This window comes from Carassius auratus, chromosome 23, assembly GCF_003368295.1.
Source record: "Carassius auratus strain Wakin chromosome 23, ASM336829v1, whole genome shotgun sequence".
Classification (NCBI taxonomy): domain Eukaryota; kingdom Metazoa; phylum Chordata; class Actinopteri; order Cypriniformes; family Cyprinidae; genus Carassius; species Carassius auratus.
Window position 1 is genome coordinate 9,950,320 of NC_039265.1, and position 143,588 is coordinate 10,093,907.

Here is a 143,588-nt window from a genome sequence, read left to right on the forward strand (position 1 = left end):
ATAAGTTTTATCCGATATATGGTAAATTGTATTCTTAACTGCCAAACAGAATTTTAGCATATAGTTCCTCTATTTTTACACCAGTCATAAAAGTTTATATATAAGTCAACACTGTTTAAAAACTGCATTTGTAAGGTCTTGCTGTTGTGGTCGTCTAATATGTAACCTGTACAATTCAGTCTGTTTTGCGGTTCGATCGATTCATTAAAAAGAACCGATCGCAAAGAATGATTCGCGAGCCAAACTTTTCGCTGTGGTTTTCGCCTTCGTTTTCAAGTAAGAAATCCTGTAATTTTTTAGACAGTCATTTAATTTTTTCAGACAGTACCTTTTATTTTTTCGACATGGAACCAAATGTGTAGCATCAAGTTCATTTCATCATAAGTTAATTCTTGTACTTCACCTTTTGTCTTAGTTGTCTGGTTTTTTTCCAATTACATGCCTCTTGCATCATGTGATTGAGGAGCATTTATCCTTTCTGATAAGACAAATGTAATGTAGTCAATCATTTATTTAACACCGCAATTCAGTCTTGCCATGTATCTTTTTCATCAGTAAACCTGTAGGGAACCATAGTGGAATAGTGGGAAAATAAATTTAAATGGGAAGAGGATGTGTGTTCCTTCCTTTATCAGTAGCTGCAATGCTTAAACCTTCCGTTTTGATTGTTCATAGATTATATAGCCTAGTAGTTCCAGGTTTTTATCCTTAACATCGGCTATTGGGGTGTATGCATTCATCATATCAGTGTCAACAACACAACTGAAAGGGTTAACTGCAAGTCCAACTCTTCCAATGTCTTCACCCTCTTCCGCTTTTGCTTTATAAAGCTCACCAGTCTTTGCTGCTCTTGTGTTTGTCTTGCAATTAATCTGTCATCATGTGGACGACACTGATGAAGTTAGACCTGACCTCTGTTTGCCTGGCTCTGTTTCTGGGCTTGATCTTTATGGTTCTGTTTGAGATCTTTAGGATTAAATCACTAAGAGGTCAATTTCCACCTGGTCCCAGACCACTGCCTTTTGTGGGAATGTTACCACAGTTCATAAAGAAGCCCATGGAGTTCATAAGATCTGTGAGTCTTAACTGATTTGCTTTTTAGGGGCTTAATATTTAACTCTTACATATTTTGAAAAAAAGATGTTTAATTTACAACACACATGTTCAGAAGATGGTATCACCCTTGTGTTCACAACAGTTTATCAATTTAATTGCTTTGTTATTCTCAGGGGTCACAATATGGAGATATCTCTACTATCTATATCGGAAGGAAGCCAGTAATAATCCTAAATACAATCCAGATCACTAAGGAAGCATTGGTTCAGGAAGCTTTTTCTGGAAGACCATCTTTGCCTCTTTTTGAATGGATAACTAACGGACTTGGTCAGTAGGCTAACATGTTAATTATATGTTTTGAAATTTCAACTACATAATATTTCATTCCAAAACTCTATTTTTCCTTCAGTAGTTTCAATATTTGTTAAATGTTGTTCATGGAAGCATACATGCGAGTAAAGCTCGTTTGCTTTGAAGATTGCATGTGCGCTTCTCCGAACCAAATTACCCACCCTTTAAAAATGTGTAGATTATGAATTTAATATTTGATCAGGTTTTGTTCTCTTTTCGTAGGTATTGTAATGGTCACGTTTGGTCACTCTTGGAGACAGCAGAGACGCTTTGTTCTGCACACACTCAGGAATTTTGGCCTGGGGAAGAAATCAGTAGAAGATCGTGTGATAGAGGAAATCCGTTATCTGATTGCTGAAATGCTTAAAGCAGAAGGTATGACATGTTTATGCTCTATTTGAACTTATTCCACAGTGTTGGGATGCAAACAAGCTCATCTGTGCTTTCAAAGGTCAAACAGCATCCAAGGACTGTTTCCTAAACATTTGTGACAACAATGTTGACTTTCACATATAGCTTCTCATACCTTCTGAAAATCTTGAATGAAAACTTCATGCTTGTAGGGTCAGCTGCAGGACAGGTATTATCAAATGTTTTCATTTTTGGTAGAAAATGATTTTATTGATTTATTTGTTACTGGCCACAGCCACCCTGTGTGAAAATAATTATTATCTGTTTGTTAAATCATGTGTCTGCATATTGCATGACATAATACATTTGCATGAAGTTGGGCACAATATAGTTAAACCTTTTTAGTTGCATTTTATATTATTGTTGTTTATCATTATTATTATTATTATTATTATTATTATTATTATTATTATTATTATTATTATTATTATTATTATTATTATTATTATTATTATCATTATCATTATAATTATTATTATTATTATCATTATTATGTAATTTTACTTCAGTCATTCAAAAAACATGTTTGAGTTTTGAGTTTTTATTGAAAGGATCCCCATTAGCTACAGCCATGCTGCAGCTATTCTTCCTGGGGTCCTGAAAAATATATACATAAACAAAAGGAAAAATAAATAATTAAAAATGCAACAAATAAATGAAAAAGATAAATACACATACACATACATATATATACACATAGCAAAGTACACATATGTACCCTCAAACGGGCATGAAATATACACACATATAAAAACACATTCATACACATACGCCTATATATATACCTACACATGCTCACACATGAAAATAAATAAATCTAAACAGTCAGATGTATTATTTTGATAGATGCTGCTTTACATATAATTTAAATTTATTGATATTGTTAGTAAGTATAATATGCGTTGGTAGTTTATTTGATTCCTTCATACCTCTGAATATAACAGTGTTTTTTATGGCATTTGTTCTTGCTATGGGTAAGGTGAAGTTGCCTTTAGTTGCATGTCTGGTACTATACTGATGATTGTCTACACTAAAAGAAAGATACTTAAACAAAACAGAAGGCGATTTTGAAATGGAAATGTTTCTTATGAAAATTAACAGTGAATACAACAGTCTATCTTTGACCAACAACCAGTTAAGATCTTTGTGCATTAATATAATATTTCTCCTATAGCTGCACCTAAGTGCTACACGAGCAGCTCTATTCTGTATAAGTTGTAATTTATTCATATACTCATCAGTGGCAGTTGACCAAACTGCAGGGCAATAGTCCAGGTACGTCAATATTAGTGCTTTCATCGCATAATTCATAATATTTGAAGTTAAATAATATGCATGTCTTCTCATAATAGATATACCTCTTCCCATTTTTGCAATAATATTATTAATATGTTCTTTCCATGATAATCTAGAGTCAACTGTTACACCCAGCAATTTGGTCTCATGCACCTGTTTAATAATGGCATTATTAATTTTAATATTAATTACAGGATTTTGATTAATGTTATAATTTGAACCTAAAATCATGCAGTTAGTTTTTACTGTGTTTAATGCCAGTTTATTTAATTTGATCCAATCTACTACATATTGTAATTCTATATTTAAAACAGTTTCTAGTTCCATTTGTGTACTTGCTGATGTATATATAGTTGAATCATCAGCGTACATGACAATGTTAGCCTTATGTAAAGTGTACGGTAAATCATTAGTAAAAATATTGAATAATAATGGACCCAGACAACTGCCTTGGGGTACACCACATGTGATATTTCTGATACCTGAGAGACTGCCATTAAAAAACACTGTCTGTGTTCTGTTTGACAAATAACTGTACATCCATGTGATTGCTGACTGCTCAAAACCATAACAAGATAATTTTGTTAATAACAGTTCGTGATCTATGATGTCAAAGGCAGCAGAAAAATCTAAAAATACAGCCCCAATAATATTTCTCTTTTCAGTCTCTCTAAGCCAATCATCAGACATGTGAGTCAGTGCAGTGGCAGTGGAGTGACTTTTTCTGTATGCATGCTGAAAATCTGTTAATAAATCATTTGTATAAAAATAGTTGTTAATTTGATCATATACTATAGATTCCATTATTTTAGATAATACAGGTAATATACTTATCGGGCGACTGTTGGGACCAGAGAAAGGCAATTTCTTATCTTTGGGCAGAGGAACTATTTTAGCCTGCTTCCATGCATGTGGGCAGGTACAGCAGATAAAACTGAGGTTAATGATGTGGGTTAGAACAGGGGCAATAAAGTCAGCAGCTAGTTTAAGAAGCCTGCTGTCAAGACCGTCGACACCCGATGGTTTGTTTTTACAGGCTTTTAAAAGATTCTTTACTTGATCTATATTTACACTTTCTAATTTAAACCTTAAGTTTTTATTTTTCATCAGTTCATTTCTTATTAATAGATGAGATATATCATTACTTAGATTAGGCATATTTTCTCTTAGTTTATCTAATTTTCTTATAAAATAATCATTAAGATAATTTGCAATATCTATTGGCTTAGTTATAAATTTATCACCTGTTTCCAAAAAAGATGGACTTATTTTATTTTTCTTACCAGTCAATAGATTTAAAACACTCCATAACTTCCTACTATCATTACCTATATTTTTAACCTGATTATCAAAATAGATTTTCTTCTTCTTTTTATTAAGTTTAGTAACAGAATTTCTCATTTTACGATATAGGTCCCAATCACATTTATTTCCTGTAGTAACTGCTGTTCTTTTCATTTGACCTCTTATTTTCATATAATTTTTCAATTCATCATCTAACCAAGGTGTGACGTTATTCCTGACAGTAAACTTCTTTAAAGGCGCATGTTTCTCAATCAATGACAAAAATAGACTGTTAAATTTAAAGAGAGCAATTTCTGGATTACTAGCTGTCAACACATCAGACCAGCATATAGCTTGAACATCTTCAATAAACTTGTCATTTTTAAACAATTTATAAGATCTTTTAAATAAGACTGCAGTTCCAGATCCACTCAGCTTGGTCGTTAACACAGAAATGATCAGATTATGATCACTGCTATCAATGGGAATAGACAATACCTTTTTACACAGTTCAGGTCGGTTTGTGAAAATATGATCTATACAGGTAGATGTTCTGGAGCCGTCGCTCCTAAAACATGTTCTTGTAGGCTTAGTTGTAAGTTGAGTAAGTCCACAAGCATTTGCAGTAGTTAACAGTTTTTTTTTCCAAGTAGCAATCTTTAGAAAACCAGTCAATGTTTAAGTCACCCATGAAATATATGTCCTGACTTACATTAGTATATATATCCAAGATATTCACAATTGGCACTTGGTGACCGGTAACAGCAACACAGAAGTATAGACTTTCGGTGAGGTAGATGCATTTGCAACCATAATATTTCGATGTTAAAACTCATTAAATCAGCTCTTATTTTTACTGGCAAATGATTCTGAATATAAAAAGCTACTCCACCACCAAAACCATTTCTGTCATTTCTGTATATGTTGTAACCTTCAATAAACAGTTCTGTGTCATCAAAGGAAGAGTCCAAGTGAGTCTCTGAGATAGCAAGAATGTGTATTTTATATTCATTTAACAGTTCAGCAACTTCATTGATTTTATTCCTGAGACTGTTTATATTGATATGTGCTAGTCTTAAACCTTTTCTTGGTAATGAGTACATGAATTTTATGTGCTGTCATACCTTCAGAGTTGCACAGAGATTACTCAGGGGTGCTAGTGCGAGAATGGATGATGAGTTTATCGTATCTGAGGTAGGCAATGTCTCCTTTGTCACGTGCTTCTTTCAACTTTGGCATCAATTCCTTTCTTTTTAACCGCACAGCATCAGTGTAATCGTCATTAATGAAAATTTTTGTGCCCTTGAGGTTCTTTGCTCTTTGCATAACAGCAGCTTTGTCCTTAAAGAACCAATGTGAATCTTATAATAGATTTCCTACCATAGATTTTCAACTTAGTCCCCTTCATCAAGCATTTCCCTGGACCACACCAAAAGGTCATGAAGAACGCCACTGAGTTATTGGGTTTCATCCGGAATGAAGTAAGAGAACACAAAGAAACTCTGGATCCAGACAGCCCTCGAGACTTCATTGATGCCTACCTGCTGGAGATCGAGAAAGTGAGATCACTATTAATGAGAGAAAGGCTCTCATATGCATGCATGTAGAAACTAGCTGTAGCTTCAGTAAACTGATGGATTTGTTTCATCTGGAGCAGCAAACGTCAAATGAGGGCTCCACGTTTCATGAGGAAAACATGGTTATGTCAACACTTGACCTGTTTCTGGCTGGAACCGAGACCACCACCACCATCAGATGGGGTCTCCTCTTCTTGATTCAAAACCCAGATGTACAAGGTGCTAAAGATAAGAACACTACAGTCTTGTTCTAGTAGATGCAAATCTTGAAATCTGATCTTTTCAAGTAGTGCAGTCAAATGAATTGTAAAATTTGTGGTTGTAGTATAGGTCTAGTATTTGGTGTAAATTTGTAATGGTCAAATTTGTCTGCATGACCAACTCAGTTAAACCCACAGAGAAAATCTGCATGGAGAAATCTGCAGCATTTAATGGATTTCACAGGCAAAACTTCGCCAGAAAAATTATAAATATGACTGCATCTTATAATGGAAGTAGTTCAGGAATGTATGAAGAACTGCTTACATAGAAACTATAACTAGCTTTGTGTTTGTCATTGCAGCGAATTCGCGTAACCAACTTAGATTGCCACTATCAAAACTATCACTAGATCTGGAAAGCATCTGCTGAGTACAAAACATCTGACAGATGTCTGTCTGATCGGAAATGTCCTCTTTACATATTAAAGCTGAGCAAACACTCAAAAAATATCTTGCAGATGTAAATGCAGACTTTAAATAGATGTCTCCATGATGTATGTCTGCTGTTAGGGGACTGGGTTTTGCCCACCAAACACCTTAACACTATTTTATTCTGAGTTCAAATGTCGCTAATTTCTACTTCCCTTTTTTTTGCACAACACAGAGCGATGTCATGAGGAGATTGTTCGGGTGCTGGGTTATGACCGTTTGCCCAGCATGGATGACCGTGACAAACTACCGTACACATACGCCACTGTTCACGAGATTCAGCGCTGTGCCAACATTGCACCCTTTGGCGGCTTACATGAAACGACTCAGCCCATAAAAATACGAGGATACGACATTCCCAAGGTAATGAATGGAGCATGGATGAATGACTGAAGTTACTTAGGTCATTTTTCACTGTAAAACTTAACATAAAGACTGGCTTTCCATTAGCAATATATTTGTAAAGAACTGTCCATACTGAGTCAGATGTTTTTGATTAATCATTTGATCCAGACAGTCTGAATCACTCATTCACAAACAACATGAGACTTTGAGGCTTTTTCATAAGCCTACAGTACACTTTCCAAACACTCTTGTAAACATGTTACTATGTAAGAAGTGATTCCAGTATGAAACATTGAATTAGATAGAGGGTTAATATGGGTTTAAAGTTTTTTTAAAGTACTTGTGAAAAGTTTAATTCATCTCTGCTGAACTTTCCTCGTACAGGGAACTATGATCATGATCAACTTTGAGGCAATTTTCAGTGATAAGAAGCACTGGAAGCATCCGGATGCCTTTAACCCGGAGAATTTCTTGGATGAGAATGGGAACTTCTTCAAACCAGAGTCTTTCATCGCCTTCTCATTGGGTGAGTCAGCTGTTTGTCAAATTATTAAACATATTTAACCATCAGGAAGATTTACTGTAATGATTTGTGTGTTTGTTATCAGGTCCGAGGGTCTGTCTCGGGGAGACTCTGGCGAGGACCGAGCTCTTCTTGTACATCACGTCTCTCCTACAGCGGATTAATTTCTCCTGGCCACCAGAGGCACAGTCCATAGACATGGATGGGATCATGGGTATCATCCGCTATCCTCAGAACTTCAGCATCATCTGCCGCAGCAGAGATACCAAAGCGTGACCATCAGTAACCCCAAAAACAACATACAGACATCATTAGGCCATCATACTTACTGAAGAACAAAGCTGCTGAGACACACAAGAGCATCTTGGCTCATCTAAATCATTGTGTACTGTATATCTGTTATTCAGTTTTCAGGTAATTTTGATTAAAGGAACAAAAGTATTTTATTTTCAGTTGATACGTATTCTAATTACTTTATTATGAATTCTATTTTATTGTATAGTAAATGCATACATATATTATTTCTATACTGAAGTGTTTATACTTCAGTTGAAAAACAATGGTTAATCGAACAGTTCTCATTTAGAGAATAAAGGTTTTTAAATCTGCTGGAAATATCTTTTCATTTTTTTCCCACCAGTATCAGTGAACATTCAGATGTAAATTTACAGTCAGACTCTGCACAAGAGCAGATTATACAGTAGTTATTATGTCCATGTGGTTAAAGTCGTAAAGCTGGTTGAGTTACGGGATCATGTTTCTCAAATGGACATGTTGTGACGTGCTGCATGGTCATCTTCCACAGGCTGAGCACATGCTATGATTAATCTTGTTAAATCTTTAGCCTAATATAAAAATGTTGATTTATCTTAATCATACAGCCCTACTTAATAAACAGAGAAAGGTACGCAATAACTATTTAGAACTCTTTAAGACTATTTAATCTGTGCATATTTCTCTCCTGATTCAGGGGAGATTACTTTTTCATTGTAGAGAAAGCAATATTGTGTATATTGGCATTGGTATATTGGCATTGGTTACTTATTGCATTGATATGGTCAATACAGTTATTGTGGATCTTCTCCGAGCAGTATGTCAGTAGGGAGAATTGTCTTCTCTGTATTTTGGAAGGTAACCAATGATAGTCCAGAATACAATCCAGGTCACTAAGGAAGCACTGGATCAGGAAACTTTTTTCCGGAAGACCATCTATGTCTCTTATAGACTGGCTAACCAAAGGACTTGGTCAGTAACATGTTTTTTTTAATATTTGAAATGTGGACTTTATACTGTGATATCATATATTTAGAGTACAGTTAAACGTTCCACAAGGAGGTTTTCACAGTAGATGCCAATAAAAACCTTTACTTTTAACAGTGTATGGTCGTTACTGAGAGCCAAACTATACTATGTAGCTTTGTTTCAAAAATGTGTATGAATGTAGTACTAGACCAAATTTTCAGTGAAAGTAGCTGAAGACACGTTGATTTGTTTGCGAAAGGTTTCTGAATGATGTTCTGATCTCATAGTAGTGACATCATTACGTAACCATGACACAAAATGAATGAATTAATTCCCCAGGAATGCATAAACTGATATTTTATATCTAACATGTTCTGTAAGCTGCTTTGTATGCTGCCAAGAAAATGTAGTTATAAAGTTAAGCTGATAAAGTGTTCTGTTCTTTTGCATACAGTTCAAGGTTTAGTCTCACCTTAGTGAGAGTTGTCTTCTATCGAAGCTTTGTGTAAGAACTAAAGGCTGAAATTTTGGGGGGGAATCCCGTGGGTCACAGTAATCGGAAACAAAATCACTATTAATCATGTGATTGGAACGGGACAGGAAAACATTTCAGCAGTAGTGTGTGGGAATGGGAATCATAATAACACTATGATACCCAACTTTATACACAAATATACCTTTTATATAAATAAACTATAAACTGTATATTTTAATTTCGAACTCAATTCTAGTTGTCCTGTCTCTTTATGCTCTCCTCCTGTTTGCTTTGGTGTGGCTGGTTAAGTGAATGATGTACACAGTCCATGACTGACTTATCGTTAACGGCTGGTCTATGTAGTACATTGGGCAGGACATCCAAAAGCCAACCTATCATTAATCGACCTCAGATATAGTTTTTCATCTGAAAGATGTATGTAGTAAAAACTTTACATGGCTGCTCAATCTAATGTTAATGTGTGCTATTGAAGTGTGTTTGGAAGCTTAAAGAGCCAGTAAGATGAAAATCCTAAGCTTCCTATCACTGATTATAAGTCCTGTACAATAGGTTTAAATCCATCCAAGGTTAAAAAACATTGTCATTTTGTCAAAATATCATTTTAAAATTACCTCAATTCTCAGAGATCCCCAAACGGTTCGCGCAAAGCTGTTCAAAAGATTCAGTTTACTTTAACCCCACCTTTCAGTAGCATACTGTGTTCTGATTGGTCAACTGACATAGTCAGTTTTGATTGGTTGTTCCGCACACAACTTCATGGTAAACTATGCGTTAGCATTTTTTTGGGGTGAATTATGTCTTATTCCTTTCTTCGCGACGCAAACAGTAAAATAAAAAACTTGAACAGTCTCGCTGCTTTTTCTTCTGTGTGGGTGTATTCAAGCCGCGCAGTTTGAATCTGAATAGCGCGTTCAGCGCAGGGGCGTGGTCACGGAGACGTGAAAAATGGACATTGCGTTATTTTCATATGGATTACTTTATCACAGAATATCTGTGATATTTTCGGCAGCACTTGTTTAGTTTTAAAGTACACATGTCAAGCTTTCTATAAATATCTCTCTCATGTCTCTTCGTTGAGTATTCACGGAGTTACACTTCATTTTAATGACGTGTTTTTAAATGAAGATCAGTGCAGACAGGCTGCAGACAGCACACATACTGATAAGACGCTCGGGAGAAAACAAACACATAACTTCATAATCATCATACTTACAGGTTGTGATTCGGAGATGCTTGTTGGTCCAAATAAAGTTGGTAATGAACCCTCTTTTATGGCCAAACGCTTTGAAAATCCCGCTGTACTCACCGAGATTAGAAAAGCAGTCATCAGTGAAATGTTGTGAACACAACAAAAGGGATTTGTTCTACTGCTCTGGTATTGTGGTAAAAATGAATTTTATCCATTGGTTCTTCTGATCTTCATTCTTTGGCAGTGAAAATAAAACAAACTTGCGTTTACACTTAAAAACACACTATCTCCTCGACATGATGCTATCACACCAACCAGAGCGTCTGTGCTGGGGGCGGGGCAGGTCAGAGATTTGTTTCTCCCAAGACGGTACCCTTATGAAACAAAAATATATTATGTAATATATTAGGCATATATTCTTATATATATTTATTTTTTCCAATATATTGCAATATATTGAAAGTGGCAATAATTTGTATATTTTGCAATATATTATATAATATATGCATCATCAATATATTATTAAATGTATTCAAATATATAAAATATTAGAAAATAAAATGGGAAAATAATATATTACAATATAACAATATATTTTAAGAAATATATTGGTAAATATATTTTCCTTTCGTTAGGGTAGGCGGAGATTATTATGCAAAGTGTTCTAGAGATGGGCAAAAGATTTTAAATCTATAACGACTCGTTTTTCAGCGATTCAGAATTGACTCCTTACTTTAGAAGCCAATAACTTTATAAATTGTGTACTTTTTGGTTTAATTACTTTGCACATTGTTTACACTGATGGACAGCTAATATCATACACCAGGGTTCGAAATGACTTAGGACTCTTGGGGGGGGGGGGGGGGGGTGCCCCTAAAATTTAATTATTAAAGGTTCTGAAGACTACCTTGCTACACTATATACTATAGGCAAAATTATACTGAACAATGTTGAAGGTAGGATAATGGTCTTGGGATGTTTTTCATGGTTTGGGTTAGGCCCAGTATTGTAGTGGTCTCTGGAAAAGTGTCTATAATCTAACAGGCAACCCTCTAACTCTGGAGACGTTACAGCACTTTATATAAATCTAATCCCTGACATGACAAAGTGACTAACAGGTCATTCTGTCCTTGAGCAAGGAAATTAACTCTAAATCCGGTGTACTCATTATGGCAGCACCATGTACCTTTAAGGGGTCTGATGAAATACAAATGGCATTTCTCATACCTTATGTTACATTAAATTGTATATGTCAAACAAATGGCAGCTGGATTGAATAATAATGATCTCTAAAATAATGAATTCAAATTAAATGCATATTCAGCAGTAAAATTAATATTACCAACAGCAATGTCTATAAAAAGGTTAACATTTGTGTTTTCAGTCAAAAAAAATATATGCGATGTGCACTAACTCTTCTCACGGGCCAAATGAAGATGATTGGCGGACCAACCAATTGAATAGGCCTGTTCTAACATGACTAAAAGCCATTAAAGTGACAATAATCCAATAGTAACCACATTATTCAAAATCAACATGTTAGGTGATCAGGCACATATTTTATTTATTTTCCTTAACTAGTTCTCAAAATAAAAAATAAAAATACATATATTACTTAGGAATACCATTTATTATTCTAGTATGAGTGTTAAAAACACCCCTTCAAGTTATTATCTTATTACCAAACATGTTGTTTAAATCCTTTCTTGCAGTCTTTTCAGTTCAGAACAGTATCTATACAGTATCTGTATGATCTATACAGTTTTGCAAAGACAATAAGCTAAATATGTAGTTTAGTTAACCCCAATAAACACACATGTAATACTAAGGAGAGACTCGTTGTTCTTTATTGTTTTTTTCATCTTAACAGCCACATGCTCTATCATGTTAATGCATGCGTGATCTGACCTGTGCAATTGGCCCATTTTTGCACCATTTGTTTCCTGCAAAGAAACCAAGCAGCTCATTTTTGTAAATGCCAGTCTCTCCTTCGCAACAAAATATGCAGTTCTTAAAGCATTGGTTTCTTCAAATAGAGAAGCAGTAACTGTTGCAGCCATGTTCGGAAGGACTTCTTTCTCTCGCTGTTTCTTTATACCTAAAGCCTTTTGATGAGCTAAACTATCTCTATGTTTATAGATCTTTTTGCGCAAAGCCCGACTATTAGATCCTCCCACACCACCACTAATCCATTCCTCTGCCATCTGAACACCCTTCTGTGTTGTAAATAGGCGCTTTGCCTCCTTGCAGGCTGTGCATCCTAATTTGTTATCTTTCATGAATAACCAAGGATACTAATCCGACCATTGTTTAAACTGGGCTGGGCTGAGCTGGGCTGTACATGAGTGGGTCAGGATGTGCTTGGCTGTGCTAGGCTGTACTGTGCTGAGCTGGTTTGTGCTTGGCTGTGCTGAGCTGGTCTGTGCTTGGCTGTGCTGGGCAATGCTGGGCTGTGCTTGACTGTACTGCGCTGAGCTGGTCTGTGCTTGGATGCACTGCGCTGGGCTTGCCTGCACTGTGCTGAGCTAGTCTGTGTTTGGCTGTACTGGGTTGGGCTGTGCTTGACTTGGCTGGACAATGCTGGGCTGTGCTTGGCTGCACTGCGCTGGGCTTTGCTGCACTGTGCTGGGCTGGGCTGTGCTTGACTTGGCTGGGCAATGCTGGTCTATGCTTGGCTGTACTGCGCTGAGCTGGTCGGTGCTTGGCTGCACTGCGCTGGGCTTGGCTGCACTGTGCTGAACTGGTCTGTGCTGGGCTGCGCTGAACTGAGCTCGGCTTTACTTGGCTGGGCTGGGAATTACTTGACTGCCCTAATCTGAGCTGTATTTGGCTGGGCTGGGCTGAGCTGCTGTGAGCTGGCTTTTTTAACTGCATTCTAAAGTGCAAAAATATTGTTTTAATTACTGTTATTATGGTAAAACATAATAATATCAGCTAATAGGGCTGTCACTTTTTATTCGATATTCGAATATGCATCCGAACATGGCGTGAAATATCCATAATCGAACTATAAATAAAATATCCGGTTTTTAAAATGCCATGTGTGGCGGATTTTTTAAAGTCTATGATTAGACTGTTTGTTTTTTATTTTATTCTTTGCCATCTTATCCAGTAGAGGGCACTCTAGACGTATTGTAGCATACAATATCCAGATCAAGTTGATAGACTGGTGTTTCTTGCAAACAATATTAATACATTTTTATTTACAAATATATATTTTTACTAACATTAAAAATTACTGTGAGAATTATAGGAATTATAGAATTATATCTCCATAATTGCTTATAATAAAATATTAAGAGTTTGAGTTATCCATTTGCAGATTAACAGATGGCAGTTAATGGCTGTCATGTTGGTCTTTTAATAGTCTGAAGAATTCTGTACTATAACTGTGGGATATTCTGTGCACAGTTAGATGGTTGGATTTTAGCCGGCTTAATTCTTCGGTTATTACTATTTTGTACAATAATATTCCCATTTCATTCCTTGCAACTACTGTTATGTAAATGCAATCTGTGAATGCAGGCAGCGTTTTCAACTTATCAGGATGTCAACCTTTCAGTGGCTTACTTACATTAGCATTTTAGCATTGGAAAAACATTTACTCATCAGCTTTTTGTTCTTTACAGAGCGATTTTATGAGGAGATTGTTCGGGTGCTGGGTTACGACCGTTTGCCCAGCATGGATGACTGTGACAAACTACCGTACACATACGCCACTGTTCACGAGATTCAACGCTATGGCAACATCGTACCCTTTGGCGTTTTTCATGAAACAACTCAGCACACAAAACTACGAGGATATGACATTCCCAAGGTAATGAATGGACCACAGCTGTGTTGTGATTCTTGATTGAAATAGTTTTTCTAACACATGTTGTCTTTTTAGGGCACCATGGTATTTACCAACTTAACAGCAATTTTAACTGATAAGGAGCACTGGAAGTACCCAGACACCTTTAACCCAGATAATTTCTTAGATGATAATGGACATTTCTTCAAACCAGAGTCTTTCCTCCCTTTCTCCTTGGGTGAGTCACCTGTGACTATAATTTCTTTAGACAAAAACCAAAAACTGCATTTATATGATTGTGTTTTGTCTCCATTTATCAGGTCCGAGGGTCTGTCTTGGTGAGACCCTAGCTAAGACAGAGCTCTTCCTCTTCGTCACTTCTCTCTTACAGCGGATTCGTTTCTCCTGGCCACCTGATGTGAAGTGGCCAGACATGAATGGGATTGTCAGTGTGGTCCGCTCTCCTGAGCCATTCAACATCATCTGCCACAGCAGAGGATCCACAGAGTGACCAACAGTACACTTTCCAACTTCTACACAAGTTTCACTAGCTGTTTTAACCCAACTCATTGGTAATAGTTTTTTTCTGCCCAAAGAAATTATATTTTAGTTCAATAGTTATAGTTTTGAAAAATTTACACATGCTGTACTCATTGTCAAATAAAAAACTGACCTCCCAATAAATTACTTCAGAAATGTAATACCACTGCAACAGTGTAAAGATTTTTTTCTCTTATGATGTAATAGGTATTATTACAGACAGGCCTGTACTGGTCTAAACTAGATGTATATCTTGTCGGTATGGTTCATACTCACGTGGAGCCGCAACACGCCCTGTTCATGTGAATATTTGAAATTGTAAAACTGGTTGAGTTGATGCATTATGTACATAATTGGATGCATTTCATGTATATACATGAAAATCAATTAAGTTGACAAAACACACAATGCTTTAAAATCTCATTTTCAGTATATTTTTGGGAGAATACATAATAAAAAAAGTGTAGTATCAAGTCTTATTAAAAATGAAAAGGTTAAAAGTTCTTGTGAACATTTCTTTTAAAACATTTTAAGCAGAACAGTTAAAATGTGTAAAAATTATTATACCAGTTCATAATCATATAAATACCACATAAGACTAAGAAGAACAATCCCTGAGTTGCCTAATCACAGTTGATACAACGTCCTCAATTTTACAATGATTTCCTGATGTATGTGAGCACTCATAGTAAAAAAAGAATTAAAAATGTCTTCAAAAGGTCTTCAAAAATGTAAACGCAATGTATTTAAAAATTTCTATAATGTATTTTAAGAATACACTGCTCTTATTTCTTGATTGAATTCTGCTCCCATTGAAAAAATGCTGTGATTATATAAAAAAAAAAAATCCAACTGTGTCTGTGTTCACAGTTTAGTGGAAAATAAATGTTTACATTTGGAGTATCAGCTTTGGTCACCACTGCAGTTTGACTGCAAAGCATTGTGGGATACGTGATCTCTAAACAATGGCTATCCTTCAGAATCTTCCCATCCTATCGATTAGTGGCAGGAGGGAGAAGGAATGTCTGGACACCGAGTCCTTTTAGTGTGACCACATCAGGCATGGATGCTAAGAGCTGGCGGACAGAAGCATAGTTGTCCAGCACCACAGAGTCTAGGAGAAGCGGGCAGGACCTGCGTGCTTTGCTCAAAGTGACACCGTTAGGATACTGGACCATCAGACCCCGAAGTGCGTTCTTCAGCTTCATCAGGTCAGTGCTTGGTTCTGAGAATGGATGGATGAATAGATAGATAATAAAATATTGTTACTTCAAACGCAGCATATAATGCAGGACTACAGTAAACTATAACATGTATAATAACACTGGCAATTTTCAAATAATAGTGGTTATACTTGGATCTGAACTATATTACAAAATAATAATAATGAAGTGGTGACTAGATCATATTACTAGTAATCAAATGACATTTACAAGATTCCCCTACTAAAACAAGCAGGTTGGCTGGACAACTTTGATTTAATCTGGTTGTAGCTAGATTAAACAGGTCAAGCTGGTCTTTAGCTGTTTGGTTTCCAGCCTCAGAGTAGTTGAAACCCATCTAAAGCAAGCCTGCTAAACCAGCTATGACTAGGCTGGAAAAACCTGCCAACTATAGCTTAAGATGTACTCTAAAGAACTTCTAAAGAAGAACTTTGTAAAATATAACGTTAGCTTTAATAGTACATGTTCCCAAAGAAACATGGTAGTAAAACGGCATTGTGTTATTGCCAATTGGTTTGATCCGTGAACTGTTCACTGTAAAACTGTACTGTAATTCTCTATGGCTAAAACTATGAAGGGCTGACATGTACTCACGAGTATCGGATGATGGTGGAGCTCCTCTCGCGAGCACAGCACTGTACAGCTTCGCTGATCCTCCGCTTCCATTCTGTGTCATCTTTCACGAGCCTGAAGTGGCTAATTTTCTTGATTGTTGAGCGAATTCTGTTAATGTTAAGTTTTAAAAGTCGCCTGTTTTATAATGCATTCGTAGTAATCGAACTGATAAAATATAAACGCACTCTTCTACTTTGCATGAAGTTGTTTACTACATCTGGCATTTAAACCCTATCGAAACTAACCTATACTCGACTCGTTTAATCTGAATCTTTTGTTGAATCGACTCTTTCGAACTTCAGAGAACCGTTTGGTTCAGCCATTCAACATGTAGCTACTATAATGTTTTAATTACATTTATCAGCGGATTTACGAGTTTGTTGCCATCACCACATACGAAAAGCACAACGTAGCCTACAAGAAATTTCATCCGATATATGATAAATTGTAGGCCTACTGCCAAACAGAATTTTAGCATATCGTTCCTTTATTTTACACCCGTCATAAAAGTGTATACGTAAGTCAGTAGTTTAAAAACTGCATTTGTAAGGTCTTGCTGTTGTGGTTGTCTGATAACCTGTACGATTCAGTCTGTTTCGCGGTTCGATCGATTCATTAAAAAGAACCGATCGCAAAGAATGATTCGCGAGCCAAACTTTTCGCTTTCGTTTTCGCCTTCGCCTTCGTTTTCGAGGAAGAAGTCCTATATTTTTTTTTTAGACAGTCCTTAAATTTTTTTCACGCAGCACCTTTTAGTTTTTCGACACGGAACCATACATCACATAAGCCGTTATGAATCTAACACGAGACTAGAAATCTTGATTTCCTGTGTTCATTTAGCCTACCTATAATGAAAAAAAGCAGTTGACGTCGACAGTTCTCTCACGAGGTTAAACAAGCTTCGTTTTTCGACATTCCAGCCATTCACAGATAAAATAGGAATTTACACATTGCATATGGAATTGAAGTTGGAATATGGAAGTTATTGGTTGCATATTTAATAGCCAATTGAACTAGATTATTTTCACATACCATGTAGACTAATTCAGGAAATACCAAAGTACCGTCAAACATAAAATCCACCAAATGTGTAGTCTAAATAAGTTGCCTTAAGTTCATTTCACCATAACTCAATTCTTGTGCTTCACCTTTTTAGTTTTTTTTTTAGTTCTTTTTTTTTTTTTTTTTTTTTTTTTGTTTTGTTTAAGACAAATGTAAAGTAGTCAATTTATTAACCACAGCCATTCAGTCTTGCCATGTTTCTTTTTCATCAGTAAACTTGTAGGGAACCATTGTGGACTTTTGAGGAATTTCCTGAGGGAAAAGGAATTTAAATGGGAAGAGGATGTGTGTTCCTTCCTTTGTCAGTAGCTGCAATGCTTAAACCTTCTGCTTTGATTGTTCATCAATTATATAGCCTAGTAGTTCCAGGTTTTTATGCTTAACATGGGCTATTGGGGTGTATGCATTCATCATATCAGTATCAACAACACAACTGAAAGGGTTAACTGCAAATCCAACTCCTGCAATGTCTCCACCCTCTTCCGCTTTTGCTTTTATAAAGCTCACCAGTCTTTGCTGCTCTTGTGTTTGTCTTGGAATGAATCTGTCATCATGTGGACGACTCTGATGAAGTTAGACCTGACCTCTGTTTGCCTGGCTCTGTTTCTGGGCTTGATCTTTATGGTTCTGTTTGAGATCTTTAGGATTAATTCACGCAGAGGTCAAATTCCTCCTGGTCCGAGACCGCTGCCTTTTGTGGGAGTGTTACCACAGTTGATAAAGAAGCCCATGGAGTTCATAAGATCTGTGAGTCTTTACTGATTTGCTTTGTAGGGGCTTAATATTTAACTCTTACATATTTTGAAAAAAAAAAAAAGATGTTTAATTTAAAATACACATGTTCAGAAGATGGTATCACCCTTGTGTTCACAACAGTTTATCAATTTAATTGCTTTGTTATTCACAGGTGTCACAATATGGAGAGATCTCTACTATCTATATCGGAAGGAAGCCAGCAATAATCCTAAATACAATCCAGGTCACTAAGGAAGCATTGGTTCAGGAAGCTTTTTCTGGAAGACCATCTTTGCCTCTCATTGAATGGATAACTAACGGACTTGGTCAGTAGGCTGACACGTTAATTAGATACTTTGAAATGTCGACTATATAATATTTCATTCTAAAACTCAATTTTTCCTTCAATAGTTTCAATATTTGTTAAATGTTGTTCATGGAAGCATACATGCGAGTAAAGCTCCTTTACTTTGAAGATTGCATGTGCACTTCTCCAAACCAAATTACCCACCCTTTAAAAATGTGTAGATTATGAATTTAATACTTGATCAGGTTTTGTTCTCTTTTTCATAGGTATTGTAATGGTCACGTTTGGTCACTCCTGGAGACAGCAGAGACGCTTTGCTCTGCACACACTCAGGAATTTTGGCCTGGGGAAGAAATCAGTAGAAGATCGTGTGTTAGAGGAAAGCCGTTATCTGATTGCTGAAATGCTTAAAGCAGAAGGTATGAAATATTTATGCTCTATTTGAACTCATTTCACAGTGGTCAAACAGCATCCAAGGACTGTTTCCTAAACATTTGTGACAACAGTGATGTTGATTTTCACATGTATATTTAGCATTTACATTTCTATTTATGTTTGACTCCATATTAAAGCACAGACCCTTTTTCTCCCATCGCCTACTAATGCATGTTTTTTTAGGCAAGCCTATGGACCCACAGCATGACATACAGAATGCGGTTTCTAACATTATCTGTTCAATCGTGTTTGGAGATCGCTTCGACTACGATAACAAACGCTTCTCATACCTTCTGAAAATCTTGAATGAAAACTTCATGCTTGCAGGGTCAGCTGCAGGTCAGGTATGATCAAATTTTTCACGTTTGGTAGAAAATTATTTTATTGATTTATTTGTTACTGGCCACAGCCACCCTGAGTGAAAATAATTATTATCTGAGTGTTAAATTATGTGTCTGCATATTGCATGACGTAAGTCGCTTTGGATAAAAGTGTCTGCTAAATGAATAAATGTACATGTAATAATACATTTGCATGAAGTTGGGCAAAGTTTAGTTAAACCTTTAGTTAGATTTTGTATTATTGTTGTTTATTATTATTATCATTATTATGTAATTTTACTTCAGTCATTCCAAAAACATTTGAATCTTATAATAGTTTTCCTACCGTAGATTTTCAACTTAGTCCCCTTCATCAAGCATTTCCCTGGACCACACCAAAAGGTCATGAAGAACGCCACTGAGTTATTGGGTTTCATCCGGAATGAAGTAAGAGAACACAAAGAAACTCTGGATCCAGACAGCCCTCGAGACTTCATTGATGCCTACCTGCTGGAGATTGAGAAAGTGAGATCACTATTAATGAGAGAAGGGCTCTCATATGCATGCATGTGGAAACTAGCTGTAGCTTCAGTAAACTGATGGATTTGTTTCATCTGGAGCAGCAAACGTCAAATGAGGGCTCCACGTTTCATGAGGAGAACATGGTTATGTCAACAGCTGACCTGTTTCTGGCTGGAACCGACACCACAACCACCACCATCAGATGGGGTCTCCTCTTCTTGATTCAAAACCCAGATGTACAAGGTGCTAAAGCTAAAGATAAGAACACTACAGTCTTGTTCTAGTAGATGCAGTTCTTGAAATCTGATCTTTTCAAGTAGTGCAGTCGCATTAAGTGTAAAATTTGTGGGTCTAGTATTTGGTGTAAATTTGTAATAGTCAAAGTGTTCTGCATGACCAACTCAATTAAACCCACAGAGAAGATCTGCATGGAGAAATCTGCAGCATTTAATGGATTTCACAGGCAAAACTTCGCCAGAACAATTATAAATGTGACTGCATCTTATAATGGAAGTAGTTCAGGAATGTATGAAGAACTGCTTACATAGAAACTATAACTAGCTTTGTGTTGGTCATTGCAGCGAATTCGCGTAACCAACTTTCAATTCAATTCAATTCAATTCAAGTTTATTTGTATAGCGCTTTTTACAAAATAAATCGTTACAAAGCAACTTTACAGAAAATTATGTTTCTACAATATTTAGTAGTAGCTAGTAGTTTGTGCACATTTGACAGGATTTTAGAAGAAATTAAAATAAGAATAATAATACAAGACGTAGTCAGCTAGAAGATGAACTATCAATATTATTAATTAAGTTATTATATGAGTCAGTCACACATTTAGCAATAATTGTTAGTTCTGTTTGTTGATTCAAGGTTAGCATCATCTGGGGTCCTCTGAGGGTCAGCATCATCTCTTCTCAGGTGTTCTGGATCCAGACTGGAGCTTGTTTAAATCCTAGTTACCACGGGATGTAAATCCCGTGGCGAAACATAGAAACAAAATACAGACATCATTAGCATAGCTGCTGATCCAACAAAGTAAAATTAGTTTAACCCAAGCTAATGAATAAAAATGCACCTTTGAACAGATGCAACTACACTCACAATTAAAAAGATACATTATTCGAATGCTTGGCGAAAGAGATGTGTTTTTAATCTAGATTTAAACAGAGAGAGTGTGTCTGAACCCCGAACATTATCAGGAAGGCTATTCCAGAGTTTGGGAGCCAAATGTGAGAAAGCTCTATCTCCTTTAGTGGACTTTGCTATCCTAGGAACGACCAAAAGTCCAGTGTTTTTGTGACCTTAGGGAGCGTGATGGGTTGTAGCATGCTAGAAGGCTAGTTAGGTACACTGGAGCTAAACCATTTAGGGCCTTATAGGTAAGTAATGATAATTTGTAAATTGCCAGCAAGTTCTGCATCTGAAACTTTGTTGCCCTTCTGCGAGATGTCTGTTAAATATCACGAGATCTGGAAAGCATCTGCTGAGTACAAACATCTGACAGATGTCTGTCTGATCTGAAATGTCCTCTTTACATATTAAAGCTGAGCAAAGACTCAAAAAATAAAATAAAATAAATGTCTTGCAGATGTAAATGCAGACTTTAAACAGATGTCTCAATGATGTACGTCTGCTGTTAGGGGACTGGATTTTGCCCACCAAACACCTTAATAATATTCTATTCTGAGTTCAAATGTCGCTATTTAATACTTCCCTTTTTTGCACAACACAGAGCGATGTCATGAGGAGATTGTTCGGGTGCTGGGTTACGACCGTTTGCCCAGCATGGATGACCGTGACAAACTACCGTACACATACGCCACTGTTCACGAGATTCAACGCTGTGCCAACATCGTACCTCTTGGGGTGTTTCATGAAACGACTCAGCACACAAAACTACGAGGATATGACATTCCCAAGGTAATGAATGGAGCATGGATGAATGACTGAAGTTACTTAAGTCATTTTTCACTGTAAAACTTAACATAAAGACTGGCTTTCCATTAGCAATATATTTGTAAAGAACTGTCCATACTGAGTCAGATGTTTTTGATTAATCGTTTGATCCAGACAGTCTGAATCACTCATCACATCACTCAAATTTCATAAGCCTACAGTACACTTGTAAATATTTTACTATGTAAGAAGTGATTCCAGTATGAAACATTGAACTAGATAGAGGGTTAATATGGGTTTAAAGTTATATTTGTGAAAAGTTTTATTCAACTTTGTTGAACTTTCCTCGTACAGGGAACTATGATCATGACAAACTTAGAGGCAATTTTCAGTGATAAGGAGCACTGGAAGCATCCGGACGCCTTTAACCCGGAGAATTTCTTGGATGAGAATGGGAACTTCTTCAAACCAGAGTCTTTCATCGCCTTCTCATTGGGTGAGTCAACTGTTTGTAAATGATTAAACATATTTAACCATCAGGAAGATTTACTGTAATGATTTGTGTGTTTATTATCAGGTCCGAGGGTCTGTCTCGGGGAGACTCTGGCGAGGACCGAGCTCTTCTTGTACATCACGTCTCTCCTACAGCGGATTCATTTCTCCTGGCCACCAGAGGCACAGTCCATAGACATGGATGGGGTCATGGGTCTCGTCCGCTATCCTCAGAACTTCAGCATCATCTGCCGCAGCAGAGATACCAAAGAGTGACCATCAGTAACCCCAAAAACAACATACAGACATCATTAGGCCATCATACTTACTGAAGAACAAAGCTGCTGGGACACACAAGAGCATCTTGGCTCATCTAAATCATTGTGTACTGTATATCTGTTATTCAGTTTTCAGATAATTTTGATTAAAGGAACAAAACTATTTTATTTTCAGTTGATAAATATTCTAATTACTTTATTATGAATTTTTTTTTTTTTTTTTTTTGTATAGTAAATGCATACATGTATTATTTCTATACTGAAGTGTTTATACTTCAGTTGACAAAAAAATGGTTAATCGAACAGTTCTCATTTAGAGAATAAAGGTTTTTAAATCTGCTGGAAATATGTTTTCATTTTTTTCCCACCAATATCAGTGAACATTCAGATGTAAATTTACAGTCAGACTCTGCACAAGAGCAGATTATACAGTAGTTATTATGTCCATGTGGTTAAAGTCGTAAAGCTGGTTGAGTTACGGGATCATGTTTCTCAAATAGACATGTTGTGACGTGCTGCATGGTCATCTTCCACAGGCTGAGCACATGCTATGGGTAATCTTGTTAAATCTTTAGCCTATTTGATTTATCTTAATCATACAGCCCTACTTAATAAACAGAGAAAGGTACGCAATAACTATTTAGAAGTATTTAAGACAATTGTCCCTTGTAAAGGGTGAACTGTGCATATTTCTCTCCTGATTCAGGCGAGATTACTTTTTTCATTAAAGAGAAAGCAATATTGTGTATAGAGGACTACTTTTTTTAGCCTGAAGCAACATTAAAAACATCTTAATGATAAATGTATTTATTATAAACACTGAGCTTTTCACTTGACAAGATGTTAGTTGATGGACTTGATGGTGTGGATTACTTGTCTTTTATTATGTTTTCATCATTGTACAACTGTAATGACTTTGTACGACTGTAACGACTGGGTGAAGGAGGGGCAGGAAGCAAGTGCGAGGTTAATGATATTTAATGAGAATAATGAGACCCACACTCATCTGACGTGTTGAACATGTTCCTGGAGAGATGAAGAAAAAACCTGTATTTCATCCAGGTAAACATATATAAACTGATCTACCATGTCTCTCAACACGTCATTAACGAGTGCTTGGAAAACCACTTGCGAGTTGGAGAGCCCGAACGGCATCACCAAATATTCAAAGTGCCCTCTAGGGGTGTTAAAGGTGGTTTTCCATTCATCCCCCTTCCTGATGCGGACCAAATGATAAGCTTTACGTAAATCCAATTTTGTGAATATGGATGCTCCCTGTAACCTCTCGAAGGCTGAAGACATCAACGGTAAAGGATAGGTGTTCTTTATATGTATATGTATATATTTATATGTATATATTTTTATGATGTTGTTCAGCTCTCGGTAGTCCATACAAGGTCACATAGAACCATTCTTCTTACCCACAAAAAAGAATCCCGCCCCCGCTGGAGAAGAGGAAGGGCGGATGAACCTCGATGCCAATGAATCAGAAATGTATTTCTCCATGGCCTCCCTCTCCGGAATAGAAAGAGAGTAAAGTTTGCCTTTAGGCGGAGACTTACCTGGCACTAAATCTATCGCACAGTCGTAGGGACGATGCGGAGGAAGAGAAGCAGCACGGGACTTACTGAACATCTCCTTCAGGTCCAAGTATTCTGCAGGCACATTTGATAACACCATGTTCTCTTTCTGAAAGACAGAAACAGGAACCACACAAGCAGAAACCAGACAAGACTCCACAATGTGGCAGTGTTGGAACCCCAATCCACTCGTGGATTATGTTTGATTAACCAGGGGTGACCCAAAACAATGGGAGCTACAGGGGAGTCCATGAGGATATGGTTTCACTGTCGTTGCCTGAGGTGGGCAGAGTGATGGGTTCAGTGTAGTGGGTGACGTGTGGCAGTTCCTGGCCATTGAGTGCGGTGACATGGATGGGATGAAACAAAGGAAGGACTGGAAGGTTCAGGTAACGTGCAAGGAGAGAGTCAATGAAATTACCTTTGGCCCCAGAGTCCAGAAGAGCGTGACAGTCGTGAGTGTGGTTCTCCCACCGCAGTTTCACCAGAAGGAGAGTTGATGATGTGGTTGAGGACTTCCCGGCGGAGATCCCACCCGATAGTAGCCTCAAACTTCGGACAGGAATGGATGGAATGCTCCGAGCCACCGCAATATAAGCATAGTCCTTAGGACCTCCGCCACTCTCTCTCCCTCCGGGAAAGCCGAGCTCTACCCACCTACATGGGTTCGTGATCGTAGATGGGACCGGCCATGTTCTCTCGACTCGAGCGGCCCTTTTCCGGAGAGACATAATGGCGTGTAGGACTGACTTGTTTACCCAGGCGGTTAATCCGAGCGTCCACCCGGAGTGCCAGGACGATTAGGCCATTGAGCGTTGGGGGCAGCTCGAGGAGGTAGATTTCCTTCTGAACATGGTCGGCCAGCCCATGCAGGAATCGATCCCACTTCGCCGCCTCGTTCCACTAGCACGCGGCCGCTAGGGTGCGGAACTGAATGGAATAGTCCGACACTGAGGATTTTTCTTGTTTAAGGTCCGAGAGCTGGTGAGCGGCCTCCCTGCTGGCCGGGGCTTGATCGAAGACCCGTTTCATCTCTTCGAAGCGGGAGTGGAACGAGGCACAACACGGATGTTGATTCTCCCTCACCGCCGTCCCCCATAAGGCGGCAGGGAGTTATAATCACTACAGTTATTGTGGATCTTCTCCGAGCAGTATCTCTGTATGGAGAATTGTCTTCTCTGTATTTTGGAAGGTAACCAATGATAGTCCTGAATACAATCCAGGTCACTAAGGAAGCATTGGATCAGGAAACTTTTTCTGGAAGACCATGTCTCTTATAGACTGGCTAAACAAAGGACTTGGTCAGTAAAATGTTTTTTAAAATGTGGACTTTAGACTGTTTCATCCTATATTTAAAGTACACTTTTACAGTTAAAGGTTCCAAAAGGAGGTTTTCACAGTAGATGTCAATAAAAACCTTTACTTTTAACAGTGTATGGTCATTATTGAGAGCCAAACTACACTATGTAGCTTTGCTTCAAAAATGTGTATGAATTCAGTACTAAACCAAATTTTCAGTGAAAGTAGCTGAAGGCAGGTTGATTTGTTCGCGAAAAGTTCCTAAGTGATGTCATTGGATGGTGACATCATTACGTAACCATGACGCAAAATTGCATTACTGAAATTTCCATAAAAATAGGGTGAAATTGGTTAATATTAAATAATTTTCTGTATTGACTTGTACTTTAAATTACGCTTTGCTTTTGTCTAGATTTGTAAACTTAAAGGGAAAGATCACTCAAAAATGTAAATTCTGTCATTAATTTCTCACACTCATGTATGTATGAAGGTAAAAGAGTAGCAAAGCTCGAGAACTTGTTGATTTGTACGGTGACTGGAATGGGTCATTTTTGGTTCAAGTTCAATCAAGTTAAATTTTATTTATATAGCACATTTAAAAACAATCATAATTGACCAAAGTGCTTCACAAGATCGAACAAAGAGAAAAAAAAAAATTTATTATACGGACAATATTACACAAAGTGCAAACAAAACCAACAGGTCAAGATATCAAAGCGCAACTAGAATTGAAAGCCAAAGCACAGTAATGCGTCTTAAGCAAGGACTTGAAAGTTTCAATAGTCTGAGCTTTTTTTACATAAATTGTTAGGCTATTCCAGATATTAGGAGCAGCCACTGCAAATGCTCTGTCACCTATTTTTTTTGCCTAGATCTGGGCACATCGAGGAGCATCTGGTCGGAAGACCTCAGTACTTTGACGGGTGTGTGGATGTGTAGGAGCTCCATCATATATGAAGGAGACAACCCACTCAAGATTTTAAAAACAATTAAAGCAATTTTAAATTTAATTCTAAAACAAACAGGAAGCCAGTGAAGTGAGGCCAATACTGGTGTAATGTGTTCACATTTTTTGGTCCCGGTTAAAAGTCGAGCCGCGGTGTTCTGCACTAACTGTAGCCTTCGGAGTGATGACTGGTCCAAACCGGCATACAAAGAGTTACAGTAGTCTAATCGCGACATAATAAAAGCATGTATGACTCTTTCAAAGTCTTTGCGTAGCATGTATTGCTTGACCTTATAGCCAGAAGTCTCAAGTGGAAGAAGCTAGTTTTAACAACTGAGTTCACTTAGTCATGTTGTGGCCACGAGATATTCATTCGTGGGAACGTGAAAATGATGTGGCCACATGATGCAAACTATTCCTAAAGAAAAGATTTGGGTGTAGAATATCCATTAGCTGTGCTGAGGTTTAGTGTCAACGGTGAACTTCATGGTAGTTTAGATCTTTGAGCTAGTCAGTTATTTACTAAACTTGCACAACTTGTCTTCTGCAGCTTATTTTCCTCTGAGTGAACTTCATTTATATCCATTCACTGGATACATATATTTTTGTTCTTTATGTCTTTCATGTTTAGAACCTTGCAGCCTTAACCATAATAACTAGACAATAACAGGAACCAGCACGTCAGACTCCCACTCCTACTGTCTCCACCCTCTTTCACTCTGTCTTTATACAGCACACGGTCGTCTGCTGCTCATGTTTGTCTAGAAACAAATTTCTCATCATGTGGACAACTCTTATGAAGTTAGACCTGGCCTCTGTTGGCCTGGCTCTGTTTCTGGGCTTTATTTTTATAGTTTTGTTCGAGCTCATTAGGATTATTTCCTACAGAGGTCAAACTCCACCTGGTCCCAGACCGCTGCCTTTTGTTGGAAACATACCGTATTTTTTGAAGAACCCAATGGAGTTCATAAGATCGGTGAGTGTTTGCTTTGAGTATAGAGGCTTTGTTTTTGTAGAAAGATGTCTTAAATTCACTTTGCTCTGTGAAATCTGATTGCTATGTTGCCTTCATTCTCTACAATAGGTCTCTTTCACTAAGCATATGTATGCACAAATCTGTGTGAAATGTGAGTATGAACTATTTTAAGAACAAATCATGAAATTTGATGAAAAAAATAGTAATAACTAAACCAGACATACACAAAAAGCACTACTCTATCATGTGAAGAAGTTAGATTCATCCTAAGTATGTTGCATGTTGCATTAATTGTATTATAATATAAATTATATAATAAAACTAAGTAAATAATAAAATTTTATTTGATCTTAAATACATTCCATTACATTGGTGTGCACAGAAAGAGCCAACTTTAATCACTGACAAGAAAGTGCATTTTGACCCAATATATATGCCCCTGTACAATAACTTTTTTTCTCTGAATTGAATGAGTTTATTCTCAACATTTTATATTTTTTTTTTCTTGAAATTTAATGACTTTTTCCTCTTTCCTTTATTATTATTGCTTGACCCTAATCCCCTTCTGTAGTACACTGTATTATGCTACCTGTCATATTGTGTTTGATTTTAATTAAAAACCCCATTTTTGGGTTCATATAACCCAGCGTTAGACCTATAGTTAATTTCAAACAATATTTGAATTGAATAAAACAGTCCACCATGTTAATTGATATATTACCTGATATAATGTATGACCTACTGTATAAACAATCATTTCAGAGCAGTTTTGTTGTAGTCAGTTACCCTGTAACTACATGGAATAAGGGGGGAACAAGCACCACTTTAAAATACAGCACGCAAATGTTGTATTTACACTGTAAAACAAGTTGTACTTAAACACAGAACAAGTGTATATTTGCACAGTAATTACAGAGAAAAATAGTCCAATAGTTTTAATTTAATTGTTTCTATGCCTTTTTACCTTAAAAAAAAAACTTGGAAAAAAAAGGTACACAACAATTTTAAAAACATTCACAGTAAATATAGTATACTTACATAGTTTTTCCGTTATTAAAAGCATTAGCCAGAACGCCAAATTCTTGTACAAACAAACATATTGTGAATTAGGAAGACATTTTTCATGAAAAGTTCTCCTGTGTGTACAAATACAAAATTATCCATGCAATTGTTAGTGAATGAGACCTATTGTCTGAACTTTAGTTTTGTTTAAGTTCTGTGAAATCTTTTCTGAGCAGATATCTCAGTATGGAGAGATGGCCACCGTCTATCTGGGGAGAAAGCCATCAATATTTCTCAATACAATCGAAATTGCGAAGGAAGCCCTGGTCCAAAATGCATCATCTTTTTCAGGAAGGCCACAACTACCACTTCTGATCTGGATCACTGAAGGATATGGTCAGTAATATGTTGTTCTGAAAATGATTTGGTGCTGTAGGGTATATTAGAACATCCAAATTTCAGCTTTCACACCAGAACTCTGTATGGGGGAACTAAATTAGCTCCTACTTCAGAGTGTGGTGGCTTCTGCCGATGCTGTGATTCTCAAAAGAAATGATTCTCAAAGTCTTGGGGTTTTGATGCCAGATGATAAGACTTTATTGTTCAGAGACAATAAAGCCGAGAGACCCCGCAGGGAATCTCCAGAGTCTGTGTCTGCACACTCTTTTATACAGTTTTTTCTTTAAGGCGTGTTCCATACATTTCCTTCATCATGTCATTGTTTACCCATTTTTGGCTATGCCTCCAGTCTGCTTCCTGCAAGCCGACAGAAGACCCCAGTTTATGTTATGTTAAAGCAAAGTCCTTTAGGCAAGTCGTGCCACTCGGCCGCCATCTTGGCAATGCCTCTGGGCAGCTATTTCAGACTAACAAGACCAGGCTCCTATCTAAATGAATGGGCATAGAGTCAGAACTGCACTTTCACTGGTCACCGGGACATAAAAACTGAAAATCGCTGAAAAATTGTGATGACTTTGCCCCAAAATAAGGTTTAAAATGCCTTTTCCCCACAGGTTATACTTTTACTATGCATGCACAAGGGTTCCTCAACTGTGACATGAGATTCAATCGTGCATTTGCATCTCTGTTATCACATAACCCACAACAAAAACAAGTGCTTGTAAATGCAGTGCATAAAGACGCCACTGACGGCTGTTTCAGAGTTCCTGCTGCTGTTGAGAATGCAGCCAGGAAAACGGCCTGAGGGAGAAATTGGTTCTCTAGGAACCAAATTACTTGCTAGTTCCTTGAACTGAGTTCCTAGAGCTACAGTACATGGTTCGAAAGCCCCTATTATGTCAGGCAATGCTGGAACATAAAACTAAAAGCATCTTCTTTCATGATTTTGGTATCTGGTTGAAGATGGTCTTGATCACTTGAAGAACCAACCAGGGAAGTAGGAGTTTTTATCTTGATGTGTTATTCTCAAACCTTTTAAGACCATGTACATTTGGTCTTGGTCTGGATTTGGGCCTCAAGCAGTCTACTGTGAATCTAAATCTGAGATTCTGCCAGCCAGTGGGGCCAAGGTCAACTTAGTAGACCTACAGTAGGTTGACAAGATGTTTAGGGCTATGCATCCATTTTAGTTTAACTCATCTATGTATATCCTGTTAACTCTAAAGGTACTCTCTCATATTAAGGTATCGTAATGGCCACATATGGCCACTCTTGGAGGCAGCAGAGACGGTTTGCTCTGCACACGCTCAGGAACTTTGGCCTGGGGAAGAAGTCTGTGGAGGAACGTGTGACAGAGGAAAGCAGCTACCTGGTTCATGAAATGATCATTTCAGAAGGTTATTGAGAATTGTAGTCACTGTTTGAACATTTTTAATGTTTTGAGGCATTGTAGACTCACAATGACATCCTTTATAATTCTTGCTCAGTATTTACGTTGACTTCAAATGCCATTAAACCAGATCTGTTTTAATGCCAGCTGTAATGTCAATTTAAATTCATTTACTTGGCAAGATTCTCTTCAAAGCATTAAATCAGTACTTGACAGAGACTAACACATGGTTTTCTTTGTTGAAGGCAAGTCTTTCGACCCCCAACATGCCATACAGAATGCTGTATCCAACATTATCTGTTCCATTGTGTTTGGGGATCGTTTCGACTATGATAACAAGCGCTTCAAATACCTCCTGGAAATCTTGAAGGAGAACATCATTCAGTCAGGGTCCCTTGTTGGACAGGTATGAACAAGTACTAAATACTGTAAATGTTTTAGCTTATGACTATCCCAGTATCCCACTGGATCAGGAGGTCAATCATGTTCATTAAGGCTGTATGCAATTACTTGACCTGGGATGTCTAGTCCTGCTCCTGGAGGTCCACCTTCTTAAAGAGTTTAACTCAAACTCTCAAACTAACTTGAAAAGGCTGATCAATCTGGTGTTTAAGATCCAGTTGAAGCTAAACTCTGCAGGAAGGTGGAATTACAGGAGTAGGACTGGAGACTCCTGCAGTTGATGCAGCATTGTAGTTATATGTAGCCATTTTATTTTCCAGGTGTTTAACTTGCTTCCCATAATCAAACATTTGCCAGGACCACACCAGAAAATTTACCAGAATGCAACAGAGTTGAAGGCTTTCATCAAGGAAGCAGTCAAAACACACAGAGAAACTCTGGATCCAGACAGTCCACGGGACTTTATTGATGCCTATCTGCTAGAGATTGAGAAAGTGAGATCATCATGACCAATATTATCCACTCTTTGATGGTAGATAGTCAGAGCTTCATTCCCAGTCCTAACTCGGAGTTGTTGACTGAATATTTTTTTGCAGGACCAACAATATTCCAAGGGTGAAATTACAGTAAGCTGCTAAGGAACTAGATATGCTTGGTTAAACTGAAATGCATGTTTTTTTCTTGGAGCAGCAAAAGTCCAACGAGGACTCCACATTTCATGAGGATAACATGGTTATGTCAGTAGCTGACTTGTTTCTGGCTGGAACCGACACCACAGCGACCACCATCAGATGGGGGCTCATCTACCTGACTCAGAACCCAGATGTACAAGGTATAATTTAGCCTAAAGTCAGCAATCTGTAGCTCAAACAGTAAATTATGGTGCTAGGAGATTCCAAATTGATAGAAATGATACCCCGGGAATGCATGAACTGATAATTTACACATGTCTTACAGCTGTTTTGAATATAAACTACTTCCAAGTGAATAAATGTAGATATAAATTTGAGAAGGTGATAAAGTGTTCTGTTCTTTTGCATACAGTCCAAGGTTTAGTTCACCTAAAAGTCAGAATTCTGTCTTCTATAAAAGGTAATAGCTTTGTTTGAAGAACAGAAAAAGTTGTTTTTGTTATTCACTGAAAATGCCCTTCTTCACCGATCTCAATTCTCATTTATACAATGTTTCCACATTCATTTAACTATTAATTCTGAGTCGCACAACCAAAGACTTAAGTATGCCCAAATGCGTATCTTAACAGCTGCCAGTTCATGGCTCTCCTATTGATTTGTTGTAGCTTTGAAGTAAAACCTTTACTCATCAGCTTTGGTTTCATTACAGAGCGATGTCATGAGGAGATTGTTCGGGTGCTGGGTTACGACCGCTTGCCCAGCATGGATGACCGTGACAAACTACCGTACACATACGCCACTGTTCATGAGATTCAACGCTGTGCCAACATTTCACCCTCCAGCGGCTTACATGAAACGACTCAGCACACAAAACTACGAGGATACGACATTCCCAAGGTAATGAATGGACCATAGCTGTGTTGTGTTTCTTAATTGAAATTGTTTTCGATAACACATGTCGTGGTTCTAGGGTACTGTGATATTAACCAACTTAACAGCAATTTTAACTGATAAGGAGCACTGGAAGAACCCAGACACCTTTAACCCAGAGAATTTCTTAGATGATAATGGACATTTCTTCAAACCAGAGTCTTTCCTCGTTTTTTCCTTGGGTGAGTCACCTTTGAATATGACTTGAGTAGACTTAGAGTGAAAACAAGTAGGTTGATATGATTGTTGATTATCTCCATTTATCAGGTCCGAGGGTCTGTCTCGGTGAGACCCTAGCTAAGACAGAGCTCTTCCTCTTCGTCACTTCTCTCTTACAGCGGATTCGTTTCTCCTGGCCACCTGATGCGAAGTGGCCAGACATGAATGGGATTGTCAGTTTAGTCCGCTCTCCTGAGCCATTCAACATCATCTGCCACAGCAGAGGATCCACAGAGTGACCATCAGTACACTTTCCAACTTCTACACAAGTTTTCAAATTTTTCACCAGTTTATAAGTATAAGTCGGCAAATTGATGTTAATATTTTTAGCCCTGAAAGATTATATTCTAGTTTAATAGTTACTGTTTTGAAAAAAAAAAGATGCTCTAATTGTTCTATAGTGTGGAATCTGTTGTAATACCACTATAAATTATAAAGCTTTTTTCTTATGATGTAAACTTTTATATAACAACCTAAGTCAGGCTTATACTTGCGCAAACCAGATTTATATCTTGCAGTTATGGCTCAAATTCACATGGAGCTGCAACACATCCTGTTTGGGTGCATGCTTGAAATTGCTGAACTGGTTGAGTTAATGTATTTACAGTATGTGCTATATGTGTGCTATATTAAAATCTAAGTTTTCATATAATACAGATCCTTTTTGACAATATTTAATAAAACCTTCAGTATATTTTAGGAAATAGTATAAGGAAATAGAATATGGCATGGGTGAAGTGGGAAATCGCCAATTCACTGTCACCTTTCCACCACTTTCCAGACCTTTTGTATAACAATACAACTTGCAAAAACATGAACCGAGATAATCAAGTGACATTCCAACTTTATCCTTTGTCTTTATAAAGCTCACGTTCATCTGCTCATGTTTGTCTTGAAATTAATCTGACATCATGTGGACAACTCTTATGTAGTGAGACTCTGTAGGCTTTATTTTTGAGGTTTTGTTTGGGACCTTAAAGATTAATTCTTACAGAGCTTAAAACTCCACTTGGTCCAAGACCGCTGCCTTTTGTGGGAACCATTCCATATTTTTTAAAGAACCCAATGGAGTTCATAAGATCTGTGAGTGTTTGCTTAAATAAAGAGGCTTTGCTTTTGTTGAAAAGGGTCTCATGTTCACCTTACTTTATAAAATGTACGCGTTGACTTCATTCACAGGTATGACAGGGTGTTGTGTTGAAGTGCTGTGATATCTTTTCTGAGCAGTTATCTCAGTATGGAGGGATGAACACTGTGTATTTTGGAAGAAAACCAGCAATACTCTTCAATAAAATCGAACTTGTGAAGGAAGCCATGGAGAAAAATTATTCATCTTTTTCAGGAAGGCCTCCCAATTCTAATCTGAGCAACTGGAGGATATTGTCACAGTTCGAAACAGACCCAAAAGCGAAAGCTGGTTGAAAATGTATTGAACAAAAAAGAGTAAATGCAACACAGGCTGTCTGTCAATCACAGGTCATCTTGGAGATCACAGAGCAGGAAAAACGCTATCCGAACAGAAACCAAGCGGTCAGGTAGTACTCGCAGGTATAGACAAGCGCAGACTCCACCAGGCAGTAACCGCAGCACAGAGAACCAGACTTGGCACAGGAAATCCAAAGCAGTAAATCGTCTGATACACGTACTAACAGGAAGAAGATTAGTAGCAATATAACTAAGGCACATGAGCGAGCAAACAATAAACCAAAAAGAGAGGAAAAGCACATGAGGTATAAATAGCCAGGAGAGTAAGTGCTGATTGAGAATGAGTTCAGCTGTGCGAGAGCGCGCGTGTGTGTGTGTGTGTGTGTGTGTGTGTGTGTGTGTGTGTGTGTGTGTGTGAGAGAGAGAGAGAAACAATCAGAGAAAAAAAAATAGACTCCTGACAGATATGGTCAGTAATGCATTTTGCTGAAAATTATTTGGTGTTGTTTCAATTAAATAGAAAAAAAAAATAATTGTAAATTTGTTGATAAATTGTGTAACTACTGGCTCTCCATTATCAAGTAGATATTATGGCAGACCATGCTGGAATCTAAACCTAAAAACAGTTTCTTACATGGTTTTTGGTACCTAGAAAAGGTGGTCTTGATCAACCAGCCAGTGAAGTTTGATCATTATGTCTGTCTTCTGAAACCTTTTAAGACCGTGTAAATATGGTCTTGGTCTGGATTAGAGTCTCAAGCTGTCTACAGCACGTCTAAATCTAAGATTCTGTCAGCCAATTCAGGGCTATGCATAAATTTAACTCGTCTTTCTGTCTTTGTTCAACTCGTCTATGTATATCATGTTAACTCTTTGTACTGTAAGTTATCGTAATGGCCCCATTTGGTCACTCCTGGAGGCAGCAGAGATGGTTTGCTCTACACAAGCGCTGGAACTTTAGCCTGGGGAAGAAATCTTTGGAGGAATGTGTGACAGAAGAGAATTTCAGGGTCTGTTTGAACATTTTCCAAGTTCAGAGGTGCTGTAGAGTCTCAATCATGTGCACACCTTGTCCGTTTGAGTCAGAGTTTGAAACAAACTTCAAACATGCTGCTTCATGCCTGTCTTTGAAAAGCTCAAAAGAAACATGTCCAATTCATCCTATGCTGTTTAAGTTCTGTTTATATATCTCCTGCCCGAGGGCATTAGCTCATACTCCTTATGGAGAATATGGCTTGGGTCACCAATAATTTTAAGACTCTGCTTCCTAACAGACCTCTCAAAAATTTCCTGAAGAGAAAGTGGAGACAACATACCAGTTATTTTTCCAGCTCTTCCAACCACATTTTGAAGTTGTGACCTAAGTTTAACAGTCAAATTGCCAAACCATATTGTAAGACCACAACATATTATAGATTCAGACAGTGCCACTAGCTTAGTTCTCTTTTATGCTTCAGCAGGCAAAAACACACAAAATGATGTCAAAACGGCCATTCATGGTGAGTTATAATTCTTAAATGATCGCAAATAGTTTGGATGTGTGTCAGATCTGAGTCATGTGCATCAAGTTTTAAAGAGACAGAACTGCATTTAAAGTGAAACATGTACAGTCTGACACTGAAGCAAATCAAAAACAAAAGATAAATCTTCCCCTGCCCCGCTTTAATCGGTAACCAGCCAGTGTTATGACAGTGAAATTCCATAATTATGTTGAACTGAATGATTACTATATTTATATACCATGGTATAAAATACAGATTTTAACTGAGGGTGACCTGGACCCCACAAGAGGGGCATTTTTCTGTGTGGGATGGAATGCCCTTCCACACAGGACGGGTTGGAGGTCCCTACCTGACCAGCCCTATAAATGAATATATCCTGGCTACGCCCCTGCAAATATGGAAATGTTGTGTTGCTTGAGGTTGCATCAACTTCAGTGACTGAATTCTTCACCTTTGCCTTAGTTGTACTTTTTTTCTTTTCTTTTTCTCTTTTCACCTTTACATGCCTCTTGCATCATGTGAATGAGGAACAGTTATTATTTCTGATTAGACATCTGTAAGGTAGTCAATAATTTATTTACAACATTCATTATGTCTTTTGTCAAGTTTGTTCTTCTGGTACAAGGAAACCGTTATGATTGTTCAGAGATTATATGAAATATTCTGTTGCTCACAGAATTTTAACAGTTTTCACCGATGAACAGTATTTTCCCTCCTAATTCAGATAACATCACTTTTTCACCGCAGAGAGTCATGGTATGGATTGTAGACTTTAAATTTTTCCGAAAGCAATAGTTTGAAGTTAAATGCATCTTAATGATAGACTGAGATAGATTCTTTAGTTTATTTTTATGCTCAATGTATGGGATGAAAGTACTCAGAAAGAGCTTTATTGCCAAGTATGTTTGCGCATACAAGGAATTTGTTTTAGTGACATAAGCTTCCAGTACACAGAGACACCAACACACAGACAAAAAAAAAAAAAGGTAGTCAAATAAATAAGTGTATAAACAATTGTGCTATAAATGATAATGGAATAGGATTGAAAAAGATGCAGGGATGTACTAGGATGGAGGGGTAACAAATAAATATAAGGATGTTGCACTTTTGTTTGCATAAGCATAAGTATATGTATTTATCTAATCCGTTGTATCAACACAACTGAAAGGGTTAACTGCAAGTCCAACTCTTCAGTGTCTCCACCCTCTTCCTCTTTTGCTTTTATAAAGCTCACCAGTCTTTGCTGCTCTTGTGTTTGTCTTGCAATAAATCTGTCATCATGTGGACGACTCTGATGAAGTTAGACCTGACCTCTGTTTGCCTGGCTCTGTTTCTGGGCTTGATCTTTATGGTTCTGTTTGAGATCTTCAGGATAAATTCACGCAGAGGTCAAATTCCACCTGGTCCCAGACCGCTGCCTTTTGTGGGAACCATACCAAGTTTTAAGAAGCCACTTGAGGCTTTTAGATCAGTAAGTCTTTGCTGTTTCTGGTAGGAATTTAACATTTCATTCATACCTGTTTTAAAATTAAGATGCACTAAATTTGCTGTGGATCTTCTCTGAGCAGCTATCTCAGTATGGAGAAATATCTGCTGTTTATATTGGGAGGAAACCAGTGATAATCCTGAATACAATCCAGGTCACTAAGGAAGCCTTTGTTCAGGAAGCCTTTTCTGGAAGACCATTTATGCCTCTTGTAGACTGGCTATCCAAGGGACTCGGTAAGTAAAACATTATTTAGATTTTTTAAATGTGGTTTTTATACTATATCATTTTATGCTTTATAGTACTCTTTTACAGCAAAGGGTGGTTTTCACAGTAGATTCCACTAAAGAAACTGTACTTTTGGGTTATTTTTTTTAGAGCCAATGACACTATGTCCCTTTGCTTTGCGTAAACTTTTTTAGTACTTAATCAGATTCGAGAATGATCGGTTATAAAACGGATAGTTCCAGTCCTTGATTATTATTGGTTGACCTGCATTCGATGCCATACACCTGTAACCTTGTTAAAGGGATAGTTCACTTTCAAATTAAATTTTGGTATGTTTTAGTTTACCTCAAAGGCATCCAAGATGTAGTTTTCTTTGTTCTCGCAGTAGTTCCCATTTTTATATTTTTAGGTCAAACCGTTCTTGTCTGTGACTCATATAATGGAGGTCTATGGTCACCACCTCAAAGAGCATGCACAGAGGAGTCCAAATTAAACGATTGCCCATTGTAAATACACATTGATGACCTAAGAAAATGAAACGAGAGGTTTGTGTAAGAAAACGAGCAGTATTTATATCGTTTTTACCTCTTTTACACAACCACGTCCAACTGATCTGAGGGTGCGCATGTTTCCTGATGTGATGTGTGCGAGCGCTGTGGCTTAGTTTGTGCAATCGCGGAAAGCCCTGGAAGTGATCTCTCACGCATGAACGTCACTATTGTATGCACTATTGCATTTGTGTTGCTGCGGTTCCACATTCACATTTATTCATTTAGCAGACGTTTTTATCCAAAGCAACTTAGACCTACAACTGAGGAAAACAACAAGCCACTTATTTTATAGTTCACTTTAAAATTAAATTTTGGTATGTTTTAGTTTACCTCAAAGGCATCCAAGATGTAGGTTTCTTTGTTTCCGCAGTAGTTCCCATTTTTATATTTTTAGGTCAAACCGTTCTTGTCTGTGACTCATATAATGGAGGTCTATGGTTACCACCTCAAAAAGCATGCACAGAGGAGTCCAAATTAAACAATTCCCCATCGTAAGTACACATTGATGACCTAAGAAAACGAAACGAGAGGTTTGTGTAAGAAAACGAGCAGTATTTATATCGTTTTTACCTCTTTTACACAACCACGTCCAACTGATCTGAGGGTGCGCATGCTTCCTGATGTGACGTGTGCGAGCGCTGTGGCTTAGTCTGCGCAATCGCGGAAAGCCCCAGAAGTGATCTCTCACGCATGAACGTTACTATTGTATGCACTATTGCATTTGTGTTGCTGCAGTTCCACATTCACATTTATTCATTTAGCAGACGTTTTTATCCAAAGCAACTTAGACCTACAACTGAGGAAAACAACAAGCCACTTATTTTATAGTTCACTTTCAAATTAAATTTCGGTATGTTTTAGTTTACCTCAAGGGCATCCAAGATGTAGTTTTCTTTGTTCTCGCAGTAGTTCCCATTTTTATATTTTTAGGTCAAACCGTTCTTGTCTGTGACTCATATAATGGAGGTCTATGGTTACCACCTCAAAAAGCATGCACAGAGGAGTCCAAATTAAACAATTCCCCATCGTAAGTACACATTGATGACCTAAGACACCAAACGAGCGGTTTGTGTAAGAAAACGAGCAGTATTTATATTGTTTTTACCTCTTTTACACAACCACGTCCAACTGATTTGAGGGTGCGCATGCTTCCTGATGTGACGTGTGCGAGCGCTGTGGCTTAGTTTGTGCAATCGCGGAAAGCCCCGGAAGTGATCTCTTACGCATGAACATCACTATTGTATGCACTATTGCAAATGGATTTGCTGCGGTTCCGTTTTGTACATTTTTATCCAAAACAACTTAGACCTACAACTGAGGAAAACAACAAGCCACTTATTTTAAAGAGGCGAAAAAACACAGGAAGTGCTCGCAATACAGCACCTTTCAGAGATTTAGATGAGTACAAACTAGATAGGGAGGGATTATGGAAAGAGAAAGGTTTTTTTTTTTTTTAGGATGCAGTCAATGTCTTCTGTGCGTGTATTATCTATTTCAGCTAAATTAATTATTTGTATTTATTTATTTAATAAAGTATTAATAATATATTTTTGATGAAATCTGAGAGCTCTCTGACCCTTCATAGACATCAACACAACTGACATGTTCCCATGCTCAGACCCAGAAACATGGGGACATCGGTAAAACAGTCCGTGAGACATCCGTGGCTAAACTTCAGTTTCTATGAGTTTACTTTTTGTGCACTAAGAAAAAAAAATTCAACACCCACACCCATTCTCCCACATCTTCACCCATTTTGGAGTGTAGCACGATGCACATGCACACTTTTCCCTAAATGTAACCAACGTAATCATCAAAAAAATAAAAAAATAAATCTTAATTTGTGTTCCGAAGTTGACCATAGGTTTTGCTTGTTTGGAACGACATGAGTAATGACAGCGTTTTCATTTTTGGCTGTTCTAACCCCTTACATTTATTTACTCCGTATTGTGTCATGCCTAACAATTAGCTGTTCTAAATTCACTGTAAACTACAGCTTAATGCTTTGTTCTCTTTTTCGTAGGTATTGCAATGGTCACGTTTGGTCACTCCTGGAGACAGCAGAGACGCTTTGCTCTGCACACACTCAGGAATTTTGGCCTGGGGAAGAAATCAGTAGAAGATCGTGTGTTAGAGGAAAGCCGTTATCTGATTGCTGAAATGCTTAAAGCAGAAGGTATGACATGTTTATGCTCTATTTGAACTCATTCCACAATGTTGGGATGCAGACAAGCTCACCTGTGCTTTCAAAGGTCAAACAGCATCCAAGTCTTTCTGAAACACTTTCTGAAACCATTTGTACATTAATTATTGTTAAATTTATTTCTAATTGGACTGAGTATAAACTGGCACTAGCCTTTTTTTTGCCACACATATTGATGTATGTTTTTAGGCAAATCTATGAACCCACAGCATGACATACAGAATGCGGTTTCTAACATTATCTGCTCCATCGTGTTTGGAGAGCGCTTCGACTATGACAACAAACACTTCTCATACCTTCTGAAAATCTTGAGTGATCACTTCATGCTCTCAGGGACAACTGCGGTACAGGTATGATCAAATTCTTCATTTTTTTTTCATTTTCTATTTTATTTAATTCATTTATTTGTTATTGACAATGGTCACCCTGTTTGAAAATAATTATTTGCAGAATTTTAATGTTAGTTAGGTGGTGAGTCATGGGACCCGTAGTGATTACAAACAAGGAATGGGAATGATGCATTATGTTCCATAATTTCCTCAATGATCTTATAATAGTTTTTCTATCTCAGATTTTAAACTTAGTCCCCTTCATCAAGCATTTCCCTGGGCCACACCAGAAGATCATGCAGAACTTCACTGAGTTATTGGGTTTCATCCGGAATGAAGTAAGAGAACACAAAGAAACTCTGGATCCAGACAGCCCTCGAGACTTCATTGATGCCTACCTGCTGGAGATCGAGAAAGTAAGATCACTATTAATGAGAGAATGGTTCTCATTTATCCATGTAGCTGATTGATGTAAACTGATTGATTTGTTTCATCTGGAGCAGCAAAAGTCTAACGAGGGATCCACGTTTCATGAGGAGAACATGGTTATGTCAGCACTTGACCTGTTTCTGGCTGGAACCGACACAACAGCGACCACCATCAGATGGGGTCTCATCTACTTGATTCAAAACCCAGATGTACAAGGTGCTAAAGCTAAACGCTAACATTGGGCACATAGTTTTCAAATGTTTTTCCCAATGTTTTAAATTAAATATTTTTAATATTTAAAACAATACATCTTAAATGTGACACCATTGCTTTGTTGCCAGTGTTTCCTTCAGAAAATGCAAATCTACTTCCCTTTTTTTGCTCAACACAGAGCGATGTCATGAGGAGATTGTTCGGGTGCTGGGTTATGACCGTTTGCCCAGCATGGATGACCGTGACAAACTACCGTACACATACGCCACTGTTCACGAGATTCAACGCTGTGCCAACATTGTACCCTTTGGCGTTGCTCATGAAACGACTCAGCCCACAAAACTACGAGGATATGACATTCCCAAGGTAATGAATGGAGCATGAATAAAGTTAAGTGAAGTGTGGCGACCCATACTTGAAATATGTGCTCTGCATTTAACACATCCAAGTGCACATACACCCGGAGCAGTGGGCAGCCATAATGCTGTGATGCCCGAGGAGCATTTGTGGGTTTAGTGCCTTGCTCAAGGGTCTCAACTCAGTCGTGGTATTGAAGGTTGGAAGATAGTGATGTATATTCACTCCCCCTGCCTAAAATTCCTTCTGGACCTGAGACTCAAACCCACAACCTTCATGACTCTACAAGACTCTCTTACCATTAGGCCACAACTCGCTCCAGAAAAACCTGTTAAACAATTTGTTGATGAACAACTTGACTTAAGGGTGTGTATAAAGAATATCAAAAATATCAGCAGATATCATAATAAAACTTTTTTCATAGTATAAAAAGCAGATTAATCTAAGAATAAAGAAATTGGATTAAGATAGTATATATTTTTTATTACAACAAACCAAAACAAATCAAACCTTACTCGTCCAGTCACCTAAATTAATTTTATAAAAATGAAATTATGTAAGAAGGTTTTAGTGGAAGAAGATAATGACACAGTTAAGGTTATGATGATAAATCATTACCGTTTCACATTTCTCCGTAAAACCATAGGCTATTTGATTATTTGGATTTGGAAAAACTTGCGATAAATACTGCTCAGCATTAGGCAAAGTTATTTAAAATCTCATGCAGATGCAACATGCAGTATGCGTTTCATTTTCTATGAAAACATAATGTAAGGCACAGTGCTGGGAGAAATTGTATGAAGAATGTATGAATTAATAAATTCTGTGATTGCATATGGGGGAACCAAATATCTTCAGAAAAGCTTTGATGGCATTTGCTTTTTATCTTCACTCCATGTGATACCTAAAAAATTGGTGGTTGTGAGTCAGCACTGCTTTATTTCTGCTGATCCATAAGCGCCACCTGCTGTCAGACAATGGATTTATATTTTCATTAACTTCTTTCATATTTTTTTTTTTTGTCAGAACTTTATTTGATCATGTAGTAAATGTAATAATGTGATGTTGTAAGTCACCCAAATCATTGATTACAGTACCTTTAGAGGTACAAGTTAAAACAGCTTGTCACTGGGACAAAACCATCAGAGGGACATGCTGTGTAACCTCATTACCCCTAAAGTGTTTTAATATTAGTACCTTAGAGTACTCATATGTTACTATTTTAAACCCTTTAGGGATAAAGAATGTACAAAAGGGTTCTGCCTCAGTGACAAGCTGTTGTAACATTTTCATATTTTCTGAGTACGGGTTATGTGTTTAATTTTTGAAAAGTTTAATTCAACTCTGTTGAACTTTACTCATACAGGGAACTGTGATCATGACAAACTTAGCAGCAATTTTCAGTGATAAGAAGCACTGGAAGCATCCGGACGCCTTTAACCCGGAGAATTTCTTGGATGAGAATGGGAACTTCTTCAAACCAGAGTCTTTCATCGCCTTCTCATTGGGTGAGTCAGCTGTTTGTCAAATTATTACACATATTTAACCATCAGGAAGATTTACTGTAATGATTTGTGTGTTTGTTATCAGGTCCGAGGGTCTGTCTCGGGGAGACTCTGGCGAGGACCGAGCTCTTCTTGTACATCACGTCTCTCCTACAGCGGATTCATTTCTCCTGGCCGTCGGAGCCACAGACCATAGACATGGATGGGGTCATGGGTGTTTTTCACTTTCCTCAGAGTTTCAACATCATCTGCCGCAGCAGAGATACCAAAGAGTGACCATCAGCAACTCAAACCATATCTCACAGACATCATCATGTCATTCCTGTAACAAAAATCATTTATTTCCTTGACAATGTATGTTAACAGTTTTGAATGTCATATTTTATGTATTCAAAAATTAAATGTAAATTTTACTGTCATTCGTCATGTTTATAATAATTATTTTATACTTGTGATAAATTCATGTATTTTATTATATGTTATTGCTCAGGAGTGAATCCTCTGCAGTGAATGGGTCAGAATGAGAGTCCAAACAGCTGATAAAAACATATATTTATTTATTGCACAAGTCACACATAACTTCATTCATTCATTCATTCATTCATTATGTGCATGAACGAATAAAAAAAAGAAAAAGAAAAAACATAACAGGAAGAAGAAAATCTTATGGTACCTGTCGCTTATTTGGCACATCAAAAAAAAAAAAAAAAAAAAAAAAAAACGCTACTTTATAAATGGATCAACCCCAATCCTCACCCCAAACACCAAGTATTTTCAGTAATACCTATCTTTACACTTAATTATCATCATTTTAAGCATGTTAGTCATCATTAGAAATTCAAATCTTTGAATTTTAGAAGTCCAGAATTTACAAATAAACAATTTGTTTGTTCTCTGTAGCCTTTCTTTTTGATAATCCTTAATGTTTTTTTTCTGTAACAAAAACAGAGATCTTGTGTTACTAGAGCATGTATTAGCCCAGACTTCAGTGCAGTATCCAAGATATGGAAGTATTAGGCAATTGTACAACATATGCAATGAAAAACAGTCTAAAACATCTTTAACCTGATACAAGACCCCAATACTTTTACAAACTTTACTCTTAATATAAACTATGTGATCTTTCCAATTCAATTTATCATTCAAAATAACACCTAAGAATTTCTTTAATTTCATTTCCTTCAGTTGCTATTCTTACATTTTCATTCTTTTTACAATTACCAAAAATCATGTATTTTGTTTTCTCCCAATTTAAACATAATTTGTTTTTGTCAAACCACTTCTTAACTTTTCCCATTTCTGAATTTATATTTTCTGTAATTTCGGACAAATTATTTTCAGAATAAAAAAAGTTGGTATCACCGGCAAACATCAAAAAGTGTAATACTTTAGAAACTTCACAGAGGTCATTAATGAAAAAAGAAATAGTAATGGGCCTAAACAGATCCTTGTGGAACTCCACATATTATATATTTTAAATCAGATCTTTGACCATAAATTTTAACAAACTGCTGTTGATTGTTAAGATAACTTTTGAGCCATTGAAGAGCTGGATCCCTAATGCCATAGCTGTATGATTTTGACAATAGCAAACTGTGATTTATGGTGTCGAATGCTTTGCTTAAGTCGATGAAGACCTCACTGTGTGTTGCTAATTCTCAGTTGCAAAAGTTATTTTTTCTATGAGTTCAATTAATGCCAAAGCTGTTGATATGTTTGCTCTAAAGCCATATTGTTTTTCAGTAATTAATTAATGTTTTTCTAAAAAAATATTTAGTTTTGGAGCAAACCACTTTTCAAGGATTTTTGAAAACTGAGAGAGCAATGACACTGGTCTGTAGTTGTTTGAAAAGTGGAACGACTTTAGCGACCTTCGTCTTCTCAGGAAAGACACCCGAATGTATAGACAAATTAAAAATAAAAGTCAGGGGATTAATAATACAGCACAATAATCCAAAAGTAATTTTTGTGTGTGTGTCTGGTGTATGATTAATAAGGTAAATCTGTGAGTGTGGACAGTCCCAGAGGCTTGATGTAGTGGATGTCTTGTAAACACTGCCATCTGGTGGACAGGAGCTCATCCACAGAGGTTGAGTCCTCAGGGTCAGTCTGGGTCAGACAAGGCCACAGTCTCTTCAGAAACATTCAGCGCTGCTTAATTAGACTTCTCAGATGAGTAAAGAAAGTGCTTCCTGTCAGATGCAGGGATATTTGATCTGAGGAATAGCAGGCTGATATAATATAATAACTGCACATAATGTAAAAACTGCACATAATAAGTATTACATTACATTAATAAAATGTTCATAATGGAATAATTTTCTCAAAATGTAATTTAATCTTTAACAATTATTACATTAAGATAATTATTTTGTTATATTGTCATAATTATATAATTTTACTTAAAATAAAGTATAATCAGCCCGGAATATTATTAGAGACAGTCCAAATATTTGTGCTGTTATTTAGTCTCTGCTAAAGTACTGCTTTTTAAAAATGACATTTTTAATTTTTAATATGCATTGCTAAGAATTCACTTGGACAACTTGAAAGGCGATTTCCACAGTATTTATTTATTTATTTATTTTTGCACTCTCAGAATCCAGATTTTTAAATGGTTGTATTTCAGCCAATTATTGTCTGATCCTAATAAACCATACATTAATGGAAAGATGATTTATTGCGTTTTCAGATGATGTATAACTCTAAATTTCGAAAAAATTGACACTTACTGTAAGACTGGTTTTGTGGTCAAGGGTCACAAATAAGGTGCTTTTTTACAACAATATTACTTTTACATAGTAACAGTTAAAATATTTTCTGTAAATCTTAACTTATAACATTAATATACTTAAACTAAATATAAAACAAGCTATTTGTCATTGCCAGGACATTTTTATAGAAAATATGTTATAGTTTGTTATTGAAAAACAAGTTATGATCCAGATTCCATAGCCTCGATCTTAACATTAACAGACACTTTCCTATTAGAGACCTGACCAGTCGCGGCACCCATTGCAGTAGATTCCGCCGCGGGACAACACTATGACTCAAAATGACCAATTGATAATTTTTTTCTCTCTCAGATATATGCGAAATTGGAAATGATTGGCGTAGAATTACATGATATAAACTCATCATTGTGTGATTCAAAATATTACCAAAATTCCTTTTATTCTGTGGTGGAAACTGGCTTCAATAAAAAAAAAAAAGAAAAAAAAAAAAAGATAATAATTAGCAGTGCTCTGGATCGCGGGTCAAAACCAACTTTAAATGATAGTATGTTTATGAATTTTTCAGATCATGCAGGTTGGAGTGTGTCAGTTTGATGACGGTCGGTGTGTAAAAACAAGAATACTCTTCATCTTCATGACATGTTTATGACTTCTGTTTCTTCATCAGTTAGGGCTGTGTTTAATTGAGTGTGTGTCTGTCCTGAATCACTGTTTGACATCTGCTGATTCTGCTCAGGTGTGTGACGTCTAGATGAAGTGTGTTTGCACATTCAGTCAAGTTTGACCTAATCATTTTATGTCCAGAGTTCGTTGTGGAAATGCTAATACGTGGGTGTGTGTCTTAATCAGACTCTCATATAATTATCATTACTCTATTAAACAAAAGGATGGCCATTCATCTTTTTAGGATATTTAAATAAGGTTTTCTTTTTAATCATATGATTAGTTTGACCTGAGACTCATATTTCAGACTGTAAAACAAATATTTCCCCTCTTTTCACCAGGTTTTGAGAAGAAGGTGAATGCAGATAGGGTATTATTATTTTCATATGCAGCTGGTTCCAGCACACAGGCTGTTACTTGTAAAGCGGTCAGTCATTTGGCCTGAAAGAGTTTGATAAACGTCTGTGTAATTGTTATGAATGAGACAGCATCACCCAGATCCAGCCACCCGTTCACACACACTCGGCTCTGATCATACCAGACTGATGACAATAATGACACAAAATACTGAGAGCACACACACCTTTTCTGTTTCTTCATACTAATCTCACTAATATTTCCACTTTTTTGGTGTTTTTGTGAAATATCAGGTTTTTCTTCTTCTGTGTCACCTTATGTAGGCTTTATGGAGGCATGATGAATTAATATGAATATCTCTATATGTGTACATGAGTGTGTGCATTTGTTATTTGGGTGGGAAGGTTCAAAAGGTTAGATATGCACAATATAGATATATCTAGGCTTTAATAATATGCACCATTTTGTACTAAAGAATAGAACAGAAATATTTGAAATGGGACATTTGTACAGTGACACTAATGGAGCAGAAATAATGTACTTCAGTTTGAAATAGATTGAAATAAAGTAAGTATTAACAAAACAACAAATAAGAAATAAAAGGTTTATAGTGATATAAAAATACAAAAATATAGGCCGTAAAATTGGCACATTATTATTATTATTATTATTATTATTATTATTATGAAAAATGTAATTGAGTAATAGTATTTACTGTATAAGGCTTCAGAAATAGCAATAATAATAACAATAATAATAATTGTTATTATCATATTGCTATTTCTACATGTTTAATTATAATAATAATAAAAACACATTATTTTGTACCACGTTTAAGAACTGTTACTAATTAAATATGTTTGTTAAACAGATGTAATATAATTATTATAATTATTGCCATTTCTGAAGCCTTATAAATACTAATACTACTCATAATGTAATTTTTATAATAATGATAATTCTGCATGCTTAACAACAACAACAATAATAAGATGCAATTTTTAAGGCTTATATTCTTGTTGAACAGATTGTTAATTTCTTTCAGGCAGCAGAAACATATTTATTGTCGTGGCTTTTGTATGAATTATTTTCTTTTTGTGATTCACAGATTTTGATCTGATTCTGATGCATGCATTCATGATTGTTTTTCAGCCTGTCACCTCCTCTGTAATGAAGGAGGAGTGTCAACACACACTTAAATAAGAGCCACGAGCATTCATCAGAACACACACCAGACGTCTGTCACAGCTCCTGGACTCCAGCAACACAAAGGTAACACACTGCATTTATCAGCACTCTTTCTTCAGAAACTTACGCTTCAAAATGAATATACTGAAAATATATAGAGCACCATTACTGCATTATGGCAAGACAATACAGGTGAATATCTTAAATTAATAATTGCAAAAATTATAGTGCACTATATATGTTATGTTATTCTCATATGTTATGTTGAAGTATGCAAATAAGGCATTATGTAATTAAAAAGGCACATTGGATAAAGCTAGGTTAATAATTCTTTTTTTTAATCAAGATTTTTAGGAATAATATGCTGTTTAAATCCAGGTGAATGATATATGAACAAACCCTTCTATAAAAACTTCAGAATCTAGCTGAGAACAAAGCTGTAGATGTTTCAGTGTTCAGTCACCTGAAGCCTTGCCAACATTCCTTCTAACACACTTTATATAAAACAATTAAGCTTAGTTAAACTACAAAACTTTGATCCATATATTATAAAATATGCATTTATACTTAGATTTGCTTAACTTTGAGACCCATTTTTTGATTATTTAAAAATTCTAGTTATTATACATTCTTAAAAATAAAGGTTCTTCACTGGCATCGATGGTTTGATGAAGAACCTTTAACATCCGTCAAATCTTTCCATTCCATAAAACCTTCTTATTAGTGGAAACTGTTCAAATCTTCTTTGCACTAGAAGATAAAGCATTCTTTTGAGAACTGTTCTCAGAAATGTTCTTTTCAGAACTCAAATTGGTTCTTCTGTGACATCAGTGTGAAAACCCCTATTTGTATCAAACTCTTTTTTTTTTTTAGCATGATCCGTTTAAACACCACGTCCAGTCTGAGCGCAGGCTGATGTGTCTGCATGGGTTTACACGTGATGATGTGTCCGGTTCAGCAGCTGGATGATGTCATGCACTTTAATCCAGCTGCTCCATAGATTCTTATTCAGCTGTGAGTCTAAGAGAAATATGATAATGACTCGCCGTTCGGTTTGGGAGGAGAAGCAAGAAACTCTCGATAATGATTTTATAATTGTACTGATTTAAATGTTCACTGTAAGACAAAGAGTTTGTCATTAATCTCTGTATGAATTTATAAATGAGAGGATCATGAGGTCAGGTTATTGGTCAGCAGGATTTGCCGTGACATTTCGATGAGGAAACATAAAAAGATACATGATTGTGTTTTAGTATTTGATTCTTTACTATGATGATCTTCACAGCATTTAGTGCTGAAGGTGCATTCTGGGAAGACTTCCTTCTCTGTCTGGCTCGACTAAATTATTATTATATATTTTATTGATTACTTGATTTAAAATATATATATTTAGTTTTATTTATTAGAAATGTATTTGTTACTATTTTGATATTTATTTATTTATTACATTTATTTTATTTAATATTTTATATATATATTTTTTTATTGGCTGATTGAAAAAGCATTTAACACATTTAGTTTTTTCTTTCTTTCAGTCTGCTCGTAGAAATGTCTCGATTTAACCGCAGCACTACTGGAGTCCCCAGTGCCAGTGTTTCTGCAGCTGCGACTCCAGGTGAGGAAGAAGAGGAAGAGGAAGATGAGGAGGGAGACTGCATGAAAAAGAGTCCAAACTGAGATTTGATGCTTTCAGGGAGATGTAAACGTTTCCTCTCTCATTCACAGACACACTTCTGACGGTTCTCTCCGTCGACTTCCTGAAATCCAAGGATGGGCCGAACCGCCGCGAGCATCACACAGACGCTTACTTCAGCGACAAGCTGATCGTCCGCAGAGGACAGACCTTCCAGATGTGGATCGAGTTCTCCAGACCCTTCAACCCCAGATCTGACAATCTGCAGCTGCAGCTGAAGTTAGGTGAGTGAGCTGGCACACAACCTGTTTGACAACAGTCATTATATTCCCATTTCACATCACCAGGTGCTCAGAAATGACTCGTTACCTTTTAAATCTTAATTTGACACATACTAAGAAGTCAGACATCTCAACAAGATAACAGACTTAAGTCCTGTTTGTTTATAACTGAGTTTTGTTGGATATCTTGTGAAAACTCATAAAACACAGACATGCAGTGGCTTCAGAAACATGTTTTTCATTCAGTGTTTTTTATCCGGAGTCTGATACGTTAGCATTGACTGACAAACCAGTGTGTGACACAGAGAGAAAGACGCCCAGACATTCTGACGGTTATTTGGAGAAGAAGCCCTGACAGATGAATCTATTGATTGGTGATGGATGTGGGTCATGAAGTGCTTGGGTTTGGAGCAGGACTAGTGATTGTGTGACCTCATCCGTCTAATCCAGCTGCTCCTTGAGTCTTATTTCTTAATGGATCTCCAGCCGAGTCACAGACAGATGATTCAGTTAAAGCTAAATCATTAAGAAGTTGTTCGTCTGACTGAATGTTTCCACGTCTTGGTTGTGTTTTCCACACAGAGCCCATCTTCAGCAGCAGCACTGGGATTCTCATCTCTGTCCCGTTAGTGGACGTCCTGGAAGACGGCCGCTGGGAGATGAAGATTGTGGAGCAGAAAGACAAGCGTGTGCGGCTGGCGGTCAACACTCTTCCGTCCGCCTCCATCGGCTGCTACAAGGTGACCGTGGAGTCTTTCTCACCCAAGGGCAAGCTGCTGTTCCCCTGCACCCCCAACGACGTCTACCTGCTCTTCAACCCCTGGTGTGAAGGTACACGCTCAATCAAGAACAATCACATTAGCATGAATGAAGTGACACAACATCCACGTGTCTGTCCTCAGATGATGCCGTGTATCTGGATAATGAAGCAGAGAGGAAAGAGTACGTCCTGAACAGCATGGGCAGAATTTACTACGGAACTGAGCAGCAGATTGGAACCAGAACATGGAACTTTGCCCAGGTGTGGAAACACAGCCACTCTTATTATTATTATTATTATAGTTTGAATTTTGAATAATAATAATAATAATAATAATAATAATAATAATAATTATTATTATTATTATTATTATGCTATTCTTTTACCAGTTTGAACAGATCTGTTATTTTCTATAATTGTTTTATTGTTGTTGTTTCAATGGTTATTATTGTTTTTAAATGTAATCATTTAATTTTTAGATTCTAGTATTATCTGTAATTCTATAATCTGTAATGACGATGATGCTGATTATTATTAGCAGTATCTTCATTATTATTAATCTTTTAGTTGTGATGATGATGATTGTTTTTATTAATTTAATTTATTATTATTAAGTATTTCTACTGGTTTGAACACATTCTATTATTATCTATATTTATATGATTAATATTATAATTATTGCTATTATTATTATTATTATTATTATCAGTATTATTAATTTGTATCATCATCATCATTGTCGTCGTCATCATTGCCATGCAATTGTTTTTTTTTCATATTTATTATTGTCTATAAATCTAATAATAATAATAATACAATTATAATATAATGGAAATAACAAATAATAATAGTAACAATAAATATTAACATAATTAATATAATAAATATAAATAACAATAAAAATAAGCAACAACAATAATATTAAATATTTTTATTAACGTAATTATAATATTATTGTGTATTATGTAATTGTTTATCAGTTTCAATCAAATTCTGGTATTATCTATGATTCTATAATTATTTCCAGTTGATGGATTCATGATTCTGATTTGGATTATTTTGCATTTGTTTGATCAGTTTGAACAGGAGATCCTGGAAGCATGTCTGTTCATTCTGGAGAGAGGTCAGGTGGCTATGACCGAATGGAGAGATCCAGTGATTGTGTCCAGAATGATATCTGCTCTGGTGAGTCACGATCACATGGATTCATAAGAAATCATGATTATGATTTGAGAAGGTGAAATACAGTAGCCAGCATCTGGCAGTTTTAGGTTCTTATGAGCCTTCTGTGTTCATACACAGGACACAAAACAACACTCAGCTTGTGTTTCCCGTGAGGAACAGAAAAGTGTGATGCACGGTTAAAGAGCTGAAAGCACTGTTTTTCATTAGCTTCTCTGCTCTTCTGTGACAGGTGAACTCCAACGATGACTACGGTGTTCTGATGGGTAGCTGGAAGGACAGCTATGAGGGCGGGACGTCCCCCACGGCCTGGAGCGGCAGCGGGGACATCCTGAGACAGTATTACAAAAGCTCAGGGAAACCTGTCAGATACGCTCAGTGCTGGGTCTATGCAGGAGTCACCAATTCTGGTACGCTTGGATTCATTGCTCTTTCTATCACTCTATTAAAAATATATTTGTATCATGTTTTTAGGAATAAAATGTTGTGTCTATCTCAGTGTTGAGATGTCTTGGTATTCCCACCCGCTGTGTGACCAACTTCAACTCGGCTCACGACACGGACCTTTCCTTGACCACAGACATTTATATTGATGACAAGCTGGAAATTATCAAAGACAAGACCAGCGACTCTGTCTGGTATGATACTTTTGTTTGAGAAACGATAACTTCATACACGGTGCACTTTAAGATTCAAAACTTTTCCAGGATGTTTTCATTCACTTAGAGCTATGTTAAACACTGCATTAAAGAAAACTTTCAAATCCATAATAAGGGAAACAAATGAAAACAATCAAACTAAAAGTTTGAGGTCTTGTTTTAGGGCTATTCTGCTTTATTTGTGTAAATTGCAGACTAACAACAACACTTGATATAACTCTCCTGTAGGAACTTCCACGTGTGGAACGAGTCCTGGATGACCCGTCCGGACCTCCCGGCTGGTTACGGCGGGTGGCAGGTGGTGGACGCGACCCCTCAGGAGCCCAGCCAGGGTTCGTACCGCTGCGGTCCCACTTCTGTTTTCGCCGTCCGCAACGGACACGTCGAGCTGAAATTCGACACTCCGTTTGTCTTTGCTGAAGTGAGTGCTTTCATATGAAGCTCTTCTCACCATCATTTGTGTCTGAACATCTTCTGAAAGACTGAAACGGCTTCACTGTGTGTCTCAGGTGAACAGTGACAGGATCTACTGGCAGAAGAAACCCGATGGAAGCTTCAGTCAGGTTAATGTGGAGAAGAACTCCATCGGTCAGAGCATCAGCACTAAAGCTGTGGGATCTGATGCTCGTGTGGACATCACACACCTCTACAAATACCCAGAAGGTAACAAAACCACTGCATCTGGTCCACAACCTAGAGCTGCTTTCCTAGAAACAATTTAACATGCTTCCAATGGGGATCGTTTCTTACTTTCATGCATATTCAATAATAATGAACTAAAATGTATTAATTAAATGTTACATTTGCAACTAGCTGAAATAAAATAAGTTTTATTTATATTTTCAGTTAACATTTATTTTATTTGAAGTAACATCATATTTTTATTGTTCGTTTTAGTTAAGGATAATATCACGGATGCAAGCACTGCAGCTCAAAATTATTTACAATAAAAAAATCCATTACACAAGCACACATAAAAACAAATAATATACAAGAAGATGAAAGAGGAGACCCACTTTATAATAGTTACAAAAAGGTGAACTTAAAATGAGAAAACATTGGAAGCAGCAGTTAATTTTGATAATCTGGATCCGACTGTAAGCAGCACACTTTAGATGATGGGTTTGGAGGGAATATTTCAGAAGAACTCAGTCTCCTCTTTACTGTCTGATCACGTCCGTCAGGTTCAGCGGAGGAGCGCATTGCTGTGGAAAGGGCCAGTCGCTTCGGCTCCAAACCCACTTTGTATCCGTCTCCCACCAGCAATGACGTGAGCGTTGAGTTTGTCATGGACGGGGAAGGACCTCGTATCGGTGGAGATGCCAAACTCTCCATCATCCTGAAGAACAGGAGCTCAAGTCAGCGCACGGCCAGTCTGCTGTGTGAGGTGATGGTCATGTACTACACCGGCGTGCTGAAATCCACTGTGAAGAAGGATCGGATCCCTCTCAACCTCAGACCACAAGAGAGTGAGTTTTACAGTCCCACCAGAGACGTTCTTCTGCTTATTGTGCCCCAAACTGTCTCAATTAGTAGCTGCATTTCTCAAAAATGACCTGATGGTGATACCTACTTGTAGTTGGTGTTGAACTTCACAAACTTTGAACTGTTTAGGGTTTAAATAAGGAAAAGAGTTAAGCTGATAAGCTGTTGTGCATCTAAAAGTGGAAATATTTTTAAATGGATATTTCTGTATATGAACAACAATCTGATCAACTTTATGTATTATGGATGGATCTCAGTTAGATAATGTTGCATCTGTTTTCCGTCTTAAAAAGTTACTAAAACTTAATTTGAGCCTGAGAGGGTTAAATGTAGTGTTTTTTAGTGGGAAAAGACACAAATCAACACAAAGTTCTCAAGCTGGTGCACAGGTTTGAGAGGTTAATTGAATTTGCATGCATGTTTAAGATTATGAGAAGTCAGCAAAATGACTGTACAAAATGACCATGAAATATTCCATTATAATCATTAATGCCATGTTTCTTTTCTCTCCGTTCAGCCAAGGTTATTCCTTGGACTCTGCAGTATGTGGAGTACATGAACCATCTGGTGGACCAGGGCGCTCTGAATCTGGCGGTCACCGGACGGGTCAACGAGACACAACAGATTCTGGCCACACAGTTCAACTTCAGGCTGCGCACACCAGACCTCATCATCACTGTACGTCGAGGAGCCACTAGTCTTTATCTGGGACCTTTAACAAGCACAACACTTTCTTATATCTTTCTTACTGTCAAATCTGTTGATGTTCAACCTGGTTCAATGCATCTAAAAGCACCATATTTTAAATCACAAATGAGATTTGAGAATTAAGTGTCCTTAATTTAAAAAAATCTCCCTCCATTGATTGTGTTTTGACTGTTTCAGCCTCTAGGGGACGCTGTGGTGGGTAAAGAGCTGACAGTCAAGATCACGTTCCAGAACCCTCTGTCACAAGTGTTGAGGAACGTTCTGTTCCGTATAGAGGGATTGGGAATGCAGAGCGTCAGGAAGGTCGCGTATGGGTAAGACTTTCAGTGTTTAAGAGCATGCACTTCATGCAGATTTGCTTCATGTGTGTGAGCTGTACATTAAATATGATGAACTGTATTTAAAGAGTGAAAAGCTTCCAGACAGTTTCTAATCTACATGTGTGTTTCTCAGTGATGTGGATAAGCTTGCGACGGTTACACTGACAGAGAAGTTTGTCCCCACTGTCGCCGGCTCTCAGAAGCTCCTGGCATCGATGGACTGCCGTCTGCTCACTCAAGTGCACGGAGTCGCTGATATTGTGGTCAAACCGAAGTAAAAAAGCTTTCTTTTAAGTCATTGTAATTCCTGCTAAAGCTCTCAGCTGTCTCCAGGATATAAGAATATTTACTAAATGAAATGATCATTTAGAGTTAAAAATAATCATGAAACTAATGTTAATTAACAATAAAGGTCTTTCATGCTTTATTCATATCCTGTCTGTCTGGGTTTGTTTGCGTGTTGGTTTCAAATATCTACAGTGTATCTCAGAAACTGCTTGCTGTACCATTATTTAGTCTTGTGAGCTCAGTGTTTTAATGGTCAGTTTATGTTTGTTCTTATTTGTCAGCTCTTTTTTAAATTCTTTTTTAACTCTTCTTTAAGCCTATGGGTTTGATTTTGACACTTTTCTTTGGATTGTTAACTCAAAAGAGAATATACACTCTTAAAAATACAGGTGCTTTAAAAAGTTCTTCACAGCGATGCCATAGAAGAACCATTTTTGGTTCCACAAAGAGCCATTCAGTCTAAGGTTCTATAAAGAACCATATCTTTCTTACCCCTTTAAAATCTGAAGAACCTTCTTTCGCCACAAAGAACCTTTAGAGAAACAGAAAGGTTCATCAGATGTTAAAGATTCTTTATGGAACCATTTAGACAAAATGGTTCTTCAATGGCATCATGAAGCACCTTTATTTTTAAGAGTGTAGGCCCAGCAAAATACAACTTACTTAATTTGTGTTTCCTGCTAGCTAAATTTCAAATACAACAATGTAACGCATTACTTTTAAAATAAATTAACTCCGTTACCATTACCATATTGTGTATTGTCCGTTACTTTTTTTTTAATTAATTAATTTCGACTGAAGTGCAGCCTGACCTGTTTGCAGCAGTGACACATTGTAGGATTGGTGGAAACCAACCACTGTAAACACGAAGACGCACTGCAGGCGTGTTTCCATTTATTCATGTATGTGCGGCAGTCATGGCGAGTCAAGGCGAGAGCAACAAGAGTTTTTCAAAGTGGAAATACGCTCATTGTTTCACTTTAGTTGAGCATAAAGACAAAAACCTTTTATGTAATGTAATGTGTCTTTCTGGTTCGAATGTCCTATCCTAGCAGACGAATTTCCAATCCGTGGGCACAGATTTTGTAAACCGTACCCTCAGTTTTTTAAATCTGTACTTGCGAATTCATAATCTGCACGCACACTTTCGCAATCCGTTCCCATGGATTTGTAAACTGTAGCCTACTCACGGAAACATACGTGTTAACTTACAGTTTTAATTAATATTATTATGTGGAATGGGTCTACAGCAAAGTGTCTTAAGTGATACTCTGCATGTTTTTCTCATACAGGTGAAACATTGTTGAAAACATGCAGCCTGTCTCTACTGTGGAGTCGCCGGCTTTCAGTCAGCTCCTTAGATAACATAGATTTCATTTTTAAACATATATATGTTTCTCGAAATTGATTCTGAATAATTCAGATTGCTTTCATTTATTTATTTTAAAATGTTCTGTGTTATGTTGTCCATTGTTGATAGTTTTCATACTTAAGCTGTGAAAGGAACATTTTTAAGGGCTCAACACAACAGCTTTTATGGTGCAGAAGCCACTTTAGTTTTTTATTCTGAATATTTTATTCAGCTGTTTTGTTATTTATTTCAGAAATACCTGTGATATACAATATTCAGTTTGTGCTGGTGTGCCTCAATCAAAATAGTGTATACAAATTACTTTCTGTTTTACTTTGTGTTTGTATAGACCATAATACATAAAAGCGCATTAATGGGAACATTAAAGAAAGCTCTTTTAAAAAATAACTAAAAAGTTACTTTTAACAGTAATGCATATTTCCTCGGAGCGGGATCGCGAATCATTTGAATCAGTTCGGGAGTTCGGAGCGGGATCGCGAATCATTTGAGTCAGTTTGGGGATCGCAAATCATTTGAATCAGTTCGGGAGGTCGGAGCGGCATCGCGAAACGAATCAGTTCGGGAGTTCGGAGCGGGTTCGCGAATCATTTGAGTCAGTTTGGGAGTTCAACGCGGTTTCGCGAATCATGGGAGTCAGTTTGGGAGTTCGGAGCGTGAATCATTTATGTCAGTTTGGGAGTTCGTAGCTGGTTCGCGAATCATTTGAGTCAGTTTGGAAGTTTGGAGCATGGCGAATCATTAGTCAGTTTGTGGTTCGCGAATCATTTGAGTCAGTTCGGGAGTTCAGAGCGGCTTCGCGGATCATTTGAGTCAGTTCGGGAGTTCGGAGCAGGATCGCAAATCATTTGAATCAGTTCGGGAGTTCGGAGCAGGATCGCAAATCATTTGAATCAGTTCGGGAGTTCGGAGCGGGATCGCGAATCATTTGGTTCTATATAGAACCCCAATGAACCCTTTTTTCTAAGAGTGTTTTCCAATGTTGGGCAGTAACGTGTTAACGCAGTTCCTTTTGACAGTAACTAATACTGTAACGCATTACTTTTTAAATAAATTAACTCTGTTACCATGACCATATGGTGCATTGTCCCTTACTTTTTTAAAAATGTATAAAATTTGACTTAAGTGCAGCCTAACCTGTTTGCAGCAGTGACGCATTGTAGGATCGGTGGATGCCAACCAGGGGCGCTGCACAAGATCCCCCCCATACCCCCCCCCCCCCCCCCAAAAAAAAAATATATATATTCCAGACTTTTCAGGGGCCCTCTCTTCCTTTGGGGCCATGGTAATCAGTACTGGTTTTACCCCCAGTCCGACGTCCCTGATGCCAACCACTGTAAACATGATGACGCACCGTGGGCGTGTTTCCGTTTATTCAAGTATGTGCGGCAGTCAAGGCGAGAGCAACACGAGTTTCTCAAAGTGGAAATATGCTCATTATTTCACTTTAGTTGAGTTAAAAAAGAAATTGATTCTGAATAATTAAGATTGCTTTCATTTATTTATTTCAAAATGTTCCGTGTTATGTTGTCCATTGTTGATAGTTTTCATACTTAAGCTGTGAAAGGAACATTTTTCAGGGCTCAACACAACAGCTTTAATGATGCAGAAGCCACTTTAGTTTTTTATTCTGAATATTTTATTCAGGTGTTTTGTTATTTATTTCAGAAATCCTTGTGATATACAATATTCAGTTTGTGCTGGTCTGAATCAGTAGCAAAGTGGTCCAGGATGTAAAAGTAGCGTTTGCTCAATGTAGAGGTATAAGACCCGAGCAAAGTATAATGAACGTAGATGAGAGATATTTAAATTAATACATAGATTCAATTACAATTGTATAGATCCGATATCAATACCAGTGTTGGCATCGATACTATCGATATTTAGATCGATCCGGCCACCCTTACAGTTTGAGTAAACGGACCAATCACAGAATACTCTTTCTTTTATTTTTCTTTAAAAATGTACACAAATATATAAAACCGAGATCAGGTAAAAGACACACCTCTGTGAATGAAATCACGTGACTTTGACGATTGAAACGCGCTCGAAACAAAAGATGCACGAACGTTTTCCAACGCAGCAGTGTTTGGAAAGTTATTCCAGAGATGAAGGGTGTTGTGATTGTGTACCCAATAGATGGCAGTAGTGTCCGATTTTGTAGTTTAAACTCTCCTCTAAACGAAACGAAGCAGCTGACATTTTTTTTTTTTTTTACAGTTCAGACAGTGCTTAGTTTCCGAAGAAGCCAGCAGAATTTTGAGAATAGAATGTTTAAAATGTAACAGTAGTAAATGAAGGATAATATATCTGTCCATGCTGCATATTGATGGTTTCATAACGTAAATCTGTCAGCTGAAGAAAAAAGGGAGGCGTCACTGGAAGTAAAGCTGATGGAGAGAGACAAAAAACTGAGCAGAGAGGTTTGTACATGAACAAGATTCACGTAATCGTGAATGATTGTGCGCGCTCCTCTTTCCAGTTTTTCCTTTCTGAACTGAACTTCTTAAATAGATTTTTTTTTTATTCTATTCTAACGTTTCAAATCGTTTCCAACTGATTATGCTTCATGATCTGTTTATAGCCAGTGTAAACCAGTAACAAATTTGTTCAATAAATTAATATAAATGTCATTTAAATTAAACATTGGCTCATGCAAAGATGAGTTTCTTTGCAGATGAAGAGACCGCACTGCTTAAATGTATCAGTATTTTCTAAGGAGATATTGTAAGGGTTAGTGGAAGCTTCAAGCATTTCTGTCACACATAATGACCGAGCATGTCATTATATACATGCATTGCCACTGTGGTTCTTTGTTTCTTAGGCGATGGAAAAGGTTTCAGTGGGTGTGACTGAGTCAGTCTGGAGCATCAGAGATCAGAGATCCAGAAACACACAGGACTCAGAGACCAGCCTCAGTTTACTTTGTTACACTGACACTCAAGAGAGTCATGAATCCACTGATCAGATCTCTGCAGAGTCTTTGGGTTCAGACGGTAACGCTGAAGAAGAGCAGACAGCACTTAAGACGTGCACAGTGAATCTGGAGGACTGCAGGAACCTAGCCAAGATGAAAAGAGAAACCACAGCTGATGAAGAACAGAGCGATGATGATGATGATGATGATGATGTTTTTATTCCATCAGGTAATTTCCTTTGTACATTTTTATTTTATTTATCTGCCTTGTCAATACCGGTTACAAGGAAGATGGTTTCAAAGTCATTGTTTTTAATGTTATTTGTTACCTATGTGCAAAAGTCTGGCTTTTAACCATGATGTTTTAATTAAAGGGATGTAATAATTGCTAGTTTTATTATATGCAATTTATATCTTGCTTGTATTTTAAGGGAAAACTTTATTTCTTATCCATGTTGTCCCTCAAAACTGAAGGCTATGAAAAAAAAAATATAAATGTATTATTGTATCTTACGCTACAGTTAAATCCAAGAGAAGGTTTAATTTGAGGGTTAATTTACATTCAGCTTCAAAATCTGCTACTTAAAGGGATAGTTCACCCCAAAAGAAAATTGTCAATAAGTGCTCACCCTCATATCATTCCAAACCTGGAAGACTTTAATCTTCGCAACACAAATTAAGATATTTTTGATGCATTTCGAGAGCTCTCTGTCCCTCTCATAGACAACAAGGATCCTGACACAATCAAGGCTCAGAAAAACGAAGCAATGTATCGTTAAAATAATCCATGTGACTTCAGTGGCTCAACCGCAATTTTACAAAGCTACGAGAATATTTTTGTGCGCAAAGAAAATAAAAATAGCAACTTAATTCAACAATTCCTCTTCTCTGCGTCACCCTATAGCACAATTTTGAAGAGTATCACATATGTAAGCACCTTATGCAATGTACTGTATGTATGCAGATACGTAGTTTACATTGTAATCAAAGTGTAAACAGCGTATCTACGTATGGTGTTGATGACAGAAGAGAAATTGAATTGAGCTATAGGGTGAGACCGAGTAGACTAATTAACGAATTGTATAAACACAACAGAATTTACTCTAAGCATGTAAAGTAGATGCTCAAGGTCTTGTTTTCTGCAAAAAGCAAGATAAGTAGTTGCCCTCCATTTCTCTTTTGCTTTACATTTGTCACCATATGATTGATTTTTGACTAAGTACTGTGTTTTTAATTTTAGACTTAAAAGAGGAAAGTGAAGTGCTGAGTGAAGTGGAGGAGATGCATCAGCATCAGGAACCTCATGAGGTTTTAAGTGAAGAAACGTCTTCCACAGGCCATGAATGTGGAACGAGTTTAGTTCAGGAAGGTCAAAAACCATACAAATGCCCTCAGTGTGGAAGGAGTTTTTTACAAAGGGAACAGCTTGAAATGCATATGAAGGTTCACACCGGAGAGAAACCTTTTGCCTGCCATGAATGTGGAAAGAGTTTCACACGCCAAGGAAGCCTTAATGTGCACATGAGAGTCCATACGGGAGAGAAACCTTTCCTGTGCCCCCAATGTGGAAAGAGTTTCAGTATTAAACTATATCTTAAGAATCACCTGAAAATTCATACTGGAGAGAAGCCGTACACATGCACTGAGTGTGGGAGGATTTTCTCCCAAAGAGGACACCTTGACACGCACATGAGATCTCACACCGGAGAGAAACCTTACTCGTGCCATGAGTGTGGAAAGAGTTTCACACGCCAAGGAAGACTTAATATTCACATGAGAACTCACACTGGAGAGAAGCCGTTCACATGCCCTGAGTGTGAGAAGAGTTTCATTGGTAAACATTACCTTAAGGATCACCTGAAAGTTCATACGGGAGAGAAACCGTACACATGCACTCAGTGTGGGAAGAGTTTTGCACATAAAGGCATCCTTAATGTGCACATGAGAGTTCACACCGGAGAGAAACCTTATACCTGCCACGAGTGTGGAAAGAGTTTCACACGGGCAGAGAGTGTAAAAGAACATCAACTACGAATTCACTCTAGAGAAAAGTCAAACTGTGATCAGTAAAACATGATTTTGGGGTTTAGAACTTGTCTGTATCTGATACAAGAAAGACTTTCTTTTTAAAAGTCACTTGCTCTATATATATATATGCTATGGATTATACTAAAAAAAACAATGTTTTTCTATCTGTAAAGTGAGCTCAACAAAAACTCTTTGTGCACAGCACACAGACCCAACTATTAATTAATGAATTCCGTTGTTGTCTAATTTAATAATCAGTTTTTATTTGAAATTGCAGCTATAATACATTTTTTATGTTTAATCATAACAGTTCTGCAGGGCCGTGGACTGTAGACTATTTAATTGTATGTAATTTGTGTATTTAATTTGATGCTTATTTATTGTTTATCAATATAAAATGACAAAATTAAAGAAATCTGGGATCGTCATGGACCTTGTAATTCTCCACCGTCTTCTTGAAGAACAGAAGATCGAAGCAGCGCATGGCTAGTCTGTTTTATGAAGCAATGGTTATGCACTACACTGGAGTGCTAAAATCATCTTGAGAAAGAACCGGAATCTTCTCAACTTCAACCCGCAAAAGAGTGAGTGGAGTTTGACTATCAAACAGTCCCACAAAGACTTTGTTTATGGTTAATATGTCCCAAAATTTCTGAATTGGTTGCTGCATTTGTCAAAAATCTTTTTGTTATGAGGCCTGGGGTTCATGGAACTTCATTAGCTTATGTTGCATCTGTTTTCCATAAATGTAGTTTTTTTTGTTTTGTTTTGTTTTTAGGGGGAAAAAAGCAAAAAACAATCAAGCTATTGCACCTAATTTTTGTGGAATTGGTTGAATTTTCATTCATTTGTGAAATTGCAAAAAATCTATCAACCAAAATGTAGTTGTTTGCATTATGAATATAAATGTGCAGTGAAAATTATAGCAATTATGGATGACTGAAAGCAAGTGTGGGGGTTAAAAAATATTCATAGCACAGAATTTATAAAGAGAGTTAAAAAGTTTTTTGGACATATGAGGAAAAAGTGATGGTTACTATATGTCTTATGAGAATGGAAAACCAGTAGAGAAAATGTCATGTAGAGAAAAGTTAGTTTAGTTTTCATTTCTTCCCAACAAAGCTGTTGCTTTAATCAGAACAGGCACTGCTATGCAAAATGATCAACAATTATTCATTATTATCATTTTTTGTTCATTGTCATTAATGGCATTTACACTTGTCTCCCTTCAGTCTCTTCATTGGACTCTGCAGTATAAGAAGTTCATGAACTATCCGGTGGACCAGGGCGCTCCCAATCAGACCAAACAGATTTGGCTACAGAGTTCAACTTCAGACTGCATACACCAGACCTCATCATCACTGTACGTCAATTATCTACTAGTCTTTATTTGGGGCATGCAACAAGCAGCACAAATTTTTACATTTCTTGACATTGACATGTCATTTTCACCCGACTCCAGATTAGTCACATAGGTTTTAAATCTGATGTGACTGGCTAGAAATGGTTTGTAATCTTGATCATGGATCTTAGATTCAAAGCCTTGCTACTTTTAATTTAGCATATCTTTTTGACTTGGCATGTAGATTTTTTTTTTTTTCTTATCCTTTTACAACATGTGCATATTTTATTTTTCAGATCAATGTTTCATGTTTGGTATGTTTATTCATTTATTTGAAAGGACAGGTGAAAGGATCAGTGGGCTTGAGTTTTTACCTTCATCATTATAACATGGGCTGAGGAATGGATAGAGTTTGTCAGTGAAAGACTGACCAGTGAAAGAGTAGATATGAGAGCTGGACCCCACGTCATAAAAAGAGACCAGACCCTCCTCATAATCCACAAACACACCAACCTTCTCAAGCGTCTCTCTCTGAGACAAAGAGACACAGGGATTTTCACAAGCTTTATATTGATTCTCATTCCTCAGAACCAAAGTCCAGCATCCATCCTCAGGACTCAGTCTGACCTTCCCCTTCCTATTGATGGATTCTCTGGCCACTCCTAAATCCCACTCAGTCTTGCCCTTCACCTGCACCTCAAAATAAAATTTCCCTGAAGAGAAAGCCTCTTTTCCCAGAATATCTAAACATGAATCAAATCTCTTTGGATAGTTAGGAAGGCTCTGTTTAACGTTTCCATGAAGGACCTGTTTTCCATCCTGAGACAAGATGAGTTCATGATGAGATGTATCGGGATCTAGAGTCACGTCCACTAAGAGAGAGATCAGAGAATATGAAAAAGCATTCAGCAAATTAGTTTATAAATGCAAAGTAAGTGTGCTGTATATGAGAAATGCAGTTCACAGAATGTACCTGCATACTGCTGCATCATCTTCAACACTGTGGACACAAATGTCAATGAGACTTTGAGAAACAACTATTACATATTGCTGAATCTATTGACCTCAGACAATGATGCGGAATCGTCCCTCAATTTGTAAAAATGAAGAAAAAAATCAAGAGTTGCACTTGGCCTATTTATGTCACTGTTGGTGGAAAATCAGTATTGTTTATTTAATGTTACAATATAAATGTACAATTGTATCACCATTTATTCTAAAACAATTTTTTGATGAAAGGTGCTATAGTTATATTCAAATACTTATACTCTCATTTGAAATTGAAATTATATATTTTTTTATGTTCATTCAGTGACCTTAATGTATGTGTATTTACTTTAAATTCTACTCTAAACTTTAATTTTACAAACTGATCGATGGGTCCACATTTATTTCCTCTGAAAAGCATGTCATCAATAGAGCTGCAGCTGCATTTAACCCATGAACAAATGTAGTTTATACACAGGGTTTCATATTGACTTACCAGTTTGGCCAAGACTTTTATGTGCAATTTCAAATTCCTTCAGCTGAATTAGAGCTTTATTGAGAGTGCACACATTCGTATTAAAGTCAGTACTGATCTCTGTCCAGTTTTTAGTTCGTGTAGAAGTGCAAATGGATGAGTACATCTACAAGAGGAGATATAAAAAAATGTATCAGCATGAAAAGCGTTTTATAACGCATATGCTTTATCATAAATGAGAGATGTTCACAGACCTGTAGGAGGTGGAGATCATCCTCAGTCTTTGAGAGCTGTTCCAGCTCAATGTGTCTCCTCTTTAGCTCAGAGATTTCCTGCTGCAGCTCTTTAATAAGATCTTTGGCCTGTTTCTCTGTTGATTTCTGCTGCTTCTCCATTTTGTCCAGCAGCTCAGACTTAAAACTCTCAAAGGAGCGGCTTAGATCAGTGAAGAGCTCATCACTGGTTGATTTCTCTTTCTGTGAGATCAATTATACGATTAATCTTTTAAGTATTTAGATATGGGTTCATTCAAAAACCATTATAAAGAAGATAGAAATGTTAGAACACTAGTAATTTTACATTATTTGATTTTCTATTCACCTTTCTCATCTCTACTGAGAGCATGATCTCTTGAGTCTTCTTCATTCTGTCCTCGATCATCTGCTGCAAATATGTCTGCGTCTTAACGATCTGATGCTACAAACAGAGAAAACCATAGAAGCATTTATCTCTCAAATTAAATAGAGCCTTAAATGAATTCTTTAAATCATTTAAAGACCCCAGAAATTCAAAATTGTGTTTTTGTATATTTTAATCCATGTCTGACCGTTTAAAGGGTAACTTAGATTTGAAAAACTTCTAGGAGATGGAATAAAAGATGGGTGAGATCTTCAACCTGTCAACATGCATTGCATTTCATGGGCTCTTTTATAGTGTTTGTATTTCTTGCCTTCTTCTCTTGAATCTCCTCTTTTATAGGAACAGTGCTGTGATTTCTGTGGTCACCTTCAGTGCAGGACAGACACACACACGTCTGGTCATCTCTGCAGAACAACTCCAATGGTCTCTCGTGTTTCTGGCATATATAATGCTCCAGATTCTCCACAGCATTGATCAGTGTGTGTTTCTTTAGACGTGGGACTCTGTGATGAGGTTTCAGGTGAGCTTCACAGTAAGAGCTTTGACACACCAAGCAGCTCTTAAGGGCTTTCTGCTTACTTTCATCGCAGATGTCACAGAACACCTCAGGTGTTTCTAGTTTAAGCTTCTCCTTAAAGTGTTGTACAACCTCTCTGAGTGTTGTATTAATCTTGAGATGAGGTCTTTTGTGGAATATTGCATTACAATTTGGGCAGAAACAGCGTGGATTGGTTTTCCAGCATTTGTTCAGGCAGGTTCTGCAGAAGTTGTGTCCACATGGAGTGGTGACCGGATCATTGAACACATCCAGACAGATGGAGCACTGGAGCTCCTCATTTAGTGGATCACCGGAGGATGCCATGGCTGAAAAGGCAAACAATAACAATACACCCTATGCAATTCTGAATTGAACAATGTACTGTAGATAATGCTAATACTGTTTAATGATATGGCCAGGGCTTTGGCTGGATATCTGATTGTTAAGTCTGACGTCATACATCGACGCTTCCATGTCCAAACACTATGAGATACCACAAGAAAACAACAAACGGTGCTAATATACACTCACAGGGTAATATAAATCTACCAAAAAAATTACAGGCTTCCAGACTAACATCTGTGATTTAGTAGCAAATTGAAATAAAGTTTGACACTTTTTTTTACTTCATCCACACAAAAAGTTTAAAACTGAGAAAATCTGATTTCTTGATGATTTGATATTTTTTTTAATAGTGATTTTATAAATTTCAAAATATAGAGAAAAGTATAAATTAATGACTAATAAGCCGAAAGTGCTCCTCTACTGCTGTCTAGTTATAAGTGTGATTTGATGCATTTTTAAAAGTTTACATGAGTGTTTGTTTACCACAAAGTTTTGTTCATACCATAAAAAATAACATTCAAACTGGATCATCTTAGAGCTTTAAAGTGCTGGAAATAGTTGTGTGAAATGCTTGAAAGTCATTGAAAAGTGCTTGAATTTCTCTCTCAAAAGGTTGTACAAACCCTGAAATGATTGATATAATGCATTGGAGTATTTTTACCACAACACCATGGTTACAGTTAGCTACCGCTTCTGGTTTAGTGAAGTATGTCAGTACTGTTTATAACAGAGATTTCTGAGTTTGAATGATTCTCACTAGACCTCCCAGTAATCTTATCACTGAGCAGCAAATTCAAATGCTTCTCACTGGATCTCGTAGCACTGTTGCATTTGGCTGCTGAGTAAAGCTGTTCTAGGCTGATAAACGGTCCGCGCAGCGCATCTGAAACATAGCACAGTTTAGTTTTGCTTTCCGTTTGATGTTTCTCAAATGCAACAGAAATGGCAGAGCTTAAGAGTTGGGCAACATGGTGGTCACTCCAGTGTGACTGCTCACAAAAAATTAGACGCACTGGCAGAAAAAAACTGGTCACAAAATGCGACCTTTTGGGTGCAGTCTGGAGCCCTGAAATGTATTCCGAAATCCTAGATACCCAGACAATAAAAATATAGATAAATAAATATATAAATTATTTGTGTCTGGGACGCTGTGAGCATGAAGACTGTAGTGTACACCATAAGATTTTTAATTGTTAGCTTAAATGTTTAATTTGAATAAACAGTGCTCATAAACGGCTGTTGAGATCCTTTTAAGAGTATACTATAATCTTTGGTATTAATGAGTTGAGGCTTGGACCCGGAAACAGCATTTCTTACGTCACGACTTAACAAGAATATGGGCATGTACAGTTTTGTAACAATATACCACAGTAGGTATGGCATACTTCAAAAGTTACTAACAACACTTACTGTATCATAAACTGGTCGTACTGGTGTGTTAACTTCTACAGTTTCCTTTTCCTAGAAACAAAAGTCGAATCAAGGTCATATCTGGGCTTGTGTTTAAATTCATGTCATATATAAGGTAATAAAAAATAATTTTATGTTTGAAAATGAAATACTGTAGTGTCTAGAAACAGCAATTTATGCCAAAGTACTTGATTGTCATCTCTGTTCTGTATAAAAAAACTTTAATCCAGAAAATGTATAAAGTTAGGTCTTTGCGACAGTTTTTATATGAAAGAGTTACCTTAACGGTAAAATAGTTAACGTTATCCATAAAGCAGTTGGCCCGCAATATATTTCTAGTCACAAACGCCACTTATAATTTACTGTAATTTTAAACGTTTTTATTGGACTGTTTTCACACTCATTCATTCGACAACACATCTCGAAAATTGCTTTACAGCCAAATAAATTACATATTTTAAATATTCTGATATTTCAGAGTTTGAACTGGCGATCACTAATTTCAGACTGTTTGAATGAATCTGCGTTGGTTCTTCTTCGGTTAAGTTTAACCGTCTTTCACTAAAGTCTTTCACTACTTTCATGAATATTCACTACAACGTAGCAAAATAATAGTGAAATTAACTTCTGGAATTTATGTCGTTTTATTTTGTTCCTTTTTATTACCGTGGCAAATATCGAGTTAAACTATATCTCTGGATGCAACTACAAATTGCCTGGACCGCCATCACGATCCTGAAGCGGGAATCTCAGATTTTTAAATCTCAACGGTAATTTTCTGACTGTCTGCCTGAGGAGTATCTTTTGGTTTGTCGACGATAGGCCTATGTGAGTACTAATTTTGTTTAATTTTCAGGATATAAAAGTTTATTTAAAGAAAGAAAGAAAAACTTTATACGGAGGTAAAAATTTATTATCGTATAGGAAACCATCGGTAAATCACAAATAAATAGAAAATACTCACAGAGAACCAGAAGTGTTCTTCACTCCGGACGGTCGGACCCATAGACAGTAAATAAAGGTCGGACCAGGCCAGGACAATCCCTTTGCATGCCACATAGCAGATCTTTTTTTACAGAAATGAAAGTGAGATTCATCCTCAATAAATTTAGTCCCGAGTCTAAACGGTAGGAGGCGCCGCAGATCTTCAGCACTTTGCTAAAATCATGAAGAAAGACAAGCCTTTGTGTCTGTTTACAGATTTGTTTGCGTTAGGCTATTACACACACACACACACATGTTTAATCCCTGATTTCATAATTTTGATAGAATTTTGTATTATTGTTTTTTTTTTTTTTTTTTTGAGAAAACAGATAAATATAAGGATTTAGGCTCATTAGGTTCAATGAGACACTATACTTGACTTCAACTTGTTTTTTTTTTGGTTTTTTTACTATATATTTATTCAATTAAGTGTTGTCTTTACAGGTTAGAGCTTTAACCTATAAAATATTACAGTAGAGAATATTTAAGCTGAAATGCTTCATGCTGATTGTTTAAATGCACTGATCTAAATGTGTTGTATCAAGCATCTTTAAAAATCACACTATACATATATTTCGCACTTTATTTTATCGTCTTTTTGACTGCAGCGCGGTATTTCTGTCGGATGTACGCCATCTAACGGTTGAAATGGTTACAAATTTGAAACTTATTCGGAAATACATGTTTTATTTAAAATGCGAGAGTACAAAACAACTACTGTATATACAGTATGGAGACAACAGCAGAGAATCACTCTTACTCTGCAATCGAGGGACGGACATTGCGTGTCCCAAAGAAAGATGAAAACTCAGATAAAGGGAGGAGGTGTATGACTTCATCTTTTTCTATTTTTCCCCCCTTCAGGTAAGACGCATTTAAGGAAGTTGCCTAGTAATAAATCTGCATGCCATACAAGCATACCTAGTTCTCTCTCACATAAACATGCATCCCGTTTCAGATGTATGCAGTCCTCAGTAAGTTTACTATTTGACAACACTTGATGGGTGATCTCACATGCTTCAAGTCCAATGAAAAAGCATGGATAACAGAAAGACAGTGCATGTTCCTCAGGTAAGGACCTTTTTTATTATTAATAACAGGTTTATTTAGCAAGTATTCAATGTATAAAGAGGTCTGTTTAACAACAACTTTGTTGAAATAGAACAGATAATCTTTGAAATAAACTGTTTATGTGAATACATAAAATGGGTAGGACCATCAAATGTCAAAAACATTTGACAGGGCTGTAAATTAATCTAATGTTATGAATTTTCACTTTCATTAACAAATTAGTGCATTTAATATGACATTTAACAAAAGAAAAAAAACATTGTCTCTATAATGTGTAATAAAAAGTTCAAATGTACAAGAAGCCTAACCACGTGTCATATAAATTGGTGTCCACAAATCATTCTGATGTGAACTATCATAGAAAAGGGTAAACTTCCTCATTTCAACAATTTGTGAGCGAATTCGTAGTTACCAGACACCGTTGTTGCAAGGAGACTGCATGTGCTTGTCTTATGAATAATCACAGCTCTTGACTTAAACTCTCATTGTTTCTACAGCTTAGCAACGAAATGCAGCTGAATGTCATGAACTGGGTGAAATCAGGCCAAATGAGTATCGATGAAGCTCTGATGCGGGCTAACAATGGCATGTTGCACAAGCAGAGGAACCCTGAGCCGGAGGTACAGAATGGGCTATGTTTAAAACTCTTGACCTTAATGTTAAATGAAGATTTAAAGATCTCAATAGCATTGATTTTTTTTTTTTAAATCATAAAATATATTAGCAAAATGGGTGTGTAAGCCATTTGGACCACAGCTTGACTGAACTAGTCACATATTTTACTTAAGAGCTTTGAAATGTTTTGACACAGTTCTTTTTAAGGAAATGATTAGTTGTTCAACCAGTCTTCGTGGTGCTAGCCCTAATATTATGAGCGGCTCTCTATGGAGATTGTAATCAGTCCTCGTCAAGTTTTTAAGAGGAAGTATTATAGTTATTTTTTGAACTCTTTTTTTAACATTGTCATTGATATCTCTGTTGTAGGAAAAACAGTCACGGTACAACTTCAGTGTCCGTAAGTTCAACCGGTACATATGGCAGAAACGGGTGTTGCAGGTGTGTATCTACACACTGATCTGCTCTTATCCAGCTCTGGTCTCTAGAAATCACATATAACAAATACATCTTTTTGCTTCAGATTGATTTCAGCACAAGCCTTTTGTGCAGCATCGAGAAAGGCATTGTGAAACGACAGCTCTGTTTTTCTGAGGTGAAAAACTGCCACGATGCACCAGGTACCAGGTTCTCGATTTCGTTTAGAGATCGTTCTGACTATGAGCTGGAAGCGGCGTCCTTAGAGGACAAGCAGCAGGTGAGAACATCACATGTGACGGGGACTGAATTTCAATTCTGTACCAGATCATTAAAGGAATAGTTCACCCCAAAAATGCTAATTTACTCACCCTCAGGCTCTATCCGAGTTGTAGATGAGTTTGTTTATTTACTTGATTTCGATAAAAGTAGCATTACATCACTTGCTTACCAATGGTTCCTCTTCAGTGAATAGGTGCCGTCAGAATGAGAGTCCAAGCATATAATAAAAATAATCAATATGACTCCAGTCCATCTATGGAACATTTTGTGAAGTGAAAAGCTGCTTGTTTTTAAGAAACAAATCCTTTATTAAAGGGTTACTCCACCCCAAAATTAAAATTTTGTCATAAATCTCTTACCTCCATGTTGTTCCAAACCCATAAAAGTTTGACTTCGGAAAACAATTTAAGATATTTTGGATGAAATCCTGCAGGCTTGAGACTGTCCCATAGACTGCCAAATAAATAACAGTGTCAAGGTCCTCACAGGAATGAAAAGTCATCATCAGAATACTCCATCTGCCATCAGACGTGCAATCTGGGTTATATGAAATGATGGGAAAATGCTTTGATGCTTTGCTTTTCAAAGCTTTGATTTGAATTTAAACAGCGCATCCTTGTGGAGCGGATGTCACAGAAGAGCACATGCAGCACGGTGATATAGAGTGACACAGAGGAGACCGTTGATAAAGGAATTATTGAATAAGGTTGCTAATTTTGTTTTATTCGCTACAAAAAGTGTTTCCGTCTATGGGACAGTCTCAAGCCTCCAGGTTTTCATCCAAAATATCTTAAATTGTGTTCAGAAGATAAACGGAGCTTTTATGAGTCTGGAACGCCATGGGAGTAAGTGATTTATGACAAAATTTTTCATGGTGAAACATTGCCGTCAGACTCTTATTCTCTTTCATTGCAGAAGAACATTGGTGAGCAAGTAATGCTACATTGCTCCAAATCTGTTCTGATGAACAAACAAACTAATCTACATCTTGGATGGCCTGAGGTTGAGTACATTTCTTGTAAAAATATTTATTTAAATACATAGCCGATCTGCTGCCATTTCTAAATCGATTTTATTATGAGTTTGCATGCTTATCTGATGATAATAGATCAAACTGTGTTTGGGATGACCTTCAGATCATGCAGCTGGTAAATCAGGTCATCTTCAATAACATCTACAGCCTTCTTGAGAATGTGAACTCAGTTGAAATGCAAACTGAACACCTGCCTCCAACTCCTGACAGCCTCAAAGAGGGTCACCTACTACTGCAGAGAGGAGGACTGGCATCATTCAAATGGAAGAAGTATGCACAATTTTAACTTCTTTTTTTGTAGACTAGTGCTTAGCAGTTGTTAAACTAGTTAGTCTGGAACATAAGTCACAAACATCTCATCACTGACAAATCACCTTTAGGCCATGTTTGTTAACATTTTAGTGGTGCTTACTCACTAAGACAGGCATTCTGCTCACTCAAACTTTTTAAACGAACTCCCGACCATAAGGTTTAAGTTATAGTATGCTTCTTTTCTTGCTTCTTTTTTTTTATTTTATTCTTTTTTAACCACTGGATCATGTATAGGAACTAGGGGTCGAACTAACTAAAATCTTATAATGAAAGATAAATATGAAGTTATTTTCAAGGATAATCCTTGAAAAATTCAAATTCTCAAATATTGTCCTCATATCATTTTATTTTATTTTTTCTTAAAAAGAAAACAATTCTTAGGGTTAGTGTTATATGAATGGCTGAAGAAAATGATTTCAGAGGCTTTCATTTATAGACTGCCTGAAGTCTAGAATAATCACAACAAGCTATTTTCGTCATAACCTGCTTGAGGGGTGCTCAGCACTTGGCCTTGCATCATTTAATGCACAGTGTATTTTAAATAGTTTATTTATCTGCCTTATTTTTTAATGCGAAAGCTGTGTTCTGTAAATGTGCAAGACTTCCGGTTCATTAGTTGCCGTCGGGAAATAGCAAGTAGAATAACAAAGTGCAGCAAAGAGTACAGTTTACACTACAAGCCACTGTGTTCAAAACTAAGATACTATATTAAAATTATTCTTTAGGAAACACTAGTTTGCAATATCAAGCTGCAAAACAAGCTGTTTTGTACAACTAAACATAGCTAGAAGTTGATTATCCCAGACACAGCCAATTTACAAATAGCTCTTACAGGAAAAATAAGGAGGATAACATCAGATTTAAAACAAACTCCCTATTTGACCCAGTGTTGTACAGTTATTACAAATTTACCAAAAAATTGCGTAATCTTGACAAATCATTGTTTACATTATTGATTATTCACTTATTCTGATTCACTTTAGAAAAAAATGCAGATTCCCTGGAATTGTAAAATGTATTATATTAATCTGAATAAGCTAAAAGAACTAAAGAAAATTTTTTAAATCAATGTTTTGTTCAATCCAATATGTCTGATTCATGTAAAGCCTTAAAATGAACCTTAGCCAGCTTATTTTTTGACACACACATGAAAATTTGAAATAATAGAACATTTCATAATATTACTGTTTTTACTGTGCTTTATAAGGTCCATTCACTCTTGTTCTTCACTCTTAGATATGAGGCTAATCTTCAGCCTGGTCAGCTGACCTTGTTCCCAGTCATTCAGCAGTCTTCCAGCAGTCACGCAGGTGTGTCTGTTTCCTCCAGCGATTTTGTCTGGAGTCTCTCAGACATTTACACCAGTGTGGATGATATGAGGTGTACTGGGGGTGATGGGGCAGCTCTTGTCATCCATCTGTCCGACGGTAATGTCAGGGTGGACATCCCCTGCAACACAGACACCTTCACGCTGCACAACGACAAGAATGACTTTGTGTAAGTAATAGTCAAGAGTAAAAGATTGTGAGACTTAATGTTACTCAACAACACTCTTTGTCTTTGTCAGGTTGCGAATACCAAAAAGTGACCACATAACCCCAGAGGCTATAAAAAATGAGCGAGATGCCTGGGTCAAAGCGATCAAACAGCTATGTGTGGACTGGAAAAGAAAGTCACATCTTGAACACTTCTATGAAGCCCCGGAAAAAGATCTCAAGGATGTTACAGAGTCAGAAAGTAAGACTCCGGACAACCACGAGCCGCTTGCACCTCCACCGGTGCCACCTTCATTGAGACCACGCTTGCCCAGAACATCCCCGATTGTTCCTGCAGCTTTTTCAGCAGCACCAGACCCAGAAACGGCTTCCCTGGAAGCATCAGAAGCAGAACCGCAGCCAACCCTTACAGCACAGAACAGAGCTGTGCACAAGCCAGACCGGACGCCCTCAGCAGTGCCCGTGACCTCACCAGAAGCCACGTGCTCATCACCGGCTCCGTTTGTTTTGCCCCCGCCGTTGCCTGTGCCATCAGCAGTGCCAGGTCCTGTCCCTCCTGCCCCTTTGCCCCCTCCGCTGCCCATCAAATCCAAGCCGCTTTCAGAGAGGACAAAAGCTTTTCACTGGGACCTGGTGGCTCAGGATAAGGTATCAGCTTATGTTTTCTGTTTTTACTTTTTCTAAGGGCTCCAGGTGTAGTTATAATTTTTTTAATGTAATGTTTATTTTATTTCGGTCAGCGTTTATTTTATTTAAAGTAATGAAAAAGTTTCTGAATAGTGTTAGCTTTAGATGTAGTTAGCTCTAATAACCCTGGGTCAATCAAAATACCATTAATAAAATACCATTAAGCATTTGCACAATATCAGAATTGTTAAATTAATTGCTTGTTAATTATTTAAAATTATGAAGTATGAGCATGTATTTGAAGAAGTCTCTTATGCCCTTAAGGCTGCTAAAACAGTAATATTCTGAAATATTATTTCAATAAAACTAACTTAAAAAATTATATATATATTTACTTAGCTAAGTTTTAGTCAACTACAATAACCCTGTTTGACACAAAAATTGGATTTAAAATTCAAATTACAATTTTTATTTTGGGTGAAAAAAAGCCCCTACATGAGGCTCATTTTTGTTAAGTCTGTGTGATGATGTTGTTTGCTTATGAATTCACCAAAAAGAGTAATTCAACACTGCACATTGCAAACGCAGCTTGGTTGTCTCATCAGTGAAAAATCTGTTTTCTAATATGTGATCATTTTTACGCCTGCTGAAGATCACTTTCATTCATGGCAATGTCTTGATGTAAATATGTATTTGCAGATAGAGAAGTCGATGTGGTCTTGCAGGAACCCCAGGAAGATTGACATTGACACCTCGCGTTTGTATGAGCTGTTTGGAGTGAAAGACACGGCACGCATTGCAAGATCAGAGTCCATCAGTACTATGGAAATCATGTTAAACTCAAAGATCGCTCACAACTTCAGTAAGTATTTATACTTTTTTTGTGTGTTCTCTTGAATCTTTTATCCAGCAATATGAGGTTTTGATCTTTCAGGCCATTAGCCAAAATCTTTAAAACTACCCTTTCACTGTTGAAATATAGAAAATCACAACCAGGATATTTTAAAAAAGTGTTTGGGAAGGCTTGAGGTCGAGTAAATGGCAGATTTTCATTTTCAGGCAAACTATTGCTGTAAATTAAGAGGATCAAGGCCTTATGTTGTTCTTGAGGAGGATTGTCAGGCCGTTGCTCGTTATAAATGGTGTATTTGTTGTAGAAGTTGTGGAATCAGTCATGGTGAGTGGGTTATTGATCTCTGTGGAAGGATTAGAGCAGCAACAGAGAAAACCCTCTCATGGGTTGACTTTGAATAACAACAGATCTGACAAAACAATTTGTGCATAGTGTGGTCCTCAATAGATTTTCAAGTTTGAAAACACACTAGGAATTAAAAAGCAAGCTTTTTAGCAGACAGCCGTACCGATTACTCTTATGCTTATGTATTTATTAGAGGTGTTTACTAAGGCAAACCTCACTGTTATTCTTGTTTTATACTTAGCTCAATTTTTGTGACTTATCAGGAAAGGTGTGCAAGATTTTTACCAGGCAGATGATAAAATGGGCAAATATTGTAATTTGAGTTACATTTATTGATGTCATAAGCCTAAAAGTCTGAGATTGAACATTGAAAATCTGACTCAAGAGCTAATTTAAAGAGATGAAAAATGAAATGTACCCACCCTCCAATTGCTCCAAACCCGTGAGAGTGTGTTTCTTCTGTTGAACACAGAAGAAGATATTTTGAAGAGTGTTGGTATCTTAAAAGTTCATGGTAGCCATTGACTACTGTATTTTTGTCCCTGCTATGGAACTCAATGGCTACTGTCAGCTGTTTGGTTACCAACATTCTTAAAATATCTTCTTTTGTGTTCAGCAGAAGAAAAAAACTAATAAAGGTTTGTAACAATTCAATTTTAATACATTTAAACCTAGAAACAAACCTTAGATTTAGCATTTTGTTTAAATTAAAGCAAATAAATGTTATGATGAAGAAATTAAACTGAAAATATAATAATAAAACTAATTCAAAATATGAATAAATGCTATAATACTAAAATAACACTGGAACAGATGATTGAAATTCTGAGTTTTACTTACACTGCTAGTATGTGAAATGGAAAATGTATTGAGTTGGAAAAATGGAACAGACTTTTTGACCATACTTGATGGGGTATTTAACATCCTTTGAAAATGAAATTAAGCACCTATAGAAAAAATGCTCAGCAACAGTTGACAGAAAACCTGATAAAAGCTCAATGCTGACATCTGAACGTGTCACACAAGCTACATCTAGGTGGCAGTGTTGCATTAAACTGACAAATCGACTGCTTGGAAATTGCAGCATAAAAAAAAAGTTACTGCAATATTTCCGTGTCCTCTAAGTGATACTAAAGCATGGAATATGTTGATTCATCACACTGCGTTTCGAGTGTTCTGTTGAAAACAACTCTTTGATGCTTGTTTCCCAGAAGCCAAGCTTTGTCATACATAAGAAGTATGTTGATGTTCTCTTAAGCGTGTTATTTCTGAGCACCTTGTTTATTTCTTACGTTATGTTGCTTTGCTGGTGGACTTAGAATAGATTTAGAAGCATTGTAATGCTTTTTACAAGATGAAACTGATTTGCAAATAGAAGTAGGTCTTTGTGATCTTGGCTGTTAATATTTAAACCATCCCTAGAAGTATTATACAGATTTTTGACGCCACGTTTTTGCGCTTGATTGTTGGATTCTAATAGACAGCCAACATTTTATGTTCCCAAAGTGCACTTAAACTAAATTGTGAGTTGAAAGGGGTTACCGTTACCTTGCACATGCAAAGGTAGACATTTCCACCACTTTTTCATTCTGTTTTCACCTGAGCACTTCACAGAGAGGTAAATCAAGGCCTTGTCTGCTTGGGGAAGAAAAGAGATTGGATTTGAAAAGCAGCCGAATCCCTGTAAAGCTGAACGACAACAATAACACCGGCAGCAAGCAAACGGCTGAGTTTCTCTCGCAGGTGCCTCAATTAGGGAGGCGGTATGAAAAATGCATGGCACCCTTACTAGCCTGTGTGTCAGCTATCTCTTCCCTTCCAAGTGTCCTCTTCCTCTTTCCCTGTCTCTGACAAGCTGCGGCGGCAGGCAATCAGGGCCCAGAGCAGCCCCCAGGCAATTTATCTCTCAGCCAGTCTAACACGAAGGGGCAAAGGACTATAGAGCTCGGCAAAATGATAATGCCTCCTCAGATGAATATTGCATGTTGATCAGTAATAACTCAGCCAGAAAACTCCCCCGACTGCATGGAAAAGAAAAGAGACTAGCGGGGTGATTCAGCTCGTAGGGGCTCTTGCATGATGTGAAGGAAATGCCTGCGTGATTTACCCCATCCCGATTGTCCCGTCATATACCACATCAGTATTGTAACAGGATACATTGTTTATGTATCTTTACGGGTTTCGCTGAAGCATTACACAACAAACCGGTGGTTAGAAATGCAATGCCTTAGCTGGGTTCATTACCATGTAGCTTTATTCCACAGAGGCACAGACACTGTAGCAGACATAGCTTAAAGTTGCTGTGCGCGTGGATGGCAATGTGTTGAAAATACAGATGAAGGAATTATGAGATTGTGCATTGCACTCGTGTCCGTGTCTTATCATCATGAATCAGCTTCCCATCCGTAAGTAGTAGTTTCGGCTAAACTTTTCCACCCCCTCTTGTGGATAAATAAACAAAACGATTACAAATCATCAGTCAGTGAGGTTTATTTGAATATAGAGTATGTGATTATTATTATCTTAGATCCAAAACATGGTCAGTGGCAAACACAAGCAGTAATTTAAAACATTATGCACACATGACTGTTCAAAAGTTTGGGGTTTGTATTTTTTATTTTTTTTCTTATGCCAAGGCTGCATTTATTTGATCAAAAATACAGAAAGAATAGTAAAAGTTTGAAATGTTATTACAATTTAAAATAACTGTTTTCTGTAATTTGTATATATATGTTGATGCATAGCTGAATTTTCACCATCATTAAATATGCTGATTTAATGTTCAAGATACATTTCTTGTTCTTATTGATGTTTACCGTGCGATACATTACTTTTAGGAAATCTCGTATAAATAGTTTAAAAACAGCACTGATTTTAAATGTAATATATAAAATAAAATATATAAGTGGTTTGGAGACTGCATCAAAATAAAATAAAATTAATACAAATAATTTAACGATCTGTGTGTTTCCCCAATGACAGGTTTGGACGATAGATATAAAATAGCCAGAGTCCTCAAACATTTTAAATATATAAAAATACTTGTGGGCGATAATGACCAAAATCTTGCATCATGATACGATTAATTTTATATCATGATAATTATATTCATCACAATATAGTTATTTTTTTCTTTTAAAAAGAATATTATTATATTAAATATATAATTATATAATAATATATATATTATGATATTAAAATCTTTGATACCATAGAATTTCAATAATCCTTGTCACCAATGTCGATATAAAAAAAATATATAAAAAAAACTCAAGCTCACTGGGGATAAATAAACAGTCATTAAAGAAAGAGGAACAAGAAAATAATTACAAGCAATAGGACAAAAAACCTACAATAAATAAGAAATACATTGTGTAAATTAATTAATCTTCACTGTATAAGTTATCTAAGCTATGTATGTATTTTATCTATCTTTCTCCATATATATATATATATATATATATATATATATATATATATATATATATATATATATATATATATTATTATTTTTTTTTTTTTTTACACTTACTACACAGAGCCGTAGCTCACTGACAAGCTACACAAAATTGCATTCAAAATCGACAATGAATCACCAGCAATTTTGAATGTGATTTTTATGTACCCTGTCAGTTGTGTAGCAAACGCCGCTTCTGGAGTCAATTTCGCATTCGATTTTTTTGCCCAGCCCTAGTTTATAGGCATAATTATTAGCATTATCATTTATTTATTTATTTATTTTCTTCTTACGCTAGTTACAAAAGTGATTTAAGTAATTAATATGAATGGCAGACAGGACGAATATTGGACAGCTTCCACTTTAGGCCGTCATTCAAATAATGAAAAAGCATTGCCATAAATAAAATAAATGATGAATTCACATTCTTGATCCTTCGGAAATCATTTTTATATGCTGATTTGGTGTTCAAGAAGCATTTCAGATGTTGGAAACTTTATATTTGAGAGAATTTAATTGCATTGCTTTACTAAAAGGCCTTCAAATGGCATCAAGCACATCCAAAATTTATATTATTCCACATATTCTAGATTTTACAGAAAATATTATGATGTAACAACCTTTGTAACATTTTCATTAGTAACTATAATTTAATTACATATTTATTCTCAATAACTGAAACAGATTACAGTTACATTTATTTTGTAATTAACTAACTAATTACTCTCCAACACTTGCAATAGGCATAATGCATTCTAGGGACCTGAGATGCAAATTTGCTTTTGCTATACTCTCTTTTGTACTGTCCCTATACAAATAAACTTATAAATAAATATAGTAAATCACAATAACCATCTGATTATTTTATCCAATATTTGTGTGTGGTTACTTGTTTGATTGGTTACTCTGGTTAGGATACTGCTTTAAAAGACAGCTGCCTAGTTAGGTACAGTGGTTGATGGTGTGAGACAGTTTACCATTTTTTTTAACAGGTCTGTTTTGTTCAACTACTTATTTGGAGTCTTTATATAATTTAAAAAGTGTATGTCTTAATATGATAAACTTAAAGACCAATCTGCTGCCAGCAGACACTTTTGAGGACTCTGCTGAATAAAAACAGTAACATTGTGAATTATTATTGCAATTTTAAATAACTGTTTTCTATGTTAGTGTATTTTAAGAATGTCATTTTCTTCATGTAATCAGCAGTCTTTAAGGGACAGTTCACTCAAAAAATGAAAATTCTATCATTATTATTTTATAAATCTTATTTATTCCAAACTTTGGAATGCCAGAAAATATATATTCATTCTACAAAACTACTAAATTTAAAATTAAATAATATACAGTTAGGTCCATATATTTGGACACAGGCACAATTTTTATTATTTTAGCTGTTGACTAAAACATGATCAAGTTATATAAGTTATATATAGTTCACTCTCTGAGCTTTAAGGGGAAGTCGTGGCCTAATGGTTAGAGGGTTGGACTCCCAATCAAAGGGTTGTGAGTTCTAGTCTGTGAGTTCTAGTCTTCTAGTAAAAATTGTAAAAGGTCTGGAGTTGATTCTAAGGGTGCCATTTGCATTTGGAAGTGGTTTCTCTGAACCACATCATGTGGTCAATGGATATCTCCATACAAGTGAAACAGATCATTTTTAATCTTCAAAAACAAAACAAATCCATCAAATAGATAGCAGGAACATTAGAAGTGGCCAAATCAACAGTTTGGTACTCTCTGAAAAAAAAAGTGATCTCAGCAGTACGTCACTGGACGTCTGCATGGGACAACAGTGGTGGATAATCCGAGGATCTTCTCCGTGGTAAAGAAAACCCTTTCACAACTTATCCAGTCAAGAGAAGAACACTCTCCAGGAGGTAGACGTGTCAGTGTTAAAGTGTACAATCAAGAGAAGACTTCACCAGAGCAAATACAGAGGCTTCACCACAAGGTGCAAACCAGGCCAGATTTGCCAAACTAAAAACATCTAAAAAAAGCCAGACCACTTCTGAAAAAGATTCAGCCAAATCAGCAAAGTTGTTTGGATGGCGCTTCATAGTTCAAGTGGACAATGACCCAAAACATACAGCAAAAACAGCCCAGGAGTTTTTAAAGGTAAAAAAGTGGAATATTCTGCAGTGGCCAAGTCAGTCTCCTGATCTCAACCTGACTGAGCATGCATTTCAATAGCTGAAGACATAACTTAAGGCAGAAAGACCCACAAACAAACAATATTTGGAGTCAGCTGCAGTAAAGGCCTGGCAAAGCATCACAAAGGAGGAATCCCAGTCTCTGCTGATGTCCATGAGACTTTAAGGGGTCACATGACATTGCTAAAAAGAACATTATTTTGTGTATTTGGTGTAATGCAATGTGTTCATGTGGTTTAAGGTTAAAAAACGAAACTAAAAACAAACAAAACAAACAAAACATTATTTTACACATAATGTACATTATTGTTGCTCCTCTATGCTCCACCTTTCTGAAACGCATAGGTTTTACAAAGTGGTAATGGTTGTAATCTTGAGATGTGGATTTTCTTGCTGGGTTTATTGCTGAGATAAAATAATATCAAGGGGTGCAAGACCCTTCTTTCCTTATTAGAGTAAATTCCATTTATTCCAGGTTCTGCAAACAGGAAAAATAGACTTAACATTGTAATTGTACCCTTGAACCTGGTGCCGCTCAATCAAAGTATGAATATGTTGCCGTAATGAGCGTTATACCAGTCACCACGGCACCCATTACTCATTCCTTTTTTATATTTGCAACTTCAGCATAGCCAGCTTTATTAGGTAAAATTAAATATCCATCAATTCAGGTTTTGTACAATGCAAATCAGCATGCATCTGGCCCTCATTGGTTTATGTAGAGAGAGGTAATTAAGCACACCACCCTTTTGTCTTCAAAATGCGCTTGGAGTTTTTCATCGCAGGTGGGAAGAATTGCTGTCAGCAGAGATTGTTTCAAGTGTTGCTCAAGACTGAACGTTTATGTGTGTGTGTGTAACTTTATTATGTGTTGTCCCCACAGATATTTTTCTCAGAAGTTTCCCTGTGCATCCAAAAGAGCTCAAGGACAAATTATTGATTATAAATGAAGAGGAAGGGGGTCTCTCTGACGAGCATATTGCCTCTCTCAGGAGGTAAGAGTTACATGGAGACAAAGCAGCCTGCCAAACTCCACAGCTGACACAGTAGTTCATCTCTTCACAAGCGGTGGTGTATGTGTAGTAGGGCTGTTGATTGATTCATTGTTTCTTTATAAACACGTGCAGACATCATGTTTTGCTGCTTTTTTTCAGTATTTCTTGGCATGAGCGCCACATTTCTAAGACAGCTTCTCAGCTTAAGTCAAGTTTAAAAATGTGTGTGGAATATGTATGAATTTCATGCTGATCCAAGGTAGTTTATGCTGGTCTGGTACATCTTTAACTGTGCTGAAATATTTGATTTTCCTGCTCAAAATCTGCTTGTAAATCTCTCATTATGCTACTGTATTTAATCACAAAATCCAGGATTCAGTCTTTTTGCCAAATAGTTTTCTTTCCTTTAGCATAGGCTGTGGAACTGGTTGGTCATAGGACTCATTTGAGCTGATCTAACCTTTAGTTGTTATACCCTGAGCAAAGTCAACAAAGTCCATGCGAATGATAGTTAGCATTTTCAGGAAAAAGAAAATATTCTTTGGGGGAAAATTACCCAAAAATTATGGTAACTGTCCATTTAAGTGCCACTATATTTAATCAAACTTATTTTTTGTATTATTATTTATTAACATTTAGTTTAGGCTTTCCACTGTTTAAAACTTAACAGTCTTAAAAAAAGATTCCTTACAAAAAAATTTTTAATAAAAATGTATTTCCATCTTGGTCACAGAATTGTTTTAAAAGTGATCACATAATTATAAATGGTATACAATTCAGTTAAATACTGTAAAAACCATGATATTGTGAAATATTACAACAATTTAAAATAACTGTTTTGCATGTTAATATGTTTTAGAAATGCAATTTATACATATGATGGTGAAGCTGAATTTTCAGCATCATTACTCTAGTCTTCAGTGTCACATGATCCTGATAATGTTCATAGTTCACTGAAAAGCTTCGCAAACAACTTTATCATTGCAGCAAAATTTCGTAATATTGAAAGTATCATTTGCATTTATTCATGTAGCTTGTCAGTGAACTATACGGCTCTGTGTAGTAAATGCTGCTCCATCTGAAAGCAGGTGATGGAGATTTACTACTGGATACAAAACCTGACAATATCCGGTGAAAATGTCTATCTTGCACATCAAAACAGATTCATCGGCACTAAGGAGTTGTGTCGGTGCACAACCAAATAAAGATAATAATTCCACAAATAACTGCAATTGCAGGTTTCAAACAAAGATGGTGACAAAGAGGCAAAACATACAAACTGCAGCTTTAAGTAATTATTTTTTAAGACTGTTAAGGTTCAAACAGTAATAAGTCTAAACTAAACAGTAAAAAAAAAGAAAGAAAGAAAAACACACAGATATGTTTATCTGCTTACCCCCAGGGCATCCGAGATGTAGGTGACTTTGTTTCTTCAGTAGAACACAAACTGAGATTTTTAACTCAAACCATTGTAGTCTATCAGTCATATAATGCAAGTGGATGGGAATCACAGCTAAAATAAGAAATAATAAAAAACATACACAAACATAACCAAATTGAACCCTGCGGCTTGTGACGATACATTGATGTGTAAAGACACAAAACGATCAGTCTGTGCAAGAAACTGAACAGTATTTATAAAAGTTTTTTACCTCTGATGAACTGCAATGTCGGAACTGTATGAGCCCCTACTCAGAACACAGCCTGGATGAGGCGTCTTCTTCTTCTTGCTTTACAGTGGATTGCACACTTATAAGTGCATTACCGCCACCTATCTCTCAAGTGGATCATTGACACTCCTAATTGAGATTGTAGATAGAGTGTCACTGGTCAATTTGAGAGACGGGTGGCGGCAGGGCAGCAGATGGCGCCCCAGACAGGCCGCCTACGGCGCCATTCTGCTGGATGAGGCGCAAAATTACAGAATTAAAAATTTGCCTTGGGCACCAAATAACCCAGAGCTGGCCCTGGGTGGCGGTAATGCACTTATAAGACTGATTGTTTTGTGTCTATATACTTCAGTGTATTGTCATGAGCCTCAGGGATTAATTTGGTTTTGTTTGTGTATATTTTCTTTTTTTTTGTTGTTTTACTGTATATTTTAGGCATAATTACCATCCATTTGCATTATATGACTAACAGACTGCAATGGTTTGTTTTTAAAATCTCTGTTTGTGTTCTGCTGAAGAAACAGTCACCTCTTGGATGCCCTGGGGGTAAGCAGATAAACATCAAATTTTAATTTTTGGGTGAACTATTCCTTTAACCTCAAAAGTTGATGCTTGAAAAAAAGACTGGTGTCCATGTTATTTGTCAGAGACCCTTTTATAAAATATAAATGAAAATACAGCAGTGGAGACCACAGTTCAATGCGAAAGAACAGAGTGCAGTCTGTTTTGTAAGATACTCAAGTGGCAGATCTAATGAAGACCACGGAGACCGCGGGAAGTCACGAGCAGTTCATGTTGAGGAACACACCACAGCATTTCTTTAATGCTAATATAAAAGAGCATATGCCAGGCTCTCTTAACAGAACAGCCTGCTTCTGAAACTTTTATTGGATGAATTTGAGGAAAAGGAAACTATTGAGTTGCCCAGAGGGAAGCTGGAAAAATGCTTTCTCTTCCACATTTGTCTGCAAGAAGCATCCTTAGATGACTGCTGGAGTCCGATCTGCATGCGGGAGGCATAATCTAATGTACCTACTGAGAGATTTATATTTATTTAGCCAAATGCAACCAATATCTGAGTGTGGCTTCTGAATGCAATCTCAACTGGGATAGTCCCAGCAGAAGCTGCAATATTAATGGTAGGTGGCTGTGGTTTCTCCATCCAGCATCCTTGAGCTCATGAAATAGTCAGTGTGGTATGGATTTGAAACATGCTAAAACGACCTGAACACAGGTCCATTTTGGAGGTGAGCCGGGTTCAAACAGGATGCAAGTCAGGAACAGCCAGAGCATCAACTACCTGAGCACTTTGTACAAGCTGGCTGCAACTTGGCTTTTAATCAAGTCCTGTTCCTCGGGCCAGTGGAAATCAGAGTAGCATGCACCCTTTTCAGAGGACAAGAAGGAGAGATGCAAAGAGAAAACGAGGCAATCTCAGAGGAGAAAATAGGCTTGCTAGGCTAAAAAGAAACAAGGGTTGTGAGACATCCTTTAAGAATTGTGCATGCTTAAAATGGGCATATATGAAGTATTAATGAAGCAGAGAGTTTGGACCGATGTAAAATGAAATTAGGGCAGGCATTTCAGTGCTTTGCCATGTTTACATTTGTGGTGTTCTTCATCAGATACATGCCCACCCCAGATGACACTGAGATGTATAAATCACACAAAGGAGACCCGAGTGAGCTGCATGTGGTGGACCAGTACATGATGGAGGTAAAGCCACGGCTCACACTGACATCACACATAATCTCTGAAATAACATGGTCGATCACGTGATGTGAATGATATTTTTCATGCAATTTTTGATTATTAGATTAAATGTTATCTTATTTCTAAATTTAATTGCAAAAAAACATGTACAATTAAAAGCCTAAATGTGTATGCAAATATTTAGATTTTTTGCATTATCACATTATTTTCATAAAAACAAGCTTTAAATCATTAATATTTTGTTAAAATATATTTAATATAAAACACACACACACACACACACACACACACACACACACACACACATATATATATATATATATATATATATATATATATATATATATATATATATATATATATATAAATAAATTATTTAATATTTGATTGTCATGAAAATAATATATATATTTATTCGTTAATTTATTTAAATTATATTAAATATTATTATATTAAATCTATGCAAATAATACATAATGAAATATTCAATTAGTTATGTATTATATTAAAATAAAATAAACATTTGTTCAAACAACAACAATGTATAAATCAACAAGTTATATTTCTATGATGTATACACTTTTTAAATATATGATGTATGATATATGATTTTTTAAACCACATGACTTGATAAAGGGATTTTGTAAGAGAATTCAGCAGTAGCTGTCTAGTGTTTGAGAGGAATCTTTAGTAATTATAACAGGCCCTGGACATGCCTTTTGGGATGCATTAATCACAGCGCCAGTCCATTCGAAAGGTTTAAGGATCGGATTTATACAAGAGATTTTAGTTTTTCATGGTTTTCAGCAAACATTATTCTTGGATAATGAGCCTTCCACAATGTTTTGTTTTACTGGAACACCTTTCCGGAAGTGGTGGACACAAAAAATTAGAGATACATAATACATAAAACACGTAAAATATAAATGTCTTTAACTTGAAATATATATGTGTGTATCTAACCTGAGGGCATACATTATGATTGTATTTCAGTAAACATCTGCTGGAACCAGTTAAATATGTGTATCACTGATTTACACAAAATGTGTAATATTTCATCATACTAAAATCAAAAGGTAAAAGTTAGAAATTGAATACACTTTTTAAATATATGATGCATAAATACTGTACTAATAGTATCATTGTTTGATGATACTAACAGTTTGGAGAAAACTGCTTGAAATGTCGTGAAAATATTATAATTCTAAATTAATAATTGGAATTTGAATAATCATTTATTTTCATTTTGAGGTGAAATATGTCTCTGACAAGTTCTTAACAGGCTTTTTGAGATTCCTCCAGATATTGTTGTCAACATTAATAAGTATCACTGTGCATTTTCTAAAAGCATCCCTCAAGATTTTGTGATTTGGCGACCACAGCTATCATATGCAGATTCTCATATGAATCTCTGATGTATATTAGTCTGCATTACTCATTACCTACAGATTTTGGGACATCTAGTAAGTCGCCTTGGTCGGCTTATGTGCACATCCATATTTTCAAGTGCACTGATCCCCACTGTGTAAAAAAATCCATGAGGGGATTTCATTTGACAGCTGTTGGTTTGAATTCTTAACCTCCATCTTCACACTGCAAATGAACCACATGACTTGATAAAGGGATTTTGTAAGAGAATTCAGCAGTAGCTGTCTAGTGTTTGAGAGGAATCTTTAGTAATTATAACAGGCCCTGGACATGCCTTTTGTGATGCATTAATCACAGCGCCAGTCCATTCGAAAGGTTTAAGGATCGGATTTATACAAGAGATTTTAGTTTTTCATGGTTTTCAGCAAACATTATTCTTGGATAATGAGCCTTCCACAATGTTTTGTTTTACTGGAACACCTTTCCGGAAGTGGTGGACACAAAAAAATTAGAGATACATAATACATAAAACACGTAAAATATAAATGTCTTTAACTTGAAATATATATGTGTGTATCTAACCTGAGGGCATACATTATGATTGTATTTCAGTAAACATCTGCTGGAACCAGTTAAATATGTGTATCACTGATTTACACAAAATGTGTAATATTTCATCATACTAAAATCAAAAGGTAAAAGTTAGAAATTGTAAAGACAATTTTTTTTTGCAGTGTCATTATTTTCATGAAAGTTTAACTACTATCGTCTAGCGTAAGGCTCAAAAACAAAACAAAACAACTATTTTACATTAGCATAATGTGAAAAATATTAAAGGGTTAGTTCAACGAAAAATGTAAATGATGTCATTAATGACTCACCCTCATGTCGTTCCAAATCCGTAAGACCTTCGTTTATCTTCGGAACACAGTTTAAGATATTTTAGATTTAGTCCGAGAGCTCTCAGTCCCTCCATTGAAGCTGTGTGTATGGTATACTGTCCATGTCCAGAAAGGTAAGAAAAACATCATCAAAGTAGTCCATGTGACATCAGAGGGTCAGTTAGAATTTTTTGAAGCATCCAAAATACATTTTGGTCCAAAAATAGCAAAACCTACAACTTTATTCATCATTGTCTTCTCTTCCGTGTCTGTTGTGAGAGAGTTCAAAACTCTGCAGTGTAGTGATATCCGGTTCGCGAACGAATCACTCGATGTAACCGGATCTTTTTGAACCAGTTTACCAAATCGAACTGAATCGTTTGAAACGGTTCACGTCTCCAATAAGCATTAATCCACAAAAGACTTAAGCTGTTAACTTTTTCAATGTGGCTGACACTCCCTCTGAGTTCAAACAAACCAATATCCCGGAGTAATTCATTTACTCAAACAGTAAACTGACTGAACTGCTGTGAAGAGAGAACTGTAGATGAACACCGAGCCGAGTGAGCCGATAACGAACGAACGATTAACTCGTTCACTAGTCAAGATCCGGTTGCATCGGTTTTCAGATCACCAGTAGTGATGGAAAGTTCTGTTCTTTTCCGCGAACCGGTTCTTCCGGACAGTTCGATTCATTAAAACGGTTGAAGAAAACGGTTTACCGTTTTTTTTTTTGCGCTCAACGTAATGACGTCATTGGCGATGATTGCCCTTGATTCAAGCCTTCGGTTTACCCGCACTCATAACATTAGCACAGAATCAGTTCAGAATCAATCATCAAAAGAATCAGTTCGCTTCAGATGCCCTGTGTGTCAGTCTGCTTCACACTGAATTACTCAAGCGCAGTATCATCAGCTCCTCGGTTCTCGAATCAGACGCGTCTGACAGAAAGGGTTCTTGACTCGTGAGCGAGTCAGTCTATTTTTCGTTATCTGGCTCGGCTCGTTGTTCATCTTCAGTTCTCTCTTCACAGCAGTTCAGTCAGTGTACTGTTTGAGTAAATGAATAACTCCTGGATATTGGTTTGTTTGAACTCAGAGGGAGTGTCAGCCACATTAAACAAGTTAACAGCTCAAGTCATTTGTGGATTAATGCGTATTAGAAACGCGAACCGTTTAAAACGATTCAGTTCGATTTGGTCAACTGGTTCAAAAAGATCCGGTTACATTGAGTGATTCGTTCGCAAACCGGATATCACAAACTGCTTTGTTTTGAACTCTCTCTCACAACAGACACTGAAGAGAAGACAATGCTGAATAAAGTCGTAGTTTTTGCTATTTTTGGACCAAAATATATTTTCAATTCGAAAATGTAAATTCTAACTGACCCTCTGATGTCACATGGACTACTTTGATGATGTTTTTCTTACCTTTCTGGACATGGACAGTATACCGTACACACAGCTTCAATGGAGGGACTGAGAGCTCTCGGACTAAATCTAAAATATCTTAAACTGTGTTCCGAAGATAAATGGAGGTCTTACGGGTTTGGAACGACATGAGGGTGAGTCATTAATGACATCATTTTCATTTTTGGGTGAACTATCCCTTTAAATGATAAAGTACTTATATCCATACCTGCACAGTAGTATTTTTGCACCAGTTTTATTTATACATGCACACAAATAATTTTATTACACTATTTTTAAATTGAATACTCTATTGCAATAACAAGAATAACTATTTAAAAAAAAAATGGGAATGAAAAAAATTCACTTCAATTAAATGTTGCATATTTTTTATATCAATAATGCATACAAATAATCATATCATTGTGAGATTTACCCATATGTACTAACCTCAGTTATATATAATGTTTATAGCGTCATATCTTGACATTATCCAAGCCGTCTGATGATATATCACCTCTTCCTCAGATGTGCAACATCCCTAACCTCAGCGCCCGTCTGGACCTGCTGCTCACATTGCGAGAGCTGCCCATCTGTATGGAGGACCTCACACCGGTCAGATTCTCATTACAAACACCTCATATGCACCTGTCAGTCATGTTTGTGTCGGCCTGCTTCTGTTTCTCTTGCTTTTCACCTCTCTTTTTCTCTGAATTCTGCTGAATTGCTTACCGATCGGGCACATTCAGAATAAGTCGTCAATATAGAATGCATTTATTTCAGAAAGGGAGGCTCTTTTGGATGCATCCATTATTATTTTCCAGTTACAATAAGCAGCTTTTGTGCATATGTGTGTGATAATTTGCAGGTTTGTGTGCACGCTGGCATTTTATTTAGCAGTTAGCGCTGCACCGCACTGATGATTATGATTGACAGAAGAAGAAAATGAAAGTTTGTTTATGGAAAAACAATCTCATGTGAACTCAAGTCTCACAGTACGCCTGAAGGAAATCAGTATTGAAGCTTCGCAAAGGTGGCTCCCGAGGCACAGCTGAACGGAGACGAAAAAAAAAAACAAAGAGAAAGAATAAAAAGCTCATTTACTAATGCAAAAGATAATCTTGGCAGACAGCAGGTGCTCAGAAAAAATAAATGAAATGGACCTGAGGTGAAAAAAAGAAGCATGCATTAATACACAGGGGTTCTGTTCGCAACGAATCAGCACTTAGAGTGGGCTGAAGGAGTTTCTAATGGCAAATTTCCTTCAAGTTATTTATTAGTTAGAGAGAGGTAGTGGCAGACAGGAAGAGATGTAACCCAAAGAGCACTCTGAAGGCTTTTCTACCTGTGAGTAAAAAAAAACACTGAAATCCCTCTTGTACATTGAGTGCATCTCAAAAGTTTTCTATATGAGTTGATCTGTACTCACCGTGCTCTTCTATTCTGCACCACTGAATACCTTTCTGTCATATGTTCAGTTCTCTCTGTGCTCTGAATTGGGATTCAAAGATGTGACATTCATCTTCACAAGCTTTTCTGTGTGAACAGATGATTATATACCGGCTGCAAGTTTAAGCCAGCAAGTGTGGAGGTCAGGATCACGGATGCGTCTGGGATTTTTCCAGAGGTTATGGGTGTTATACGGCATCGAAATCGGCTTGACTCAGCATTCGGGTGTCAGAGAGGGCTTACGTTGTTCGCCTCGGGGAATTGAGAGCTATTATAGCCGATTTTGCTGTTCTGTCCACCTTGCTGTGCTTGATGGAAGCAGCAGTCATTTGAATCACTCACACTTCTGTGTCAGTCATGAGAAACAGGGTTTCGGCAGGTCTTAAACAGGCTACACACACCCTTCTACCTCAAAAAGGTCTTCAATTAGAGCAGCACAGAATGTTGCTCGCATGCACTGCAGAAAAATAAAAATGCATATCTTCTTTAGTATTCATCTTTTATTTTCCAGTTTAAACACATACACATCCTTAAATCAAGATTTACTTGGTGTAAAATTAATTTATTCTTGTTTTCTGTATAATGGCATTTTGAAGTCTTGTTTTCTGAGAAAATGAGTCAAATTAAGTACTGAAAACAAGAACAAATATTATGACAGTGGGGTATGACATTTATTTTTCTGTTTAAATTATATTTATTTTTCTGACCTCAAATGTCATATATAATGTTTAATCATAAACTCGCTTCATTTTGACAAATTTCACAGAAAATAAGACTTTTTGTCAGTTTTGTTTCTCTGTGTATTTTGATTTAAGAATCTTTGTGCTGGAAAACAAGACAATACACTGAGGCAGAACCTCATATTTTGCAGTGTGTTCAGAAGTATTCAAATGAGGATTTTTGTATTTATTTAGTAAAATGAAATCAAACGTAAAATTAGATATATCTGTTTTTATTTTTTATTTATTTAAAACCATTAGATCTGATGACATCACCGTGTCTGATCTCTTTTTCAAAATATACATGAGCCCTTTGAGTAAATGTGCTGATTGGGCCACATGTAATGCTGTTTAGTAAGTTTGAAAGACAGCATCAAATGACATTTGCAACCTGTTTTAATTTCGTAATGTAAAATGTTTGTAACATTTTACCATAAAGTTCCACTTGACAATGAAATATACTTACTGTTGTCTTACATTTTGTTGATTTTCAACATTTACTAAATACAATACTAAAACTCAAAAGTTTTATCTGTTAAAATTGTTTAATTGAACTGAGCTAACATAAAAAAACAACTGTACATTGTTATATAAAATAAATTATATAAAATAAATTAATACTGTAACAAATTACTTGATGATCATTGTTAGTTAGTTAATTCTAAAAGAAACTGAAAACATAAGGAAAACGCTCTACTTGTTTGAACTGTGCAGTGCTTAGAGTGTAGAGCCTGGTTAATACGCACCGCGTCAGCACGAGCACAAGGTGCGCGCAGCAAAAATGGCACTTATATTGAGGAAATGATAGATGGTTATCAAGCTTAACCAGAGAAGGTGAAGATTTTGGTATTCTTATGGGAAAAAACATGCAAGCACCATCACCAACAGCAAGTTTAGTTTTACTTTTCTTTTAGTTTTCAATTTGAAAAGCTTGTTGTCTTCATTGTTTACTGCACATTATGCTATGAAGGCTCTCTTTTACTATTATTTTTTATATTTGATTCCTCAGTGTTTGCTTAACGTTCTGTAATTTATTGATTGCTATAAAATAGTCTAAAGCATGGTGTATGAAAAAGAATGGGATGAATGTTAATCAATAAAATGTATTCTGAGTTCTGAGGTCTTATATCACAGTATTAATTGATTGAGAAGCGTTACTCGTCATTGGGGAATCCTGGATTGTGACGTGAGGGATCCCCAGTATTACAGCACAGCGACACACAAGCCATGACACAAAGTTACGGAAACTAAACAACCGAAAGCATGTCTTCCTTAGATGTAACGCTAGTTCTGTACTTCAGCGTTGGGTAAAACACCATTATAATCTCCTATGAATGCTGCTTAATTGGTAACAGCAAAGATGTTGAAATAAACTTACGCACAATCGGCTTTTCCACATGCTCTGATAATCAAAACTTCTGCTTAGCGCTTGCTTAATTTCTGCAGATCAGTTTTTGTAACTGTATTACTTAATCCAGCTGTTGCTTTGGTCTTCATCAGAAGCTGCTTGCACCACCTGCTGGTGAGCGACTGACAGGAGATGGAGATCATGCCTCTGTGCTCTACTGCTATTCCTGCAGCTCCCGGATGTGAAAGGGCGAATAATCTGCCGGATTTTAACCACTGAATTTGTGGAAGCGAATTTGGAAAGTGAAATAAAATGGACCGAAATTTGCCTGTAGAATATTATACATCATATTTTTTAACCGATTTAATATTTTGGAAGTGAATTCTGGAACATGAATATGAATTATTGATTTTTTAATTATGAAAAGGTGTGTGAAATATTTTGAATTGTTCAGCTTAAATGAACAACTAAATAAAATTTCAGGACCTAACAATGCAAGCCCTGGAAATTCAAGGCATTAAAATGCAAGTACTGTTAATGCAATGCATTATTTTTCAGTTAGTGCTATTCAGCATGCTTTTTTGTTTCAAATATATGTCATTATTTTACTTCCATACGAATACACGCATCTTCCATTTCTCTTTCTCTCTCGAATAGGCAATATTTGAGTATATATATTTTTTTTTGAGATTTCTAATTATTGGAGGATTAGCCCCCATCAATGTCTATGGCAGTTATCACCCTGATCAGACATATGCTGTGGCACCATCATGCAGTCTGTAATGATATGACGTCAGCAAATATTAGCAATTTTTTTCTAACATTTCTTTGAGTAACATAGGTGAACAAAATAGGTGGATGGAAACACAGCTCTGTACTCATCCTCATGTCATTCCAAACCTGCATGGCTTCCTTTCTTCTGTGGAAAAAGAAAATGAGAATTGAAAGATGCCCATATAATAAAAGTCAATGGGGTCCAAGTTTGTTGTGTTTGTACTAGGGCTGGGACGATGAATGGATGCAGAATCGATTCGTGGATCGATTCTTAGATTTTTAGAATGCATGGCGATTCCTCTGGAATTGATTCTGAACTTAGATTTGAACAGTAGATAATAATAATAATTCCTTACATTTATATAGCGCTTTTCTAGACACTCAAAGTACTTACATAGTCAGGGGGTATCTCCTCATCCACCAACAGTGTGCAGCATCCACCTGGATGATGCGACGGCAGCCATAGTGTGCCAGAACGCCCACCACACACCAGCTCACTGATGGAGAGGAGACGGAGTGATGAAGCCAATCAGCAGATATGGAGATTGTTAGGAGGCCATGATGGTCAGAGGCTAATGGGTGAATTGAGCCAGGATGCCGAGGTCACACCTCTACTCTTTTCGAAAGACATCCTGGGATTTTTAATGACCACAGAGAGTCAGGACCTCGGTTTAATGTCTCATCCGAAGGACAGTGCTTGTTGACAGTATAGCATCCCCATCACTACACTGGGGCGCTAGGACCCACACAGACCACAGGGTGAGCACCCCCTGCTGGCCTCACTAGCACCTCTTCCAGCAGCAACCTAGTTTTCTCAGGAGATCTCCCATCCAGGTACTGACCAGGCTCAGCCCTGCTTAGCTTCAGTGGGAAACCGGTCCTGGGCTCCAGGGTGATATGGCTGCCGGCATAGATGGCGCTCTAATCTAGTTTTTAGCCGCACACTCAAATGCTCATGAAGAAGAGTGCTAAAGAGTTCTTGTGCCTTCGGCTGAGTCATGTAATTTCACTTCATCTTAAAATGTTTTTATGATGCAAGATTAATTTAAGCACAGCCCACTGTGAACACCTTTGTAATTTGCTTCAACCTTTTCGAATTTTATGAATGATTATTTTAGGTTCAAATGTCTGTAAGGATTTGGAAACGAGCAGAGTACGGGTGTTCCTAAAGCATGCAGTGCCATCTGCTGTTCAAAACTAAGCTCAGAATCGATTCAAGAAAGAATCACGATGCATTGGGAAAATCTCAGAATCAATGCAGAATCATTTCTCGATGCGTGATGCATCGATTTATTTTCCCAGCCCTAGTTTGGAGCCTGTAGTTCTTCGAAATGCCTCCTTTTGTGTTCCACAGATGAAAGAAACGCAGACAGTTTCGGAATGACCTGAGGAGTAATGATCCTTTCTGTCTGAACTACCCTTTAAGATCAATGCTATTTGTTTCTGAAAATGTTATGGTGTAATTCAGTTTGGACCCCGCAAAAGGTCTTCCATTTTTAAGAGTTCCCAAACAGGTAGCCAGGCTTCTGTTTCCACCGCCTCCATTAAATCCATGGGATTGTCTGACATGGTTGACTTTTTAAACCTGTAACATTAAGGCGGATTTACCCACCATCTGACAGGCTGGGTGCTAGGGTGGAAAATTGGTCTGGCTTAGAGTGGCGAATTCTGAAGAGCTCTCTAGGTGTGTTGTGCTTTGTCTCAGAGCTGTCTGAGGAATGCTAACTCCTTGTGGCATTGTGAGCTTTTAGTAAACAGAGAGCATGCGATGCACTAAGGAGTTTTAGTAAAAAATGCAAGAAGATCACTCATTTGGAGTGTTGGAAAGAAGCTTAGCTGAAGTTTCTGCCCACTGGGACTTGATTAGCATAGCTAGCTTTGGTCAAATTAGTGTTTAAGGGTGTGAATCACCAGGTAGAAATCAAGCAGAGGGCTCGAAGGTAATGTAGAGGCTCTGTGCGAGAGTCAAGGTTATGATGGAAACAGACGGGCATATGGTCTGACGGTTTGTCTCATAGATGTCAAATCAAGCTTTTCCTTTGGTTGCTGTTTTCCCGGTTGCTCTGTACTACACAGCACAGATTTTTATACAGGTTGGAAAATAACTAATAATGTAAACAGCTTCAGCAATTAATGCTAGCAGCTCACAATACCTTTCAGCCTAGCCTGTTTATCTTGGCTAAATCACAAGGGCTTTTCCCAAGAGTAGAGTAAACTTGTTTCTTGTGGTATTAATAGGAATATTAATCAGACAGTCTAAATGAATATGGTGTATCTATTTGGTGAAGTTAATTGGAAGTAATCCAGTGTGGTTCTGGGAATATAACACATTCAGTCTGTACCACTGAGTTTAGTGTACACAAACGCAATTTATCAGACTAAATCTGTTGTTTTATTTCTAGACAGCTGCCAAATATTATGCATTTGGTATTAATGCACTGTCTAAACACCGATGTGATATCCTGTGAAACCATTGTAGCATGAAATCAATGTTACCTTTTTTATTTTTTTAGAAACATTTTATTTTTTTATTATTATTATTTTTTTTTTATTTTTTTATTTAAACATTTCTTTATTTTAAATGATTTTATATTGTTACCTTTGAAGTGCTTGGAGCATTTATTTTGTATTGATTTATTTATTTTACATTGTGACCTATGAAGCATTTATTTGTTTGTTTGCTTGTTATCTGATCTGCAAACACTTTTTTTGTTTGAAATAATAATAATAATAATAATAATAATAATAATAATAATAATAATAATATAATTAAATGTTGTTATTATTATTATTATTATTATTATTTGTTGTTGTTGTTGATGATGTTATTTATCGTTATTATTATTTACTGTATGAAACCACTTTCACATTTTGATTGTACTGAATATTTAAATGGAAAATAATTTTTCACAGATTAATTTATTCATTAATTCATTCTTTAAGTTATTTTAAATGCTGTTCTGTGAAGATTTATTTATTAATTAATTCATTCATTCATGCTTTCTTCTCTAAAATGTTTCTTCTGAGCTGAGAGACGCCTGAGCCCACTTTATTTATTTATTTTTAAATGACAAATCATTTTTACAGATTTGTTTGTTCATTCATTTATTTATCATTTATTTATTAAATAATTAAAGGGGTCATATGATGTTGCTAAAATATAAAAAAAAATTGTATTTGGTGTAATGAAATGTGTTTATGCAGTTTAAGCTTCAAAAAACACATTCTTTTCCACATACTGTACATTATTGTTGTTCCTCTATTCCTCGCCTTTCTGAAACGTGTAGATTTTTACAAAGCTCATGGTTCTGAAAAGCGAGGTGTGCTCTGATTGGCCAGCAATCCAGTGCATTGTGATTGGCTGAATTTCCCTCAATCATGTGAAGGAAATGTTACGCCCCTCAACATACAGTGATGCTGTGTCCCAGTGCCATGAGACAAAACCAATAAAACCCATTACAAATGAGGCATTTGCAGCATCCAGTGGAGACTTAATTACTGATTATAATGACTTATACTGTCTTTTTATGCATTGCGTTGCATCGCGCCGCGTAAACATTGAACCATTTCTGCATTTTTGATCAGAGGAACGACAAACAAGCGCTACTGTACACTGCTCAAAACTTGCGTTTGAATCATCAGGGGCAAATCCTTTAAATATGAAAACATACTTATCGGCTTTGAGTCACTATTATTTGTGAGAACACTGGTATTGTAGGCTAATCTCCAAAACGACTCCACAACATCATTAATTGGCATTAATTTACTGCATTAACTAACTGTTATTTTTTTACACAGTTGCCTTGAAGTTGTGCCAATAGATCATCCACTGTAGTTCACTGGCATTGTTTTCTGTAATATCAGTCATACACAATAACATTCCAGAGTTTTGATTTAGCACGTGTACTTGTCATGCATTCTTGTTATAAATGCCTTGTTGACGGATGGTAGTCGTTGATTGTACCCTGTACTTACTTCATCAAGAACCCCTTTCAAGAATTTTCCTTCCAGCTTCAAATAATAAATAAAAGCACTTCCTGTGTCGGCTCTGATACACACTTGACAAGCTTGGTCTGTGTCAACAGGACCGCTGAGAAATCCGGCTGCGCTCAAGTGCTGACGGCTGTTAAGTGAGAGGCAGGAAAAGTTTGCGGTTCGATTAGTTGGAGATGACATGTTCTGGCCTCTGTGTTTGTCTTGCAGCTGATTATCCAGAAGATCCGCATGTGCCAGCAGCTGTGGGCTTGTGACTCATTTGTCAGTGTGCTGGAGTACCTTCTGGCCGTGGGCAATTACCTCAACCAGAACGCAGGCAAGGACAGGGCCAAGGGATTTCGCCTCTCATGCTTAACTAAGGTAGGACCCGCAACCGCCAGCAAATGACCTGTGTGTGGTGGCGAGGAGAGCCAGGGCTAATAAAGCTTCTTACTGGCATACAGGACACACATCTGCTGGTTTTATTTCTCTCTTTCTTTTTTCAGCAGCTTTCATTTCTCCTCCGGTTGTTTTATCCAGTCTGCTTTGGTAGCAGCATTAGGGGAAACTAATAATATGGAATGAGATTTTTCAAAACAGTGTAGGTTTTCAGCAAGTAGCAGTCTCTGTTTATGGTGATGTTGTTTTATGCACAGCTCTGCACACAAACAAAAACTCAATACTTCCAATACTTTTTACTACAAATACCATCTCTCACATAAGCTACCATTCAAATGTTTTATTAAATAAATTAATATATTTATTCAGAAAGGATGCATTCAATTGATCAAAAGTGAAAACATTCATAACGTTTATTTATAAAATGATTTAATATTCTTACATGCATTTTATTTATTTATAATGTTACAAAAGATTTCTATTTTAATGAATGCTGTTCTTTTGAACTTTCTGAATCCTGAAAAAAATAAACAAATCCACAAAAAAATGTTAATAATAAATGTTTCTTGAGTAGCCAATCAGCATATCAGAATAATTTCTGACACTGAATTATGGAGTTATGATGCTGAAAATCCAGCTTTACTTCACAGGAATAAATTACTTTTTAAAATATATTCAAAAAGAAAACTGTTATTTTAAATTGTAATAATATTTCACAATATTACTGTTTTTATTGTATTTTTGATCAAATAATTTGAGACCTATAAAAACATCATAAAATCTTACAGGTATTACTGATAAATTTCGATCCATATTATGACTCCTTATCTTACAATATTTAATCGATTAGTTTGATTATTATTATGATTTTTTTATATATATACAGTATATTGGACAAAATACAATATATTGTAAATGCATTCAAAAATATTCACATATAAATAAATATATAAATCGTTTGAGATTGTAGAGAGACTGACTCAATTATATTATTCGCAGTGCTTCATAGGAGTAGGCGGTTGCTGCTCAGTTTTTTTCCATAAGTTGAAAGAAGTGTATATTGTTGCATAATAACTGTGAGGATCATAGTCATTCTGTCTTAAAACATAATTGTTAAAAATTGTTAATGGAGAATGGGATGAATGGAGCACTGTTGTTGCACTCTATCATGGCATATATACTGTATTGTGACATGTATCATATCGTGACACATTGTTTAGTCAGGTTTATACGACCGCATCCACTACACACATCAGACGTGTTCCTCTTTGTTGTTCATTTGTGCAAGCTCTTGCCGCAGCGGCCCAATTCATTAGCCACACGGCAAGGCTTTTTTCAGAGCTCACTGAGTCATTAGTGACACTCCAGTAATTTGTATCGATTTTTGTGGCTAGGGTGCTTGAAACCCAGGTCCTCAGTGGCAAGATTAAGGGCACTTGCACAAGAAGCCGAACAACTTCCTCCTTTGCTAATGAGGAATCTGAGTACACCACCCCTGTGCTTCCTCCATAGGAACACAACAAAGAAAATAACCACACGCTTATTTTAGAGTGATGAAGTAAACCTCCGATGATTAATGAGACACACTGTCCTGGCATGTTCATCAAAAAAATCAGTTTCATCATTTAGTATATTTATTTTAAGGACCAATTCTCATTATTAACTAGCATTTTGGCTGTTTATTATTACTTATAATGTACATATTAATGCCTTATTCTGAAAGACCATATTTTAGATCCCTTAAATACACCCCTTTGCATCCCTTATTAATAACTAGTAAGCTGCAAATGAGGAGTTTACCGAGGCGAAAGTCATAGTTCATAGTTAGTTAATAATAATAAGTGAGAACCAGACCTTAAAATATTGTGACATTTTTTATGTATGAAATTTGAAGAACTTTGCATATTTAGTCTTAAATATATATTAAAAGTTGAACTTTTTGTCACTGTTTAAAGCAAATGTCACAATATTTGAGATTAATATGCAGTTTAAACAATTTATAACATGGTTTTCTGGAATACTTGACTCAGAGCAGTGAATTGTAGCATTTTATGTTTGTATAATAACTGCTAAACTGTATAAATAACTGTTTGGTAAATCTCAGTGCTTTTTCTCATTACATTAAAAAAGAAGAAAAATAAATCAATATTTTATGCATTACCATTTTAAAAAATTCGGAGAGGATTTTTTTTTCTTCGGCTTACCAAAGCTGCATTTATTTGATCAAAAATGCAGTAAAATATATTGTATTGAATATATTGTAAAATGTATTTTATTCTTGTGATTAAATGTCTTTTTTAAGCATCATTACTTATACATTACCTACTGTCACATGATCCTTCATGAATATGCTGATTTGCCGCTCAAAAAACATTTCTGATTATTAACACTGGTTCATATTCTTCTGGAATCTCGTTGCATTTTTTTTTTCAGGATCCTTTGATCAATTGAATGCATACTTGCTGAATAAAGGTAATGAATAAAAAATAAATTAAAAATCTTACTGACCCAAAACTTTTGAGTACCACTGTTTCTATTTATGTATGTATGTATTCATTTATTTCAATAAGTTGTAATAAACCACAAAATATTAAAAAAATCCAGTTTAAGTAAAATTATAAAACACATTCATAAATAATTCGATTTTTTTGAAAATGCTAATTTAATTCCGAGTCGCAAAATATGAGTGATCCTGTGTGAACTAAGGCTTTGCTTTGAAAACAAAATTGTGTATTTGATTCCTCCTGGTCTTCTTTTAGTTTTGTAGAACAGGTTGGGGGTTGACATAATAAACAGCACAGAGAATAGTCCTTGTTTCCACCTATCTGAACATCAGCATTCAGCCTTTGAGTTTTAAATTAGCGGCAGCTGAAATTGTCGCAGTGGTTTCATATCTACATGCATTACCATAAAGAATAGATCTAGAGAGCCTGATAGATCTGCGCTCTTGTTCTCTGCAGGCCTCTTCATATGGAGAGCAGTTGAAACAGTCACTCTTAAACATGCACGCTGGGTTTTGTGGCACAAGTACTTGCTTTACATTTTCTTGCTTTAAGAAGATGCAACTGAGATAGGAGTGTTTGTGTTTAGCACGTATCACTTCATTCATTTTCAGTGCTCGGGTTATTCATGTTACTGATTGATAAGCTGTTTGAATTAACAGCTATATTTATTCTGTGTGTTCAAGACATGCATTTCTTATCATTCTCATTCTTTAGCCTACTGTAGAAATCTTTAAAAGCACTCACGCGAGACTGTGGCGCTCCACAAGATTTGAATTGTGGTTAATCAGAGAGCAGAACCTTTGAGATGTCAAGGAAATCCTTCTGGAAAAATGTTAAACTGGTTTTTCACATGTGCACAATAGAGGTACGCTTCGGTACAAGGACTTTATCTTTTTCCATTTTTAGTTGATGGTAATATGTGGGTGGGTGGTGAATTGTCAAACTTCACTCTTTCTCTGGCCTGGGGCAAGGTATTGGTATTCAAAGATGCGTGCATGAGCATGCATAAACTCTCACAAACGCACACCCAAAATAAATATTTGTTTTCCTCCGGTCAGATGGGATGTTTGATTGGGGATATTGGACCAGTCGTTCCCAAACCTCCTCCTAATTGTTACAGACAGTTGCCTTCTAAGAAAGGGTTCTGACTGCTGTTGAACCTATAAGTGATCAAACTGAATTTTTGTCATTTTGTTGTGTTTTAGTGATTTTTAGTTTTTTATTTGTTTGTATATTTTTGTGTTTAATGGATTTAATGGTGAGACTTTTTTTAAACCAGGCTCTCAAAAATTATATTAAGATTTGGATTTAAACTTATCAGCCAACATATCGGTTATCAGCTTTCATATATAAAGAATTATCGGTATCGGCAAAAACTTTAATATTGGTGCATCCCTAATATATATATATATATATATATATATATATATATATATATATATATATATATATATATATATATATATATATATATATATATATATATATATATAGTAGCAAAAGCAAAAAAAAAAAAAATATATATATATATATATATATATATATATATATTACTCATTTTATTAACTAATTATTGTGTTATCATTAATTAATTAAATAGAATATTTCTTTTAACCAAAATTTTATTATCAAATCCAAATTGTTTGTCAGTTTTTTTTCGGTATTGAATGTAATATACTATATCTGCCATCTTAATTTTGATTTAATATTCATATATATATATATATATATATATATATATATATATATATATATATATATGTAAAATGTTGTAATTCTGGGATTGACACAGCATTTTGGCTGAATCAATATACAGTAAGTGTATCCAAAGCCGTAAAATGCTATATACATAGGTTTTGGAACAGGGCACATGTATCATCTTTTCTCAAGAGCAGGTGCATGGAGAAACTTCCTCAAACACATTCATTATTTTCCCCTCCTTTTCCAAGCTTTCTCAGCTGCGCGGGAACAATCGGAAGTTCACCTTGCTGCATGCCCTTGTGGAGCAGATCATGTTACGAGAACCACGTTTGGCCACCTTTTTCCTGGAGCTTGCAGAATTCGAGACTGTTCCTGGAGGTACACTAATCAAAATTTAATTGAAAGGGAAGATGTGATAAATGTTTTGGGGCTGATTTGATTGAAAGCCTTCTGATTGTGTGTTTCTGTGGTTTACCCGCAGCTTCAGTGAAAGGTCTGACAGCAGAGGTGGATGGTACGTGGATGTTCTCATCTGATGTGTTTTGTGATGCTGCTGCACCAAATTGTTTTTTGTAGTCGTCAGTGTTTCAGAAATAGTTGCTTGATTGAGCACAGTTGATTACAGTATATCACAGTTTCACTGCTTCATTCAAGCATGGTCAAGCATACAGTTCATAAGTTTTTAATCAGCTGAGCATTACATTCAAACCTGTTGCTGCTTGGCTTGCTTGTGCAGTAATGCATAAAGGCATTAGTGTAGGGGGTCTATTATAAATGTCCTTAATCAATGATTTTTTTTTTTTTTGCCTTTGTCACCATTTAGTAGTGAAGAATGAATTTCAGAAGATTGTCCAGTACAGGAAAACATACAGTAAAAGTAAAAACAAAGTCAATCAGCACCCCAAATTCTTCAAAGACTTAAAGGTAATTTACAAACATACCCAATTATCTTTGCTTTATTAAATCACATAATGAGGTTACTTGAATTTATTATGAATTTATAAGAAGACATTGGTACTAATGGCATGTTAATGTTATTTAATAAAAAAAAAAAAAAAGAATGACTCAAATTAGACAAAGCTACTTCTCTCAGTGAACAATGATTCAAATGGCAGTCTTGTCCTCACACAAAGCTATCATCATCTTCAGAAGAACAGCATGCAAGTCTCATGACACTTTATGATGCTTTTATGCTGCTTTTTACTCAGTTTGGAGCTTGCCAGCCCCTGTCCTTATTCATTTTCATTATACTGAAAAGACAGGCCAGGTTGTTCTCTAAAAAATCCTATATGCTGCATTATTCTTGAACAACTCCACAGAGAAAGGAAGTTAATCTAGATCATATAAAGCACAGACACTTGAGAGCTGCTTGTTTGATGCACCTTTTCACTGTATAAAAGCTTTTCAGATGTGGTCTGGTTGAAAAGAAATACCGGTGATCAAAAGCCTTTGAGAGTGATAATGCTAAGAATTCCAGTGCTACTTCTCCAGAGATGGAAGGAAGGAGAAAGTGCAGCCGTAACATCTGCTCTTCCTTTATCTCCGGCTCTAGGCGGCCATCGAGAAGCATGAGGCCGATCTCAGACAGCTGATGAAGAGGTGTGAGGAGATGAGGAAGCTCTACACTGACATATTGGTAATCTCTGAGTTATTATTTCAATATCTTCTGTTGTGTTGCTTTGGGAGACGGATGGGATTGGTCTTCCTCTGCTCATCTGTGCCAGGTGGACTGAGGTGCAAGAGGGCAATATATTTCAGCCCACCCATTCATCAAGGTTACAGTGTGGGTTTTTTTTTTTTTTTTTGGTTTTTGGTTCTCACTGTGAGGGACATGATGCTGGATTGAGACTATGATATATGGATTCTCTATGATATATATGTATACGATTTTATATATATGAAGAAGTGTGTGCATCCTGAAAACCAGAGTTAGAAGACTGCTATTTATTTATTATTATTATTATTTTAATATGAATGAATTGTAAGGTTGAGGGGGGGAAAAATGGAAATACACAAAATAAATATATAAAAAGTAAAATAATTATCGGCAGTAAATATAACAAATAATATTTATATAAATGATAAATGATGCACAACAATATAAAAAAAAAATTCAATGCAGCTCTATGAATAAATTTTGCTTTGCTCATTTTTTTGTTTTATGGCCTTCTGGGTAAATTTAATCCAAGTTAAGGAGTACATTTGACACCTCGGTCAGAAATGTATCAAAATTTTCATTACATTTTTTGTTACCTTACATTATGATCGACACTAATTTGTAAAAGTTTGTGGTCAGGATTTATTTTATTTTTTTCAATTATTTTTTATATATATTTCCTTATTCAGCAAAGATGAATTAAATTGATAAAAAGTGACAAAGACATTTATAATATTTTAGAATTTATATTTCAAATAAATGCTGTTACTTTGAACGTTATATTCACCAAACAAAAATTACAAATAAGATGTACAGTATCATGGTTTTCACACAAATATGAAGCTGCTCAACTGTTTTCAACTTTGATAATAATCAGAAATGTTTCTCATGCAGCAAATTAGAATGATTTCCGAAGATCATGTGACACTTAAGACTGGAGGAATGATGCTGAAAATTCAGCTTTGATCAGAGGAATAAATAAATGTTTCAACATGTATTTAAATAGAAAACAGTTATTTTTAATTGTAAAAATATTTCACAATATTACTGTAATTACAGTGTTTTTAGATCAAATAAATGCAGCCTTGGTGAGCTTAAGACCTCAAACTTCTGAACAGCAGTAGATGTGCTGTGTTTCTAATCATTTTTTTCTGAGAGAATACAAAACTGCTTTTTTGCTATACAAGTCCAGCTGGACAGAGTCAGGAGACAAAAATACACAGCTTTCATAATAGTAAAGAACTAATTCTTAAGGATAATCCTTTTCCTGTTTTGTAACATGCAGTGCAATTCCCAACTGTCCCAATTCTGGGAGACGTTGGGTGCAGTTGGGGCCAGTCATGGTTAGAGAGTTTGACTCATAACCCAAAGGTTGCAGGTTCGAGTCTTAGGTCCAGCAGGAATTGTAGTTGGGGGGGAGTGAATGATCAGTGCTCTCTCCACCTTCAATACCACGACTGAAGCAAGAATCCCCCAACTGCTCCCCGGGTGCCACAGCATAAGTGTGTGTGTGTGTGTGTTCACTACTCACTGCTGTGTGTGCACTTGAATGGGTTAAATGCTGAGCACTAATTTCGAGTATGGGTCACCATACATGGCCTCATGTCCTTTCCTTTCCTCTCCTGTCCTTTCCTATGCTTCCTTTCCTTTTCATAAAGACTGTGAGTGGTTCATTGTGAACATTCAGCCCATTGTGAGCTTGACAGGATGAGCAGCGAGTCTCCTGCCAGGGATGGGAATCACTTTAGTTTCACAATTACAGCCCAAACATTCAGCCTTGGGCAAAAATACAGCAAACAGCAACTTGGGGCTGTTGAGGCAGAAATAATGGGGAGAATAAAGCCAAGATGAAGAGAGAAACTGAGAGTGATTGGAAACAGGTTTGAACCATTATACAGTCTATTTCTCTTAGTTTATCAGCATTAAGGTTATGAAAGTGGCATTTCTGGAGTCTGCAGGTGTGGAGAGATTGATTTGTCTGTGGATCACAGTGTTAGTTGTTGGAAAACTTCAATTCTGCCATCATTTACTCACCTGATGTCCAAACTATGTTTAGAAACACGATGATCGGACCAATATTTGCAAAGTAACTACAAATGCAACATTTTATAAATACAGGATTTTATTAATACTTCATTTATTTATAAATTTTTTGCTTTAGACTGTTTTTTTGCTGCTGTTTGTTTAGTTTTTTCTGGTGGAAAGAAATTTTTTATAAAAAAGGAAGTTAGTATACAGCATATTAATTTTATAAACTATACGTACACACACACACACAAATAAAATATAAAATAAAATATTTTTTTTATATATATATATATATGCCAGATTAATTACTACTAATAAAAAGCATTTTAAATGTATTATTATTTTTTCCAATCTATTAAGTATTTGGATTTAAATGTTTAATATTATGTAAAATAATACTACACAATACACAATATCTAGAAAAAATATATATTTTGACTTTAAGTTAGACATTAAAAATTACAAGATGAAATAGTTTTTTTTATTGTACTGTGTGTATAAACAATATCACAGTTCATTTGGTTTCTTTTTCCTCCACAGATAAAATTTGGAGAGCCTTTGGATCAAGACTCCCAAGAAGTTTTTGGGTGGATTTGCCAATTTATCGGTGACTTTAAGAAGGTGTACTCTGGATACGCTCAATGAAGCTGATTTTCATTCACTTCTGGAACAGTAGGTGTTTGTTTGTCTGAATTTGCACCTGCTATCAAGCATGTCCTACAGTTTCATTTGGGAAGGTTGATTGGAGCGTCTGTAGAAACAGTCTTATCTGCAGACTGCGACCGATGTTTTCTGGATCTTCTCCAGTGCTGGTGTTCAGTTTGATTAAGTCTTGGCGAGCCGGGTCCTGTGCTGCTTTGACCTGGAGCTCCACCAAACTGCTCGTTTCTCACACCTTTTCTGAAGGCGCATATCATTTTGCTTCTGTGAGAGTGTAGCTATAATGGATGTCGTTGGTAAACTCAGAGATGGCTGGTGTGAAAGAGGCGTTCTGGTTCAGACAGCCAGTTGTATCGCAGACTCTCTCTGTGGTCTTGAGCGCCTGTGTGTTTTCTGGAAGATACAGAGTCGATTCCTCCGTGGCAGTTCAGCAGAGGACATCTGCATTTCACACGATTCAAAACAGACTCCTCGTTTTCCCTTCGAGGATTTCATTCAGTAAATAAAGAGGACGAATAAAAGAGGAAGAAACAAATCTCTTTTTGGAGTCCCTTTGCATAACACTACATGCTCGCTCCTGTGTAATCCCTTTGTAATGAACAACCATTGCAGTTTGTCCACCGTTGAAGTCTGTCATCATTTACTGTCACGTCATGGATTTCTTTCTTCTGTGAAACACAAAAAGGGATGTCCAGCAGTACGTTTAGGCTTTTATTAAGCACTATATTTGTGGACTAATGTCAATAACCGGTTCCTTTAAATCATATACAGTAAAGCAGCACAGTAGCAACATAGCTGTGTAAATATGACCTTGTGACCTATTTGTTGTCTGCTACAGAAATACAGATTCATTGTATACAATATAACAAGCCTTGCAGCAGGGCACATAAAGTATTCTGTGTGCCATTTCATGACCTGCAAGAGTTTGCCAGCTCAAATTCTCTGCTTAGTCAGACATAAAATGCTTTCCTTCTGCATTGTGGCAAAAATTGAGATTTATGTATTTTTCTCTTTTTCTTTTTTTTTTTGTAAAAATGGAGCACGGTGTGCCCTTGACTGCACAGGCAATGATGATTTCATTCATTAAAGAAATGTGTTTATGCTAGAACACTGAAAGATTTTAATCAAACAAGCTTAATTTGTCTCCCAAAGCAGTGATTTGCATTAATAGACGTTTTAATTTGCACTTTTATAAAATAAATAAAAAATGAGTCTTCTGGTATCTAAAAGCGTGTTGTGCTTTAGTGTCTTTTTTTGTTACATTTTGTACTCAAAGCCTGTGAACATGTTTGGTTTTATATTAGAAAAATCCGGGGGATTACGACTCTTGCCTAAAATGACTTCACCTGCAGCGCACAGAGCTTTTACACTGGCATTACTTTACATCTTACATCTGTTACCTTATACATTGTTCTAGTTTGTGAAAGAGTAGGCATTCAAACCTGGCGTCGAGCTGAATGCTTTCCTTTATAGCTGGACTGATCTGTTAAATCAAGGTCTGCTGGTCATTATTTCCACACGAGTCTATGACATCTCTGCTGCAGTGATGGAGCTGTTGAATCACTCTTTCAGATAATGAGACCGTGTTTTTGTGTGTTGATGTTGTAGGTGGGAGAATTTAGGAAGCTGTGGGATTTAAAATAATGTTTGCAAATGCAGGTTTCACTGTTTTTATTGCTCATATTTAAAAAGACCCCTAACCTTACATATTAAACGCTGGCATGTAACGTATCCCTCACAGTTTAGAAATATATACTGTATTTATGTGTGCATCAATAGTATTTTTACATAAAATGCATTCAAATTCTATATATAATAATACAAATTAATATGCATGAAATAATAAAAGAATATTATTTTAATATAAATAATTTACATAAAAATATAAATAAATGTATACATTATATAAATGATAAACTGAAGGAATGAGAACGTAGGATTTTAATATTGTTTGAATGGTTAGCTTTAAAAAAACACACACACACACACATTACAGTTAAAAAGTTCGGGGTCTCTGGATATTTAATTTAATTGTATTTTTTTTTTTTTTTATCTATTTTATTGTTTTGTTTGTATGTATGGAGGGGGTCACCGCGGACAGATAGTTAATTTATTTTAATGAATTTGATTATATTTTGATTCATTCTCAAAACTACTTATCCAGACACTTATCCACACAAATAATGTATTTGTCACGGATCCAGCCAACCAACCAGCGTCAGACCCTACAGCTCAACCTTCCCGTTCCTCCTCACCTGAGTATTAAGTCATTGCACCTGCCGCTGCCCAATCAAGACGTGCATATAAACCCGCACTCACAGACTCCTAATCGTCTGGTCTCGTCTATCGCGTATGTGAAAGACTTACCCGACTCTTGTTCTCCAGTTCTCAGATCCTCTTCGTCCTCATCGACGTCATCTTCTGCCGTTGGTCAGTTGCCTACCATTCTCCTCTGCCCTGAAGTACACCAGGACTTGCTTAGTGGAAGTTTATAAGTCTCTCGGATACTGGGCTTTCACATCCGTTCATCTCTGCGGTGTTTCCCCAATCGAGTATTCTCTCTTCATTAAAAATCTGTGAATTCTCATCTTGTCTCCTGTGCTTCAGTGGTGTGTGACAGAAGACCAGACCACTATTTCACGAAGATATGGACCCCAGTTCTCCGACCACGTCACAAATCGATCCATTTGCCGAACTCGTGAATCAGCTCCGGCAGTCACTCTTTCCTCCAGGCGCCGCTTCCTCACCTGAACTGCCGACCGGTCCTATGGCCCTACCAGCGCCGTTCAGTGGCGCGGCGGAGAATTGCAGCGGCTTTTTACTGCAGTGCACCTTATTGTTTGAGATGCAACCTCAGCGCTTCCCCACAGATAGAGCCAAGATCGCATTTATTATCTCACTGCTCTCTGGCCGTGCTCTCCTGTGGGCTAAAACCATCTGGGAACAAGCTGGGCCTGCAACTCATACCCTTGAAACCTTCGTAACACATTTTAAGGAGGTATTTGATCAATCTGCAAACTCCCTTTCTGTACATGACCAATTATATCACCTAAAGCAGGGAAGATCCTCGGTGGCGGAGTATGCAGTGAAGTTCCGCACCTTAGCAGCTGCGAGCGGATGGAATGAGGCTGCTCTCATCACAGCTTATAGACAGGGGCTATCCCCATCTCTCCGATTACATCTCGCCATCTATGATGATAGCTTTGGTTTGGAGAATCTGATCCAACGTTCTATCCGGGTAGCCCAGAGGCTAGCAGCATGTGATCTGGGATTGCCCGCGCCTCCTACTTCACCTACCACCACCGCAGTAGCCCTATCTTCCCCAGTGCAATATCCTTCAGCATCAGCCATCGAACCGATGCAAGTTGACTCCTTCCATCTCTCACCTGCTGAACGTCAAAGACGGCTGCAACAACACCTGTGTCTTTACTGTGGAGCAGATGGTCATCTCAGGTCTGAATGCCCCGTTCGTCCACCTCGTCCAGCGGTGAGTAGCCTGACCTCTAGGGCTGAAGTTGTATCATTAGTCTACTTTCCTGTATCGGTGATCTCTGGCCCCAACTCCTTTTCAGCGAAGGCCCTCATTGACTCGGGCTCCGCGGGAAACTTCATTTCCAGACACCTCGTCAGCCAGTTCCACATCCCACAAATCCCTTGCCAGAAGATGAATGTACACTCCATTCTGGGGAAACCTCTCGGAAAAGGTATTATTTCTCACTGTACACCATCCCTTACCCTACGCATTGGGGTAACCCATTATGAAAGGATCCCCTTGCTGGTGCTGGATGGATCAACAGCAGATATCATCCTGGGACGCCCTTGGCTTAGGCAGCATAACCCTCACCTTTCCTGGACTACTGGCGACATCCTCTCTTGGAGCGCCTCCTGCTTTGAAAGTTGTCTAAAACTTCCTACTAGACCCTCTTCCCCTACTAGATCAACCCAGTTACTCCTCCAGGCCACAACCATCGAGAGTCCCCTAGGTCAGCATGATATAGCAGTCCCAGAGGAGTATAGCCCATTCCGCGATGTTTTTAGTAAGCAACTCGCTACCCGTTTGCCCCCGCACAGACCATGGGACTGTGCTATTGAACTGCTGCCAGGTGCAACCCTACCTAAGGGAAGAGTGTATCCCCTATCCATCCCAGAACAGAAGGCCATGGAAGAGTATGTAGAAGAGGCTCTTCGTCAGGGTTACATCCGCCCTTCTACATCCCCTGCCGCTTCCAGTTTCTTCTTTGTAGCCAAGAAAGACGGAGGCCTAAGACCATGCATTGACTACCGGGCCCTTAACAAGCAGACCGTACTGTACAAATATCCCCTTCCCCTGGTACCTGCGGCACTCGAGATGTTGAGAGGGGCGTCCATTTTCACCAAGCTAGACCTGCGCAGTGCGTACAACCTCATCCGGATACGGAGGGGGGATGAATGGAAGACTGCCTTCATCACACCTTCAGGGCACTATGAGTACAGGGTCATGCCATACGGACTAGCCAATTCACCCTCCGTATTCCAGGCCTTCATGAATGAGGTATTCCGGGACTACCTACATCGGTTTGTGATCATTTACATAGATGACATCCTCATATACTCGCAGAACGAGGCCGATCATCGTCTCCATGTGGCACAGGTCCTCCAAAGACTTAGGGATAATCACCTGTACCTCAAAATCGAAAAATGTGAGTTTCACCGCTCCTCTATTCAGTTCTTGGGCTACATCATTGATGCCAGGGGAATACAAATGGATCTGAAGAAGGTGGAAGCTGTCCGGAAGTGGCCCATTCCCACTTCGACCAAAGAACTCCAACGATTCTTGGGTTTTGCGAATTTTTATCGCCGCTTCATCGGTAACTTTAGTACCTTAGCAGCTCCCCTCACTTCCCTCCTACGGAAGACACCCAAGCATCTATCATGGTCTCCAGCAGCATCTCAGGCATTCTCCCAGCTAAAATTAGCCTTCACTACAGCTCCCACTTTGATCCACCCTAACGCGGAGTTACCCTTCATTGTTGAAGTTGATGCCTCTACGACAGGTGTGGGAGCGGTGTTATCACAACGGGTGGGTGTCCCACCGAAGCTCCATCCGTGCGCCTTCTTCTCCAAGAAGTTATCCCCGGCGGAGCAGAATTATGATATTGGCAATCGAGAACTGCTAGCCATCAAACTAGCATTGGAGGAATGGCGTCACTGGCTGGAGGGAGCCAATCATCCGTTTGAAGTCATCACTGACCATCGCAACCTAGAGTACCTCCGGGAAGCTAAACGCCTAAACCCTCGTCAAGCCAGATGGGCATTATTCTTCACCCGGTTTAAATTCACAGTGACGTATCGTCCAGGAACAAAGAATCAAAGGGCCGACGCCCTTTCCCGCATTCATGCCCCAGACCAACCCACCAGTCTACCAGAATCCATTCTCCCTCCAGCCATCATCGTCAGTCCCATCCATTGGGCTCTAGATGATCAGATCGCCCAAGCTACTCTTACTGAACCTGCTCCACCGGGAGTCCCCGAGGGTCTGACCTATGTCCCATCAGCTCTAAGACTGTCCCTCATGAACTCAGTACACTCTTCCTTAGGGTCAGGACACCCAGGGAGCCAACGAACCCTCTCGCTCATCCGCAACAGATATTGGTGGCCTGGCATGACTAGAGATATCAAACGCTTTGTTCAAGGATGTTCTACCTGTGCCATCTCCAGCGTACCACACCATCTTCCCGAGGGGAAGTTACTTCCACTGCCTATCCCTCGCCGACCCTGGTCACACCTAGGAGTGGATTTCATTTCGGATCTGCCCAACTCTAACTCCTACACTTGTGTTCTGGTGGTGGTAGATCGTTTCTCAAAGGCCTGTCGCCTTATTCCACTAAGGGGTCTGCCATCAGCAATGGAGACTGCTGAAGCCCTATTCAATCAGGTATTCCGGAACTATGGGCTACCCGAAGACATAATCTCGGACCGAGGACCTCAATTTATTTCCAGAGTTTGGAAGGCCTTCTTCCGTCTCTTAGGTGTATCAGTTAACCTAACATCTGGTTACCATCCGCAATCGAATGGGCAGACTGAAAGGAAGATTCAGGAGATCGGACGCTTCCTAAGGTCGTACTGCCATGGCCACCAACATACTTGGAGCCGGTATCTTCCCTGGGCCGAGTACGCTCAAAACTCTCTCCGCCAGTCCACCACAGGCCTAACACCTTTCCAATGCGTGCTTGGCTTCCAGCCACCTCTGTTCCCCTGGTCAGGAGAGCCCTCTGAGGTCCCAGCAGTCAACTATTGGTTTCAGGAGAGCGAGAGGGTCTGGGACTCAGCACATGTCCATCTGCAAGGGGCAGTTAGGAGGCACAAGATCCAGGCAGACATTCACAGAGCAGTAACACCTACATACCTCCCTGGACAGAAGGTCTGGCTCTCTACTAGGGATATACGCCTCCGGCTGCCCTGCCGCAAGCTGAGTCCCAGATACATGGGGCCATTCACTATTTTAAGGCAGATCAATCCTGTCACTTATCGTCTAAAATTACCTCCAAATTGCAGAATTACCCCTACCTTCCATGTATCTCTTCTAAAACCTCACCGACCTTCTCTTCTCCCTTCTCCCACAGGGTCTGATGTGGCTGAGGTACCTCCTCCTCCAATCGAACCGGAGGAAGACCCCATCTACACCGTACGGACCATCCTGGATTCACGGCGACGAGGAGGCCAACTGGAATATCTCATTGACTGGGAGGGTTTCGGTCCTGAAGAAAGGTCCTGGATTCCACATGAGGATGTTCTAGACCCTGCCTTACTCCAAGAGTTCCACACCAATCACCCCGATCGCCCAGCACCCAGAGGAAGAGGCCGTCCTCGTCGCCACCATCATCGGGCTTCAGGAGCTGCCCGTGGAGGAGGGGGTACTGTCACGGATCCAGCCAACCAACCAGCGTCAGACCCTACAGCTCAACCTTCCCGTTCCTCCTCACCTGAGTATTAAGTCATTGCACCTGCCGCTGCCCAATCAAGACGTGCATATAAACCCGCACTCACAGACTCCTAATCGTCTGGTCTCGTCTATCGCGTATGTGAAAGACTTACCCGACTCTTGTTCTCCAGTTCTCAGATCCTCTTCGTCCTCATCGACGTCATCTTCTGCCGTTGGTCAGTTGCCTACCATTCTCCTCTGCCCTGAAGTACACCAGGACTTGCTTAGTGGAAGTTTATAAGTCTCTCGGATACTGGGCTTTCACATCCGTTCATCTCTGCGGTGTTTCCCCAATCGAGTATTCTCTCTTCATTAAAAATCTGTGAATTCTCATCTTGTCTCCTGTGCTTCAGTGGTGTGTGACAGTATTACAGTTTCCACCAAAAATATTAAGCAGCAGAACTGTAAACATGAATAATCAGAAATGTATCTTGAACATCAAATCATCATATTAGACTGATTTCTGAAGTATCATGTGACACTGAAGACTGGAGAAATGATGCTGGAAATTCAGCTGCGCATCATGATTAACCCTTTAAATATATTCAAATAGAAAACAATTATTTTTCAATTGTAATAATTTTCCACAGTTTTACAGATTTTCCACATGAATGCACCCTTTATGAGCAGAACAGACACATCTTGAAGTGACTTTTGAACAGTGTGTGTATATGCCAGTAAGAGTCATATATACTGTATATAATTTTTCCTTCGTGAAAATACATTTTTGAATGAATTTGTTTCATTTCAAAATGTCTAATGCGATAACTTAACTTCTCAGATTTGTTTGGGTTTTTCTTCATCAGTGCATGAAACAGAAACGGTAAATGCAGCAGCGCATGCTCTGCCCTCTTGACCATGGCTGCGCAGAAGCGTTTAGACTGGTGAAGAAAAATCACTCCAGCCAAAGTGCTCGGCCGTGACCCCATCAAATGGACTTCAGATTAAACTATTTCTCTTGGCCTCCTTTGTGGAGCGCCTGCCACGAGTGAAAGCAGCAAGCTGCCAATCTCTTGTCAGCCGGCACAGCCAGGCAAGATTGGGAACAAAAAGTGGCTTTTCCCCTCAGATGTATTTGGGTCACCTCATCGGAGGTGGGTTAACAGGTGGCCACAGCTCATACAGTACAACAGTGTGCAGGGAACAATGTGAGAGTAATCATTATTAGTAGCTGTCACAGAGCTGGTGCCACCTCAGACCTTTTTTTTTATTCTAGAAAAAAAAAATTGTTTGGCTCCTGTACCAAGATAGTGAGTATTTGATTTATAGGCTAAACCAGAGAAAATGAAACTTTGTAAAAAAAAAAAAAAGGTAAGCATTTAATTGTTGAAGTCTTGCCATCGGAATGAAAGACTATTAAGAAAGACTATAATATCATATTAATAAATAGCCCTGTGATTAAAACTTGTACTTGTTTGTGTATAGGGAAAAAATAGATGTGTTAAAGTAAATGAGACAATTCTAATAAAAATACACTATATATATATATATATATATATATATATATATATATATATATATAAAAAACTAACAATTCTGAAGACTTCCATACGAATGTGGACTGTTTTTATGGTTCTTTAAAATAATTTTCTAAATACTTTTGAACATTTCTGGATTTTTTCATAATTTTATTCATTTTCATCATGTTCATTAGATTAGAAATCTGTTCTTATAATAGATGCATTCTACAATTGATTCTGTTTTCTATTAAAAATAAATATATTTATAAACTTTAGGTAGTTTAGATTCAACAATGGATGGATGGATAGTTAGATAGATAGATAGATAGACAGACAGACAGACAGACAGACAGATAGATAGATAGCAGACAGACAGATAGGTATTTGTTATAAATAAATAATAATCTAAAGTCATTGGCTGTATAAGTGCAGTCTGGGGACCAAGGGAGGGATTTTGATTTGAATTCTGCGGTCTTTCTCTCTAGACTGAAGGATTAGGTAGCCCTAGAGAAGGCTGTTTGTTTGAACTTCTGGAAAAGTGCAGGGCTTTGTTTGATGGATTTTAATGTCATTTGCGTTCTAAGTCAATGTCAGCTTTGGGGAGCTGTTCACCCGAAGGCCTTCACATCCAAACGCTGCAGGCCCAGAGTTACTTTGTGCCTTGTGCAAGGACACACACACAGCACATAAAAACAGAGATCTCCACAGCGCTCTGCTGATCGCTCCACAGCCCATTGAATCGGTCCAGTGAGGCGCTCTATCTCTCTCTTGTGGGGTCGTGTGAAGCAGCCCTTCTTCCGCGCTCGCATGGTGTTTACCTGGCTGAGCAGACAGCTAGCGTGTAGGTCACAGGAGGTGGATTCATTTGCAGCGCTTCAAGTTCAGCTCATTTATCTTACTCTCATCCAGCTCTCTCTCTCTCCCCGGCCGCTGTCCAGCAAAAATCCAATACTCTTAATCAAATATTAACTCCTTATGTCATCATTTGTGTTCGAGTCTTACAGGATGGTACGAAAGTAACTCATTCAGGAAACTTCAGAAGTTTCAAAAAGAGTTGGAGATGGGGATATGTGTGTGTGTGTGTGTGTGTGTGTGCTCTTGTTTTTGTGACATATCAGGACACAACTCTGTATAATGACATGGGTATGACACAGGTATTACAGAGAGGGTGACTTATGAGGACATAACCCATGTCCCCATTTTTCAAAACTTATAAATCATACAGAAAGAGTTTTTTTGAGAAAGTAAAACTGCACAAAGTTTCCTGTGAGGGTTAGGGTTAGGTGTGGGGTTGGTGTAACACTTACACAAAAACAAATGTGTGTATATATATATATACATATATATATATATATATTTTTTTTTTTTTTTTTTAATTATGAATATTATATAAAAGGGAATTTAAGACTATTTTTGAAAATATTTTACTGATTGAATTTTGCATTTTGCATTGTATTTTATGCACATTTTTTGCCAGAATCATCTTTTCTTTTCACATTTTACTTTTTTTTTTAAATGTGTTCAGGGCCTTTTGTGAGCAAAAAGATTTTAATATCATAATGGTTCAATATCTTTAAGCAAAATATTTGGGATATTTGGGAGGTTTTTGAAAAAAGTATCAAATAACTTAATAATATCACTTAATGGGTGGTCTATTTTTGAAAACGCATCGCAGTCGGAAAACCTCCTGCTCACTAATGAAATTACCAGCGAGATGTGGGTTACAATCCCAATCTCATTAAGATTTTAGTTAAGAGATGAATATTATCGAATACTCAAGTGTCTTTTTTTTTTTTGTGAATGACTTTGATCTAATCATGTGCAACATTTATGATTTTTTAAATATGCATGGCCACGTCATATGCTGTGTTTTTCTAACCAAGAGAAGCTCCATCCACACGTTATCTATAGTGGAGCACCCAATGAGATTTACTGAAGTGCTGTTGTTAAAGGCATGGCTCACCCCAAAATTATCATTTTCAGAAAATGTATTCACAGTGAGGCCATTCAAGACTGGAGTTTGTTTCTTCATGGGAACAGATTTGAAGAAATGTAGCATTTAATCACTTGCTCACCAATGGATCCTCTGCAGTGAATGGGTGCCGTCAGAAAGAGAGTCCAAACTGCTGATGGACTGCAGAGGTGTGGATTACTTGAGTATTACTGTGATGTTTTTATCAGCTGTTTGGTCTTTCATTCTGACGGCACCCATTCACTGCAGAGGATCCATTGGTGAACAAGTGATGTAATGCTGCATTTCTACAAATCTGTTCTGTTGAAGAAACAATTTTCATTTTTGGTTGAACTATTCCTTTCACGCAATACAATTATGAGATTACAGTCAATATTCCCTTCTCTTTAGAAGACTACAGTGGGAATATGACGGTGGTGAGAGGAAAATAAAAAAACATTATGATGGTAAACAACCATAACAGCTCACATTTATTCATTAATTTCCCGAGTAACTCAGTAGGTTCCCAGGTGAGTTAAATGTTAATTTGTGCTTGCAAATATTTCATCCCTAATTTGTTCCATAAATGAAAAGCCTTGCATTGCTCCAGAGAGCTTGAAATCAGCGAATTGAGGTGAGTACAAAGTGCACTGTGCATTTTTCATTGACTTCTGAATCTGAACTTCATTCCTGGATCTTCTTGCTAAAGTTATTCTTGCAGTGGGTTGATTGCATGACCCTGCATTTGAGTCCTGATGAAAGCAATTCATTTATAAACTTACATAATCACAGTCTCCACACACACACACACACACACACACAAACTACAGTGACAGAATTGGATTGCTTAATAGTCCATAGAGCAAATAACATTCATGACTCCAACTTGAGATGCATAAAGCAGCACCAAACGCATAAAGCCAAATATTGAAACGCTTCACAGCTCCATTATATTGCACATGAATTGCTTGTCCCTCATATAACTTCACTCAGTAATTCTTTTCATTTATTTATTTATTTTTGAAGGCATATTCTCTTGAGACCAGGCAGTTTCAGTTTTGTCCAATGAAGTGGGTGCTTTTTTTAGTTTGATTGTTTAATGGATACCAAACACTGCCTTTAAGCCCATTTGTGTCAACTGGACATATATGTGTATATATTATAAATATATTATATAAATAAATTATATTTTATAATAAATATATAAAATATATTTTTAGGCATTGTTATGCATGTTTTTGAGGTCTGTCCAATATTAAAGTATATATATAAAGGTGTCCCTGTTACAGTGTAATTATACATTTAAGTACTGACTGAGTAATATTATTTAATAACATGTACTTACTAAATGGTTAGGGTTAGAATTAGGGTTTGGCTTAGGGTTACTTGCATGTAATTGTGCATAATTATTTGTTGTTATAATAGTACATGTAACGTAACAAGGACACCTTAAAATAAACTGTTACCAATATTGTAAAAAAAAAAAAAAAGAATTACATTCAATAATTATATTAATCAGTCATGAATTATAGTGAGTGAATGTGATATATCAAACTTAATATAATACATAATACTAAATATTACATAATAATTATTATTAATAATAATAATAAATAAAGTATTTTTTCAGGGTGTATATTGAGAAAATGATATGTATATATATATATATATATATATATATATATATATATATATATATATATATATATATATATATATATATATATATACACACACACACACAGTTTGACAATATATCAATATCAATTTTGTTAATGTTACAAATAATATTAATATTATCACGAATAATGTTTGCATGTATGATATATAAAATATTTGTATTAATAGTAATAATAATAATAATTATTATTATTATTAATATAAAACTGTAAATATCTTTCTGTTTGATGGGTCTCAGGTGTGTATATATGAATCGTCTGACGTTACGCAGCATATCGTGTGTCACAGTGAGTTCATAGAGTCGGGCGTCATTAAGGGTGTGCGCGCGCTCACAGAAGTGTCTTTTGGTCGAGAGAGAGTGAAACATCCACAGATATGCGAAGAGGGTCATTATAGGGGTTTGTGTTTAGTTTCCGTGCTTCGTTTAATGACGCAAAAGTAATATAGACAAGAAGTGTCTGTTGCGCATGTATTGCGGATAATGATCTCAGTGCGCACTGAGTGGATTTTTACGCGGAGTCGCCAGGAACCCACGGAAAACTGCCGCTCTCCAAAACTCGCCTGACCGATCCTCCGGAGTTGAAAACTGTAGGAATCACACGGAAAGAATTCAAACAATCAAAAAAATGACTATCGACATAAGCTTGGTGCATCCACCTACGCGCGTTTGGTGATTTGTAAATCAGCAGCTGGTGTCTGGACGGATGTTTGGCGTAAACAAGCACAAACACGGAGCAGACGCGAAGTGACGGGACACAGAGAGCCGTTCGGATTTGGGCTACACTGGAGATCGTTCATCATGGTGTCCGTAACGCGCTTCAGTAAGGCGTGTGTCGACTGCGTGGCTCTGTTTTTCTGCCTGGCCGTCATGTGTGAGCTGGTTTCGGCTCAGAATGACACGGAACCCATCGTCCTGGAGGGCAAGTGTCTGGTGGTTTGTGACTCGAACCCCGCCGACTGGAAGAGCTCGTCCTCGCCTCTGGGCATCTCCGTGCGCGCCGCCAACTCCAAAGTGGCTTTCTCCGCGGTCAGGAGCAACAACCACGAGCCCTCGGAGATGAGCAATAAAACGAGAATCATATATTTTGACCAGGTAAGTCTGAATTTGATGGTTTTACACATGCTATGCTGAAACAGTTTTGTGTATTTATTTATTTTATTTGTACAGACTTTGACTTTTCAGACCGTCTAACTTGGGGAAGCTCGTGCTTTAGACTAATAATTGTGGATATGTTAATTTTTTAATTCAGTTTATGTATATTTCAGTTTTATCTACAAAGAATTTGAATAATTAACTTCTTAGTGACGTATGTTCTGGCATTATCCAGGGGTAAGTTGTCACATTATCATTAAACAGCCTGTCAGACAATTGTGAATGAATAAATAAAATCGAATAAATTATACCACATAGAGATATCAAATTATTAATTTGGCCAATACCTAAATATTGTATGTATAAAATTACAAAATACACGTGTGACAACTTGCCCCTTCCTTTTGTAATTCAATGAATTTGTTTAATATTTGTAACACTGATGGTGTTTTTAAAGCTCATTTTACCTTCACATATTTTGGATCTAATTAAATGAAACCAGTATTATGGAATATTAAAATACAACAGGCATAAAGCACTAAATAATTAAATTAACTGGTCATCATTACAGCAGGTCACAATGAATATGCATTAGTTAATTTTGTTCTAAATTAGATTACTGTGATAACTGCATTAGGTCAAGAGGTCAGGTATTACTTTGAATTTAATATGGACATTAGCATGGATAATTTGAAAAAAAAAATCAGCTGGGATGAATTCAAAATACATTATTTGGATGAGAGTTCAGTTTTAAAAATTCAGGATACATTTTGTGAACATATTTGTACATGGAAAAGATTGTTTCATAACTTTGATTAGATTCACAGCTGCTCTCCTGTACAAAAAAAGTCAAATCGTTCCTAAATAATAAATTGCAACTGTGTGTTTGAGCCTGCCAGCACATAAACGCAGGGTTTCCATTACTGCAGCAGATACACAGGCATGAAATACCACTGTCATAGGTCATTAGTGACGAGACAAACTGTCAGGCCTGTAAAGGGCAGAGATTTGTTCTTATTCTATTGCTTATTTTTAGCTGTGTTTGTGATGAAAGTGTTGTGTGCTGTCCTCATGCATTCACACGCATTGCTTAATTTCAGCCTTTAGCTTTATGACTGAAAAATGTTAATTGGAAACATTATGCATGTGCTGAATTCACGGCATACTGCTTTTCAAATTACTGCCATTCCTTTTGATATGAACTTTAAAGCATTATAAAAGCATATAAAAAAAGTGTGAATTTTTTATTCTCTGCGTGTTTTGGTGCACCTGATTTCATTCAGTTCGCATGCTTGGTCAAAGACGGGGTAGAATTAATGAAGGAACGTCATTATGCAGGGTCAGATCAAACACGCAGCCTGCATGATGTGCATCCCCGAAGAAAAAAGCTAACTATTGTATTACCAATATCCTTGAAATAAATGAAAATGATGCTGGAGTTGAGGTCAATGTGTATTTGTTTCTCATGATTCAATTATTTCCCAGAAGGTAAAGGAGGAATGTTTTAGACATGAAGATTACTTAAGCTTCCGTATAACATTTATTTCTCAGTGTTTACTCACCCTCCTATTGTTTCAAACCTGTCTGATGTAGAAGAAAAAAATGTAGATGTAAATCCTACAAAGGATATAGCACCATAAAAGTGGTTTATTATAACTAAAGCATTTCTTTTGCGAGGTTTTAATTTTTTTTTAAGTCATATGATTTATTTTCGTGTGGAACAGATTGAAATCCATTTTAATATTCACTGAAAGTATGAAAAGTTCATTATTAACACTGTCCATTGTGAGCGAATCAGATTTTTTTTGTGAATCAGTTAATATAGAGAAATCTAAATGATTCGTTCGTGTTTTAGAATGAATTCTCAAATTCAACTCACCGACTCAGTGATTCATTCACGTTGGTTATGGAAAATATCGTCAGTGAATACAACATCAGTTTTGACTTGTTCCTCACATAAAGCTATTGTATGGTGCTTTTGCAAGATTTTTGATGCTTGAAAGCTCAATTCTCATTTAATCGGAAAACACACCAACTACACTGTAAATATGAATTTTTGAGATTGTTAATAAGATTGTTAGAGCGTGTTTTACAATAAGTTTCTTCTACTTCAAAAGTTCATGCATAATTCATCTATTTATTCGTAATTGTTTGTGACATTTACTAGTAATTTCACGGCTGATTCGTTCATGTATCAGACTTATCTGACTCCTAGATTCAACTCACAGACTCAATGATTCGTTCACACTGATCACGGGAAACATTATCAGACTTAACTGTTTAAGTAAATAAGACTTAAATTGTGAACCGTTCCCTAACAGAAACCTTTATGCCTATAAAAGGTATGAAATATAATGCATGACTATGTTTATGTTACTGTTTTGGTGCTTTTGCATCCTTTCTGATTCTTGAAAGCTCAAGCTCAATCAAATCAATACGATTATTAGAGTATTACAAGAAAATAATGTTACAGCTTTTCTTCTTCAAAATTTCACTTTTAATTGGATGTCACCTGCCTCACACAAAGCTACTATCCAGCTATATCCACACTGGTAAAAATGATGTGTTGGATTTACTTAAAATATATATGCACCATTTTTGCAACACACTTTTTAAGTAAACCTAACTTGGAACAATTTTACTTAAAATAAACAAGATAATCTTTGTTATATGAACTTAATTATTTGAGTTGACTCAACGTTCTTTACTTAAAATATTCAACATTATATAATCTACCAAGTAATTTCAAGTTGTGTTAACTTAACATTTAAGCTCTTTTATATAAAAAAAATTGAGTTGAACCAACTTAACATTTAAACTGATTTTAGATATTCAGCTATTGGTCTGCTTAGTCATCGCATCTTAAATAAATTAAACAAGCAAATTACACAAAATAAAGCATTTCAGTTTATTTTTTGACAGGCTGCCGTGAAGGTGAAGCCTAAAACCACACATCATGAATGTACAACAAAATGTGACAAATATACAAATGTAGCTTCATTTCCAACATGTTATTTTCTTGATTTTTCACCTTTTGCAACACTTCTTAAAGGGTTTACATTTTTCAAACATTTACTTTTGTACAAAATTCCTAATAGAAAAAAAAAAAAAAAAATCTTTCTTTCTTTTATGTTTTGTTTGTAACAGAGAGATTGCAAACTTCACAATAGATCACTTTTTTTCACCCTTTACAACAATTTTTCTAACATTTACTTTTGGAACACGCGACAAACATCCTAAGAATAAATCAAGAATTTAATCGAACAGTTGCAGACAAACATTGCACATTGAGCTCTTTGGGGTAACTCAGATTAATTGCATAAATTAGGCCAAGCAGAAAAACACAAGCCTTTGCAACACCTGCCAATCCCATCATCACCTCTATGCCTTCCAGCACTATCCCAGTCTGTAATGGATCATCTGTTGAGCCACCTTTCATGATGATTTTAAGTGTGAACAGTTCCAGTTTCTCCTTATTCCCATGAGTATCTTTAAAAAAAACAAAACAAAGCAAATGTGTATTTACTTACAACACCACTTGATATTTTTTCTGATTGTTTCTCCGTGCAAACGTTTAAAGGAAAATGAATTTTGAAAGAGAAAATAAAAATCTATACACCACAACAATGATCTGAAATTTCTACAGTGAAGATTTTTTTAAGCTAATTGGAGCATGGCCAAGTCAGTCAGTTGATTCACACAAAATGTTTTCATTATTTACTCATCCTCACACTGTTCCTGATTAATGACTTTCTTTAGATAAACAGAAATAGATTTTCAATCCTGATCCTGAAGAGCCACCGCTTTGCACATTTTGTATCTACCTTATCCATTAATGGCACTCTCTTCGGATCAGCGGCAGAGGAAACTAGACAGAGGAATCGTTTTTCATTTAGAAATAAGTTTGCATGTGTCTGAATCGAGATCACCATTATTTAATTATCATGCATACATACTGACATGTAGCATATATTTTACAATGTAATATAAACCAAACCTCAAAATTAACCTGTGCCCAGGCCCAGACTGCCACTTATAGAGAACATGAGAACAATTATTATTTTTATTATTCTGGAATGGGTTAACACGAACAGACTCTGTTTTCATAAGTATTCCTAACAGGTTTCTAATTTCAGAAGCATTATTCTAAGCAATTCAGAAATTCAGTTTAACAGTTCCTTTTTAGATTACAAACGCAATAAACGAGATAAATCTAATATTATACTTAGTTTTCAAAAAAAGTTAGCTTACCTCTTCTCACCGTCTTCACATGTGCTTCACAAAATGGCTCCTTGGCAGGAAACAGCATATCACATGGCTCACAGTCAAATACTAATAATTTTATGCTATATTTACTTAATTTTAACATAATTGTACTAGTAGTTGTCATTACTTATTTTCTTTTGTTGTATTTATGCATAAACTTAAGTTCACTTTGTAACTTATATTTTTGTGTTACATGAACTATATATGTTAAGTAGACATTGAAAAGTTATAAATACTTCGTTTTTTGTGTTTAATATATTTACTTTTATAAGTAATGGTTGTTCAGACAACGAATCGTTTTTTTCAGTGCAGTCCCCTACAAAAGATTCAAAATATGACTATTTTTATGATGCTTTTGCATCCTTGTTGCCATTGAAAGCCTCAGTCCCAATTTATTGTGATGGAAAAAGAAACCAACTGCAATGTAAAAAAAAAAAAAGAATACTATAAAATAGTGGAGAATAGCTGAGTAAAAAATTGTTTGTACACCTTTTTTTCCAGTGTACAGAATTCAACATTTTTATTTTCCACAGAAGAAGGAAAGTCACATGGGTCTGGAGCAAAACAAGGGAGAGTAAATGAATTAGCATCTAAGGATGATCTATTTCTTTAATTCCCAGAGATTTCGACAGATGGGTTAGGATAAAATTGTTTCTTTTTGCTGAGATGCACAGGAAGCTGTGTTCATTTTGCCCTTGAGGAGCCATTATTCTCCTCTCATTGCTTTGGCTGCAGGAAAATGAAAAAAATACAAGGTAAAAAAAAAAAAAAAAAAGGTGCAGGACTGACCAGCTGCCCTCAGCCGCTGAGCTCCAGCACCTTGACACACATAACACCGTCCAGTCACCTGTCCTGGCACGTCTCTGGCTCGTGGGACACCGCTGAGAGAGAAAGAGAGAGAAATCTGCCCTTGTGAATGGTATACCAAGAGCTTTGTGAACCAACAAAAGAGCTGGGTGTTTGGGATGCTGAGTAATCCTAGTGCAATATCACAGCTAGTTTTATGCGCAAAGCCTTTGTTGCCTTCATATAGAGTCAGTGCATCACTGCCGCGCCGCTCTATAAATATTCATGCATCACATACAGTGGGGTCCCAAAATCTGAGAGGGAAAGCATTTATTTAATTTAATACAAGAAAAGTGTAACAGTTAAATCTTTTAAAATGTAGTTCATTAGTGTCTTAGAATTTGCTTTGCCTAATGAGAAGCAAACCTGATGATTGTGTTTTCCAGCATGATCTTGTTCTTCAGTGCAAAGGTCTGTACACTTCAAAAAACGATTTTTAACTTATCTAGTTTTCTTGTACAAATATATAGTAATTTTTAAATGAAGACAAAAATAAATAAATAAAAATGAAGAATTGCTCAAAATTAAGTGACTAATAATCTCCAAGTGGGGTAAAAATGTTATCTGAATTTTTTATCTTTAATCTGATCCCAAAGGCAGATATTTTTTGTTGTTGTTTTTTTTAAGCATAAATTTACTTCATTTTGCAGAATTATTTAGAAAACTTGACTGAATATCTTAAGTAATTTTGCTCCTCAAATAAATGTACTTTGATTCATCCCTCTGGTGCTGTTAAAGTAGTGGTCAAAAATGACAGATTATAGTATATTTACTAAATTAGCATATACCTGAAAATGAAGCTTAAAATTGAATTTACGTTTCTCCAGATTGCCCTTCATCCAAGCCCTGATTACCCGCGCTCATAACATTAGCACAGAATCAGAATCAATCACCAAAAGAATCACTTTGGTTCAGACATGCTGTGAGTCAGTTGGCTTCACGCTCAATCGCGCATGCAGAGTATAATCAGCTCCTCGGTTTTAGAATCGGACGCGTCCGAAAGAAATGGTTTTCGGTTCAGTGTACTGATGATCCGAAAACCGATGTAACCGGTTCTTGACTCGAGAACGAGAATCGCTCTAACCGGCACGTGCTGCAGTTCAGTTTCATCGGCTGCTCTACTAGTGTTCATGTTCTGTTTACTACAAACTCATTTTGTGAATGTGTCATCATTACTGATTCTGTGCTAATGTTATGAGCGCGGGTAAACCGAGGGCTTGGATGAAGGGCAATCTGGCGAAAACGTAAGTTCATTTAATAAAAAATACATTGCAATGGATTATATATAGTAAGTGGACATGGTTTCTGCGCTGATGACACCTAATTTATTTACTTATATATTTAAGACTTAAATCCTTGTATGCACATCATTTCTGTTACTGTATTTGGGTATTGTTGCAAAACTCAAATGTAAACTTTTCATGATTATGAGGTTTTTAACTGACTAAAGTTATGATTACTGACTTATATATATATATATATATATATATATATATATATATATATATATATATATATATATATATATATTTGATAGACATGACGGCATTACGTCATCGCCAATGATGTCATTACGTCAAGCGTAAAAGAACTGCTGAACCCTTTTTTTCAACCGGTTCATTGAATCGAACCGTCCGAAAGAACCGGTTCGCGAAAAATAATCGAATCGCTACAGCGCCACACTGGTCAAACTGCATTATTGCAGGCTGTCACATTAGGTAGATACGACATCAAACCACTACTCAAGAACATTTGCAGACAATTTGTTTTATCGTCGACATTATTGATAATGTCGACTAACTGTTTCAGCCCTAGTGTATATATATATATATATATATATATATATATATATATATATATACTAAAGTCAATACGTTACAGAGAATCATGCACTTGTGCATCTCTCAAATGCTCAAAATCATCTATTAATGGCGCAATAAACCTATTACACAATACTACAATGCAAAATAAAAGCACCCCAAAACAGAAACTCAAAGGGAAATTAAAGACTTTGACTTAACACAAGGAAAACTTTTGATTTTCTACTCTGACTGGCACCATTATGTGGCATATACGCATATATGCAGCATAAATATTGTCATATACTGTCATATATATATCCTCATAGGTTCTTTCCATGTAGCAACAAATATGAATTCTCCCTGTTTGAGTTCTTCTTCAGTTTTAATAAAGCAAAGATCAAAAGAGAGAGCACAATGTACAAATGTACCTTTGTGTGCTCAGAGGGTCAATATACGAACTCTGTCTACTCTTCTTTCTGTCTACAAGGTGAAAACAATAAATACACTTTCTTTTTGATGTTTACTTCAATCAGTTTTTCGACATAACCTGAAATTTCATCAGTTTTGAGAAACCTGTGTTTTAAGCCTGTTGCAGGACGTTTGGCTCTAATAACATTTGATTTAAGGTCAGCTGTCCTGCATTTTTGCCAGAGTGTAAAGAGTTTTATTATTGTTGCACCGTTTAAAATAATAGAGAGAGAAAAAATCATTTGTTTTTATTATAGTTTTGTAGGTGACATGTTATTTAAATCATTCCCAAATCTTTAAGACTTAAATCCTTGTATGCACATCATTGCTGTTACTGTATTTGGGTGCGTTGTTGCAAAACTCAAATGTAAACTTTTCATGATTATGAGGTTTTTAACTGACTTAAGTTATGAAACCAAGGTCCCAGAGTCTGGAGGAAGGCTGGAGAAGCTCATAGCCCAAATTGCTTGAAGTCCAGTGTTAAGTTTCCACAGTCTGTGATGATTTGTGGTGCAATGACATCTGCTGGTGTTGGTCCATTGTGTTTTTTGCAAAACAAAGTCACTGCACTCATTTACTAAGACATTTTGGAGCACTTCCTGCTTCCTTCTGCTGACCAGCTTTTTGAAGATGCTGATTTCATTTTCCAGAAGGAGTTTGCACCTGCCCAAACTGCCAAAAGCACCAAAAGTTGGTTAAATGACCATGGTGTTTGTGTGCTTGACTGGTCAGCAAACTCACCAGATCTGAACCCCAGAGAGAATCTATGGCTATTGTCAAGAGGAAGATGAGAAACAAGAGACCAAACAATGCAGATGAGCTGAAGACCACTGTCACAGAAACCTGGGCTTCCAGACCACCTCAGCAGTGCCACAAACTGATCACCTCCATGCCACGCCGAATTGAGGAAGCAATTAAAGCAAAAAGAGCCTCTACCAAGTATTAAGCAAAAGGAGCCCCTACCAAGTATTGAATACATGTACAGTAAATTAACATACTCTCCAGAAGGCCAACATTTCACTAAAAACATGTTTTTTTTACAGTATCTTATGAAGTATTCTGATTTGTTGAGATTTTTGTTAAGTGTGAGCCAAAATCATCACAATTAAAAGAATCAAAGACCTAAACTACATTCTAATTTATTGAGATGCACCTGTAAATTCATTTTTTTAAAGTGTGGTTTTAACCACTTTTAACAGTGTTGATTTAACCACTGCATGTGCTGAAAATTATTTTTTCAAAGTCCTAGTTTTATATATCTTCAATGTAATGAATCAATACTTTAAATTGATCATAAATGCATTTACGCTGCCTTGGTTCGTTAAAAAGTCTTCTTCGTGGTGAATATCCTGCTTCAGATATAGTTTCTGTCTTTTGCACGAGTGAAAATCCACCTACTGTATGATTGATTGTCCTGCATTTCCTATAGTTCCTGGTGGCACACAGTGGTGGACGAAGTACATAAATCAAGTACTTGAGTAAAAGTACAGATACAAATAATAAAATATTACTCCAGTAAAAGTAAAAGTACTCCTTTTTCAATTTTACTCAAGTGAAAGTACAAAAGTACTCAATTTTGTATGTACTTAAGTAAAAAAGTACTAAAAGATAGATGTTTGCAATTTTATATAGGCTAATTTAATTTTATATTAGCACATTTTTTTTATAATCCTACTGCTCAAAATACCTGGGATTTTTTCCAAAATAACCACTATATGGAGTCAAGATATATTTTTGTTGTTGATATGGACTACGCTTAAGAGAGTAATGTTCACTGTGAAGCTTACACTGTGATGTACCTGAGAGAAAACAGAGATTCTAATCTGATCTTCACCCGTAAGAAAAAAGTATTTTAAAGTTTGTGGTTTTATATGACAAGATAATAAGGCCTGAAGTTAGGAAGAACATCTTAAGGAAAATATAATTATATTTTCTTAATGATTTTTTTCCTTCTCAAACCTTGTCTGCGGTGTAGCTAAAAACACCCCTGGCCAAACGGGGTGCATCTCTTCCCCTCTTTGATAATTACTGTAGTTACCATGTTCTGAACATCACATCCTTTCTTTTCTCCCCAGATGTAATCTATATATCTATATATCTATGTCTATCTATCTATCTATCTATATATATATATATATATATATATATATATATATATATATAGGTGGTTGAATAAAAATATTTGGACATTATTTATAAAAATTACCTCAAGTTAGCACCAGCAAGCCTGCTAGACATTTAGCATCAGCTACAATATTTACTTATTTTCAGTACCGTTCTGAATAAACATTCATGTCTGTCTAACGTTACTCGTCTAAAAAAAAAAAGCCTCAAGTTCAAATATTCATTTATCACCAATTAACTGTTTGACAAACACTTCCTGCTTCGAGATCTGAATAAAAAAAAAATCTCAAACATGCTCCGAAGTCCCAATCTGAATCAACCAAGTCGCCAACAGGCTCCGAAGTGCCGATCTGAATCAACCGAGTCGCGAACAAGCTCCGAAGTGCCGATCTGAATCAACGGAGTCGCGAACATGCTCCGAAGTGCCGATCTGAATCAACCGAGTCGCGAACAGGCTCCGAAGTCCTGATCTGAATCAACCGAGTCGCGAACAGGCTCCGAAGTGCCGATCGGTATCAACCGAGTCGCGAACATGCTCCGAAGTGCCGATCTGAATCAACCGAGTCGGGAACATGCTCCGAAGTGCCGATCTGAATCAACCGAGTCGCGAACAGGCTACGAAGTCCTGATCTGAATCAACCGAGTCGCGAACAGGCTCCGAAGTGCCGATCTGAATCAACCGAGTCGCGAACATGCTCCGAAGTCCCGATCTGAATCAACCGAGTCGCGAACAGGCTCCGAAGTGCCGATCTGAATCAACCGAGTCGCGAACATGCTCCGAAGTCCCGATCTGAATCAACCGAGTCGCGAACAGGCTCCGAAGTGCCGATCTGAATCAACCGAGTCGCGAACATGCTCCGAAGTGCCGATCTGAATCAACCGAGTCGCGAACAGGCTACGAAGTCCTGATCTGAATCAACCGAGTCGCGAACAGGCTCCGAAGTGCCGATCTGAATCAACCGAGTCGCGAACATGCTCCGAAGTCCCGATCTGAATCAACCGAGTCGCGAACAGGCTCCGAAGTGCCGATCTGAATCAACCGAGTCGCGAACATGCTCCGAAGTCCCGATCTGAATCAACCGAGTCGCGAACAGGCTCCGAAGTGCCGATCTGAATCAACCGAGTCGCGAACATGCTCCGAAGTGCCGATCTGAATCAACGGAGTCGCGAAAATGCTCCGAAGTCCAGAAGTCCCGATCTGAATCAACCGAGTCGCGAACAGGCTGTGAAGTCCCGATCTGAATCAACCGAGTCGACTCTATGAAAGACTCAGACCAGAGAGAGGAGTGAAGTTTCCTACCGCTCTGCTGTGTTTGGTCCTCAAGCGCGTCTGACGCTCGGCAGCGCGTCTCCGCCCCTCACACGCGCGTTTACATCGCTAAATTAATCATCTTTGCTAATTATTATACATTTACTTCATTGTCATCTTCAGGTACTTTATTTATTATTGTTCAATGAACTGTTTGAAACAAAAAAAAAAGGTTGTATTTCAGTAATAATTCTAAATTATCAAATAAAATATATAAAATAAATAATAAAAAATATGATTTTCAGTTACAATAATTAATCCTAAATTCCGACATTAATAACTTAATTTTAGCAAAATCAGACGCACGCGCTCACAATATCTCACGGTTCTTACTTCTGTAGACTCATACTAAACGGTTCATTTGAATCAGTAAGTGGTCGACTGCAGAACAGCTGCAATCGGATCATTCTAATTCGTAAACGAATCGTTTGGTGCGATTCGCGATCCGATTTAAAGGTTTATTTTGAAAAGACTCAGTTCGTTCATGATGAATCAGACACCGCTTCTGCGTGTCGGAGCACGTGATATATTATAGGGAGTGACGATATGTTTTATGAAATGTAGTGAAGTTAAAAGTACGATCTTATGCTTTGGAATGTAGTGAAGTAAAAGTAAAAGTTACTCAAAATAAAACTACTTCAGTAAAGTACAGATACTTGAAAAATGTACTTAAGTACAGTAACGAAGTAAAGCTACTCCGTTACTGTCCACCACTGGTGGCACATCACCAGATTAGAGTTGAATGATGGTCAGCATGACCATGAGAATGAGAAATCAGTGTGACGGAGGCCTATAGGAAATCCTGATTGTTGTTTCACTGCTGAGGAGAATTATTGTTGAAAAGTCTAGTTGTAAACATGCGTGCATTCATATTTCACTCCTGCTGGTTTTTTTAATCTGGTATGATTTTTGCAGGTCTTTGTTTGAGATTTTTGAATCACAAGCATACATAGTTCACAGAACTGTAAGTCTGGATAGGATATTTCATTGTCATCATGTGTTAAATCAGGTCTGATACCTCTGAAAAACCTCTTTTCCAGGTTCTTGTGAACATAGGAAACTATTTCACGCTGGACTCCGTCTTTCTTTGTCCTCGGAAAGGAATCTACAGCTTTAACTTCCACGTAATTAAAGTGTACCAGAGCCAGACTATACAAGTAAGCACTGACTATATCTCTCTCACGCACAAAACAATTGAATCAGCTTCATTTTATATCGTATTTGAGTTTCATAATGAACAGAGTTAGAGAAACAGGATTCTGGGAAACGTTTGAAGTCTCTCTCTATCTCTCTATCTCTCTCTCTCTATATATATATATAGTATTTAAAATGTGTTATTAGTTCAGTACAAACTTCTAATACTCCTGTGCTTTTCAGGAGGAAACTCAAATTTTTATTGATAAACATTATTTCAAAAATACCTTTTCCCCCCATTAATGTATACATAAATTTATTTTGGTTAGTAAATTATAACTGAATTTGTATAAAAATAAAAATACAATAACATGTATTTAACATGTATTTAACATGTGTTTTTAAAAGTTATTAAAAAACAAATCAATTTCCTTATAATTTATCACAAAATTGTTCTGTAATTAGTATTTAAATTATGATAATTCTTGCTTTTATAAAAATCTTATTTTAAGAATATTTTACAGTTAACAGTACATGAATTATCTTGTTAAATGCAGTTTACGCCAACAATTATAAGGTATTGTAATAATTTTCTTACCTTTAAAAAATGTATTTATGCTTAAAAGTATTTTAACACTATAAATAATATAAATATAACAACTTAACATAATAACTTGTATATAATAACTAAATCAAAGATATAACATTGCTATAAAATATTAGCAATTTTAAATTGCTGTAATTTTTTATGTAAATTTTAAATTACAATCCATGCAGTATTACTGTAAAGCAAAAATGTAATTTATTTAAATTGCTAATGTTTTACAGCGATATTATAACTGACATTTTTATAAATAATCATAAATAACATATTTTGGGGGGAAATATAAAGTGAATTACAATATAAGTTATTATTTAGTATATGTATTGATTATATGCAAGCTTCAAGTCAAATGTCATGAAAAACTGCACTTAAAGATAAAATAATTTTTCCTATCACACTTGAGATCTCAGATTTGATTTTCTCTGTTTTCCAGGTGAATTTAATGCTGAATGGAAAGCCAGTGATCTCTGCCTTCGCCGGTGACAAAGACGTCACACGTGAAGCTGCCACCAACGGAGTCCTGCTGCACCTCAACAAAGAAGACAAGGTTTATCTGAAACTGGAGAAGGGCAATCTGGTAGGCGGCTGGCAATACTCCACCTTTTCTGGCTTTCTAGTTTTCCCACTGTAAAGCAAACAGAAAGACCTCCACCTTTGCTGTCCAGTCATCATCGTGTAACCGGCCCTTCAGCATTAATTGGAGGCTCCCAATGGAAGCATAATTCCAGGCATTCATTCAGCTGTTTTCTTTAAGGAATACTAATAAAAACCACACCAGTGACCCATGAATCTTGAGAGAGGACATCTACTTCAGTGCAATATCACTTTCTGCTGCAAGTCGGCTCTTCATAGATCCAGGAGTTCAGCTCATCACGTCAGACTCTTTGTTTGTTTCCTTGTGGATGTTCGTGTTGCTTTTCTTTAGCGTGTGGTTTTTAGTAAAATGATTATTATTATCTGTTAGCAAGGTCATTACCTCTCGGAGAGGAAATGCTCAAAACCGTCTCGCCACGGGAGGGTGCAATATTTCAAAAACCTTGGCACGCAAATTTAAAATAAATAAATACAAATTATTTATTTTTTTCAGAGAGAATACACCTTTCTATGTAAATTTGTAGACTTGTTAAAGGAATAGTACATGAAAATGAAGATTTGCTGAAAATGTTCTCTCCCTCAGTCCATCCAAGATGTAGATGAGTTTGTTTCTTCATCAGATTTAGAGAAATGTAGCATTACATCACTTGCTCACTCTGCAGTGAATGGGTGCCGTCAAAATGATTGTTATTATGGATTGTGAACTCTTTATGAGCTCTATTTTGTGCAGAAGCAACGGTTTAAAGTTAAAACGTTTTCATGATATATTTCTTTCTTACAAACACTCAGGATGAGTACATTTTCAGCAATTTTTCATATTAGGGTGAACTATTCATTTAACGTTAAATAGTAAACGTGTTAAATTGATGTTTTAATTTCAAGGCATTTACATTAGTTTCTATCCATCATGGCAGTAATCCATCAAATGAAAGTGAACAACATTGTAATGGCCATATTTCTCAACCTGCTCCATACTTTCTGCATTTTAAAGCATTGTAAGCTTAGACTGCAGTAGTTTCTTGCTTCCTCCGACCCACAAGACGAAGTTTTGTGCCGTGCAAATCACTCTGGACAGATTTCTTAATTTGACTTGTAAAAAAAAAAAGGTTATGTTAATGTTTTATTGTTAAAAATGACAATTGTCTTAATAGAAAAGAAGTATAAAACATAATTATTGACTTCAATCCTGCAACGTGAATGCAAAAGAATAAAAAGCTCATTTTCACCATTAAGAGGTGTTGAAGGGAATATTTTTGTGATCCGTTCAGGGACTTCACAGCATCTGTTGTATTCTTCAATGAACTCATTCAAATGTAAACACAACATTCATACTCTTTTGGATAAGAGTTACAGCTGACCTGTAGATCACTAGAGGCTGGTTAATTCAGAAATCATTCATCTTTGTGACACTTATTGACTGCAGCTGGAGTGTATCTCATCACAGACTACATTTAAAGGCATAGTCCATGCAAAAAAAGAAAAAGTGCCATCATTTATTCATCTTTATTTTCATCCTGTTAATTGTAAGTATGATTCATAGTGACCCTTTTCAACTTCAAAAAGGACAGAAAAGTTTATTAATTCACCAAAATGTGTCCATATCCATATCACAACAGTCACTCTCTATAGTCCAAGCCATTATAACTTTTGCAACCATTAAAAAAAAGTGTAATAATAATAAATGGTTTTGTTCAGAATTAAATACTAACTTACTGAACATTATATACGGCATACCAGTGTTTAAATGTAGTTTTATTTATATGTACTAACATAGTATTTCTAAATATTTTGAGTTAGCTATTGTTTTATATACTTTTCTTATTTCTTTTAATTTTCATTTAAGTTTTGAGAATTGAATTATGTGCTTTTGTCATTATAACTTTTTTTTTTCGTTTAGTTTTTGCCCTTAAAAGAAAAAAAAAGAAAAATCCAATTAATTGCCAAGGTAAAATTTCTCATTTTCATTTACATATTTATTTTAGTTTGAGTATTTTTTTATTTCATATTTATATTTAGCTATATTTTATGTTAGCTTAATTTTTTCAAGTCATAGTTTTAGTTAAAAACAGTAACATTACTGCATACTGCCACTACTTTTTAAAGTAACTATTAAAAAAATACAAAGTAACAAACTTTATCCACAATAATTCATTACATTTATATAGCGCTTTTCTAGGCACTCAAAGCGCTTTACAGTCCTCAGTTAATGTATAACTATAAGACCCCATTATGTTCGCCACATGACCTCATTTAATTTCATATGAGTGATTATTGTGCATCTTGAATTGAACTTTCTGTAAAACTGCCTTAACAGTGTAATGAAATGAAATAATGAATGAATAAAGAGCTGAATATATACAGTATTAACAGCAAACAGGTTTGGTTTGACATGAGGGGTGAGTAAATTTGTGGGTGAACTATTCCTTAAAGTTTTGGTTTAGGTCTAAAAATTATAATTAACGCCACCACACGTTGACACCTAATTTTTTTTAAATTCAGAGAATTATTAAGAATTGAATACAGTTTATTCAGCTAATGCGTAAAGTGGCTCATTGTTTCAAAGGTGCAATAAAATAAAATAAAAAATTCAGTTGATTTCAAACTGATGTTTTAACGGGAGATTAACTTGACATTGAGTCAACTTCTTCAATGCACACACTTCCAAACCTTCAGCAGTGTTCATTAGCTGCGCTCCATCGGTTTCTCTGAAAAGCTTTTCACATTGTGACAGTTCTGCTGCTTATTAGCATCTAATAGATTCTTGCTTATTAATATATTTTTTATTAAACACACAATATTTGATAGATTAAAAAGTCAAGAAAGTGAATGTTCAATCAACCGTGTGGCCATAAAAACAGCCGCTGTGGCCGTTTGAGCTCCAATCAACTTTCAGATTTAGCGATCTTTATGGCACGCCTGGCAAATTGAATACCGTGAGCCGCATGTAGAAAATACTCCTCTCGCTTTGGACTCTGAATGTCAAATGTTGCATATGTTTTTGTAAATATTCAGTTTTCATTCTCACTGCATCACTATTTTTACACTAGATTTGCTGATATGAGATGTCATATTTCAGAAAGGACAGATTGGCCTAATATTGTGAATGATTTGAACCTGATGTGTCACATGACTGACTGGTGTCATCTGTAGTTCAGACTGTCTGCAGTACATGTTTTATGCTTTATTGAGTCATTAGTCTTTTAGCAGGCTGGTTGTAATGGAGCTGATATTAAATAGAAATGCTTGGGAAAATCATTCTGAAATTTTTGAACCCACATGGCAAGTACCTCAGAAACTCGTAACACTGTCTTATTTTCTTTATATGTAAAACACCTATTTTTATATTATTTAAAATATTTTATATCTGTTGAACGTTCTTGTGTTTTATGTGCATCATGGACGGTGGCATCTGGATCAAAGACTTTTGGTTGAAAACATAATGGAGATTTCATGCGTTTGCATTGGTGGATTTGGTGCGACGACAGAAAGACTTTGCGAACATGTTTTGGCATCAATACTGAAACTCTTCTTTCCCTCATTTCTGAATGTCCATGCTGAATGAGTGACATTTAAGACTGAAACGGTTAAAAGCCTAAACAGCAGAAATCATGTAACTGAACCGCATTAGATGACAAGAGGGACAAGAGCAGCATCCGGTCTGTGTCATTTACTAATCACCGAAATGTGTTTGACCACATGGTTGGATAAAAAGCCTTTAAACCATCATGTGTTTCTGTCCAATTAAACTGAAGCATCTGTAATGAAAATGAGTCTTTGTTCATTTCACGGCTGGATTTAAAAAATCACTCCAATCCTCAGAGTTCAGAGGATTAAGTCCGTTGTTATTCTGCACATGTGACAGAGATTTGATTGAATAGAGAGTATCTTACACACAGTATTATGTATCTGTAAACCCACATTCAAGGTTGCGAGATTAAGTACACTTTCAATCCACAAATTGATTTTTTTACTTTTGTTGTTTAACTATTGTCATTCAAGCCTTTCTTAGACATTTTGTTAGCCTTTCTTCTTACAAGTTGTTTCTTAGGCAACAAACCTTTCGGAGAAATGCAAAAACATGCCATTTATTTGTAAAACTGGCTGCCAATTGTTCAAACGTTGTATTTTTTGTTATCAGTGGGTGCTTGCAGTGTTACTTCTGCACATATTTGTATTCACCCAAAAATGTAAGATTTGCTCAAATTTACTCATCCTCAGGCCATCCCAGATGTAGATGAGTTTGTTTCTTCATCAGATTTGGAGAAATGTAACATTACATCACTTGCTCACTCTGCAGTGAATGGGTGCCGTCAGAATGAGAGTCCAAACAGCTGATAAAAACATCACCATAAGTGGTGAGAATTTCTTGTGGATTATTGTGATGTTTTCATCAGCTGCTTGGACTCATTCTGACGGCACCCATTCACTGCAGAGGATCCATTGGTGAGAATGTGATGTACAGTAATGTACAGTACACAATTCTCCAAATCTGGAGAAGAAACAAACTTATCTACAGATGTTAGATGGCTTGAGGGTGAGTTTTCAGCAAATTAAATTTTTTGGGTGAACTAAATTTTGGGTGAAATTTTGCTCATGTGATCATACCTTAAGGGTTATTGCTTTAAACAAAACACTAACCTTAAATTCAAGCCCTAGCAGCTGCACAGCAACCTCTCACAACATCCTAGCATTCTGCAGTCAACTTCTGTATGAGCAAACACCAGCAATTTCTCCAGAAGTGGCCAAATCTGGACTTAAAAAGGCGTTCACATCAATGTGTGACGTTACAACCATTCCAGTCACTGATTTAGCACATTTATTTTTTAGTAAACACTTTTTGTTGCCAGCACAGGAAATTAGACTTGCAGAAAATCCCTTGAGAATTCGCATTGGTATGCCCATTTTCTAGGAAATAACAATAATGAAAAATACTATAGTCACCCACAATCAATAACATTTTGTGAGTTATCCGGTTCACCACCTCAGATTGACTACAGAGCGTACGTGTAATAAATCCTTTATAATATGGACACTTTTAAAAGTTCTCACTTAGCAGCACCAGTCCAATTACTCTAAATATTAAATCACCCCTGAGCAACAAAAGCCTGCCGTCCAGCAACAGCCAATTCTGCACATTTCGCCAACTGACATTATGCAGAATCTGCACTTCCGTTTCTGAATAATTGGTCAATTTGGCCATTTTCCCCTCACGGTTCGAGAAAGATAAATATGTTGTTGTGGAGGATGAACACAATGGCCCGCCGAGCACCCAGCAGAAACCAGCAGGTGGATGGATTTTACTGTGGGATTGCTTGCAAAGTCCCCATTTACTGGCCTCTCCTCATTTAATATTAAACACAGGAGTTATTAAAGCAACCATCAGTGAGAGCTATTAAAAACAACAGAGCTGGACTGAAAGAAAGAGATGAGAGAAAATAACTCAGGGAATGAGAAGAAGCTGTATAATGTTGTGCGTTTGGGTGAAGTCTCACGGTATTGATTTGTCCGTCCGTCTGTCTGGCTGTCCATGAATCGCTTATTCAATCCATAAATTCCTTTGTATGTCCTCTTTCAGGTGCTTTTAAGCATAATCGACAGAATATATATCACTGAGTATCAAAGGCATTGTGGCAAAGTGCCATCCAAATACAATCAGAGGCCTCACTAAAGAGTTTTGGGCACCGGTCCTGCTCAGGAAATGAGAAAGTCCTTGCTCATTTTTGTCATGAAAGAAATGATTCACAGCTGGTGCCATTTGTCAGGAATGATCAAGATTCATTATTCATGCTGTTAGTCTTGCATTGTGCAAACAGCCAATTACATGACACCGTGTCCAGATTTCACAAAGATGCATATATATTGCATATGCAGATATATCTAGTGCACTCAAAATATGTTTGATTTGACCTCCTAAATGTTTTTTTTTTTTTTTTACCTTATGGAAATAATGAGCATAAAGCAACTTAACCATATATATTTTCACATTTTCATATATATATATATATATATATATATATATATATATATATATATATATATATATATATATATATATATATATATATATATTGTCTCAGAGGAGCACCAGGACAAGACCACAGGAGTTCCCTTTCTGACCTCTGAACTGACCTTCAAAAGTAAGGAGGGCAGTCTGGCCACCAAATATAACATAGTACACTAAACACAGATGAGCTGTCCTGAATATGAGTCGGGAGTTTTCTATTAAGGTTGACACATGATTGGCACCTGTGCTTTTTATTATTATAGGTTTGTAGTCTGCTCTTGAGTTTGAGCTTATAGATGGAACATGTCAAGGTAAGAGGTGATGTTCAGAATGATTGTAACAGAACAGACACTGCTTTTGAGCTGGTTTCAAGTGTTGGATGGAAGACATAATGACTCTGGACAGAAATGCTTCTTATTTTTCAGACAACTGTCAGACACGGCGCCGAGGCTTTGATACTTAGATAAAGCAGCTTTTAATATGAGTCCTGTATTGGTTTGTGTGAAGTCGAATAAAGCGGTCTGAGATTCATGATGTAACATGCAGGACATTCTGTAAATCAAAAGATTAACAAAGAAATTACTTTTTAACCTTGATGTATAGCCTAGAGCAGTGGACCAATGCTGTCATTATTAAATATTTAAAAACTAGTTAAAAATCTAGCAGTGAAAAAATTAACTGCACTAAAAAAATGAATGAAAAAGGCCTATGTGATTTGATTTAAATGTTTTATTTTAAATGCTCTAGAATAAAATAAAAAAAAATATATATATATATATATATATAAAAAACTAATAATTACAGTAAAAACTAGTTTAGTTTTTGTAAGCCTATTTATTTTTCTGTTTTGGTGGGAGAGAGGGCTAGAAAAGGTCGCAATTGTGGGCGTGTCATATAAGCCACATGATCACTTGCCATTTGTTTGCTCTAGTCCCCACCTCTTCCCTCTCTACACCAATGAAACTTAAACAGTTTTCATTGTTTGCAGCTGCATTGGTAATGAGCATGAAATTTTAGGATTTGTTCACATTTGTAGTTCAGTCCTTTTGGTCCAAACCAAAATTAAAACAATAGGCCTATATTTATTTCTGGTTCACTTAGCATTTATGCTGTTGTTATTTTTTATTTTATTTTATTTTTAAACCAAATTTAATTTTACATCTTTTTTTGACATATTTACCAATGGGGCACACTGAATAGGCATATCCAAAACATTGCTCTGTTCTGGACTAAATGCATTCATTGTCTGTGTGTGGTATTTTCAGCTGAGAACTCATAAAGAGTTTATTAAACACACAAACGAAGATCTGCTGCAAGGAAACCCCGATTCGAGACCTGTACTGAACTTTAACGGACCACACCCCTCCTATGACAGGAAGTACCAGGTATGCTTCATCGTCATATCCTGTTTTTGTTTTGTTTTTTTAGATCTTTGGTCTTTTGTGCGTTTTGCAGTCATATTTCTGTCAAGCAGCAGAGTTCATTTGGAAGCTAAAAAAGTGGGTTTCGGTCATCTTGTTTGGTGCACAGCAAGGTTCAAATGGCAGCGTGAATCACAAATCACTTGACTGAGATTGGGACTTTGGTGTGGGTTCACAAACCTTTTGATTCTGAGCACGGATCGCAAATACTTTTTTTGTATAACTGTACAAAACAGCTAAGGCAGTGATAAGGCATTTATAACTAATTTATAATAATTAAGGTAATAATAACCATGTTTAAACTATGGTTAGTGTAGCAAACCGGTTGATTTCTGGTTATTGTGTTTTTACTATGTAACCATTTTTTCCTTCATCTAATGAGAACACATAGGATATAGAATATTTTCCTTAATAAAAGGAATAACAGAACTTTGGGCAGTTTCCATATGCATGACTAGATAAATTTTGAATAAAGAAAGGACAAGGCTGAAGTACCTCAAGGCTCTGTACTAGGTTATAGGTAGATTTTTATTTATGTATAGGAAATTTAGTTTATTGAATTCAAAATTTTCCTAAATTAGAAATGAAGGAAACATGCATTAATTAAGTTCCTTTCCTTCATTCTCTTTCGAGTAGTTAATACAAAGATAACATCTTTATAATTTTCAAGGGCGTAGAATTTAGTAGGGAAGCTGGCGACATGTCCCTATATCCATCAAATATAGTTTCTATCTTTTCTCAGTACTTTTTTATCACTATTACTAAGTGACCTGCAACTAATTTTATCGTACTTTTGTTTCATTTACTTATGCATGACTTATTCAGGACAATACAATGATGAAACACCATTTTAAGAGCAAATAATTCTTCCAAATCCAAATTCTTCCAATGCATTTGTTTCTCTTGGTCTTGCTCCCGTAATCATGACCCGCTCTGTCAAGTTCAAAGGTTAAAGGCAAGCTGTTATTTAGACAGTTCACAGATTTACCCTTGTCTAATATATTCAAGTAACACATCTAAATTCATCCACTGTCGTTCCACAGTCATCTAGAACATCAAGACCGATCTGCGAGTCTTCAGGGGATGTACTTGTTTGGCATTTAATTATCTTCCTCTGATTTTCAAATTAGTTTTCTTTTTCATAACAAAACTAATAATAATAGACAGTGCTGGATCATGAAAGATTAGATTTGCTTGTCTGGAGACAGCCAAGAGACAGCCTGTTCTATATTCAAATCATATGAGATTCCCACCCACTGCTTTAAAAACACTAAGAAATAAAAAACACTTGTAAGGCAATTAAAGAGAGAATATATGCTCAGGTTTTCAGGGAATTATTTCTCCATGGCTGGCTTCTTCACTATAAATAATTTTTGATGCAGATATTCCAGTTTTAATAACCGCTAAAAGCCATCTGCAAATGAAATGTTTTAATACATAGGCTGTCCAGTTCATTATAGTTTTAATTTTAGCCGCAGGCTTTTTTTATGATTAATTTTGTAATAAATAAATGATTTATTAATTCATTAAAGTAAGATACTATTTATTTTTTAACATATTTTTTTATTAACCAGCATCATTTGCAAAACATACTGTAGTATTTTGATTTATACATAAAAAAAGAGTGGCATGACAAGCGGAATAAAGAGAAGAAGAAAAAATACCCAATTTCAGACTTGAAAAAGTGGAAACTTATAGAAATGTTATTATTCTTTATTAATATTTTGATTTAATTTATACTTTCATATTTTTCTGATTTAATTTCTTTTTTTTTTTTTGAGGTAAAAAAAATTCAGGTCTAGTTTCAGGTCTAGTTTCAGTTAAGTTTAATAACCTTGATTCATTTATTTATTGATTGAGCATTAGTGTATATTGTCATAATATTGTCATAAAAGCACATGGTAAAATCTCTGATGCACAGCCTCAGACAGTACATCTGTGATCAGGCATTGCTGAGACTTACGTATGTTCTTGCAAAGAGCTTAATCTTTTCAGAATTTATTATTGCTACAAAATATTTTATGTTCTTCAATTATTGGCTAATACTCCCATCTAGTACATTTATAAGTATTTCATTAATCTGTGAGAGTAAATCCTTGAACAATTTTCTCAGAGATTTGTCCAGTTTCCAGGGAAACCTTTCAAAGGTTGATCAAACCTTTGAGGTACAAGGTCAACGGAATCAGCAAAGTCCTTGACTTGTGTTGTACACAGAAAACCAAGCAAGGAATCAGTCACCCCTGAGGTTTCCCTCCATGAGCAAACATGCTTTGACTGCTCGCTTTATGATAAATGACTCCTGCCTCTCATCCGATAATCAAAAGCGATATATGGCAGACCATAAGCTGGCGTTGCAATTGCCTGAGGACAAAGGCATAGTATGTAGCACTGTGACATAGGACAGACTCAACGGTTTGCCGTTTATGACACCACAGGCATCCAGCTCTATTTTATTCAACAATCAGGTAACAGCAGCACTCTCTCTGAATTAATACCTAAAATACCGAACTCAAGGGGAAACCTCTAGATAGAGATTTACAAATGGTTTTAGCTAAGATCCTAGCTTTTACTCTTACTGCAGATGTGTCCATATTTATTTTATTAATTGGAACTGTTTGCTTAGGCAAGCATCACTATTGTTCTTGCTCATACTTCCTGCTCTTCTTCCTGCTCAAAGGAAACATTGTGCTACAGACAGAACTGAAACCCCTAATTACAATGGGCCATAACATTTATTGTATCTAAAGTTTGATGATAGATAGATAGATAGATAGATAGATAGATAGATAGATAGATAGATAGATAGATAGATAGATAGATAGATAGATAGATAGATAGATAGATGGATCCTGCAGTTAATAGGGGCATTACTGCAAATAAGCATTCACCAAAAACCCCTTCGCCACCAATTTTTTCCCATTTTTCCAAGTCCAAGTTTCTATCACCAGACATTTTTTGTGCTGTTTTCTGCCTTTCGATGGCTTCCTGACTCTACAAAAGCTGCTGAGAACAAGGAATCGTGGTCTGTGAGGACGAAGCACCATCCATCAAATGACCTCCTCCGAGACACGCAAACTACTGCGAGGAGCCGCGGAAAAGTGCTGCTGGGGTGGATTCTCATCTTTGTCTGTCATAATCTTTGCATTTGGGAGAGATGCATCGGTGATGTGAGATCTAGAAGCGAGAAGCTCATGTTTCCATCTGTCCATCATCATTTCCAAATCTCCATGGAGCAGCAGTGTGAATCGTCTCTGAGAGATCAGGCTTTTCTGTTGCACGGCATGTTTTATTGCATGTTCTGTCAGATCAGGGGTTTCTCAGTTAACTAATTCTGATGCAGATGAGCAAAGGGGAATAGTCGAGGGAGTTCATTGGTTTATTAGTGGTAGAACAAAACAGATGGCATCTCTTACACATCCTCTTCTTAAAGAGCTAATATCAGGGTAAATCTATTTTTTTTTTCTTGATACTTTGACATGAGAGTTCATTTTATAGCGAAAATACTCTACTTTTAGAGCTCAAAACACCCCATTCAGTTCAAAAAGACAATAAAAAAACATTAGCTGTTACATCGTTACACCATTAGGTGGCCACAAATTAGCTTATTTATCATTCATTCAGCTGGTTTGTTCGAAATACTGCTTCGTTCAGGAAAGACGCGACTGGCTTTGTAGCCTTGTCCAAATACCCACACTTGCAGCCTTTCCACTTGATCACTTGACTACTTCACTTGACGTATTTCCTGTATTTGGCACAAGTGTTCAAGTGAGCATGAAGACCACAACTTTTCATTTCATGGTGGAACACACTTATCGCTGTAAAAACGGAATTGTTTATAGAGTTGTAGTTTTATTTTCAGTACTTTGAATTTTAAAATTAACTTTTAAATATATGTTCAGTAGTCCCTATAACCGATCACATAATTCAATTTCTGGTGCTTATAATTAATTAATAAAAAGCAGTTGCAAATGATGTACGAAATATA

At 36.7% G+C, this 143,588-nt stretch overlaps 10 protein-coding genes and 1 pseudogene across 17 annotated transcripts; 10 read left to right on the plus strand and 1 right to left on the minus strand.

Moving 5' to 3' along the window:
• The first annotated feature begins 458 nt into the window (after positions 1–458).
• Positions 459–8,138, plus strand: LOC113041256 (cytochrome P450 2C31-like; annotated as a pseudogene).
• Positions 8,139–8,728: 590 nt separating this feature from the next.
• On the plus strand, positions 8,729–14,869 carry LOC113041254 (putative inactive cytochrome P450 2G1). Its single transcript, XM_026199687.1, has 4 exons — positions 8,729–8,777; positions 14,089–14,276; positions 14,349–14,490; positions 14,573–14,869. Exons 1-4 carry the CDS (start codon positions 8,744–8,746, stop codon positions 14,761–14,763), a joined length of 555 nt encoding a protein of 184 aa, XP_026055472.1. The 5' UTR covers positions 8,729–8,743; the 3' UTR covers positions 14,764–14,869.
• A 1,001-nt stretch (positions 14,870–15,870) lies between these two features.
• On the plus strand, positions 15,871–22,839 carry LOC113041247 (cytochrome P450 2J2-like). Of its 2 annotated transcripts, XM_026199677.1 has the most exons (10): positions 15,871–16,003; positions 18,337–18,439; positions 18,600–18,753; positions 19,001–19,153; positions 19,353–19,513; positions 19,841–20,014; positions 20,113–20,254; positions 21,750–21,937; positions 22,268–22,409; positions 22,491–22,837. In XM_026199677.1, exons 2-10 carry the CDS (start codon positions 18,422–18,424, stop codon positions 22,679–22,681), a joined length of 1,323 nt encoding a protein of 440 aa, XP_026055462.1. In that variant the 5' UTR covers positions 15,871–16,003; positions 18,337–18,421; the 3' UTR covers positions 22,682–22,837. The 2 variants fall into 2 exon arrangements, with proteins under 2 accessions (XP_026055462.1, XP_026055461.1); XM_026199676.1 differs by lacking the exon at positions 15,871–16,003 and having other exon boundaries at positions 17,847–18,439; positions 22,491–22,839.
• Positions 22,840–27,204: 4,365 nt separating this feature from the next.
• Positions 27,205–33,010, plus strand: LOC113041251 (cytochrome P450 2J5-like). 2 transcript variants are annotated; one of them, XM_026199682.1, is made up of 10 exons: positions 27,381–27,484; positions 27,593–27,635; positions 28,723–28,882; positions 30,130–30,282; positions 30,521–30,681; positions 30,998–31,171; positions 31,368–31,509; positions 32,019–32,206; positions 32,280–32,421; positions 32,507–33,010. In XM_026199682.1, the coding sequence occupies exons 3-10, from the start codon at positions 28,741–28,743 to the stop codon at positions 32,695–32,697; spliced, it is 1,293 nt and encodes a 430-aa protein (XP_026055467.1). In that variant the 5' UTR covers positions 27,381–27,484; positions 27,593–27,635; positions 28,723–28,740; the 3' UTR covers positions 32,698–33,010. The 2 variants fall into 2 exon arrangements, with proteins under 2 accessions (XP_026055466.1, XP_026055467.1); XM_026199681.1 differs by lacking the exon at positions 27,593–27,635 and having other exon boundaries at positions 27,205–27,484.
• A 3,609-nt stretch (positions 33,011–36,619) lies between these two features.
• LOC113041252 (cytochrome P450 2B4-like) lies at positions 36,620–43,105 on the plus strand. 3 transcript variants are annotated; one of them, XM_026199685.1, is made up of 9 exons: positions 36,620–36,856; positions 36,954–37,107; positions 39,674–39,826; positions 40,115–40,203; positions 40,425–40,598; positions 40,683–40,827; positions 41,003–41,190; positions 42,548–42,689; positions 42,772–43,105. In XM_026199685.1, the coding sequence occupies exons 1-9, from the start codon at positions 36,665–36,667 to the stop codon at positions 42,960–42,962; spliced, it is 1,428 nt and encodes a 475-aa protein (XP_026055470.1). In that variant the 5' UTR covers positions 36,620–36,664; the 3' UTR covers positions 42,963–43,105. The 3 variants fall into 3 exon arrangements, with proteins under 3 accessions (XP_026055470.1, XP_026055468.1, XP_026055469.1); XM_026199683.1 differs by having other exon boundaries at positions 36,621–36,856; positions 40,043–40,203; XM_026199684.1 differs by having other exon boundaries at positions 36,624–36,856; positions 40,043–40,203; positions 40,686–40,827.
• A 6,062-nt stretch (positions 43,106–49,167) lies between these two features.
• Positions 49,168–55,063, plus strand: LOC113041746 (protein-glutamine gamma-glutamyltransferase K-like). The gene is made up of 13 exons (XM_026200388.1): positions 49,168–49,244; positions 49,355–49,546; positions 50,126–50,374; positions 50,446–50,564; positions 51,381–51,488; positions 51,718–51,895; positions 51,985–52,123; positions 52,373–52,565; positions 52,654–52,807; positions 53,329–53,613; positions 54,147–54,307; positions 54,515–54,651; positions 54,791–55,063. Exons 1-13 carry the CDS (start codon positions 49,178–49,180, stop codon positions 54,933–54,935), a joined length of 2,127 nt encoding a protein of 708 aa, XP_026056173.1. The 5' UTR covers positions 49,168–49,177; the 3' UTR covers positions 54,936–55,063.
• A 3,391-nt stretch (positions 55,064–58,454) lies between these two features.
• LOC113041261 (gastrula zinc finger protein XlCGF8.2DB) lies at positions 58,455–61,687 on the plus strand. 2 transcript variants are annotated; one of them, XM_026199693.1, is made up of 4 exons: positions 58,455–58,737; positions 58,976–59,047; positions 59,139–59,460; positions 60,472–61,687. In XM_026199693.1, the coding sequence occupies exons 3-4, from the start codon at positions 59,142–59,144 to the stop codon at positions 61,299–61,301; spliced, it is 1,149 nt and encodes a 382-aa protein (XP_026055478.1). In that variant the 5' UTR covers positions 58,455–58,737; positions 58,976–59,047; positions 59,139–59,141; the 3' UTR covers positions 61,302–61,687. The 2 variants fall into 2 exon arrangements, with proteins under 2 accessions (XP_026055478.1, XP_026055477.1); XM_026199692.1 differs by lacking the exon at positions 58,976–59,047 and having other exon boundaries at positions 58,460–58,737.
• Positions 61,688–62,484: 797 nt separating this feature from the next.
• Positions 62,485–68,176, minus strand: LOC113041258 (E3 ubiquitin-protein ligase TRIM21). Of its 2 annotated transcripts, XM_026199690.1 has the most exons (8): positions 67,960–68,176; positions 66,996–67,046; positions 65,013–65,566; positions 64,664–64,759; positions 64,318–64,539; positions 64,085–64,229; positions 63,575–63,601; positions 62,485–63,473 (listed from the first exon to the last, which is right to left on the minus strand). In XM_026199690.1, the coding sequence occupies exons 3-8, from the start codon at positions 65,562–65,564 to the stop codon at positions 62,926–62,928; spliced, it is 1,590 nt and encodes a 529-aa protein (XP_026055475.1). In that variant the 5' UTR covers positions 65,565–65,566; positions 66,996–67,046; positions 67,960–68,176; the 3' UTR covers positions 62,485–62,925. The 2 variants fall into 2 exon arrangements, with proteins under 2 accessions (XP_026055475.1, XP_026055476.1); XM_026199691.1 differs by lacking the exon at positions 66,996–67,046 and having other exon boundaries at positions 67,960–68,175.
• On the plus strand, positions 67,083–97,441 carry LOC113041257 (formin-like protein 13). Of its 2 annotated transcripts, none has more exons than XM_026199689.1 (13): positions 67,083–67,823; positions 68,938–69,050; positions 69,548–69,670; positions 70,035–70,106; positions 70,189–70,362; positions 71,501–71,667; positions 72,946–73,206; positions 73,277–73,853; positions 74,532–74,694; positions 81,521–81,632; positions 84,928–85,018; positions 89,201–89,287; positions 97,166–97,441. In XM_026199689.1, exons 2-13 carry the CDS (start codon positions 69,018–69,020, stop codon positions 97,343–97,345), a joined length of 2,040 nt encoding a protein of 679 aa, XP_026055474.1. In that variant the 5' UTR covers positions 67,083–67,823; positions 68,938–69,017; the 3' UTR covers positions 97,346–97,441. The 2 variants fall into 2 exon arrangements, with proteins under 2 accessions (XP_026055474.1, XP_026055473.1); XM_026199688.1 differs by lacking the exon at positions 67,083–67,823 and adding an exon at positions 68,474–68,843.
• A 3,316-nt stretch (positions 97,442–100,757) lies between these two features.
• Positions 100,758–103,387, plus strand: LOC113040870 (uncharacterized). The gene is made up of 5 exons (XM_026199070.1): positions 100,758–100,811; positions 101,736–101,919; positions 102,023–102,055; positions 102,365–102,465; positions 103,094–103,387. The coding sequence occupies exons 1-5, from the start codon at positions 100,758–100,760 to the stop codon at positions 103,385–103,387; spliced, it is 666 nt and encodes a 221-aa protein (XP_026054855.1).
• A 14,881-nt stretch (positions 103,388–118,268) lies between these two features.
• On the plus strand, positions 118,269–133,844 carry LOC113041262 (cerebellin-4-like). The gene is made up of 3 exons (XM_026199694.1): positions 118,269–119,031; positions 130,887–131,003; positions 132,018–133,844. The coding sequence occupies exons 1-3, from the start codon at positions 118,738–118,740 to the stop codon at positions 132,213–132,215; spliced, it is 609 nt and encodes a 202-aa protein (XP_026055479.1). The 5' UTR covers positions 118,269–118,737; the 3' UTR covers positions 132,216–133,844.
• The last annotated feature ends 9,744 nt before the right edge of the window (positions 133,845–143,588 follow it).

Excerpts from the sequence above, each read along its gene's own strand:
- LOC113041252 (XM_026199683.1), top strand. The coding sequence starts at position 36,665 with ATGTGGACGACTCTGATGAAGTTAGACCTGACCTCTGTTTGCCTGGCT. Across the intron at positions 40,599-40,682 it reads ACCTGCTGGAGATCGAGAAA|CAGCAAAAGTCTAACGAGGG; the intron begins GTAAGATCACTA and ends TTTCATCTGGAG. Across the intron at positions 41,191-42,547 it reads GAGGATATGACATTCCCAAG|GGAACTGTGATCATGACAAA; the intron begins GTAATGAATGGA and ends TTACTCATACAG.
- LOC113041254 (XM_026199687.1), top strand. The coding sequence starts at position 8,744 with ATGTCTCTTATAGACTGGCTAACCAAAGGACTTG. Across the intron at positions 8,778-14,088 it reads CTGGCTAACCAAAGGACTTG|AGCGATTTTATGAGGAGATT; the intron begins GTCAGTAACATG and ends TGTTCTTTACAG. Across the intron at positions 14,491-14,572 it reads TTTCCTCCCTTTCTCCTTGG|GTCCGAGGGTCTGTCTTGGT; the intron begins GTGAGTCACCTG and ends TCCATTTATCAG.
- LOC113041251 (XM_026199681.1), top strand. The coding sequence starts at position 27,290 with ATGTGGACAACTCTTATGAAGTTAGACCTGGCCTCTGTTGGCCTGGCT. Across the intron at positions 30,682-30,997 it reads CAGGGTCCCTTGTTGGACAG|GTGTTTAACTTGCTTCCCAT; the intron begins GTATGAACAAGT and ends TTTATTTTCCAG. Across the intron at positions 32,422-32,506 it reads TTTCCTCGTTTTTTCCTTGG|GTCCGAGGGTCTGTCTCGGT; the intron begins GTGAGTCACCTT and ends TCCATTTATCAG.
- LOC113041257 (XM_026199689.1), top strand. The coding sequence starts at position 69,018 with ATGGATAACAGAAAGACAGTGCATGTTCCTCAG. Across the intron at positions 70,107-70,188 it reads GGCAGAAACGGGTGTTGCAG|ATTGATTTCAGCACAAGCCT; the intron begins GTGTGTATCTAC and ends TTTTTGCTTCAG. Across the intron at positions 85,019-89,200 it reads TGGACCAGTACATGATGGAG|ATGTGCAACATCCCTAACCT; the intron begins GTAAAGCCACGG and ends CCTCTTCCTCAG.
- LOC113041247 (XM_026199676.1), top strand. The coding sequence starts at position 18,068 with ATGCTTAACATGGGCTATTGGGGTGTATGCATTCATCATATCAGTATC. Across the intron at positions 18,440-18,599 it reads CCATGGAGTTCATAAGATCT|GTGTCACAATATGGAGAGAT; the intron begins GTGAGTCTTTAC and ends TGTTATTCACAG. Across the intron at positions 19,154-19,352 it reads TGAAATGCTTAAAGCAGAAG|GCAAGCCTATGGACCCACAG; the intron begins GTATGAAATATT and ends ATGTTTTTTTAG.
- LOC113041258 (XM_026199690.1), bottom strand. The coding sequence starts at position 65,564 with ATGGCATCCTCCGGTGATCCACTAAATGAGGAGCTCCAGTGCTCCATC. Across the intron at positions 63,602-64,084 it reads TAAAAGTCTTGGCCAAACTG|TGTTGAAGATGATGCAGCAG; the intron begins GTAAGTCAATAT and ends TTGTGTCCACAG. Across the intron at positions 63,474-63,574 it reads GATGATGCAGCAGTATGCAG|TGGACGTGACTCTAGATCCC; the intron begins GTACATTCTGTG and ends TCTCTCTCTTAG.
- LOC113041261 (XM_026199692.1), top strand. The coding sequence starts at position 58,708 with ATGGAGAGAGACAAAAAACTGAGCAGAGAG. Across the intron at positions 58,738-59,138 it reads ACAAAAAACTGAGCAGAGAG|GCGATGGAAAAGGTTTCAGT; the intron begins GTTTGTACATGA and ends TTTGTTTCTTAG. Across the intron at positions 59,461-60,471 it reads TGATGTTTTTATTCCATCAG|ACTTAAAAGAGGAAAGTGAA; the intron begins GTAATTTCCTTT and ends TTTTAATTTTAG.
- LOC113041262 (XM_026199694.1), top strand. The coding sequence starts at position 118,738 with ATGGTGTCCGTAACGCGCTTCAGTAAGGCGTGTGTCGACTGCGTGGCT. Across the intron at positions 119,032-130,886 it reads GAATCATATATTTTGACCAG|GTTCTTGTGAACATAGGAAA; the intron begins GTAAGTCTGAAT and ends CCTCTTTTCCAG. Across the intron at positions 131,004-132,017 it reads ACCAGAGCCAGACTATACAA|GTGAATTTAATGCTGAATGG; the intron begins GTAAGCACTGAC and ends TCTGTTTTCCAG.
- LOC113040870 (XM_026199070.1), top strand. The coding sequence starts at position 100,758 with ATGTGGGTGGGTGGTGAATTGTCAAACTTCACTCTTTCTCTGGCCTGG. Across the intron at positions 100,812-101,735 it reads TTTCTCTGGCCTGGGGCAAG|GTGCATGGAGAAACTTCCTC; the intron begins GTATTGGTATTC and ends TCTCAAGAGCAG. Across the intron at positions 101,920-102,022 it reads ATTCGAGACTGTTCCTGGAG|CTTCAGTGAAAGGTCTGACA; the intron begins GTACACTAATCA and ends GTTTACCCGCAG.
- LOC113041746 (XM_026200388.1), top strand. The coding sequence starts at position 49,178 with ATGTCTCGATTTAACCGCAGCACTACTGGAGTCCCCAGTGCCAGTGTT. Across the intron at positions 50,375-50,445 it reads CTTCAACCCCTGGTGTGAAG|ATGATGCCGTGTATCTGGAT; the intron begins GTACACGCTCAA and ends GTCTGTCCTCAG. Across the intron at positions 54,308-54,514 it reads CACCAGACCTCATCATCACT|CCTCTAGGGGACGCTGTGGT; the intron begins GTACGTCGAGGA and ends TGACTGTTTCAG.